The 130,312-nt window shown below is 42.4% G+C and overlaps 1 protein-coding gene across 1 annotated transcript; it reads right to left on the bottom strand.

The window, feature by feature from the left end:
* Positions 1-10,057: 10,057 nt before the first annotated feature.
* Cpd (carboxypeptidase D) lies at positions 10,058-82,835 on the bottom strand. The gene is made up of 21 exons (XM_021654872.2): positions 81,997-82,835; positions 77,378-77,625; positions 58,691-58,833; positions 57,141-57,310; positions 56,055-56,395; positions 55,351-55,542; positions 51,607-51,774; positions 44,570-44,679; positions 32,566-32,668; positions 31,989-32,131; positions 29,937-30,106; positions 26,972-27,295; positions 25,139-25,334; positions 23,178-23,313; positions 22,294-22,425; positions 21,350-21,445; positions 21,199-21,263; positions 17,566-17,697; positions 16,493-16,678; positions 15,856-15,955; positions 10,058-13,979 (listed from the first exon to the last, which is right to left on the bottom strand). The coding sequence occupies exons 1-21, from the start codon at positions 82,740-82,742 to the stop codon at positions 13,753-13,755; spliced, it is 4,128 nt and encodes a 1,375-aa protein (XP_021510547.1). The 5' UTR covers positions 82,743-82,835; the 3' UTR covers positions 10,058-13,752.
* Positions 82,836-130,312: the final 47,477 nt, after the last annotated feature.

The raw sequence follows: 130,312 nt of genomic DNA, 5'->3' as shown, positions 1-130,312 counted from the left end.
GCCCCCCAACCCCCACCCCATACACACACTCAATACGGCAAGCATGTCTCTCTTAAAGTGTCTCACAGGACCCCATGTCTTGGGGATGGGCTGGCTGGCTAGCCCTGTGAGAAAAGTTGGACAGCAAAATGTCCCAAAGAGTAAAAATACCAAGTCCAGGAGAAAAGAAGGAGAGGGAAGAAGTATTGGCGTCAAAACACTGTGTCCTTCATCCCAGCTATAGGCTGCTGGCTCCCAGTCACCCTCCGAATGTAGGGATCCGGTGGTAGGAAGGGCTCACTGGAAGTCTCACCTCAGAGAAGACATCCTTCCTGGAGCTCAGATCAGGGTCTCCAACTGTCTGTCTCTGCTCTCCCAGCTTCCTCAGTCACTTTCTGCTCGATGAGGTGAGTGTCTGATCTCATGGGCTGCTATCCCTTGTTTGCTATTTCAGTCTTTTGCTTCCTCTTGCTGTATACATAAAAAGAACATTCATTTGAAAATAGCATGGCTATTGCAGGCCATTCTTCATTCAGGACACTAAGCCATCTCCTCAGGCCCTAGAGTACTGATTTGTAAAAATGTATTTCTCAACGTTCTGGTTGGAGAAAGAACATCTACTGTTCTATCTTTGGGTTGATTGACAGACAAGTAGATTCTTCCTCTGCCCCTACCATGTTGCTACTGAGACCATCTGGTGAGTTTATTTCAATTATTGGATTTTTCAGATCTGAAAACTGCACTTATTTCCTCATTGTCTTTTCTTTGTGAAAACTATTCATTCTCTGCTGAGACTTTTTTGCTTGTTTGTTGTTTTTGTTTTTCAAGACAGGGTTACTCTGTGTAGCCTTGGCTGCCCTGGACTTGCTTTGTAAACCAGGCTGGCCTCGAACTCAAGATATCCTCCTGCCTCTGCCTACCAGAGTGCTGGGACTACAGGCATGTGCCACCATGCCTGGCTTAAGCCTCTTTTTAAAATCATTTGTTACAAGTTTGTTTATAGATGTACATAATGATGACCTCCTTTAATTCCAGCACATGGGAGGCAAAGGCAGGCGGATTTCTGTGAGTTTGAGGATGGCCTGGGTTACACAGGGAGTTCCAGGACAGCCAAGCCTATGTAATGCAATGGTTCTCAACCTGTGGTCACAACTTCCTTTGGGGGTTGAACAATTCTTTCACAAGGGCCACCTAGGATCACTGGAAAACACAGATATTTATATTACAATTCATAACAATAGCAAAGTTACAACTCTGAATAAGCAACAATATAATTTTGTAATTGGGGGTCACCACAATGTAAGGAACTGGATGAAGGGTTGCAGCATTAGGTAGGTTGAGAACCACTGGCTTAGAGTGATTCTTGTCTGTACCTTTTGCATTTCTGGTGAGATGTAGATATATAAGACCAAAAATAACTCTCAGGGAGCTCACTTACATCTTGTTCTTTAGATTCTGAGGTCTCTAGCCACTGGCATCTTTCCTCCCTTTAAAGCCTGTTGTTTTACATACAATACACAAGTTCTCACTATCCTTAGTGGGAAGAATAGAACCATCTCTATCTTGTCCAGAAATAAAGTTTTCCATTTACATTTAAACTTTCTGCAACAACTCACCTTATCTCTTTATATCGTCTACATTCTGGAATTTATTCACTGCCATTATTTTAATAATGTTTTTGTGAAAGTTGTACCTCCCAGAGGACTAATGCTATTTTTCTGGGAAAATAATGACATGTATTTACATTTCACCCTGATAGACCAGAACACAGTGATTTCACTTTGTGGAAAGTCTTATTAAAAATACACAAAGTAGCCAGGTGTAGTGGTGGTACAAGCCTGTAATCCCAGCACTCAGGAGGCAGAAGCAGGTGGATTGCTGTGAGTTTAAGACCAGCCTCATCTACAAAGTGAGTTCAGGACAGCCAAGGTTACACAGAGAAACATTGTCTGGAAAAAAAAAAAAACCCAAAACATAAAAGAAGAAGAAGGAGAAGAAGAAGAAAAAAAAGAAGGAGAAGAATATGGAAAAGAAAGAAGAAAAAGAAAGAAGGAAAAACGAAGAAAAAGAAAGAAAGATCACAAAGTGTGCTAAGACAAGAAAATAAGTCTTTGGTTCTACTGGTCAGGTGGGTGTGCACTTCTTGGGTCTCTCAAATGAAGGTTTGGGTCAAACTTTTTCCCAAAAAACTTAGCCAAAGACCATCAAAAAAACTTCCATAATCAGACTAGAGATAAATGACTTGAAAGACTGAACCCAGGAGCTAGGGGAGACGACCCAGCAGATAAAGTGTTTGTTGTGCAAACGTCAGGATGGGAGTTCGAAGCCCCAGCACCCACATAAATGTCAGACAAGTGTGACTGCTTGCCTTTAATCCCAGCACTTGGGAAGGAGAGACAGTAGATCTCTGAAGCAAACTGGCTAGCTAGGCTATCCAAATCACTGAGCTTTATTCAAGTGAGAGGTCGTGGGGAGTAGTGAGGAAGTCACGTGACAGTAACCTCCAGGCTACACAGGCACACACACACATGCCCACACACATGCAAACATGCATATATACACACACAGATACCACAGAAACATAGGCATGCAATTAAGATGAATCAAAATCTGAGGTATTTTTGTGGGTCAGAGGATGTGCCCCCGCACACCTGGCTAACGTCTCAATCTCGTATTTACTGCTGTTAGTGGACATGCCAGCTGCAGACCTGAGGTGCTCCTGCAGGGAGGCCCTGGCAGACTGCTTTCCTTAACTGCTCAGAAACATGCCATGACTTCTCAACAGAGTGTCTTCTTAGAAGAGACACCTGGGTGTTGACACCAGCTTTCCTGTGGCTTCTGTCTGCATTGGAAGGCGAGATTTAAAAAAACAAAACAAAACAGATTTAGACATAGAAACCAGGTTGGATACCAGATATGGCAAGAAAGCACTGTTCAGGTTAATCCAATTTATCAAGTAGACAATACCGAAGCCTCTAGCTTCGCCTGGCCCCTTAATTTTGAAGATTCCTGTTCATGCTTCAGGATGAGTATATGAGCAAGACTCCAGTAGAGAGCCTCCCAGTCATCTGAAAACACTTCAGTAATTTGATCATGAGAAGCAAAAAGCTATGCCCTCCAGTGCCCCCTTTATCAGACTCTCCTTCCCACTTACATACAAACACGTGCATTTATACTTCCATAACATAGAGACAGACACCTGCACTAAATATGTCTGGCACCATTACACAGCAGGCACTTAAGACAGAGCCAGTTATTCTAAGGGTGTGCAAGAGATGCAGAAAAATATTCCTAATCAAAGATCCCAGCACTATACCCTGCAAAATTTACACTGTTAGCCTCAAAGAGCTCTTGACATGTTTCTTTGGATGTATCAAAGACCCAGCTCCAAGCAGCTGGGTAGCAGAGAGGTGTGCCAGCCCCGACAGGAAGCTGTTAGCACACTCACATGTCGGAGGCCATTTAGGACCCAGGAAAGGCCTTACCTGCCTTGGGTGACCTGACAGATAAAAAACACTGGGTAGGAAGAATGGATGGGAAATGACCAAGTGAAAGGTGAGAGGCTGGATTCTCTTCCAGACGAGGAGGCAGGAGCTCCAAGATGTAGCTGAGGACCAAAGGCTAGACCACATTACAAGGTTAATAGTGGGGAAGAAGCTAAATAAAAAGCGGGCTCTGGCATGAGGACCCACTTCTATCAGAAGTGACCCCATCCCATGGCTAGTTTCTTCATCTGTTGTGTAGGTAAGGTGCAGGAGTCAAAGGCTTCTCGCCCACATGTAACGGCAGCCTGTCACAGGGGACAGACAGCAGGGACTCTGCTCGCTAACTGATATGGCATACTCTTATGCCTGACTCAGCAGCTCTCCAGCACTGCAGGCCTTAGGAGTGGAGGAGGCTGGCACTGCTGCTGGCTGTGTGCTGTGAAGCTGTCCCCGAGACTGTTGGGCTTTCCTGAGGGCACTGAAGTCCATCTGGGCAGACCCACAGATGCAGTATCAGGGGTGCTGCAGGGCAATCCGAAGTGTTCTGATCCTTCCGGATCAAAGTTCCCGGGGCATAAGGACAAGGCAAGGTGTGATAGTGCAGACACACCTCAGCTCGGCAGAACAGTCACATCCGTAGTGGTAGCCTTTGCACATTCCATGATGTCGTTTCTGGTATTTGGAACAGGAAGCCACACATGAAGATAGAGCAGATTCCCCCCCCCCCCGCCCCTATAATGCTGGGCTTGGACGTAGGGTTTCCATATCTAGGCACGTGCTCTACCACTGAGCTCTAGCCTCCCTGTTTGTTTTCTGTGTGTGTACTCGTGTGTGTGTGTCTGTGTCCCTGTGTGTAAGCCAGAGGTTGAAGTCAGTGTCTTCCTTAATGGTTCTCTGCCTTATTTTTGAAGACAGGATCTCTCACTGAACTGATTTGCCAGCAAATCTAAGGATCTTCTTGTCTCTGTCCTTCCAGCACTGGGCAGTGTATGCAGAGTCCACAGAGATCTTATGTGGGTACTGGGGAATCAAACTCATGTCCTCATGCTTGTACTGTACTGAAGGAGCTGTCTCCACTTCCCTTCCCTCACCAGTTTTGTGTGTGTGTGTGTGTGTGTGTGTGTGTTTTTACTTTTAATTTTGAGACAAGGGTCTCACTAAATCGCCTGATCTGGTCTTGACCTTATTTGGTATCCTACAAGCCTTAAACTCTCAATCTGAGTAGCTGGGGTTATAGGCCTGCAGTCTGGCTGGGGCTGGAGGATTCTCCAAGTACCTGTGGACGATGCCTCTGCTCTGTTTCCTGTATACCAGTGACTTACCTTGATGTCCACCCTGCTCGAGTCCCACAACACACAGGTTTCCCCTGCTTCCCGGCCCGCCTCGCCGTCCCTGCTCCCAACCCCCATCTGTTGTTTTTGAGAGGCATGTTCCAAGCTGTGATTTAGGACGGCCTCAAATTTGCAGGGATCCTCCTGTCTCAGCTCTCTAACTTCTGGGCTCACAAGTCTTATCTGACACGGGCTTCCTTTGATTTTTCTTTGGTAACTCACTTTTGGCAGAATGCTCTTTGTAGAAACAACTTTTAAGAATTTGGAGCTGTAGATGGTTCGACTATTATCATTACTCAATAGAATTATTGTTATTACTGCTGTGGGTGTGGGTAGGCATGGGTGCCACAGTGTGTGTGTAGAGGTCAGAAGGATGGCACGGAGATGAAGCTCAGGTTTAAGGTCTTTGTGGCACCTGCTTTCCCTTCAGAGCCATTTTCCCTTGCGGGCAGTTTGAGGTGGGGCGGATCAGCTCAATCCACCGTGCGTGAATGGATGCCGGGGGTGGGGGTGCTTCGTTGAAGCTCATCTGGGTTGGGCTAGCCCTTACTCTCACTGTGCAGCCATCAAAAAAGCGTGCTTACCTGTGTCCACTGCACAACATGCCGGGCTGCTGTCACTCACCCGTGACCAGGTGTAAACCTGGTGTCCTGCACCTGCGTGGTTTCTCTGCTCTCGGAGGCTCTCTCCCACCTCCCTTTGGGAGACAAGTGCTTAGGCCGCTGCGCTCTTATTAGCAGCCCCACACTTCTTTAGTGTGCGGTTACTTTTCCTAATCTAGACATCTCAAAACTCTCTACATAGATAAGCTGACCTTGAACTCACAGAGCTCCATCTGCCTGTTTCTCAACTACTGGGATTTAAAGTGTGCGCACCATACCCAGCCCAGGTTTTCTAACTACTAACAAAGTCTGTTCAATTCAATCCACCAAGAGTTACAAGTAGAACTAAATTACATTTACTTATATTTAATTGTAAAAATATATTTAATTATATTTAAGTTTGTGATGTCTGTGGATTATTTGCTATCTTTCCACATAATCATATAGCTGCCATTTAAAATCTGTATTTTTTTCAAAAACAGTTTAGTTTTATGTGTGTTGCTCATGTGTGTACACTGCGTTTAGACTTGGTGTGTGATGGTAGGAGAAGGATGTCAGATCCCCAAGGAACTGGAGACAGGGGTGGTCAACCACCATGTGGCTTCTACAAACCGAATCGGGTTTGTTTGCAAGAACAAGTACTCTTAGCCACTGAGCAGGGCTGCCAGCCCTGGTATGCAGCTCTCATTGTCCTGGCTGAGACTTCTGGTCAAGAGAGGAAAGTTCAAGTACTTCAGTGGGTGTTTGTTTTTGGTGACAGGGATGAAAGTGCTTCAACTCTGCCGTTCTCACCTGACAGGATTCTAAACCATGGCTTTGGCTTCTCTCTCATCCCTAACTGTCAAAGGGGGCTTCTCGCCTGTGTTCTGTGCTCCATGGGAAGCTGTGCTCCCAGGCAGAGGTAGCATTCACCAAGAGTTGATTCAAAATCAAATGTACTCAGATTCCAAAATATCTGGGGCTATGCTTGCCCATATTTCTTAAAATACTTCACTACAATTTTGATTCTGAACATACAGTCCACACTTCGCCCTGTGCATGATGTGACACTACACAGGACAACAATGACTACCGCTGGGAGCACCCCCGCTCAGCGTTGCGGCCTCTATGTGAGACAGTGCAGTGATTTTACTGTACAAAGTTTTCTGCCCTTATTTAAAAAATGGCTTAATTACGGAAAAGACTTGATTTTTTTTCCCTGTTGTCATTCCTCAGCATGCGAGCACATGATTACTTGGGCTGTAGTGTGTTAGAATGCATGACTTTAAAAACTACTGTTTGAATGGTTGATGAGTTGCATAAACATGGGCTCAGTGAGTCTCGGCTTGCGATTAGGAAAGGATTGGCAACAACTTCTGAGATGGCCCTAACCACAGCCATGTGCACATCTCTCAAAGCAGCACGCTCGGTACTGACGATGCTGCTGCATCTGCATAGCACATACCCAGCCAAGATGTACGTGAAAATAAATAAGCATATTTATCTCATGAGCATATAAATGTCCTTATCTGTAATGGTGAGATTATGTGTACGGAAGGACTGTTTAAAATAAAGTCTTCATGATTGATTAGCACCGGATGCTTAGTTTGTATGCCTGCTCCTTATTCCTATATACCTAGGATTGTGTAAATATTCCTTGGGCAAAAGGAGCTGCTAGTGGCCATTGTCAACAGCTCTGTAAAGACGAGCGGCCTTATCTTCCTGGCAGCTCTAGATCAACACAGAGCGTCACATCCATTTGCTGTCATTCCTCCCATCTTCCCTCAAGTGGTGGGACTGGGTTCAGGAAGGATGTGTGTGTGGGGGGGAGTGTTAACAAGTGACAGTACGTTACATGCTTAATGTTATTTTTCTCATTTTATTAAATTTGATTATAACATTCTCTACTTCTGAAAGTATATGGTTTCTGTGTACTTTTTTCTTTCTTTGAGACAGGTTCTTGCTGTGTAGCCCAGGCTGGCCTCAAATTATGGGTCTTCCTGTTTCCTTGCCTTAGACTGCTAAGATTACAGATGTGCCACCATGCCCATCCCTTTTCTGCTTTGCATTATTCTGTAATGAAATACTGGAAGACTGCTAGGCTGCTAATGGTGTTTCCATTAGCAAGGTCACCTTCCATCCACAAGATCATCTTCATCCTTGAAGAAAAGAATGTGTTATATATTCTATGTTGGAATCACTTAGGTATTAGCTAACACTTTGAAAGCAGACTTTCAGTGTATATTAGTTTCTGCTGTTGGGAATGCATCAAATTCTTAGACTCCTAAAATTCTACAAATTCTGGCCAAAACAACTGTTTTTTTTTAAATCTTTCATTTTTAGACATCTCTTATTTTATAGTTTGTGATAGTCTCCATTGATGACTGTCTTTTGTTTCTTGATTTATAATATTTGATAATGCCAATACCTGAAACAAACAGAAGCTTTTCTATATGTCTTTATGGTGGTAAAAAAGTCATGAGGTTCCCTCTGTCTCTACGATGGAGACTCCTTCCACAGAACCTAAGTTCTGCATAGCTGGCCAGGTTCCAGGAGTCCCACTTCCTTCCTACGCCTAGTCCCTCCTCAAATGCACCTCATTCAAGTCCTGTTAAACAGAAAACCGTCTACAGCCGCTCCCTCCTCGTATCCCCCAACATCCACACCCTCCACACTAAACTCAGCAGTCAATTCTGCATTCTTTGCAACTTCATCTATCTGAAACTCTGCAGCAGTCGTCTGGTTCAGCCATCTCCATAACCCACCCACACCTCATTCATTCTGTACTGTCTTGAAGATCAGTTCTAGGTTTCTCACGTCCTTTCAGATCCTAAATCAAAAGCCTCATTGATGTTGGGCTCTTCGAAAAATGATATGATCATCTACACTTTCTACTAAGTTTTACTTTATCTTGATCTCTGCATATTCTATTTGAATACATTGTTTTCTGAGGTATTCGTACTAGCTCTGCCCTGCCTTTGGAGAGAAGGGATCTTATGTGCACCAGATTGGCCTTGAACTCATAGAGGTCTGCCTGCTTTTATCTCCCGAGTGCTGGGATCAAAGGCATGCACCATGCCCAGCTATGGTATCACTTTAAATTACCATGATGCCTTTAATCTAATCATGAACCTCAGACCCTTTTGTCTGCAGTCTTCTTTCAGGATGGACTCAAAACTGCACTACACTCTTAACACCTCTTAATTCCACTCTCTGCACTGAGGCCAACTTGCTCATCTCACCCACATTTGTTTCCATTTGATCCTAGCCAAAAGGACCAAGGAAGTGGCATGCTTGCTTTAAACCTATCACTGGTTAATGAGGGTGGAAAGTATAACATGAAATGTCGTGCTTTATCAGACTCTATTGCTTTTTAAGATTTAGGTCACTCATATCATAGTTATTTAACATTTATAGTAAGTACTAGAGAATCAGAAATAGAGTTGGCATTTTAAATGCAAGTGAGGACAAGACATGCAGACCTGCATGCTGGCATTTATTCATATCTGAGAAGCATGTGAGCAGTGGCCACTGTATTCACATTGCTGGTAACAATTTATAGACATCTGAGACACTGAGGAGAATCAGTAGATCATGTTTATAAAACCAACCAAAAGACTTCTGGATTCAGACATGAGAAAAACGGTAAAACTCAGGTCAGGATTTCAAACAGTTCAACAAGCCTTCACCAAAGAAGTATAAATACAATCTAATCTCACCTAAAGACAAGTGTGAAGGATCCGGAAAATTAAAATTCTGTCAGACTTTAGACAGCCTACTGGGCCACACAGTGAAAGAAAGTTCCAGCAAGTTTTCTATCTAAATGGAAAAGATGACCTCTTTGTTCTTATCACTGACAACATACTTCCACGCCGATCAGGAAACAACAAATGAAGGAAAATGGCACTGGTTACTATGGGTTTTCAGTTTTCAGCCAAAGACCATGCTAACTCCATCTCGCTCAACCCACAATATCATTCTAAGACTGTTCCTTAACAGATATGAATCCAAGACTCTGAGCCTGCTCTGAGATTCCTGCAATTCAAGCTCACGTTGCAAATGACATTAATCAAAGACTAGGCCAGACTGAGACCTGTCAGAACTTCCCCAGGAGGCTTTTGAGAGATGCTAAACACTGCGTAAGCACAGCCTATTGCCATTTCTGCTCCTCTAGTCTGGACTATGAGTTCCCATGTTTCTTCATAGCTCCACTTTCCCAGTCCCTGTTAGAGCAGCAACATTGAAAAGACTTACTAAAGGGGACACAGAATTCATCACCGTGCCTGACATGCCAGGACAGGTCATTCTAACTGAGCTTAACCTGAACAAGGACCCTAACTTTAACAAACAAGTTTAACACGGGTATATTAGCCCTTCAGGCTTTCCTGCTCCTAGAGGAAGCACACAGGATGGCCGTGAAGTGGGCACAGTGTCAAGGCCTGTGTTGCTTCTGTGCAGTGGCTGGACACGCCATTCTGGATGTGCTACACAATTGTGGCTGCTATGTCCACTTTGGGAACAGAACCTTCTGCTAGTCAATTCATAACGATGGGTGGCTCCTCTGGTCTGACTCTGCTACTATGGTCTACTCAAGTTAGACTTAAAACTTTCAAAATTAGAGCAGTAACTTTCTTTGGTCTACTGGTTTTGAATAAAGATTATGAGACAACACACAAAGACAAACATCATAAAATAACTTTTATACAGGATTAGTAGATCTGTTTACATATAAAAAAACAAAGGACCTCATTACAGTTAGATTTCACATAAATTACACAGATTAACTTTTTAAAACTACTATTCAATTTTTTAAAGTCCCTTTTAAAATTTTCATTTTGAAGGCACAGTGCATGAAATAAAACAAAAGACTGAAACACTTAAGATGAATAGGTGATGGGCATGTCATATAGATAGCTATGAATTGTTTTGGATCTGGGGAAGTATTCTGATTTTTAAAAAAGAAAGAGGTTAAAAGAACAGAAAAGAAACAAAAAACCAAAAAAAAACCATGTCATACACCTCCAAAACTCTGCAGCATAGAATGTAGCTAGCACATTCATACCTTGCCATTTATAAACATCGTAATTGTCTATATTTACATAATTTCTATCCAATTGTCTCAAAATGGTAACCTACTTTCAAATTTCAAAATCAACCAGGATAATACTCTGAGAGTCAAGTGGAACCATTAATAAACATTTTGCCAAATATAAAGGAGAAGTGGGAGGGTTTTCTTCAAGAACTAGAAATCTAAATTCAATTGACATTAATCAAAGGCCGTAATCACCCCCCCAGAACTGCTATAATTAAAATAAATCAGAAACCTAAAGTTAGCAACAAGTTGCTAGGCAGAAAGATCATTGAATATTTAACCATTAGTAGAACTTTAGTAATAATAAAGGAAAATTTGGGGGAAAATGCTGGGCGCTACAATAAAATAATCCCACCAGAGACATGACATACTCATAGCCAAGAAGCTTCTGAGAGAGCAGGGACAAAACCTGGCACACGCGTGAGTCTGGCAAGACAATGAGCCTATTGAATGCTGGAAAAAGTGGAAATACATGGAGTAGCGCGTTGTGGCTACTGGTGATCTGGTGCTAGCTCAGAAGCACAGCAAGCTCAGGCATAAACACTACCCTCTTCTTTTCCACTCATGATCAGTTTCAAATTCAATATTCACTAATTCAGCAAATCTCATTCACATGAGATTGCCAAAGATTAACTAGTCAAGCACACTGAGCCAAAAATACAATGTTTCCTTCCTTGAAGCTAAGAGTCCCCAAACCAATCCCTTCAGTGAGAATGGCGAGTGTTCTCCACTGTATCAGATCCCATCACCATCCAGAGTTCCGCTGCTGCACCAAATCTGGTGTAGCTACTCTCGAGACGTCTTCCCAAACTTTATCAGCACAGGCAGATGCTGTGAACATTACCTATCCACCATGTTGCTTCTGCTAAGGAGCAGGGAGGGAAGGCGGCTTATAAACTCATCACCAGGACAAAGGAAAGGCACATCTCAGACTGGGGCAGGTTTCCTAATACTGCGACACTAGGTCCATGACACTAAAGGAATGGAAAGTCTCTGGGAGAAGCACTGAGGAAGTGCATCCCCCATCCCATATGGCTTTAGTGCCTTCTGCTGCCAAAGCAGTCTGAGATTAGATTGGCTCCACGGATAAAAGAAGGCAAGGCTAAGAGCACAGTCTTAGTAGTCATGGATCTACATTCATGTTCATAGGTAACAGAGGAGGGGGAGGCCTGGTTTTCCAGCTCAATGTATTACAAGTTCATTAACAACTTGAAACTTAGAGCAGAATTTGGGTTGAATTTCAGGAAAAAAAATGACTAGGAGAGCTACTGTGTATATTCATCTCTAAAAAAGTTCTATACATACTTAAGAAGGCGTGGCCTGTGACTGCTGAGATGTACTGCAAAAGACGCACTGAATTCCAGAGAACAAGTGGAAAGTGTCCTTTAGTAAAATAAAGACTGTCACATGAACTTGGTTTCTAGTTGTAATGTCCCAAGCAGGGCTCAGCCACAGGCCCCTTGTTGGTTTTCTGAGTTGGCACTTTTAAAAATAAAGCTGAAAAGTGCAATCAATACACATCATTTAGAAAAACACAAAGAGTTATTAGAAGAAGTGGAATCATGTGCCCTTCATTAGCATTAACTTCCATGAACGTTCTGTTCATGTGGCAGAACAAGGATTCAGATAGGCTGATGCCAGTACTGACTCCAGAATGGCTGGACCTGAGCCATCTAACTGACCATACATGTCACCATCTCATTATTCCCTTCCACTACCCGAGATCTCGACTTCATACAGCCACTTTCATGCACTTCACAAAGTGTGGCCAAGTGACCTCGATGAGCGAGGCTTTGGGGGTAACTGATACATTAATGCTATGAATACAGTTTGGAAAGGTAAGAGCTAGTTTTTTGATCCCCTGATTTAGTACAAGTTCAGCAGCAACTTGGCCATTAACACATTCAAAGATATTAAACTATTACGTCATTGATAAGACTCACACTTACAAAAAGCATCATTCCACTGAATAGCATTAATGCAGACACAAGAAAATGCAAATCTTTTAGGTCTCTGCATGGCTGGCAGTGAAGAGGATCCCTTCACCCCAATGCTCTATCACATGGCAGTCTTCAGTTGACTTTTTAAATGGAGAGAGCCATATTTAAAAGCTCTGAACTGAAAATTTTAACATAATTGCTTGATAAAAAAAAAAAAAAAAGAGACCATCAAGGGAATCATCAGGACAAGAACCAAATCACTTGCAGAGGCCTGTATGCAGAGGCCACACCATTCCATAGCAGTACACCATCACAGGTGAAGGCTGGGGCTGGAGCATCAAGTGTAGACACTTTGAATCCAAATGTATTAGAATGCACAAGTAGGTTTCTTCCATTTCTAGACATTTCCATCAGTAGAATTGAGAACCTTTTGGTGCGAGATGGTATGGAAAGCATAGGTGTACAACAGGGAAAAGGCTGAGCTTCAGGAAACATGAGCAGGCATTCCTAGAGTGAGCGCTTCACAGAGAAAGCAGCAGCACCTGTGCGTGTCCCCAAGGAAAGACAGCAACGTCCTTGCTTCTGCACCGTCTCCCTCTCACCTCTACTCACCGGGCATCTGGTGCCTCCGCAGCAAAGCCAGTGAGTTCTCCTTTAGGATGAGGGTATTTAGAACTTTGCTAAACCTTACAAGAGAGGTAGTAAAATCCTGCTTAAAGCACAGCCCACCAGTTCTGATCCAGCTTGGAAACAGGTAGAAAGACAAATACGGAAGCCCATTTATTCCATTTCCTAATGTCATATATGTGTAAGAATTATCCAGCCTCCATTAAACCTGAATAAGAGAAACCCCAGCTATCTGCTAACTGGAGAAGAGAACTCCTCAGTAGATGGAGAAAAATCTTGAGTTTTTAAAGCTTTATGTCAGAGTCTGACTGGTGTCCCTGCCTTAATGTTTCTGGATTCTTTTTGGCCTTTAAAATAAAGAGAACAAAATTGAAGCCACTAGTATATACCCGATGTGCAAAATACAACATCTACTAGCTGGCTTTATACTGTTACTATAAACTCTGAACAGCTTATCTTACATTAAAAAGGAAAACCAAGCGGCTGTCCATCTTCTGCTGCATAAGTAGAAACCAGATCTTTTTAAAGAAAAGGTTAAGAGTACTTTAAGGAAGGGAAGTTCAGAACTGCCCGTGGGATTCAGAATATGAATTTAGCAGGTTAAATTCCCAAAGCTCTTTGAAGGAGGAAGGGATCTCTCTTCTCACTGCAGTGGCTCCCAAGAGGAGCAGTCTTTTTGCCTGGTGCTTATGCAAGGAGATACACAAAACATGCTCTTCAATGTTTGCTAGAATATAATGTTTCCTCCTCTGTGTCCGTTTCATCCTGGAACTCATGGCTTAGGAGAGACTTCTTGGAGCCAGTTGACATCAAACGAATTTCATCTTCATACTCATCATGATGCTGCCGGAGCCGATGGAAGCCATCTTTGTGTCTGTTGGACTTGATGGAGCAGATGCACCAAATAATGCAAGCTGTTAGGACCAGTGCTGACATGGTGGCACCTGTCCGAGAAGACCACATGGTGTTAGCAAGCAACTATCTCTTATAATAATATGTAATAATATGCACTTGTAATAATACGTCATTTCTTTTAATTTCATGCAATTGAGAACAGTTTGCTTATCTGGAGATGGTCTTGTAAGGTAGACTGCTTGCCTGGCAGGCAGGGGACCCAGGACCCAACCTCTAGCATCTCAACAAACCCACCCTGTCATCCTAGAAGCAGCACACTTACTACACACACGCTGGCAGACACCGCTAAACGAAGCAGCCAGACTCAGAGCCCAACACCTTTACACTCTACCATCCGAAGACAATCTTCAGTACTCCACTGTTACTTTCCAAGCTCTTTTTTCTTTCTTTCTCTTTTTCCTGTGCTGGGAATTATTCCTAGGGCAAGCTCTCTATCAGTGGGCTGCTCTCCCAGCAACCCAGATTGTTATTTCTTTCTTCATCTTCCTTTCTTTTAACTTGAAGATGTTTAAGTTACATTTTGTTTATTTATATTGTGTGCATACACACACACGTGGAGGTAAGAGGACAACTGGTAAGCGCTGGGTCTCTCTTTCCACTGTGGGCTTCAGGGATTGAACTCAGGTCATCAGGCTTGCGAAAGATACCCCTAAGTCACCTTGCCAGCATTCCATTCATTCGTTTATTTATTTGTTTATTATTTATTTAGACTGGGTTTCACTGTATCTCAGGCTAGGCTGAGACTCTCAGGTCATCAGCCTTGTATAGCAAGATCTTCGACCTGCTAAGTCATCTTGCCAGCATGTGTTTGTTCATTAGTTCGTTCGTTCATCCATTCATCCATTCATTCATTCATTCATTCATTCATTCATTCATTCATTCATTCAGACTGGGTCTTTCTGCATATCAAGCTAGCCGAAGACTCAAAATATAGACCTGACTGGCCTCTAACTTGCATTTATTCTATTGTCTTAAGCTCATTTTTATTTTAAATTTGTACACAAGGTTACTGAAACAATAGCTTTAGCAACAACAACAACAGAAATAACAGTCGTAAAATAAAAATTGAGTTCATAAGAGCTAATGGCTGGTAAAGCTACACTTAAACCATGGCTGAATCCTGGCTTCCATGCCTTTAACCACCAAGTTCTCTGTAATTTTCCAGGTTCAAATGAGAACACTAAGCACCCCTCAAGAGGCTCTGAGACCTCACCACGTTCCCAAGATGACACTTACACCTGAGACCCCCATGCTTGCAATAGTTCTTGGGTTTTTGCTTTAAATACAAGTTGCGTTTAGAAATGAATGGAAGATCATTGTGTCAGCAGATGCAGTACAGTGGAACACTGCTTTTTCCACATATTTTTCCACTTAACCTTACAGTAATTCAAACAATGGCACAAATTAACTCGGGAGGGGGGGCATTTCCTCTTTCCTGGACCTTGATAAAACAAACATAAGTTCAAGCAACCAGTGTGATCTTGATGTAAAGTGACATGTGCTTGTTCAAAAATAGCCAGTAAGATCCACCTGTGCCAACTATGGCTCTAGGATCTGGGGATCATGATGATCAACTCTCTGTTGCCTGGAGTTCTGTTTTGGTGGGGGACATTAAATGTAGACAGATAGATATGGTATCAGTGATGACTATTATGGTGGAAAATGGCTATTGTGCTAGCTAGAGTAATGAGAGAAGGCCTCTCAGTAGAGGTAAATTTGAGTATGAACCTGAAAAAGTTAGGGGCAAAACAGGAGAACGTACAGAACAATAGCTGGGAAATCAAGTTTAGAGAAGTAGATTCCAGGGAAAGCAACTGGCTGGAGCTATTTGTGGGGCTAGCCACTCTCAAAGCCTAACAGCAGAACTGGTTTTCACTTCAAGTATGAAAGCCTAACAATCTTTACCTGACACAGTTACCACGAGTTCCCTCGGTAAACCAAATATCCGGTTATCTGTATCAAAGACGATTAGCACAGAGCTGGCTGCATCGTGATGCACAAAGACCTAGAAAAGTAAAGTGTAAGGATCATAAAAAAGTCACTTACAGGGCATGGAGACATGGCTGTGCCACGGAGAGCACTGGCTGCTCCTCCAGAGGACCAGGGTTATTTTCCCAGCACCCATGTGGGGCTCACCACTATCTCTAACTCCGGTTTTGGGGGATCTAGGAATCTAAACCCTTTGGCCTCTGCTGGCCCTGCATGTGCATGGTGCAGAGACATATATGCAAGCAAACATCCCTACACATCAAAGATGAAAATTAAAAATTTACAAGCTACTCATGGTAGCTTGCAGCCTCACGTCACTAAATGCTTTGGGCCTCTAAAGCAAACCAGGAAGGTAATGTGTACAAAATGCTATTCAAGTTATTCTCTTGTTGGGGATAGAAAAATACCTTGGGCAACAAAAAGATAATAGATGCTGTAATCAAGAGCTGGGCATACTTTTTACTTCTTTATTCCTTTCACACTTAACAGGAGTTTCAAAATAAGACGTGTCATTAACAATAAGCACTTATATAATCCTTCTTGAATTCCCTACCTGTGAATGTTGTTGCTGGTATCCATCAGCAATCGCGTTGATGTTATGGACTCCAGGAGCTAAAAGCACATGGAAATAACCGCCCTCCTTTGTGTGCACTTTTATTCCTTCATTGAGTACAATGACTGCTTTAGAGATTGGTTTACCAGTCTTGTCTTTAACCAACCCATGGACTCCTTTGTGGACCTGAAAAAATATTAACATAATTTATGTTTTCACAGTGTCAGCAGATTTTAGAGGCAACAGCTTGAGGATTGATCACAATCAATCAAACACACTGCCTGCTCACTCACACACTCACTCACACACACACACACACCCTACAATAAACAATAATAACAAAATCCTTGTAGTTATAAGTAAGGCACATTCTATAATCCTACTCACGTAGGAACCAGATGCAGAACACAGAGTTCAAGGCCACTGTTATCAGATAAACAACAACAAAAAAACAAAAACCCATGTCAAAAAAACCAAAAAGTAAGCGTTTGATGGGTGTATTACAGCTCACTGGTAGAGTGCTTAATGAGCATGTAAAGGGTTCCCAGTACTGTAAAAGCCAAATCAAACCACACATGACCCTGTCCCCACTGACCCTGACCGCATTTGTTAATCAGTCAGTGCTTCAGACCCAAAGAAAAGACTCCGACACAATGAAAGCTTAAAGCACTAGAAGCCAGTCTTCAAATGCCTTGAATGAACTCCTTCCAAGGTACACTGACTGTCACTGCTTGACCTTCAACTTGAAGAACATGAAGCTCCTAATTACAGCAGATTCAAGAAATGTAAATCCATGGCATCTATGGCCTCTGTTTTGGCAACAAAAAGATGAACATGTACACATGTATATTATGGCCCATGTGTGAACAGCATACATACACACACCCTTTCACACACATACATACACACACACACTTAAAAAAACCAAAATCTTCTCTATATACATTAAAAATAATAATATTTTGATAAAAGTTTTCATTAAAATACACTCCCGTGATGAAGCCTAGAATGTATGAGGCTCTGAGTTTGATCCTCAGTATCAGGGAGAAACAAACAACTGAAAACCAGCTCACCTCCACCAACATGCTGAGGAGAGACCTCTTATTCTCCGCCCACAGGGCGGGGAGTTGAGCTGCACTTGGAAAATAGCAGCAGCTAGTGTACACTGTGATTTCTGGGCAATGGCCATAGGTGACACTGTAATCCTGAAAGATAAAGTCCAGAAGCAAATCAGTACATGTGAACACTACAAACATGCAAAACAAACAAACAAAAAAAAGAAATTGGGTGATATAAGCAGCATTGGTGATACATCTTATGACAAACACAAATAAGTCATTGTGTATAATAATGGGTCACCAACAGGGCAGCCCCTCGAGCGCAAGCCTTGAGGACAGTGACTCTGTGTTGTCCCTTGTGAGGTGGCAGTGCCTGTAAGCACAGTGATGTCCACTGTGTATGCTCCAGTGGGTTCACATGGCAATTGCTCCCACAGCGCTGGAGGTGGAAGACAAGCACCTGCTGTGACGATGACAACTGCCACAGCAGAGCACTCAAGCACAGGAGCCACCTGTGCAGAGGAGTCCAAGCTTCACTTGCCATCTTCCCCTCAGCTTGTTCTTTGTCACATGTACCTGAAACTAACGTTCTCATATTGTCATGAAACTTCATCTCTTTCTGTTACAACTTTTCCCTTATTTTTGAGATTATAATGTAGTTATATAATTTCTTCCTTCTCTTTCTCTTCAAACCCTTCCTTACACCCCTCCTTCCTCTCTTTCAAATCCATAGCCCCTTTTTTCATTGATTGTTGTTACCCATATTATATATACATATATGTATATGCATACAGATTTCTAAATATAACCTGCTCAGTCTATAACTATTATGTGTGTTTCCAGGGCCATCTATAACCAATTGGTGTGTTGTCCTTGCGGAATACTATTTCTCCAACTGTAAGCATTTCTGAGTTGCCTGTAGAGTTGAGGCCTGTGGTTTTCCCCATTCACTTTGGCAGGTCTATTGCAGTTGCCCTTGTTCAGCTCATGTTTAGGCAGAAATGTTGGTGATATTTTTATGGTTCAGCTTCTAACATCACAAGGAGACACAATTGCATAGCAAACTCCTTGATCCTCTCTGGTTCTTATAATCTTGCTCTGTCTTCTGAAATGTCCTCTGAGCCTGTGAGTGCTGGATTTATTTATCTAGACTGGGACTGGGCTCTGCAGCTCTGCATTTTGATTGGTTGTGGTTTCTGTAATGGTTTCCCTCTGTTGCAAAGAGAGGTTTCCTTGATAAGGGATGTGGTTATCAGGATAAATACTTAAATGTAGTTAGTTAGGGATTATGCCGGTTCAGTAAAGCGGAGTTGTAGATTTTCTTCCAGGATTGGTGTTTTCACTAGCCCTAAGTAGTTAGCTAGGTTTTTAGTGCTAGGCATGGTTTCCCTCTTGATGAACTGGTCTTATGTCCAATTAGAGAGCTGTTAGTTATTGCCAAGGTATCCGTGCCACTACTACATGCATGTACCTATGTGCACCACATATGTGGAGTGCCCAGAAAGGTCAGCAGGCATCTGACCGCCTAGTTTGAAATTGCAGGCAGCTGTGAGCCAGCATGTTGCCAACATGTGAGTTTGGAGAACTGACCCAGTGTTCTTAACTGATGAACTGGCCGTTCAGGACTCCACAGAGTAAATTCTTTAAAAATAAGGGAATAGAGTCAATTTTTCTGTTACACATTTTTCTGTTATATTTTTCTGTGGTTTTCTGTGACCAGTTAACCACTGTCTAATTGTTAGTGCACAAACAAACCAGCTAAGTGCTGTCAGAAAGAAGAGCTATAGATCCAACACAACCACTAAGTAAATCCAAACAGCCTTTTATATGCAGAAAAAGAAAAGCAATTTCAAGTTCAGCTGCAACTGCAAGGACCCTTAAATACCCTAAACAATCCTTAAGACGAACAAAGTAAGAAGATTTATAAATCCTGGTTTTGAAAATTATTACAAAGCTATAACAAAACAGCGTTAACAGCAAAAGGACAGACTGTAGATCTGTGTGTGAAACAAAGTCTGGATATTAACCTATACTTCTGAGTTCAAATGCTTTTTGAATAGACACCAAGATCATTGAATGAGGAAAGACTCGCAGTTTTGACAAAAAGAGAACTAGATCTCCACCCTCCCATGGACTGAGCTCCTGCCTCTCACCATATACAGAATGAACCTAAACTGTGTCAGGAGCTAAAGCCATAAAACCCTTACAACAAACCCTTTTTTTTTTTTCATGAGAAAGAAAAAAAAATAAGATAAATTGGAAATCAATTTAAAATAAAACTTTGCCTGTGAAAAGGCATGATCAAGAAAGTACAAAAGGGCCAGAGTAAACATGGCTGTCACCAAGACTGACAACCTGAACCACATCCCGGGGCTCACATGGGGGGAGGGCACGAACCCCACACGCTGTCCTCTCCCTTCCACAAGTGACACGTGCTCACTTCCACCCCCAATCAATGTAATTGTTTTTAAAGTTAAAATGGCAGCTGAGGGGATGGTAGTTGAAATTATCTGCAAGTCGTGTACATGATAAGGATTTAATATGTAGAATATACAGAAAACTAATAACCCAATTAATTGTGTATGGGTACTGTTTTGCCTGCATGTATGTCTGTGCATGTGTGCACGTGTGCAGTATCCAATGAGGCCTAAAGAAGGCATTGGGCCCCCTAGAACTGGTGTTACAGATGGCCACCATACGGGTAGCAGGAATCGAAGCTGGGTCCTTTGGAGAAGTGCTCTTAACCACCAACTCATTCCTCCAGGCCCCAGTGAAAAATGTAAAATCAAGCTGGGCACCGTGGTGCACGCGTGTAATCCCAGCACTCAGGGAGGCAGAGGTAGGAGGATCTCTCTGATCTACAAAGTGTGCCCAGGACAGACAAGGCTACACAGAGAAACCCTGTCTCAAACAAACAAACAATATCTAGTAAGCTGGGTGGTGGTAGCACACTTGGGAGGCAGAGGCAGGCGGATTTCTGAGAATTCCAGGCCAGGTTGGTCTATGAAGAGAAACACTATCTTGAAAACAAAACCAAAACAAACAAACAAACGAACGACCCAGACCCAATATCCAGCAAAGCCACTCCCAGTTTCCACCCAAAGTAAAAACTCAGGCTTCAAGGTACTATCTACCCATGCCTGTCAACACATAACTTGATAAATAAAATATGCTATGACAGAATAATATTTTGTTCTAAGAGCATGTGATATGTGCTATAAAATGAATAAACTACAAAAAAGTATGTTAATATAAGAAGTTAGATACAAAAGGACTAGCATGTAAATCCACTTAGGAGATACTTAGGGCAAATTCCTAGAGACTGAAGTCAGGTTACCAGGGGCTGTGGGAAGAGACAACAGGGAGTCACTCACTGTTTGACGGGTACAAACGCAGTCTGAAGTAATAGAAAAAATTGGAAGTAAACTTGGAGGTGGTTGTATAAGACGGTAAGTATAGTTAATGTTACTAAATTATACACTTTAGAATGTTTAAAATGGAAGATTACTGTCAGGTTAATTTAAGAGCTAAGCATGTCAAGGAAGTCACAGGTAAATGTCAATCACATTCCTGTCTTGAAAGTTCCTGCTTTTTCATTCAATGACCACCATTCCTAAGCCCATTCTAACCGTGTTCTCTAGATCATACCTTCATGCTGCCCAGGTGACTGTGCCATTCTGCTCCACGCATCACTCCTCCTGGAATGTTCTCATCTATAAAAACCATTGGGAGATGTAGGATCAACAAGACCAAAAGCAACCAACCAAAATGGGTAACACAGGGTAGGGGAAGGGCCTACCTGACTTATTTGGGCAACTGGGCTGGCCCATGTGCATCGATGGATGGTTGTTTGCATAAAGAGATGCCAGATGCTTTAAAGTTTCTTTGTTTTCCACTACCAAGAAGAAAAATTTGAAAGTCAGTGGAGAAATTGAAAAGACTTTTGTTCAAGTTCAGTATCGTGGACTGGAGTCCTCTTCCACTCCTAGTAAGTTTACTGAGGAGTTACCATAAACAACAGCGTGGTTTTGTTTAGTCCAAGACAATCATACTTAGGAGCAAACACCCTTACATTAAAAAAAATTCTAATGGTGAATTTACACAACAGGCTAGTATATATACAATCTTTTGGTTTTATTGTACCTCAGTTATGGACAACTGGGACCTAATATCAATATCCCTTGTAAGCTGCACTGAAAACAACGCAAACTGTCTGCACCTGCTAGGACCTGCGGTAGATTCAACAAGCAACTGTTTACCTTACCACAAGGCACAACCTACTTCTAGTACAGTGCCAAGTGTGGGAGGCAGTGGGGAGACTGTTCCTATGAGCACTGGCACTGTGCTTTACTCAGTTTTGTGTTTATAGTACACAAATCTCAAAATCTATAAACACTAATTTCTCTCTCTCTCTCTCTCTTTATTTTTTTTTTGGTTTTTCAAGACAGGGTTTCTTGAACTCACAGAGGTCTGCCTGCCTCTGCCTCCAAGTGCTGGGATTCTAATACTGAGTTCTCAAAGCCTGAGCGCAGACAGTACTGAACAGAGGTGACCAGATACTGTGATTAAATACAGCTTGGTCTTCATCGGGTCTTCCCTTTCCCACCTGCCTGAATTCTTCAAGTATAGTAGGGACATTTTCTAAGGTTCATTATTTGAGCATAGAGCAAATCAAATGCTCAGTGACTTGGAATGTCCTATCAGGCTTAACTACTACACGTTGAGAACTGGTACTCAGCATACCTGTCTGAACTGGCTTGTCATATGGATATGTGACCAGCACGGAACCACCATCTAAAGCAATGGAAAGGCTAAAGTCCTGTTTTTGAATCAAGTTTTCAATGATGGCTTTGGTCTCAGGTTGGGAGGCATTACCTAAAAAACACAAAAGTTAAATATAAAATATCAAGTTTTAAATATTAGTGAAAGTATAAAGAAATACTCTGTTTGAATTCTGTCACAAAACTGGCTTATAAAACTTTGTGGGTGGCCAGGTTGTAAGTGGTACATGCCTTTAGAACTAGCACTCTGGAGGCAGAAGCGGGTGGATCTCTTGAGTTCAAGACTGGCCTGGTCTACAGAGTGAGTTCCAGGACAGCCAGCTACAGAGAGAAAAACCCTGTCTAGAAAAACAAAAACAAACAAACAAACAAACAAACAAAAAACCCAACCCCAATCCAAACTGAATTAACTGTGTCTCTACATGAGATGTTCTGAGAGGGAGGTTACTCCAAGCTGTAGACAGTTAGAGATAACGTGTGCACATCAGTACAATCACAGTACATGCAGATATGCTGTGTATGTATACATATTCAGAAGAGCAGAGAAAAAGAGGACCTTTGCTACCTCTACATACGCTGGAACAGCCCAACAGTCCTAAATTTTTGTTTTTTGTTTTTGTTTTTTAAACAAAAACAAAACACAACACAAAAAATTCAATTACTTTTTGCAAAGTAAAAGAAAAAAATGTTCAAAATATTTTCTGGATGTCTGTATTGATTTGTTCTTCACACTCACAGCCTAGACAAGTAGTACCTCATTACTCATCCATAAAGTGGAGCTGAACAATTGCCAGGCACAGAAAAGGTTCATTCCAAAGCACTAAGTGGCCTAAAGTTTAGTCCTACTTGTGAAGTCTGTGTCCAGGTCTTTGCCACGGGCATTGGTCTGCCCAGTCTTTGAGGTACAGTCTTTCTCTTGTGCTCGCTCTCGCCCATCTGGATTCAGAGAAGGAACAATCACAATTCTAGTCCTGTCAACCAACTAAAATAAAAAAGAAATGAAGAGTTCATTAGCTCTATGTGGAACTGACAGGTGCTTCCCCCAAACACAAAGTCTTTACTGTCCATTTTAAATAGTTATTTTAAAAAGCAGAACACTAAAAGAAACTAAAATGTAAGATAAAATTCTCATTTGCTTTGAATAAATTTTAAAAGAAATGAGACAATACTGTATAATTAATGTTCCTCATTACCTGTTGGTAACAAAGAATAGGGGTCATACAGAAGCAGTCCCAACACACAAAATCCAGGTTGCTGGCTGCTTTTCTGTGTAAATTTTTATTGGGCCATAACCACGCCCACTTGTTTGTGTTTAATTACTTTTGTGCATTAGAACGATGAGGCTGAGTAGCTGCAGAATGTCTGCTGCTGCAAAGCCCTTTTAGAAAACTTGTGCATTAGTAGAAATGGTGAGGCTATTTTCTGGATTACAAGTGGGAAGATAAAATCTGAAAATGGCAATGCCTTTTCAGACAAGTTGAAAACAGCATGTCCCAAAAACCAAGGTAGGTAATCTGCCTTGCTATAATTTCTCCTCTCCATGCTCCATAGGCATTATCGCCTACACATATGACATGAAATACTTTCCTAGTGCTTGACCCTACCTGTTTCTAATAGTGTGATACTTAATCTTCACTGTCATTTTGACTGGACTTAGACCCACCTTAGAAATGCACCTGTGGACATGCCTGTGGCACAAAGAAAGATGCTATCTCATTTTAAGAAAAAAGAAACAAGTGTCGGGGAGACACTTTTGCAACCTGTAAGTTGTCAATGGACTTGGCTTTGGTGGAGATGATAATTTTTGATCAAGTCTGGTCTCACCTAGGCACATCAACCTCTCTGATTCGGATCAACACCAGTTCTTTCCTGGTTCTTTCGGGGAAAGGTGGCTTACTACAGCATCATGGCATGCACTTTAGCACAAGATACACTTGGTATTTGTTTGTTTTTGGTTATAAGAAAAATAGACTTTATATGTTGGTTTAGACTTGTTTGACTAGTTACTGGCTTTCAGATGTTTAGTAAACTAACAAATACTTCTATTCAGTTTCCATGTGTGTGACAGAGATCCTTGAAAGGATGCAGGCTGAATAGCAGTGAATGTACAGTGTATATAAAGTACGGGGTAACAGTGCTTGACACAGTCAGTTTATAGTCAACAGACATTAGTTCTTCCCACTTTCCCTAAATTCAATATAGATAGTGCTAAACACTGAATGTTCTTACCCTCCTTTCCCTAGACAACAAACAACAAGACTTCTTAATCATATAGATAGTGCTAAACACTGAATGTTCTTACCCTCCTTTCCCTAGACAACAAACAACAAGACTTCTTAATCATATATGACTAACCCCTAGGACAAACTTCTTTTCTACAGCCACAGACAGCTAAAGAGATAAAGCTGTATCAGTTTGTATATAATTGCTTGCAACCAAGATTCCAATGATTTTATAGGCTACATGTAAAGGTAAAAAGAATATCTTTTTATTTTTTAATATGGTGACTCATTTATAAGTAATTGGGACTAGGTAAGGCTAAAAGGAGCTTCAGCTTACAGGACTGAATGCAAACATTTAGTGTTTTCTTCTTTGTTTCTCAACAGAAACAAGGAAATAAACTAGAAAGATATTATGTAAGTATGTACAAAGTAAGTATGTACAAAGATGGTCCTTTTTCTATATCACAATGTACTAAAAGTGCTTCTGTGTAAAATCCAGTAAGAAATGTAAATCTTTTAAATGATGCCATGATATCAGTGATTCTGGAGCCTTTGTCTGTATGGCAAAAGAAGCTATTCTCTTACTTGGGTAACAACTGGGTTCTTTTTGTAATTCAGGCAAAGAAATTCTGCCAGAGCCAAAAGCAGTTCAGTTCCAACTGGAGCGTTTCCATGGATACCAGCAACAAAACGAATCTTTGGTTCTTCAGGTTCTGATATGTTTGGCTTATTGGAGATTTCGAGGGACCAAATGTGACGGTACTCAGCACTCTGCCCCAAACTTTCAGAAGCCAGAAACAAAAAGTCAGTGAGTAATCAAGGGTTATATTATAACTTACAGACTTTAAAAATAGAAATGGAGACGGAAAAAACAACAACAATAAAGCGCAAAAACCCTTTAAAGTCCTTTAAAGAGTGAGACAGTGTCAGAAAGCCTTAGGAGGAGCAGCTTTCTTTGGGTCTGGCCAGACCCAGCCTGCTCGGCAGCTCTCCACACTCAGTCCTCACGTTCACAACACTGCCTGGCTCTTTCTTCTACACCACGTTCCTTCAATTCTTATTATGGAAATATTTAAATATACTAAACATATGAGTCTCTCTTTTTAAAGTCTAAAGTAATCTATAAGAATAACAGTTTATAATAAAGGCAACAAAAGTTTGACAGCAAAAGGTAAGTCAGTAAAAACAAATTATCAAATTTCCAATTTTGAGCACAAAATTGTCTTTCTTTACTATGACAGAAGATTTAGCAGAGCTAGACAGGAATGATGTGTTAGCATTAGTTGAAAAACATAATAGGATAAGTCATTGCTTTTTCATAATGCCATTCAATGACACTTAGTGTCTGTTGATACACCTCCTAAAAGTCCTGTCCCTACCAATCAATGGCAGATATGCTTTATTTTAAGGAAACACCTAATTTTCAAAAGTACATCTAGAACTAGAAGTGTTAAAAAATTAAATGAGCTAAAGACCAAAGTTAACTAGCAGGATAATGTCCAGCTTGGGCTTCCCTTAAGTGGGGAGACTGAAAATGGAATGCAGTTAGTGCAGCAGACTTCAGAGCCTAAACAAGGCGGAATACTAGAGTCAGTTAGGAAAGGAAGTTAACAGGCTCTGCCAAGTTAAATATTGCTCGGCATCTACAAACACTGTAAATCGGAGTTTAAGAAACTAAAGTTTCTGGCAAAATTAAAAGAATCAATGAAATGAGATGAGTAAAAAACAAAAGGTTAAAGGATGCTCAGTCAGGACGCTCAGTAGGTATGCATAAGACAGCCTGTAAGCTTGTGGCATGAATACCCTCCCTACAGCGGGCAAAGCACTGCTATCAGCTCTTCATGGATGCTTCCGGAATAACTGCAACAAGATGTGAAGAACTAGAGTGATGCAGGGGACTAGAGCAGAGAAGAAAGGAAGGAAGAGCTGTCCCAAGCAGAGTTTGACATGACCTACGAACTGTTCCAGAGTCACAACCTCAAGTGGCAGGTGAAGGATTATAAACAGACCAGAACGCAGCAGTGGCAGTACCAGGCCTCTGTTCTATATGTGACCTCTGACAGGTAAGCTCAGGTCCAAAATGTGGCCACTGCCCTCAGCAAAATAAGTTAAACAACATCTAGTGAGAATAAAAATCTGCAGCTGGAACTCAGCAAGCATGTGAAGTCAGTCAGAGAAAAGGATAGAAGGTAAACTTTCACTCTCAGAAGGCTCAGTCTGCACAGCTCTAACCTAACTAGTAGTTTCTGCCAACATAGGAAGACTCACTGTTAGAAAAATCTCCTTGGGAAAAAAGAATCCAATTTGCATATGTTCAGTTCCCCCAAATAATAGCTCTAAGAAAGTATAAGAGCCATTTGGATGTGGCAAAGCATGAATGAAACCACTTAAAGAAAAAGAAAAACAAGGTGCGCTTACGTGGTAAGGTTTGTAATGTGTGGGTAGTTCATTACAAGTCCTCTCAGGAACTCGGATAAGTCTTTGTATGAATGGTAGCGATACAGAGCCAGGTCTGAGGAGGAGCTTAACATGAACCCTTCTAAGCCATTCTCAGCCGAAAGGTGTTTGATTAATGCTTCAAACTCTTTGGTAGTGGGGTCGCTGGCATCGTCAGTGCTGGTGCTAGCCCCCTTTCCTTTCTTTGATTCGCGGTTTGCATCTGCTGAAGATCGAACAAGCGTGAAGTTGACCTGAATAGCACCTTCACTCCTGACGGTCACGTTCTTGGTAACGGGGTTATACCTGTAATAAAGCAGACAGACAGACCCATACTTTCTCAGTATCCTAGCACCAAGAAAGAGAAATGTGCAGAGAATGCATGAATCCAAGGAATAAATGTGATGTAGGTTCCAAAAGGGCCAAGTTTTCAACTTTGAGTCAATTTATTGTTAAAAAGATTAATGAAGAACAAACATAGGTAAATGTATACTATGAACGAGTTTCTAAGATTCAAATTAGGATTTCATGCCAGGTGTGGTGGCATGCAACTTTAGTCCCAACAGAGGCAGGCAGTTCTCTGTGTTGGAGGCCAGCTGGTTGCCATAGTGAGTTTCAGGACAACCATGGCTATGTAGAGATCCAGCCTGAAAACAAATAAAAAAATTAAAAAAATAGGACATCAGGGGCTGGAAAGATAGTTCAGTGGTTACGAGCACTCACTGGCTGCTCTCTCAGAGACCTAGGTTCAAATCCCATGACCCACATGGTGGCTCATAATCATTAGTAACTCCAGTTCTAAAGAGCCAACATCCTCTTCTGGCCACTGTGGGCCATGGGCGTGCACAGACATACAAGTTGGCAAATAACTCGTACATTTAAAATAAAAAAATATGATTTCAAATAAAAACTTGAGCTTATTGCAGATACCAGCGGCTCCTGGAGTCTGAGTCACCTGCCAGCTTTTAAGGAATGTGAGGTATCAACTTAGGACACTCCCTCCCGAAGACATGATTTTTGCCTGTTTCTAAGACACCCTGGTGCTCTAGTTTCTGTAATTATTCTGTCAAAGTAGAAGAAAACAGAATAACCTTCTGATGCAATAGTGTGGGATTCTGAGCCTATTTATGAGCCACTCACTACATACTTAAAAGCTCTGGTCCACGTACTTAGCGCTTTTCCCCAAAGGATGGTCAAACTAACTTCACAAAGATGTTGGCTACAAAGGAGAAGGAAACTGCAGTGAGACTTTTAGTTTCTTAAAAAAACCAGCAATGGGGGCTGGAGAGGTGACTCAAGTGTTTAAGAGCACTGGCTGTTCTTCAAAGGTCCTGAGTTCAATTCTCAGCAACTACATGGTGACTCACAACCATCTATAATGAGATCTGCTGCCCCCTTTTGGCCTGCAGGCACACATGGAGGCAGAATATTGTATACATAATAAATAAATAAATCTTTAAAAATAAAATAAAAAAACAAAAACCCGGCTATGTTGGGAATATGTTTTTTGTTTCAAACCCAGGTGTGGGATATAAGGCTGCCTCACAGCAGCTGACTAGCAGGAGCTTTAACTGACAGCATGCTCTAGCAGGAGCATGATTTTGCCAACTGCAGATAGTTTACTTTTGGCATTCTGGGGACTCTTCAGAGGATGTATGCTAGAGGCCCAGAGGACTCTGGCAAGTGTTGCTCTCCCCGCTGCTGCTTTTGCTGTTGACAAGACTGGACTTGTCCCAAGCAACTTAGCAACCCTAGTCAGCAGGAAGCAGTCTAAAGAGGTCTCTGCCCCTTTCCCTCTATCCTTCTTTCTCTCCTACCTAAGGCTGGGGTTGGAAGGGAGGGGGGTGGTGTAGAAAGGTAGGAAAAAGAACAAATAAAGTAGCCAAAAGCCCAGCCTTAGGGAATATTCTGTGGAGCGTCTCCTCTTGTTAAATCATCAACAAAGAAAACCAACTGAATGTGGTGATATGCTGTGACCTCGGTACTCCAGAGGGAGAGTCTCAGCTGCACAGGAAGCTTGAAGCTCAGCCTGGACTTCACCAGCCTGGCTCAAAACAACAAAACAAACAAACCCAACAACAAAAAGAAGTTTCAGATTAAATAGGTGTTTCTAATTCTAGGGCAGTTGTAAAGGACTATAAAGAAAATCAGGTTGTTTTAGTTTTCTCAAAAAGAAAAAAAAAAAAGCCATAGGGCTTGTTTTCTTCTCTTTTTTTATGTTAAAATTTAATTTTAATTTTTACATTTTCTTTTTTATCAGTAGCCCAGCATATAGTTAAAATACAAAAATGAAATTAAAATGGCCAGTGGTACAGTGGATAACACATCTGACTACAGATCAAAAGATTCTTTTTAATAAATAAATCTAGTTCAGCAAGCACTTGTGAGAACCAGGATTTGGGGGATCAGCAGGGGCTACATGAGACTCTGTCTCACAGACAGCCAAAAAGGCAAACGAGTCTATAAAGAGGACAATGGCCTTACTCTGGGCCTGCAATCAGCAAAAATTTTCATAGAAGCAATGACGTAAATGTATCGCAGAAAAATGAGTGCATATAAGAGCTTGGAAAAGCTATAAAAGGGAACAAATACAGACGGTGGTCTTTGTGGGACAGCATGAGCTTACTCAGCAGAACATGAGTATTTGCCCTTTTTCCCCTACCTTCTTCCAAGAAGTACATCCCAGAATTACCAAAAGTGAGGGAAAGCACAAGGAGAGGGCAGGTGGTCAGAGCAGAGGAAGGCAGAGAACTATGACTGCAGAGACCTATTTAATGGTGCAGTGCCATAGGCAGCAGGTGCGGCCCAGCAGAACTAGCTCTAACCCTCCCTGCATTAAACTCCAGTACTTAGAAGGCTCTTGGGAACTTTCTGAAAATAACCTTCTGTAGGGGAGCCATGTCTGTCTTCTTCCCAAGCCCTCGCTTTGAAAGCACTCATCACTTACCCTCGGGCAGACGCTGTGATTTTATATGTCCCTGGGACCAGGAGGCGCCAGTAATCTCCAGCTTTGTACGTAGTCACTGGGTGGTTAATTTCAGCAACACTGAGGGTGGCGTTCAGTATGCCCCTACCATCTGTGGCATCAAGAACAAATCCTTTGACACCCTGATGAACCTGGATAAAAAAACAACAATACAGATTTTAAGGGGAAAAGATCATCTGATTTACTTTGGAAGCTCATATCCAAAATAACAGATTGCTAATAATGCAAACAAAGGAGCTACCAGAACTTTGGGGTTCCAAACAAAGCCTCTGAGAGCAGAGGTTGTGTGAAGAACATAACAACAGCACTTTACGTTTTAGGACATTAGGACTACTTCAGAATATAGAATGCTCTAAAAGAAAATGTCCCAGGGCTGTTTTGAATGATATTTAAAAGGAAGAATATTCTACATTGAAAAGGTTAAGGAGATAAAACAAACTATACCCTGCGTATGTATGTATGTAGGTAGGCAGGTAGGTAAGTAGGTAGGTATTACATGTAGGGCACGTAGAAATTTGAATGTAGACTGGAAATTATATATTAGAGAATAGATATAATTTTCCTAGGTGAGATAATTGCATTTAGAGATGACATATAAATGACAATATTTTTACTTTTTAGGAAATAGATGTTTAGATGCTAGAGAGATGGCTCAGCAGTTAAAGCACTGGTTATACTTCTAGATGACCTGGGTTCATGTTCCAGTAACCACATGGCAGCTAACAACTGTCTGTGACTTTAGTTCCAGAGGATCTGATGCCCTCTTTTGGTTTCCACAAACACCAGACAAGCAAAACACCCATACACATAAAAATAAAATAAGTAAATAAATAAAAGTAAACAGATGTTCAGGTACTTAAAGGCTTAAAGGTAAAATGTCCTAATAGTTCCGTTTTCTATTTAAATAGTTCAGCCAAAACATATATATGAACCAAACCAAATAAACCCATATATCTGTGTATTTTTCATATAAATAAAGTAAGAATGACGAAATATAAACATTGTTAAACCTAGGTGTGGAGAAGGAATGTTTACTGTACCAGTCTTATGCTTTTTCTATACTTCTCAATAATTAACACAAAGTGTTTTTAATGTTAGTATACAAATGCAAGAAAATGATAAAAATGTGGCAGCGTAACATATTAGGTTACTCTAGTTAACCACTCATATGTTGCTGAAGAGTCTTTACCTGTTGGCCACCATGCATATCCACATTAAAAAAAAAAAACTTTTACACACACACACACACACACACACACACACACACACACTGGCAATAAGAAAACATCCTATCTATTACCTGACAAATGCTTTTAAGTAGCTAGTGTTGGGATCAGTAAGCAGGCCCCCAGCCCCAAGGGACCCGACGAACTGGTTATCTGTGTCTGTGAGGTCACCTGCGGACCACCTGCAACTACCTGCACATGCTTTGGGTCGCCTTATAAGAGAACTCAAAGCCCTTCCTCTCTCTCTTTCTCTCCTGCCCTGTCCAGAGACAGTCTCTGCGACCCTTCCTCTAATAAACCTCCCACGTGAAACCAGTTGCGTGGCATGATTGTGAGCCTGCCGTGTAACTCTTTTGCGCAATCCTATCAGCTAGTCTATGCCAGCTTTTTATTAAGTCAAGATAAAGAGTGACCTTGTTTAATTACTTTTTAATTACCTCTTCCCTATTTAGACAAATAAATCCATCTATAAGCATGATTTTTCTAGGTAAACATACAAAGCAAACTGGAACACAGAAATCAGGCAATATACTAAAACAAATTAAAATTAGAAAAGCTATATTCTGTTGCCAGAGACATGGCTCAGTAATTAAAGGACATTTGGTTCGCTTGCAGAGGACCCAGGTTTGCTTGCTGGCACTCACATGGCCACATGCACACATGCAGACAAACACTCATACACATAGACTACTTTGAAGACATACTCTAACTTCACTATATAAAAGCTACCTGTACACAAAGCTTGCCTTGGTCTTGGAAGAAATCACATTTGTTCCTGGGTAGTTACCTGTTTCATGAATTGGATCAGAGATCTTCGATTTTGTTCCCAGTACTTTGGCAGTTCATTCTCAAACGGATATTTCACACAACCCAGTTCAATAGTGACTTCAAAGCAGTTTGTCTGTAAATAGTTCCAGTCCTGCATACCACCTGAAGACAAGGAGATAAAATACACCACTCTGAAAACATTTTACAGAGTTTAGGCTGTACAAGGTGAGAGCCATTCCCGGTACAAACCAAATTCTCTTGGCTCTACAGTGACTAAGAACCAGCAGAAAGTCATGGGAGTGCTCTTTGATGCTGTGTGCTCGCAAAGAACCCGCTGTGCTACAGTCTTCCCATTAGCACACGGAGATCTCGTGTGGTGTAGAGGTAAGAGGCATACACTGCTCAGGATGTAGTGTGATGTGTCTGTGCAGAACTCAAAGAGCACCAAGTGCAAAGAGTTGAAAGGTTACTGCAATGTGTTAAATCACTTGAGCATTTAAAAAACAACAGTTCTTTCTGAACATTGAAAACGATCACTAGCAAGCAGCACCATCGAGGAGAACAGAAAACCCACATTGTAAGGCCTTGATCGTTACCTGGGACATTATACCAACTAGCTCCATTTGTTATCCCATGAGGAAAATACTCATTAAGGTACATATCCTTGCAAGGTCTACCTTGGAACATCTGGGAATTTTCCTGGAAAAAAAGAAGAAAAGAATCTTTACCAATATTTGTTTGCATCTACATTAAAACAAAAACTGCTGGATAGATACAGGTAACAATTTAAAAAGTTACCCAAGAGGGAATATAACAGGGTATGAAGAAGGAGAATACAGTCACAGGAAGTTGTGAGACTTTTCAATGTATAGTTTTCTATGTCAGTTGGATTTTGACTGCGTGAAGACCTGAGCTTTGATCCTTGAAACCCACATTGACTACACAGAGATGTCCTCTGAGCTCTACACATCCATGATATGCAACAACCTTCCCCCCTACCCCCACACAACATACATTTCAATACAGTTATAAAAAAATAAAATTAAAAGCTGGGAGGGATCCAAGATGGCAGCGACCAGCATGCACCGTATCTAAGGGACAGAGAATCTGAAACTCCAAAATTGGTGAGTAGAGGGGCAGCTAAAACCAGAACATTAACACTGAGGCTTCCTGGGTGAGAGGGGACAACCCGTGAGCTGAGACCATTTGGATCCAGGTCACCCATGGACTTCTCTGGGGACTGAGAGTGGCCAATATTCAATCCCCCTGCACTTCCTCTTGTCAGACCTCCCTCCTCCTCAGCAGAGGTGGCCCACAGTGCCCGCTGCTCCTAGCACAAAACTCCCTGCTTGGTATCTGAGACAGAGAAGGCAGGCCTCCCAGTCTCTCAGTGGTGGGCTGCCGGCTGTACTGGCCACCCACGTCCACAGGGCCAACCAAGTCCACTGGTCCACCCAGGTCCGAGGACAGTTGTAGGGGCTCCCCAGGAGCTCCCAGCAGGCACCTGTACTGGCCTCCCAATTCTGCAACTGTGGCTGAACTCCCAGTGGACCCATATACCAGCCTCCAAGTTCTGTGGCTGTAATACCACTGAACTGGTGGATCTCCTACACTGGCATTTGCTCCGGCAGGCCCAAATCTGAGAGTAGAGAAAAGGGGGAACCCCAGTGCTTTCCTATTAGACCTGCTAGAGAGTGAGTGCACCTTCAAGTGAGTGTGTGCAGAGCCCCAGATCCATGGTCCCTCTATGCTAGCAGCCAGACATCGGATCCCTCCGACCCACATCCCCAATTGGGCAACACAGGGATTCTTGTGACAGCGTTCTCAACATTGAAGCCCTGTTCTGCCGGTCTACCAGTGGAGTCCAGACCTGAATACCAGAAGAACAGTATGACAGGCCTGTAGGCCACTGAAGAATTCAGGGAATATGTGCATTGCACCCGTGAACAGCGCTAGCACCCGCAACCCCTCCTGGGCCTGCACCTGCCCTGCCCCACATTCCAGGCATCCACACTCTCCTTCAAGGCATACTTCCACACACATGCCCATGCTTGCTCGCCCATACTTGTGCACCCACACCTGTGACCTTCTTCTCTTAGGTACAGCTGAAACACCAACACACACTCTCAAACCAGTGGACCTCTCTCATCTTCCTGAAGAATACTTCAGACACCAGAGAAAAGACGGACCCAGTCTGAAGTACAGACTCCAGGAATAAACAGTGAAGGTTACAGATAAGCAGATGGCCAGAGGTTGACATAAGAACACATCCAAAAAAATCAGGACATCATGGCTTTACCAGCAACCCCCCCAAATCAATGGATACTCCAATTCATCGTAAACACAGGAAAATGATTTTAAAGCTATGGTTATCCAGTTATTAGAGGCACATAGAGAGGAAACAAAGCTCTCAAAGAAAGAGTCACACAAATGGAGGCAAATAAAGAGGAAACGAACAAAGCTCTCAAAGAAATAAAAAAAAAAAAATACAGCCAAACAAATAGAGGCACAAGTAGAGGCACAATTAGTGGCATATAGAGAGGAAATGAACAAAAAAATAGAGGCCATCATGGAAAGACAGGAATCTACATTCAAACAGATAAAGGAAATGGTGCAAGGCATGAAAACAGAATTAGAATCAATAAAGAAAACACAGAGAAAACCCTGGAGCTGGAGAATGTAGAGAAAAGATCAGGAACCACAAAGGTAAGCATCACCAATAGAATACAAGAGATGGAAGAGAGAATCTCAGGTGCTGAAGATACACTTGCAGAAATTGGAAAAGTAAAATTGGAAAAGTTCCAAACACAAAACATCCAAGAAATCAAGGATTCCATGAAAAGACGAAATCTAAGAATAATAGGAATAGATGAAAAAGAAGATTCCAGGCTCCAAGGTTCAGAAAATATTTTCAAGAAAATCATAGAAGAAAATTTTCCCAACTTAAACAAAGAGATGTCCCTAAACATACAAGAGGCCTATAGAACACCAAATAGACTAGACCAGAAAAGAAACTCCTCACGTCACATCATAGTCAAAACACTAAATCTAGAGAACAACAACAACAAAAATATATCAAAAGCAGCAAGAGAAAAAGGACATGTAACATATAAAGGCAGACCTATCAGAAACACACCAGACTTCTCAACAGAAACTATGAAAGCCAGAAGGGCCTGGACAGATGTCATGCAAGATGCTAAGGGAACACAGATGCCAACCTAGACTACTATACCCAGCAAAGCTTTCAGTCAATATAGATGGAGAAAACAAAATGTTCTATGACAAAATTAAACTTAAACAATATCTTCACAGCAACCCAGCCCTACAAAAGATACTAAAGGAAAACTAAAATCCAACGAAAACAACTACACCCAAGAAAACATAGGATATACATAACTTCACAACAAAAAAATTAAAAGAAAACAAGCAATGAAACACAGTAACACCACCAACTCCACAATAAAAGGAACTAACATTCATTGGTCACTATTATCTATCAACATCAATGGACTCAACTCTCCAATACAAAGACACAGATTAACAGAATGGTTACAGAAATAGGAGCCAACATTCTGCTGCATCCAAGAAACACACCTCTGCAACAAAGATAAACACTACCTCAGAGTAAAGGGCTGGAAAAATGTTTTTCAAGCAAATGAACCCAGAAAACAAGCTGAGGTAACTATCTAATATCTAATATCTAATAAAATACACTTTCAACCAAAATTAATCAGAAAAGATGAGGAGGGACACTTCATTCTCAAAGGAAAAATCCACCAGGAGGACATCACAATTCTGAATATGCCCCAAATACAAGAGCACCTACATTTGTAAATGAAACATATTATTAAAGCTGAAATCACACATCGATCCCAACACCTTAATAGTGGGAGATTATAACACTCTACTCTCATCAAGGGACAGATCATCTAGACAGAAGCTAAACAGGGAAATAATGGCACTTACAGAGGTCCTAAATCAAATAGACCTAACAGATGTCTACAGAACTTTTCACCCAAATTCAAGAGTATATACCTTCTTTTCAGCACCTCATGGAAACTTTTCCAAAATAGCCCATATAGCTGGTCACAAAGCAAGCCTCAACAAACACAAGAAGATTGAAACAATCCCCTGTATTCAATCTGACCACCATAGACTAAAGCTGAACCTCAACAACAACAGAAATAGCAAAAAGCCTACAAGCACATGGAAACTGAATGACAGCTACTGAATGACAGCTGAGTTAGGAAAGATATACAGAAAGAAATTAAAGACTTCATAGAATGCAATGAAAATGAAGGTACAACTTACCCAAACTTATGGGACACAATGAAAGCAGTACTGAGAGGAAAATTCATAGCACTAAGTGCCTTCAAGAAAAAAATTGAAAAATCTCATTCAAGCAGCTTAATAGCTCACCTGAAAGCCCTAGAAAAAAAAAAGAAGCAGACAAACCCAAGAGGAGTAGACGGCTGGAAATAATCAAACTCAGGGCTGAAATCAATAAATTAGAAACAACAAAAAAAATTCAAAGAATCAATGAAACCAAGAGCTGGCTCTTTGAGAAAATCAACAAGATAGACAAACCCTTAGCCAAACTAAATAAAAGGCAGAGAGAAACTATCCAAATCAGCAGAATTGGAAATGAAAAGGGGGACATAATAACAGACACTGAGGAAATCCAAACAATCATTAGGTCTTACCTCAAAAGCCTATATGCCACAAAATTTGAAAATCTAAATGAAATGGATAATTTTCTTGATAGATTCCATTTACCAAAATTAAATCAAGATCAGGCAAATAGATTGAATAACCCTATATCCCCCAAGGATATAGAAGCAGTCATCAAAAGTCTCCCTTCCAAAAAAAGCCCAGGGCCAGATGGTTTCAGAGCAAAATTCTACTAGACCTTCAAATAAGAGCTAACTCCAATTCTTTTCAAACTATTCCACAAAATAGAAACAGAAGGAACATTACCAAACTCATTCTATGAAACCACAGTCACCTTGATACCTAATCCACACAGAGACCCAACCAAAAAAGAGAACTTCAGACCTATCTCTCTTATGAACACTGACGCAAAAATACTCAATAAAATACTTGCAAACCGAATTCAAGAACACATAAAAGATATTATCCACCATGACCAAGCAGGCCTCATTTCAGGCATGCAGGGGTGGTTCAATATATGGAAATCCATCAATGTACTATAAACAAACTGAAGGAGAAAACCACATGATCATCTCTTTAGATGCCAAAAAAACATTTGACAAAATCCAACACTCATTCATGTTTAAAGTCTTGGCGATATCAGGAATATAAGCCATATACCTAAACATAGTAAAGATAATATACAGCAAGCCTATAGCCAACATCAAACTGAACAGAGAGAAACTTAAATCAACCCCACTGAAATCAGGAACAAGGCAAGGCTTCCCACTCTCTCCATATCTCTTCAACATAGTACTTGTAGTCCTAGCTAGAGCAATAAGACAACTAAAGGAGATCAAGGGGATACAAATCAGAAAGGAAGAAGTCAACGTATCACTATTTGCAGATGATATGATAATATACATGAGCGACCCCAAAAATTCAACCAGAGAAATCCTTCAGCTGATAAACACCCTCAGCGAAGTGGCTGGATACAGAATTAACTCAAAACAATCAGAACCCTGCCTTTATATAAAAGACAAAGGGGCCAAGAAAGAAATTAGGGAAACAACGCCCTTCATAATAGCCACTAATAACAAAGTGTGAAACAAGTGAAAGACCTCTTTGAAAAAAAACTTCAAGTCTCTGAAGAAAGAAACTGAAGAAGATACCAGAAGATGGAAAGATCTCCCGTGCTTATGGATTGGTAGGATTAATATAGTGAAAATGGTCATCCTGCCCAAAGCAATCTACAGATTCAATGCAATTCCCATCAAAATACCTACACAATTCTCTACAGACCTTGCAAGAATAATTCTCAACGTCATATGGAAAAACAAAAAACCCAGAATTGCCAAAATGATCATGTACAACAACAGATCGTCTGGAGGTATCTCCATCCCTGAGCTCAAGCTGTACTACAGAGCAATAGTAATAAAAACTGCATGGTACTGGCATAGAAACAGAATGGTGAATCAATGGAATTTAACAAAAGACCCAAAAATAAACCTACACACCTATGGAAAACCATACAAAGGAAAAAAGACAACATCTTCAACAAATGTTTCTGGTCTAACTGGATGTCTACATGTAGAAAAATGCAAATAGATCCATATTTATTACCCTGCACAAAACTGGCGTCCAAGTGGATCAAAGACCTCAATATAAAACCAGACACAGTAAATCTGTTAGAAGAAAGAGTGCAGAAGAGCCTAGAACTCATTGTCACAGAAGACAACTTCCTGAACAGAACACCAAGAGCACAGGCTCTGAGAGCAACAATCAATAAATGGGACTGCATGAAACTGAAAATCTTCTGTAAAGCAAAGGACACTGTCATCAGAACAAAACGACAGCCTACAGACTGGGAAAGGATCTTCACCAACCCTATATCTGGCAGAGGGCTAATATACATAATATATAAAGAACTCAAGAAGCTTAAAAGCAACAAATCAAGCAATCCAATTAAAAAATGGGGTACAAAGCTAAACAGACAATTCTCTTTAGAGGATTATCGAATGGCAGAGAAACAAAGAAATATTCAATGTCCTTAGTCATCAGGGAAATGCAAATCAAAACAACCCTGAGATTTCACCTTACACCAATGACTAAGATCAAAAACTCAAGTGACAACACATGCTGGAGAGGATGTGGAGAAAGGGGAACCCTCCTACATTGCTGGTGGGAATGTAAACTTGTACAACCACTTTGGAAATCGATCTGATGCTTTCTCAGACAATTAGAAATAACGCTTCCTCAAGATCTAGATATACCACTCCTAGGCATATATCCAAAATATGTTCAAGTGCACAACAAGGACATTTGCTCAACCATGTTCATAACAGCTTTATTTGTAATAGCCAGAACCTGGAAATAACCCAGATGTCCCTCAGTTGAGGAATGGATACAGAAATTGTGGTATATTTACACAATGGAATACTATTCAGCAATTAAAAACAAGGAAAGCATGAAATTTGCAGGCAAATGGTGGGAACTAGAAAAGATCATCCTGGTGAGGTATCCCAGAAACAGAAAGAAAAACATGCTATATCCTCAACTTATAAGTTGATATTAGACATAAAATATAGGATAACCCTACTAAAATCTGTATACCTAAAGAAGAAAGAGGACCCTGGGTAAGATGATCAATCACTCAGAAATGAAAATGGGATGGACATTGGAGGAGGGAGAAAACAGGAAACAGGACTGAGCCTACCACAGAGGGCCTCTGAAATTCAGACTACCCAGCAGTGTATCAAAGCAGATGCTAAGACTCATAAACAAACTTTGGGCAGAGTGCAGGGAATCACATGAAAGAAGGGGAGATAGAAATACCTGGAGAGGACAGGGGCTCCACAAGGAGAGCAACAGAACCAAAAAAAAAAAAAAAAAAAAAAAATCTGGGCACAGGGGTCTTTTTCTGAGACTGATACTCGAACCAAGGACCATGGAGGGATATAACCTAGAACCCCGGCACAGATGTAGCCCATGGCAGCTCAGTCTCCAAGTGGGTACCCTAGTAAGGGAACAGGGACTATCTCTACATGAACTCAATGGCTGGCTCTTTGACCACCTCCCCTTGAGGCAGGAGCAGCCTTGCTAGGCCACAGAGGAAGACATTGTAGCCAGTCCTGATGAGACCTGATAAGCTAGGGTTAGATGGAAGGGGAGGAGGACCTCCCCTATCAGTGGACTTGGAGAGGGACATGGGAGGACATGAGGGAGGGAGAGATTCACAGGGAATAAAGGAGGGGGCTACAGCTGGTATACAAAGTGAATAAACGTAATTAATATAAACAAACAAACAAAAAAACCCAAAAAACCAAAAACCTAGAAGAACTGGGTGTGGCAGCAGCTGTGGCTGTCTGGACAAGACCAAGCCAGTAAACGTTCCAGTGCAGAGGAGGGACACTGACATTTTCCTTATTCTTATTTACTTGTTGCCATTTCTCCAGCCATTTTCTTCTTTTAGGACCACACTCCTGACTGGATACAATCTGGGTCTTAAGGTCTTCAGTATACAGCCTGGTGTCTAGCATAAAATACAGGAGCAATCACTTACAATTTTTAGGGCACACAAATACATTATAGGAATCCACAGGAGAGAAGATGACTTTTGACTGGGGACAAAGTTTCCTGAAGAAATTAAACTCTAAAAGATGGTCAAAGCTTCATCACCCCCTTATCAATAGAAAACATGAACAAAAAAGCATTAAGAGAAAAATACCAAATTTTCCCATCACCTTGAGTATTAGCCATTTAGTTTTAAAATATACAAACAAGCTCCTAATAGGGACTTGCTATGGCTACTTAGGCTTATGATCCTACTCACATAACAAGCATTATTTTAGATCACTGTAATAAGTGTACACGATGTGTGTATGTGTGTGTGTGTGTGTGTGTGTGTGTGTGTGTAGGGGGGGAGGTTCTTATTGTATAGCCTTGGCTGTCCTTGAACTCTATAGACCAGGCTAGCCTCAACTCACAGAAATACTGCTGCCTCTACCTCCCAAATGCTGGGATTAAAGGTGTGTGCCACCACGCCCAGCCACACACTCTTTTGCTTTCTAGTTGTCTGATGAAGGCTGGCACCATGATCTGCAATACTTCTGACTCTATGTCCAGCAATGTCCACCAACCCTTCAGATTATACAGTACATAGATGTACTAATCTACTATTGGACCAATATGTATATTACAAACATTTGTAAAAATTTAAGGGTACTTTAAAGAAATCTACATAGATTTCTAGCATTCTTCCTCTGTTTTCTAAGGTCATCTAGTACAAACCATACTCTGGACATTACTATTCTAGGCAGGAACTGCCAATATACTGACTCATTCTCAGAGCTGTAGGGAGCCAGTGAAGGTGGCTCTAGGAAGTTTACTCTGATCATTGATATTTTACAAGGACACCAAGACACCCTAACAGGCAAGGGATAATCTACTACAAATGGTATGGAGATACTGAGTATCCACATGCAAAAGAATGAATCTAGACCCCTTCCTTACACCATATCCCAAACTAGTTAATAATAGACCATAAATCTGAATGTAGAGCTAAAGCTATAAGACAGAACAAACAGGAAGAAATCTTTGTGACTTTTGTTTACTTGGTATGACACTGAAAGTATAAATGACAAAAGATTTGCATTCTGCCAGTCATATGACTCTTCCATCTCCTTTTCCATGGTTTGACCAATTAAAGATGCTGCTTTGCATTCTCAGCACATATCTGGGTTATACTTCATGTCTCTAGAGTATCAACTTACATTTTCCTGTGCTGACTGCCTTCTGGTGTAAGAGGGTTTCCTAGTCTATCTATACACGTGACAGTTCAAGTCCTAATTTTTACAATTGTTCTCCATAGATATTTCCCTTCTTCTTCTTCTTTTTTTTTTTTTTTTGTATTATGGGATTCTTTTACATGATTCCTAGCTTAATGATAACCTTTTCTGACTGTCTAGCAAAGTCCAACACTTGAGTGAGGTTGTTTTATTTGTTCCCCCTGATGGGAAAGGTGAAGTTATGAGTTGGGGGTTACAGTACTTTTCGGTCTCATACAACCCTACACTTTCCTCTTTTTCTTCTTTCTCTTCAACAAATTGCCAGAAGGTGCCTTTAATTTCTTTCTCTTTTCTTTCTACCACAGAAACTGAGTTTCAAGACTCTCCTTTAGCCCACCTGTCCTTTTAAACTGTATCTGTCCCTGCACATCATACTGGATGCTACACTGCATACATCTGAAACTGTTCATAGTACCTCTGAGGCCTCACATGCTCTACTACTTGTTCAGTACCTTAGACTCCATCCTTTGGCCTGCCCTTCACTGTTTCACACCTCCCCCCCGCAACCCACAGTCTGTCCTCTTCCACAGGTTTGGTTAGCTCTTCTTCACTGCCCTCCTAAGGAGGCCACGTGAGATGAGTGCACAAGCCATGCTACGTTTCTTATTGTTGTTTTCATTTCTTTGTTTGTATGTATAGAGGGCAACTTGTGGAGGTTGCTTTTCCCCTTCCACCGCTCAGGTCCCTCCCAGGGACTGAACTAAAGTCACCAGTTTGGTAGTCAGCACTTTCGCCTGCTGAGCTATCTTGCCAGTCCTGTTGTTTTTTTAACTCAGTTACTTATATTTTCAAGATCTTTCAGAATTGGTAATTACGAAGGTTTGTAGCACTTGAGAAATATTTAGAGATATTTGAGAAATATCTCAATTTGAAAAGATGTCTACACCGCCATCACTCTCTTTGGCCTCTCAGAAACCTCCCAAGACAATCCATACAGGAGAAATCTAGAAGCATGGAGATGAAATACCGGGGAGACAGCTTTGTGGGTGTTTTTTAAGGTTTATGTAAGCCTTTACTTTTATGTAAGTTGCTTACTGGCCAAGAAAAAGAAGGCTGTGAACAAAGGCAGAGGACTTTAATGACCATCTTCCTCACTGACAGTAGAAGGCAGACACAAGACTCCAGAGAAGGCAGGATGCAGTGGGGTTAAGGAAGGAAGAAAGAACAGGCAGGACACAAGTACATGATGGCTGTGAATAATGAGTCTGGATGAACTCACACCGTTTATGCTGTTCTGCTTTTGTTCAATATGAAGTCCCCTAGTGAGAATCAGAGGAATCAGAATCACCACAGTGGGAAATAAGTTGGGAGGCCAAGTAGCAAAATGTGAAACACTGCCCCCAAGGACTGACGACTCAGCTGTGGTCAGTGAAGAAATGCTCAGGGTAGCAGGTTGCCACAGCTATGTGATATTCTGAGTTATACCTGGAGAAGAAAAGTGGTGGCTGTACTGGTTGGTTTTGTCAACTCAACATAAACCTAGACATATCAGTGGAGAACATGGCTCAGTCTGCCTACAGGCAAGTCTATGGGTGCTCTAAGTTGTTTCATTGTTGTTGTTAATGATTGAAGTGGAAGGATCCAAACCACCATGGGTGGTGCCACCACTTGGACAGGTGGTCCTGGTTTGTATAAAAAAGCAAACTGAGCAAGCTATGAAAAGCAAGCCAGTAAACAGCAGTTCCCCATGGATTCTGCATCAGCTCTTGCCTCCAGGTTCCTGCCATGAGTTTCTGTCTTGGATTCCCTCAATGGACTGTGACCCAGGATATATACACCAAACAAACCCTTTCCTCCCAAAGTTGCTTCTGGTCACGATCCTTATCAAGGCTATAAAAACCAAGTGAAGACAGTGCTGACTACTGAGGACTGGCTATTGGGATATTGGTATATCAACAGGTGTGTGCAAGATCCTTAGGTATATCACTGAAAGATATGGCTATAGGTATAGATTAGGAAGTAAGATTAATTTTAAAAGTTTAATGGTCTAAGGAAATGAATAAAGGTAAAGAATTGTGAAATCACAGCAAATGCATGCAGAGTATGATGGGAATAGATAAAAAATCTGATCAATTAATTTTTATTTTGACAGATGGTACATTTTTATTAGTGTATGCATGTCCCTCCAGATATGCCATATCCAAATAGAAGGCAACAATTCTTTAAGGTAAAATAAATAGCTGCACTGTTTTATTAGCAATTCTGAACATGACTCTCATAAGCTCCACTTGCAGAGAGGGAGTAAAAAGGTGGAGAGCACAGAATTGCAGTATTAATCTTTATGATCCATAACCAATAAAATCACAGACTCGATCAGTAGAGCAACACTGGAAACCACCATACCTAGTACTCAAGTCCCAACACAGACTTTCTTCCTCAGAATTATTTAAATTATAATTTCACACTCACACACACGTCCTTTGGCAATTCTTTGTGTGTATAGTGGGAGTGTATATGGTTAAAAATAACTCGGTGTTATTCATCATTCTTCTGCCTCATCATTGACTTCCCAAGGGCTGGGATGCAGGCATGCATCACTATGACTAACTGGCAATATTTTACACAGGGAGCCAGAGTGTAAAACTGTAGGTTTACAGACCTAAAGGCCTCTGTTATAAGTACTCAACCTTTCTTCCACTGAAATGGTTGCAGAGTTTTTCTTCTATGTTGGTATGGTAATTATAGTGAGCTGTTTTCAAGTGATCAAAGAGAAAGCAACTATAGACTATTTGCAAAGTACAGCTTTACAAATACTATGGTTGGGCTGTATGGCAATAAAATTTAACTTAACTCATCAATTCTCCTGCTTTAGCCTACTTTACTTGGCTTATGAATTAAATATGTATCAAATAAAATAAACTGACATCATTTATGTTCTAGGTACTAAGTTAAAAACCATAGATAAAAAAACACAACTATAAGTATAAAAGCTAATGGAGAAAGGGATATAGATGTTCAAAAGTGAGATGAAAAACAAGAAAAAGAAAAAAAAAGGAAAAAAAAAGTCAGGCTATCTTAGCTATGAGAGCACTTGACCTTAATGATTTATTGTAGCTTTTACTGAATTAACTTTCCAGCATCTGCTATTCAAACACAGACATACCTTGGAATAAGAAAGTGCTATTTGTTGAAACACAGCATCATCTGGTGATTTGCTGTATGTGGCAACTCCTTGTTCATTATCATCAAAGGGGTAGTTAACCACCAAAGAACCTACGGGAAACAGGAGAAGGCCATTAATTGGATCAGTAACTCAAAACAAGCTTTCACAGTTGTTAGTGTACAAATGATTCAGCCAGCCAGCCTTGAGGGTCCTAGCGACATCCTACGTCATCACCTGCCACCAGCCCCAGGTACACCAGGTGTGTGGGGGGATAAAAGGACCCACTCATCACCCCAACTCTCTCATCACTCCAGCTCTCTCAGTCTTTTTTAAACAATTTATTCACTTTATGTCCTGATTGTAGGCTCCTCCCTCAGCTCCTCCCAGTCCCTCCCTCTTCCTCCCAGCCACCTTCCCTAGTCCACTGAAAGGGGGAGTCCTCCTTCTTCCTCCTTCCTTGCCATCTGACCCTAGCCTATCAAGTCTCATCAGGACCACCTGGATCCTCTTCCTCTATAGCCTGGCAAGGCCACAATGCCAGGGATGTGATCAAAGATCAGGTAACTGAGTTCATGTCAGAGACAGCCCCTTCTCCCCTTACTCAGGAACCCACACATAGACTGAGCTGCCTATGGGCTACATCTGAGCAGGGGGTCTAGGTCCTCTCTATGCATGGTCCTTGGTTGGTGCATCAGTCTCCGAAGGCCTCCCTAAGCTCAGATTTTTTTTTTTGGCTTTGATGGTCTCCTTGTGGGGCTCTTGTCCCCTCTGGGTCCTTCTACCTCCCCCTTCTTCCATTCCCTCTCTGCCTTGACAGGGTCTGGAACTGCCCAGAAGACAAGCCTTCTTACCCTATGAGGGGTTATTTAGGCATTCTTTAGGTTATCTTATGTTACCTGTAAGAGGAGGCAGCACCATTTCCTGGGCTCCACTTTGAGAAAGCCAGTTGCGCTCAAGCATTTACCATTCTCTGATTCCTAAACAAGAAGCTGCCTCAAACTTCTGCTGCCTGATGGGTGTAGGTGAAATCTCAGGGTCATTTAGATTTGCATTTCCCTGATGACTAATGGCTTTGAGCATTTCTTTAAGTGTTTCTCTGCCATTCGATATTCTTCTATCGAGAATTCTGTTTAGCTCTGTACCCCATTTTTTGATTGGATTACTTGATTTGTTGCTGTTTAACTTCTTGAGTTCTTTCTTATATATACTGAATATTAGCCCTCTGTCACATAGAGGGTTGGTGAAGATCCTTTCCCAACCTGTAGGCAGTTGTTTTGATGACAGTGTCCTTTGCTTTACAGAAGATTTTCAGTTTCATGTGGTCCCATTTATTGATTGTTGCTCTCAGAGCCTGTGCTGTTGGTGTTCTGTTCAGGAAGTTGTCTCTTGTGCCAATGAGTTCAAGACTCTTCCCAGTTTTTCTTCTAACAGGTTTAGTGTGTCTGGTTTTATATTGAGGTCTTTGATCCACTTGGACTTTAGTTTTGTGCAGGGTGATAAGTATGGATCTATTTGCATTTTTCTACATGTAGATATCCAGTTAAACCAGCACCACTTGTTGAAGATGCTATCTTTTTTTCACTGTATGCTTTTGGCATCTTCGTCAAAGATCAGGTGTCCATAAGTGTGTGGATTTATTTCAGGGTCTTCTATTCGATTCCACCAGTAGGTTTCTATGCTAGTACCATGCAGTTTTTAGTATTGTTGCGTATAGTACAGCTTGAGATCTGGGACGGAGATACCTCCAGAAGATCTTTTATTGTAGAGGATTGTTTTGGCAATTCTGGGTTTCTTGTTATTCCATATGAAGTTGAGAATTTTTCTTTCAAGGTCTGTAAAGAATTGTGTTGGTATTTTGATATGAATTGCATTGAATCTGTAGATTGCTTTTGGTAAGATGGCCATTTTTACTATGTTAATCCTGCCAAGCCATGAGCATGGGAGATCTTTCCATCTTCTGATATCTTCTTCTAATTCTTTCTTCAGAGACTGAAATTTTTTTTTCATACAAGTCCTTGACTATCTTGGTTAAGGCCACACTAAGGTACTTTATGTCCTTTGTGGCTACTGTGAAGGGTGTTGTTTTCCTAATTTCTTTCTCGGCCCTTTTGTCTTTTGTATACAGGAGGGCTACTGATTTTTTTGAGTTAATTTTGTATCCAGCCACTTTACTGAAGGTGTTTATCAGCTGTAGGAGCTCTCTGGTAGAATTTTTGGGGTCACTCAGGTATACTATCATGTCATATGCAAATAGTAATACTTTGACATCTTCCTTTCCAATTTGTATCCCCTTGATCTTCTTGAGACTTACGGCCAACCTTTAGGCAGAGTGCAAGGAATCTTATGAAAGAAGTGGGAAATAGTCAGACCTGGAGAGGACAGGAGCTCCACAAGGAGAGCAACAGAATAAAAAAATCTGGGCACAGGGGTCTTTTCTGAGACTGATACTCTAAACAAGAACCATGCATTGAGATAACCTAGAACCCCTGCACAGTTGTAGCCCATGACAGTTCGGTGTCCAAGTGGGTTCAATAGTAATTGGAACAGGGACTGTCTCTAACATTAACTGATTGGCCTGCAATTTTATCACCTCCCCCTAAGGGGGGAGCAGCCTTACCAGGCCACAGAGGAAGACATTGCAGCCACTCCTGATGAGACCTAATAGACTAGGATCAGAAGCAAGGAAAGGAAGACCTCCCCTATCAATGTACTTGGGGAGGGGCATACATGGAAAAGGGGGAGGGAGGGACAGATTGGGAGGGGAGGATGGAGCTCTAGGGGGATACAAATTGAATAAAGTGTAATTAATAAAAAATTAAAAAAATAAAAAAGTTAAGATGTCTTATATTAGAATAGACCATTTATTAAAAAATAATACTTGTAGCCACTCCTGATGAGATTTGATAGATTAAGATCAGAAAGAAGGAGAGGGGGACCCCCCTATCAGTGGACTTGGGGAGGGGCATGCCTGAAGAAGGGGGAGGAAAGGTGGGATTAGGAGGGAGGAGAAAGGGATTTATGGGGAGATATAAAGTGAATAAAGTGTAACTAATAAAAGTTAATAAAAATAATACTTAGGCAGTTAAAAAAACAAAACAAGCAAACAAAAAAAACTTCTGTTGCCTGAGACCTCCCTGCCAGGATGAACCTCATCTAGAACTGTGAAGCAAGATAAACTCCTTCTCTCTTAGGTAGCATATGTCAGGGTATTTTATCACAGCAACAGAAAAGTTAAAACAGAAGGGAAAGCCATTAAATTGTCAAGGCCCATTATCTTAATATAAATAAAAAATAAATACTAGGGGTGTGGTTCCATAGCAGAGGGCTTGCCTAACACGGGCAAGGCCTTGGTACCAATTCCCAAACCTATTCAAAACAGAAAACCACTGGTTTCCTCAGTGGAAATCAAAGTGAGCAAGTAGGAAAAAAAATACAAATGCACGAAATCTAAAGGCTCTCTAACTAACAGTCTTTGGAATTTACTGGTCTGATTTATCCATCAGATCTAAAAGCGGAGCTTTCTACTGCAGTTAACTGAAAGTGTGAAGTACCCTGAGAATACTTAAGAAGCAAATGCTGATACTTTTTCAAGTACTCTGAGAATACATTTTATTTTTTTTTCCAATTTTTTTTAATTTTTTTAATATTAGTTACAGTTTGTTAACTTTGTATCCCTGGTGTATCACCCTCCCTTTTTCCCTCCCAATCCCATCCTCCCTCATCTCCTCCCTGCCCCTTTCCAAGTCCACTGATAGGGGAGGACCTCCTCCCCTTTCATCTGATACTGGTTTATTAGGTATCTTCCGGACTGGCTGCAAAGCCCCCCTATATGGCCTAGCAGGGCTGCTCCTCCCTCTGGGGGGGGGGAGAGGTCAAAGAGCCTGCCATTGAGTTCATGTCAGAAACAGTCCCTGTTCCCCTTATTAGGGCCACCCACTTGGATATTGAGCTACCAAGGGCTACATCTGAGCAGAGGTTCTAGGTTACATCCATACGTGGTCCTTGTTTGGAGAAACAATCTCATAAAAGACCCCTGTGCCCAGATATATTTGGTCCTTGTGGAACTTCTGTCCCCTCCAGGTCATATTAACTCCCCCCTTTTTTTTTATGATTCCCTGCACTCTGCCGAAGGTTTGGTTATGAGTCTTAATATCAGCTTTGATACACTGCTAGGTAGAGTCTTTCAGAGGCCCTCTGTGGTAGGCTCCTGTCCTGTTACTTGTTTGCTCCTATATCCAATGTCCATCCCATTTGTCTTTCTAAGTGAGGATTAATCATCGTACCCTGGGTCCTCTTTCTTGTTTATCTTCTTTAGGTGTATAGATTTCAGTGTGTTTATCCTATCTTATAGGTCTATATAAGTGAGTATATACCATGTGTGTCTTTCTGCTTTTGGGATACCTCACTCAGGATGATCGTTTCTAGGTCTCACCATTTGCCTGCAAAATTCATGATTTCCTTGTTTTTAATTGCTGAATAGTATTCCATTGTGTAAATATATCACAATTTCTGTATCCATTCCTCAACTGAGGGACATCTGGGTTGTTTCCAGGTTCTAGCTATTACGAATAAAGCTGCTACAAACATAGTTGAGCAAATGTCCTTGTGTACTTGAGCATCTTTTGGATATATGCCTACGAGTGGTATATCTAGAGCTTGAAGAAGCACTATTCCTAATTGTCTGAGAAAGCGCCAGATTGATTTCCAAAGTGGCTGTACAAATTTGCATTCCTACCAGCAATGGAGGAGGGTTCCCCTTTCTCCACAACCTCTCCAGCATGTGTTGTCACTTGAGTTTTTGATCTTAGCTGTTCTGGTGTGTGACAGGTGAAATCTCAGGGTTGTTTTGATTGGCATCTCTCTGATGGCTAAGGATGTCGAGCATTTCTTTAAGTGTTTCTCTGCCATTCTGTATTCCTCTACTGAGAATTCTCTTCCTCTACTGAGAATTCTGTTTAGCTCTGTGCCTCATTTTTAAATCGGATTGCTTGATTTGCTGCCTTTTAACTTCTTTAGTTCTTTATATATTCTGGATATCAGCCCTCTGTCAGATACAGGGTTGGTGAAGATCCTTTCCCAGGCTGTTGTTTTGTTTTGATGACTATGTTTGGTTTACAGAAGCTTTTCAGATTCATGAGGTCCCATTTATTGATTCTTGCTCTTAGAGCCTGTGCTGTTAGCGTTCTGTTCAGGAAATTGTCTCCTGTGCTAATGAGTTCCAATGTCTTACCCACTTTTTCTTCTAACTGATTTAGTGTATCTGGTTTTATGTTGAGATCTTTGATCCACTTGGACTTTAGTTTTGTGCAGGGTGATAAATATGGATCTATTTTCATTTTTCTATGTAGACATCCAGTTGGACCAGCACCATTTGTTGAAGATGCTGTCTTTTTTCCATTGAATGGTTTTGGCTGATGAATACATTTTAAAAGTCATAGAATTTTAAAATAAGAATGGACCTTTAAGGTCCAACTAAGTCATCCATCATTTTAGGCGTGGAATCTAAAACACACTAAGCAACTTATGGGGAGCAGGGCCAGCCTGACCCACACAGAAAAATCCTAAACATTTCTTACAGTCTTATTATTCAATTGGAGTTGTACCACATGATTCGAAAGTAAAGAAAGTAATGCTTTCAAGCACAAAAAGGCTGTTGAGTGGGAGGAAAGTAGTAATGGTAGGTCTCGGGGAAAAGCTTTGAGCTATGTGTGTCAAAGAACCAAGTCCTCTATTTTCTTGTTTGTCACACTGTCTTCATATGTCTGTCTGCTTATTATGCCTTCCACTGCATCAAGATGTATGTGTGGAGGCCAGAAGGCCATTTGCTGAAGTGGGTTCTTGCCTTCCATTATGTGGGTTCAGGGGATGAAACTTGGCACATATGTTTACCTGCTGGGCCATCTCTCTGCCTGATACCTTCACTCTAATTCACATAACTGGACACTGATGTTTTGTTTTGAGACTCCCTTGAACTAGCTAAGAACTTGAGGATGACCTTATATTCCTGATCCTCCTATTTTCCTTTCCTGTGTGCTGGGAATACAGGCATATGCCATGATGCCTGGCTTATGGGATGCTGGTCATGGACTCTAGGGCTTCATGCATGCTAGGCGGGTGCTCTATGGGTTCAGATACATACCTATGATGTTTTACTTAATACTGACATTTCATTCTATTTAACTGACTTATTCCTGATGAGTCATATTGACATATATATTCCCAAACCCTCGATGAAAGTGAAGTCATTATGCTCCAATTAAGTAACTAGATATATGTATACACACATACATATACATACACAGAGAGAGAGAGAGAGAGAAAGAGAGAGAATGTCTTTGGTTTTCATGATGACAAAGTATATGGTACCTAGTTAACAGTAGAACAAATAAGCGTGAAACAATCTATTAGAGAAAGGGAAGTGGGTTATAGGAGAAAGAGGAGAGAAAGAAAAACAAAGGAAGAAAGGTGGGAAGGGGGAAGGAGGTGGGAGAGAAGGCTTAGTGGGAGAAAAGCAGTTGTAGGCAAATCCACAACCTGAATTTGATCCTCACATCCAGAGGGAGGAGAGTATCCTCTAACCACCATACACACACAATAATAAATAACATTAAAATTAAAAAGGAGAGGAAAGGGAAGAAGGAGAAAAGGTACAGAAGGAAAAAAGGTGGGAAGAAACTGAGAGGAAGCCGGCCAGGCCTGCTAAAGTTTGCCTGAATGCCAGCACCCAGGAAGCAGAGGCAGGAGGAGGGCTGCTGCAAGGCAAGGCCAGCACGGCCTACACACTGAGCCCAGGCCTGCCTGGGTACTTGGTAAGGACCTGTCTACAACAACAAAGGAAAGAAACAGTGAGCAGGGAAGGGACAGACAGGAAACTGGCCTAAAAAACCACGAGGAAAGGTTCTAAGTGTTCTTGTCGCAGAAGCAGTGATAGAGGATCCGTGGAAGGAAGCCTGGGGCTTTGGAAGCAGAGAGGACCTGAGCAGGGTCTCCAAGGCCTCTCAACAGCTACTCTGCAGCACAGGGGCTGCCTTACGTACCTCCGTGCAGATTGGCTGACAGCACAAAAGGATAGGCCTTCACCCAGCTCATCACAGCAATAGTTTCTGGTTGGGTAGGATCTGTGATCGGAACAAACTGATCTGGGAAATTTCGGTTTAGGTCAAAGTTGTTGCTGTTGTTTCTGCCAACTACACTTATCGAATCTCCTGCAGGATAGAGGATTAACGTTTTATAAGACAGGTTTTGCTACATTTTAATACAATACACACAACTTCAGCCACCTTAAAATGCAAGCACTTCAGGCTCACTGCTACCAGTCCCACTATGAGTAAAATACATCTTTTTAAAAGTTGTGTATTAAACAAAACAAAACACCTCTCTTCCAGATCTTTAAAACCATTCTCTTTAGCATGTGTCTTCTGCTCATCCTCTGGGAGGAAAAAATACAGTTACACAAATGATACTAAAGCAATGCTCAAGTGTTAATAATACACACACAACGGCATGAGCAACTCCTTAAAAAACAGACCAACAAAGAGAAAATTGTAGCGTGCTAACGTTAAAATAATTACAAAAAGGTAAAGTTAGTAAAGAACACTGTTGGGTATTTAACTCAATAGAGGGCAAAAATTTCAACTCAAGCTTAACTGTATAGACTCTTAATATGAGTGAGAGCCTAATTATTATTGCAATGAAAGAAGAATTGCAAGGTAGGGACAGCCAACTGGAGGGCTCCCTGGTGACCCCTGGCTTTAACTCTGAGGAGGGCTAGAAGTGTTAGGAGGGGGATCTGTGATGCTGGCAACAGTGAGAACCAAGAGCCTGAACACCCTGAGGACCGAGCCTGTCTGTCTGTCTGTCCGTCTGAGACCCCAGTGTCAGCGCAGCATGAGCTACCCATCCTGTATCTTGTCAGCACTGCAGTGCCTGCGCCACTCCAAGGGGTCACTGCTCAGAGCAGCTGTGCCAGCGTAAACAGACTGCCTGGACATACTTCAAGTTGGCTACCATTGACTGTAGAGATGGGAATAGCTCTGTAAAGGCTATCCTTTTATAAAAAAGTTTTTCTGCCTCACGCTCCACTTTGTGCCTAGGAAAGGCATCTCTTAAATGGAGACTGGGAGTCTGACACCTGGCCAGAGATGAATATGAACAGCTGTCACCTAGCAGGCTTTATCTGCATGACATGACCCTTGCCAGCTGTGAACACTCTCCCCTCAACCTTCCACAGCCCATAACCACTTCCCACCCAGCCAGACCCAAGCCCCTAGCTTAAGTTTATATAGACTTCAGTTGCTTAGTTCTCCCTTGAGACTTATATCTGTATGATCCTCATATTTCTGGATATAAATAAATTTAATTTTTCCCTGTCAGTCTACCCATTATCAGTTATTATAGATGAAAAGTATCAAACTTTTAAAGGGAAACAAATATTTAAAAGTTCCCTATGGACTCATGGGTTTGGAAGAGATGATTCTCTTCTTTTAGGGTTCTGTGAAGGCATCTATGTAACCGTGTCCTCCTAACTCTTTCAGCATTGCCTCAGGAGAGAAGGGCTTGCCTAGGTGAACCAGGAAAAAGAAAAAGCAGCAATTCAGCAGGCACGGAAAATATTATCTGGTTTGCTTTTCCAATGATAAAGTAAGGTTACTGTTGGTATAATGTTATTGTGGAATGTATACAATTTACCCTTATTCATTCAAATGCTGATTTCTCTACCCTACTATCTGGTTTTAGTCATTGCATTAAAGTCTCAATTTTGGGTAAACATGCTGCCATTTGTTCTCTGTATTGCCAATAAAAGCAACCAGCCAATGCTGAGCAATGGAGAGAACAGGATGGGACATCCTGGTCTGGAGGGAAGGAGTAGGAGGAGAGGTCAGAGAGAAGAGGACCTGGAAACATCAGGAGAAATGACCTAAGATATGACTAAAAAGCAAGTACAACATGGAATATCTGAATAGGAGGAAGCTATGCGGGCTTGGAGGTTTAGGATGGAGTAATTATTGCCCAGCACTGTGATCTAGGTTAATTAAATAAATCCCAGTCTCTGAGGTGATCTGGGTATATAACTGTTTCAGGAATAACTGCTGTTTAACTAAAAGATAAAACAATATTAAATATTAATATTTAATCATGATTAATATGTAATCATCAACAGATTACAAATAAAATAATTTAATAAAAACTACTGTTAAACTGGACATGGTGGTACATGCATTCAATCCCAGCACTCAGGAGGCAGAGGCAGGTGGATCTCTGGGAGTTCAGGCCAGCCTGGTCTACAAACTGAATTCTAGTACAGCCAGGGCTCTGTTACACAGAGAAACCCTGTCTCAAAAAATAAAACCAAGAAACAGCAACAACAAAACCCTACTGTTAAACTGAAGCAATTTCTGAAAATCTTCCATTATTTTAAATAGACTGATGGTTCATCTTGTCAATTTGACTGGACGAGACTCCTCCAGGATTAGTAGAGCACACTGTGGGGTGTGCCTTGGAGGGTTTCCCATACATGGAACAGTGTGATGAAAAAATACCAATCCTTTTTTAAAGATTTACTATTGTTATGTGCATTGGTGTCTGCATGTATGTCTGCATTGCTGCATGTATGTCTATGTGAGGTCTCAGATCCCCTGAAACTGAAGTTAGAGTTGTGAGCTGCCATGTGGGTACTGGGACTTGAACCAGGATCCCCTGTAAGGGCAGCCAGTGCTCTTATCTGCTGAGCCATCTCTCTTGACGAACTCCTTTAATCCCAGCACTCGGGAGGCAGAGGCAGGTAGATCTCCAAGTTCGAAGCCAGCCTGGTCTGCAGAGTGAGTTCTAGGACAGCCAGGGCTTCACAGAGAAACCCTGCCTTGCATAAAAAACAAAACAAAAAAGAGAGAGAGAAAGTGAGAGAGAGAGAGAGAGACTGGTCCTGAGCATGTGTCCTAGCACCCAATAGGCTGGAGCCAGGAGGAAGGCAGCTAGCACCTTCCAGCGCCATTCTTCCTCAGCAAGTGCACCCACTGCCGCCGCCACCCATGGGCATCAGATTCCTGCATCTTCAAACCCTGCAATGGGGACTCGTATCAGTGACTCCAGGCACCTGGCAGAACTTCAGCCTTGGACAGCGTCACTGGTTCCTTGATCTGTGGCTTCCAGTTTCTTGTTCTGAATGGCTACCAAGTTCTCTGGTTCTCCAACATACAGGGTCACTGTTGAACTGCCCAGCTTCTAATCATATCAGTTAATCTAAGGAATCCCTTTCTACAGTTTTATATATACGCACTCTCTATCAGTTCTGCTCCACTAGAGAACCTTGATGAAGACAAACATTACAGAAATGCAAAGCCAAACCAGAACCCTTTGATCAATGTCTGGAGAGATGGCTCAGCTGGCAAAGTGTCTGCTATGCAAGCACAAATAGCTGTTAGGATCCCGGGCACCAGATTAAAAAGCTAGGCACGGTGATGTGCACCTGCAACTCCAGCGCTAGGGGGCAGAGTTGGGCAGATCCCTGGAGCTCACCAACCAGCAAGTCTCAAAAATGAGGTGGAGAGCAATTGAAAAATAGCCCAACATCAACCTCTGCCTTCCACACAGGTGCATATGTGCATATACCACACATGCACACGTTTCATCACCTAATAAAAAGTCTGCCTTATTTTCCACGCACATAAAAGCTAAAACCACTCAAAATCACACAAATAAAAAGACTCAGCATCTCTCTATTCCAAATAAGCGCAATGGACAACAATCAGCTGATTAGGCTTTTACGGTGAGCTCTTCTTTACCTTCCTGGGCCTTTTCATACCCATCAGGGTTCATGGACGGCATGAGGTGGATCCTAGTGCTGCGAACCAAATCTGTCACTTCAGGGTCTGTTCCAAAGTTCTTACAAAGGTACTCGATGAGGTTCAGGAGCAGTTCTCGTCCGACCACTTCGTTCCCGTGCATATTTCCGATATACTTAAATTCTGGTTCACCTGAAGACAAAATAATTATACAAAAGACACTTTTTTTTTTTCATTTTTAGCCAACATGAAGCCTGCATGAAGCCTGTTTTTTTCCCCCTAATATATATAAAAATCTGGAACCAAAATATTAAGTAAACATGCATTTTCCAACATCAAGAAAAATTTTCATAAACATATTGTGGCTTCTTTACCAGAGTATATGTCTGAGTAGGCTCAAAGCATATATAGCTGCACATCTTGTAGATATATACACAGATATGTCTAATATACATACATGTGTATACCCACATGCCAAACTAAACTCAGCTGAATGAATCCAATCTGTGAACATACAAAATACCATACAAATATGGAATACCAAATGGATTTTCTCTTCTAGAAACAGATGGGCTCTGTTCTTTTTTGACTAGGTGTTCATAATTGAAGCTACACACGATACAGATGACATTTCCGGAAGATGCAGTGACACAACACCAGCTCTGAGAGGACTACTGACGTCATCTGAAAGGTCATCCAGTTACCTGGTTCATGGACACCTGGGTTATCAGATATCTCCATCACATACAGTTCTCTTGACTCTACTGATTTTCCCAGTGAATAAAGACGAGTGATACTCGGATATTCATTGGCAAATCTTCTCAAGAAGATTTCCATATCAGGGAAATGGTGGTGGTGAAAGTCTTTAGGCTGAATTGGCTGATGGGAGGGTGATGTTCCAGAAGGAATATTAGGAACAGCAACTGTGCCAGGAGTCTCAGTTGAGTCAGGAATTCCTGCTGTCACAGTTGGTCGGAGGGAAAAATCCATCTCTGTGGCTGGCCCTTCCTTCACCATTATATTATTAATAGTCAATGGCATGTACCTTAAAAAATTGGAAATGGAGAGGGCTTGGAGTTAAGACACAACACTTTAGCATTATAAAAACACAATGATCTTTTCTCATACTCCTGCATTTAGCTATTGAAACTCAAAATCAAACTAAGACAGCCATATAAATTTAGCCATCTTAGAATGTTATTTCACAGATCTTAGATTAAGTCTTTAAAGAGCTATTTCTCTCACAGAACTTCGTAGGTACCACACACCAGAATGTCTGCCAGACATGTTGCTGTGGTACTCAAAGGGCAGACAATCTAACTGTTGCTGTGACTGTCACAGCATGTGCTATCCATCTCTGCATCCCCCTTCCCTCTGTCACAAAGCTCAGAATTAAAGGGTATCAATAAAAGCCTCATGAAGTGGCCATGCAGGAAGGTTTGCACAGTTAAGAAACCACTACATTAATATATGGGAAAGCTGTGAAGACAGGCCTTAAAACTTCATCTACGGAGCCCTGGGCTGCTTCTACTTGATTCAATCAGCAGAGGCAATGTTTCCAACAGCCGAGCCTCTTGTAAAACTTTCACAATCTTTCTTCAGCCCACACTGTTGGACTATGTGACAAAATACTCCATGACAGTACTTTTCATCATTAAAGGAAAAAAAAAAAAAATCAAAAACAAGGAAAAACAGAAGCCACATTCGGTAAGAAGCATTTGGACAAGCCTTCTGTCTTACATCTAAAGAGAGGCTTGGCACTGTAATTAAGAAAAGTCTAAAGCTTTTACCCAGTTGAAACTGCTGTAAGATTGTAAATTCCAGGAACAAGCAATCTGTGGAAATCACCAAATTTTCCAGTTGTGATATTATGATTAATACCAGCCACTGAGATGGTTGCATTCTCTAGTCCAGATCCTGTTACTGCATCTTTAACAAACCCTTTAATTCCAATATGAACCTAAAAGAAAAAAATCAAAATGCAGAGGTACTCAGTTTGGTGCTAGAGTTTCTAAATAGTAAGACTACTATCCTAGTTTCCAGCTTTTATTTTTATTTTTGTGACAGGGTCTCATTATGTAGCTCTGGCTGGCCTGGCACTCTCTCTGTAGACCAGGCTAGCTTCTAACTCACAGAGATCCCCTGCCTCTGCTTATAGCACCATGTCCAGCAACCAACGTGGGTTTTTGTTTGTTTGTTTGGTTTGGTTTGGTTTTTTGAGACAGGGTTGCTCTGTGTAGCCCTGGCTGTCCTGGAGTCCCTTTGTACACCAGGCTGGCCTTGAACTCAAGAGATCCTGCCTCCTGAGTGCTGGGATTACAGGAATGCAACATCCAGCATAGCTCAACCAAAGTATTTTTTTAATCCCTTGAAATTGAAACAAAACGTAGACAAATCTTTTTTTTTTTTTTTTAAGATTCATTTGTGTATGTGTGTATGTGTGTGTGTTTGCTTGCATGTATGTATGTGTATCACATTGGTGCTTGGTGCCCCACAGAGGACAGAAAAGTAGGCTGTATTTCCCTGGCACTGGAATTACAGCTGGCTGTGAGCTGCCTGTTAGTGCTATGAAACCAAGGTGGGTCCTCTGAAAGGACAGAGTGCTCTTAACCATGAGCCAGCTCTCCAGCTCCAGCACGAATTCTTAAATTAAGTATAAAAATCTCTATAGTCCTGAAGTGCTTTTCAAGTTCCTTCTCTTTGAAGACAAGCTTTGAATTTTCTCTCCAAACTACAATTTCTAGCATAGTCATTAGTTGCATGAGCTTTTCTGATATTTATGTTAAAATTGATATCCACAATCACAGTGGTAAACAGTCTCTAGCAAATATGAACACATGACATTGTTGACCTCAGAGTATAGTGTTTTCTTGGTGCCAGGAATTGAAATCAGGGCTTCATTCATGCCAAACACTCCTTCCTCCACTACAAATTTGGCCAGTTACTCCAGAGGTAGGATTGGGGGTTAGGGTAGAAAAGGTGGAGCTTGATGTACTCTGGTAGAGTATAAACCAATAATTTCTAAAGATATATACAACATACACACACACACACACACACACACACACAAATATTTGCTTGTTTGTTTTTTGAGATAGGGTTTCTCTGTGTAGCCCTGATTATCCTGGAACTCACTCTGAAAACTAGGCATCTGCCTACCTCTGCCTCTGAAGTGCTGGGATTAAAAGCATGAGCCACCACCACCTTGCCAATCTACCGTCTTAAAACACATCAGATAAATAAAGACCATGCTATTTGGACTATCATTCATGTACATTCAAATTTCTCCCTTATTTAAACCATTATTTCTAAATCCAAACCTCCAGTCAGAAATTTTTACCTTTTCAATCAACGTAATCAAAGATTCACGATTATTCTCCCATTCTTGTCGAAGCTGAGAAGCAGGTGGGTACTTGCAACAAGACAATTCTAATGTGATCTCAAAACAGTTGGCCCACACATAATTGTAATCTTGCATACCACCTACAATGTGAAGGAAAAAGAAGTTTATTTATAGAGGGAAAGGAATTCCACACCTCAAAGACTAAAGAAATTAAATCATCCAGTTTTTTCCACGCACACATTTTTGTTTCAGTTTACATTGTTTGAAAGTGAAGAAGGCTTTCCAATTACATAAACGAAGAAGGAAGTTTATACACACTGGAGAGGAATATACATATATTCCTTTCATATATATGTATACAGACACAGACATATATACATATATGTAAATATATACATGAGAAATACATTTAACTGGTAGGATGAGCAGCTATGAAGATATTATTAGATCAACTAATAAAAACAGTTTTAAGTTTCTTATGATTTTAGACCAATTCTAACTGTTTTTCTAATAGTATTTCTAGAAGTTGTATGAATTAAGTTTTACTATTTTGCCCATTTTACACATGTGAGAGGTCAGGCACAAAGATATTAATAAGCACCTACTATTCTAGTTGTATTCCCTTTCTCAAGAAGACGGCAAGAAACAAATACTCCATCGAGAGTGGAACAGCTACTTAAATCAGGAAGAAAATAAGAGAATAAACGTTTGGAATATGTTTAATGGACAGGACTGAAAGGAGGGCAAGCACCCACAGTCAGCCATCTTTCCCACTTTCCTCCTACACAAGCTCACACATTCACTCTGCATAACTGCTTTACCTCATCATTCCTGCCACTTGATTTTTCCCACATCTTGTTTTAGGAGGGTTCAATGAAGAGTGGAGGAGGGAGGCATTACTGCTCTATGAGCTGGCCTTGCTACTAAAATGTGGGTAGGCAAACATACAGAGAAACAGAAGCCTCCCACCCCCCTTTTTGCATGTAAAACATTATCCCTGAAAGATACCCCAAAGCTCAGGTTTGCTGAGTTAATAACTAGAACTAACCAAAATCCTCCTAGGTATCTGTCTCTAGCAAAGTAGGTGTACTCTCTCAACTGTCCCCAGAGATCTTGCCTCTACCTCACCCCCACCCCAGCCAACACAAAACACACATGTGCATTTTGAAGGTTATCTTTCTCCAACTGTTGGTACAACTTAGATGATAAATACAGGATCCTTCAGCAATCAGAAGAGGAAGACGCACTCCCTTTCATAGACTCAGCACCTAATGGTATTCTTGAGTGACAGCTCCTCCGCCTTTTACAGGCTGAGAATCTTGGGTCTTTGTTTATTTGCAAACTGTGAGCATTAGGATCACATGAACTTCAAACCCTCAGACGCTATAGTGCTCAAGAATGCATGCTAATTTGATTATACAAGAAAGGCAAGAGGAGAACACTTCGGAGAGAGTAACACTTCTGAAATCTGTCTGCAGAGAAGTCAGTGTCACTGTCCAAAGCAGAGCTCACAATGTTCATCAAAGAACAGGGCTTACCCAACAGTGAAGAAAGGCAAGTATCACGGCACAAGAGATTCAGTGCTGACAACACAGTAAACAAGTCTGAACAGGCTCATGTCCATCCATGTTAATCAAATGCTTGTAAGCAAAGACAAGTTTTTAAAATTAATTTTAAGGTTAGCATACAAAATATTGCATTTCATATTTATTTTATTTTTAAATTATTTTGAGGTCCTGGGAGATGAGCCTGGACGTGCTGTATAGACAAATACACTACTACTCATTTAGAGAGCAGAGGCCAAGACTTTGTTTACAATCTAGAGGTGGTAACTACAGCAATAAAAAAGAAATATAGGAGCCAGGTAGTAGCAGTGCTCGCCTTTAATCCCAGCACTCAGGAGGCAGAGGCAGGTGGACCTCGTGAGTTTGAGGCCAGCCTGGTCTACAGAGCGAGTTCCAGGACAGCCAGAGAGCTACACAACATATTCAGTCTCAAAAAACTAAACCAAAAAAGAAAGGAAGGAGGAAATACTGGGCTGTAGAGATGGCTCTGTCGTTAAGAACAACCTCTTTGAGAGGATCCAGGTTCCAGATTCCCAGTACCCACATGGCAGCACACAACTGTCTGTAATATGACGCCCTCACACAGACATATAGGCAATGCACATGGAAGAAAAATAAATTAATTTTAAAAAATGTAAGCATATTATACAGGTCACATGATGATTATATAATAATGTAAATATACTTAATGCCAATGAGATGGACACCTAACATTATTAAAATGATTATTTCTACATTATGTATATTTTGCCATATTTTTTAAAAACCAGCAACGGAGATATTATGGGCCCATGCTAGTTGTTTCACTTTTAGGAGGTGTTTTGATGTTTCAGTTTTCCAGTTAGGTCTTACAGAAAGATAGGCAACTGAGTCAGAAAGGGGGTCTGAGGACTCAGCAGGTTCAGTGGAAATGGAGTTGTCAAAGTGCCAGGTAGGTTCTGGCATATGCTGGTTAGGCAGGAAGTAAGGACCAGTAAGTGGCAAGAAGAACACAGGAGTGCAGCGAGAGGGCAGGCTGGGGAAGGAGCTGTGTCTGGAAGAGGCTGGGAAACAGAGGATAGACAGGATTCTGCTTGTTCTGAAAAGAAAAGTGGCATCAGGAATGTAAGGTCTGATGGTCCAGAGAGAGGGAGAAAGGGAGAAACAAAGAGGGAGAAAGAGGAAAAGAAAAAGAGCAAGGAGGATGGGGAAGATAAACAGCCTATTTTGGCACTTTTAACAATGATTCAAGTACGAAGTAATTTGACCTAAAGGTGGTACCAGCTAGACTGGAAGAATGCAAGACGGAATGCTGACAGGGTCTGCTGAGTTGTGGGAGGTGACGGAGAGAAGAGAATCAAAAAGGACCTCAAGACCTGAACAGCTCAACTAATGTTAAGGGTTGGTCTGAGGCTTGTGTGTTGATGCTGATTGCTGGCCCTCAAGATCTGGTTACCACCTGGATACACCTATCCTTGTTGTGTAAACCTGCCTAGGACATTATAGCTGATTGGTTGGTTAAAGGCCTAAAATCTGGGCAGGGAAGAATGGGGTAGGCATGGCTAAGGTTCCTGGGCTCTGGGTTCAACAGGAGACAGATGGAAAGGAAGAAAGGAAGGAGGATGCCACAATGGGTCAGCATGAAGAAAAATACACGGAAAGACTCTGAGGATGGCATGGATGGAGAAAACACCAAGATGAAAAATATAAGCAAGTATTTATAAGATTTTGGATGGGGGCTGGGAGACGAATGGTGAGGTTATTGAGACAGCATAGGTGAAATATCTGCCCAGCCCAAGGTAAACAAGGCAATTAAAAATTTAACAGCTGTCTGTGTCTTATTGTGATATCAGTTTAAATAATGCTGCTGTGGTGATCACAGGGCAAATAATAAACATTATGTAGCCCAACATCATTTTATCGCCAACAACAAACTACAGACAGAAGAATCTTGGCAGAATGGGCAGAGGGGTGTGGCAGCCTAGGTTTGGAGCAGGCTGAGTCTGCTCCAAGAAAACATTTTCAAATTCAAATGTAAGGATTAATGGGATCATTTAAGACTAGGAAGTCCATTCACTCATGTCAGGCACTGTTCTAGGCACAGGGGATACAGCTATGAAGAGACACATCTACACCAAGATAACACACATTCTTAGACAAATCCAGAAAGTCTCAGATAGTGAAAAGTGTTACACAGAATATTTAAGAGTGATGTGATGGCTAGAGGATAGTGACAGTGGATCCTGGGTGATTAGGAAACCACCTGTGAGGAAAGGCTTCATGACAGTTGATCTTCCTTGGCAGCTGGAATCTTGTTTAGAAGCAGGGGGTAATCAGCCTATAAAATATCTTTCAAAACACTAGCATAAAAACTATAATTGTGTGGATATAGGACAATGTGCCTATCCAAGTTTCATGTGATAGATATTCATTTTTTTGGTGTGTGTGATTAAAAAAAGTTATACATAGATCTTACAGTGGAAGCATTTTCATGCCTTCTGGGTTAATAGTCTCAAATGGCATGAACACATCATAACATACTTTTACATTTAACTTTGTAAAAAGTCTGATTTCCAAAGTGGCTGTAGCACTCTCACCACCACGCTGGCTCTGCAGTATCGAGATGAGTTGTTAAGAAACTGGCCAACTGTAAATGTCTAAGCATTCTGGGAGATGTGTGGTGGTACTCACTGTGGTTTAAATCTGTATTTCCCTGATGACACTGCACATCCCTTCAAAGAGACATCTTTTTTTAATTTAAATTTTTTATATTAATTAGTTTATTCACTTTGTATCCCAGCTGTAGCCCCCTTCCTCATTCCCTCCCAATCCCACCCGCCCTCCTTCACCTTCTCCCATACCCCTCTCCAATTCCACTGACAGGGGAGGTCCTCCTCCCCTTCCCTCTGACCCTAGTCTATCAGGTCTCATCAGGACTGGCTGCATTGTCCTCCCTGGCAAGGCCGCTCCCTGCTCAGGGGGAGGTGATCAAAGAGCCACTAGTTCACGTCAGAGACAGTCCCTGCTCCCCTTATATAAAAGAGACACCTTTTATATATATATTTACCGTCTCTATTGGGAAACCTGTAAGCCAGAGAGTAGGAAATGTTACAGATATGAGGAGGCTCACACAGGGCCACAAAAGCTATCTATCAAGTACCGGCTCCTGAATGACACGCCGGAAGTGTGCCTCTGCTGTGAGACAGTACAGGCAAACCACTGAAAATTCAGCTACAGAGGAGTTCCCAGACTGGCTTCAGTGAGACAGGGTAGAGCCTAACAGCACCACACTGCCTCTTTGCAAACTGAGCTGACGCTGGAATCACACCACACCTAAGGCAGGTCAGAACTTACAGTTGAATCTAACTAGGTCATTTCCTGCTGGAACAAGCAAACAAAAATTAGCATAAAAAAAGACTTACACAAGGAAGGGAAGACGGACAGAAGGGAGAGGAGGAGGGAGGGAGGGGGTTTGTGGATGACCTTAAGAGGCGCAACTCAACACTGATGCTGCTGGAGCTTCAGGTAGGAGAAACTTCCACACTGGCTGAATACTTTCTTCACAAATTTGGCAAAGGTCAAAAAAAGAAAATCTATCCCTAAACTTCTAAAAAACAAATTTTTAAAAATCCCTGAAAGCAGACAGAACAATGCAGGGAAAAAACTGGAATTACAGGGAAAACAACGTCAATGTCCATGGCTTCTCAGCAGAAACTAGAGGCCAGGAGGCATAAGGCAAATATTTTAAAGTGCTAAACAAAACAGAACAAAACCACCAATAATACTTGACAACCCATAACATGGGGTTTTATATCCAATAAGAAAGACAAAACAGACACCCAATAAGAGAAATCCAGAGAATGTACTGTAAGCAGACTGACCTTAACATAAATTAACACAGAAAGTTCTTCAGGTAAAAGAGAAAAATGCCCAGAAATAAAGAAGAAACGAAAAGCAGCAGATGTAACTGTGTGGGAACTATATAAACTATTTTTAGCCTGGTGGGGTGGCACATGCAATCTGTAATCCAGGCACTTACAAGGCAAAGGCAGAAAGATCTCAAAGTTGAGGCCAGCCACAGCAATACAGGGAGACCCTGTCTGTACAAACCAAGGGCTAGGAAAGCCCGTCAGTAGCAGAACACTTGCCCAGCATGTACACGGGCTTGGGTTCAGTTCCGGGTAGACATAAACACACACACGCACACACACACACACACACACAAACTAGTTAACTTTTTCAGCAATCAGAAGGCTGAGGCAGGAGGATCATAAATTTAAAGCCAGCCTGAGCTACATAAAACCATCCTATCTCAAAACATAGCTTTCCCCCAAGCTCTCAAAGCCAGAGGTATAACAGGAAAACTAGTTAAAATTATATTTAAATCCAAACCTACAGTGATTATATATTCTATGTAAATGTAACAAACAAAACAACAAAAACAACAGTAACACCTGGCAACCCATAACCTAGAGTTATGGGTTATATCAACTTAAAGAAATTGTCAAAATGGATTAATAATATTCAGTGGCTGGAGATCAGATCACTTCATATATATGGCATAGATAAGTGAAATAAGTTAAAAGTAAAAAGAAGAACAAAAAAGCCTGAAGAACAGATGTCATGTGAACACATTCACAAAGTGATGAAGGCCTGGGATGTTGGGTCTTGGCAGAGTGCTTGCCGAGCATGTGCAAGATCTTAGGATAAATTCCTAGCACCACAAGGACGAACAGAAGGAGAGCGGGGAGAAAAGGGGAGAAGGGAGGGAAAAGAAAAACAATGAGGAACAATAGTACTCTTTAGAGAAATAAAACTTGTGAGGAATAAAATCTGAAAAAGGGGCCACTCCACTGCACTGAGACGACATCACCCTAACTGTGAGTGTCTAAAACAGGACTTTCCAAATACAGGAAACAAGAATTGATACAACTACCAAGAGGAATGCCCAGTCTACAGTGACGGCTGCAGACTTCACCCTTCCAGTGATCAATACAGCAAAGGGTTAGGGGTCAACAGGGACCACAGAAGCCAGAGCACTGGGAAGTAAGTAGGTCTAAGGGCTGTTTATATTGTCCCCACCCATCAGTACAGTCCATATGCTCTCCACCACATTCAAACATTCATCAGACACGCCACATCCTGGTCACAAAACAAACAGGTTTAAATTTTAGAAGGGAAATCCTGCACTGTGTGTTCTCTGACCAGGGTGGAAGTGTAGAAGCCAGTGAGAGATCTAACAAAGTATCTTTTATCTTGATAAACACTGACAAAAGGAACACACGTTTTCTGTATAACCACCTTGGGAAGGTAATTCACAGAATGCGTTACCTACCTTCATCTACATTTTTCTAAACTAGTGACTTATCAGAAAAAAAACCAAACATATTTCACAAGGCCAAACAACAGAAAAGCTATCCTACCTTTAGAAAATCAAAGGCTTTTGTCATCAGCTTCAATTCATAACTTAGAAACTTCTTCTAAAATTACCTAAAAACCTGGAAACAAATGGAGATGGCTGACTTATGAATAATTTAAAATTGTGTGTGTGATGACACAAACAGGTATCAGTTGACATCTATGTTAAATTTAAGGTCTGTTTTTCCATACTAAATGTCAAAGACCTCATACGCAATTGTGAGAGACATAATCAGTTGGTTTGGATCTCTTTTATTGGTTTTTTTTTTTTCCATCAGCACAAGACCTATCCACACAAAGGGAGCCTTCACTGTAACAGGAAGCAGCCACTGATCCGTAAACAGCTCTGACGTTACTACCAGCAGCCACTGCCAAATTCAGTCAAGACATTTACTTTTTTTTTTTTTAAGGCTAGTATGTAATTTGGCTCAACATAAAGGAGAAATGTCAGACTGTAAAATAATGTCTGTATATACAGGCAAAAAAAGTTTTAATTTAGGGAGTAAAATATTTAGCTATAGGCATACCACAAGGCAATAAAACACCTTACTAACAGTGGAAACCATTGCTATTTGTTTTATTAATGATTACAATAAGCAAACCTCTGTGACCACTTAATCTCCTAGGGACTATCCAAGCTAATGATCTTAGACTTGTTCACACTAAGCTGAAAAATTGTGCAACAGTTCACAAATTATGGATTTTTGTAGTGCTGGGGATCAAACCCAGGGCCTAACAAATACTAGGCAAGCACTCTGCCCTGAGAGAATCCTCTCAGCCCACCTCACAAATATGGAGCTGATATTCAAATGTTTTAATATTAAATTTGCACAGATGTAAACAAAATAATATCCTACATAACACAAAATTTAAATAAAACTTCAACATTACTTTAAACATTCAAATATATGAAATGGCATAAAAATTTGATTTTTAGAATGCTATTTTTTTTTTTCATTTTAAAAGCTTATGGGGTATTTTTGCCTTCATGTATATATGTCCATATAGGATGTGTGTACAGCACCCACATAGCGAAGAGGGGTCCTTATCCCCTGGAACTGGAGTTACAGTTGATTACAGATGACAACCAAACCCAGGCCCTATGGATGAGCAGTCAGTGCTGTTAACTAAGCCATCTCTCCAGCCTCCGAACTAACTATTCGAACCTGTCCAAATTTTTATCAAGACCAGTATTAATTGCTACAGGCAGCTAAAGGTTCTGATCAAACGATCACAGCCATTATTCTGTCTCACAACTCATCTTCATACGCTTTAAGATACTCAATTCGCCTCTGTAACAGAACAAGTCCCTGTTACAGGTTTTAGCACAGAGCTCCAGCTTTAAAGAGGAGAGAGACTTCGACACGGTCAACGCTTTGTTGACAGATGCTACCAATTTACTCTTCTACCTTAAAAGAAGCTTCCATGTTAAAACAGCAACTGTCAAGCTGGGCATAGTGACACACACCTGTAATACCAGCTCTTGGAGAAGCAGGTAGATCTCTAAGTTCAAAGCCAGCCTCACCTACAAACTGACTTCTGGTAGCCAGGACTACACAGAAGAGTCCCTGCCTCAAAAAAACCAAACAAACAAACAAAAACCAAACCCAGTAACAACTAAAACCCCAGCAACTCTCCTCTTCCAAGGCTCAAGTAACAGCCTGGGAACCTGTACTTGTCTTATTTTATCAGTTGTTGTTGTTACTCTCTTATAGTACCTGTTTAATTTTTACATTAGATACTGTAAGTGAGCAACAACAGGCTGGAGGGATGGCTCAGTGGTTAAGAGCACCGGCTGCTCTTCCAGAGGGCCTGAGTTCCATTCCCAGCACCCACGCGGCAGCTCACAACTGTCTGTAGCTCCAGTTCCAGAGGATTTGATACCCTCACACAGAAATACATGCAGGCAAAACACCAATGCACATGAAATAAAAATAAATTTAAAAAATATATAAAATTAAAAATTTTTAAAAAGTACCAACAACTGCTGTCTCCTTCTCATGTCTCACCGGAATGTACTCCTTTCTCTTGTGAGATGATGTGATGACACAGTGGTGGGCTGCTATGTGAGCACTACTTGAATCGGGGCACTACAACATTTGAGAAGTCATGTGAAAACCAGAGACTACTGGACAGGTAGCATACATAGTGTGGCTATTCTCATCAAAGCAATGAGTCATGTCCCAGGCAAGATAAAAGCAAAATGATGTAAGATTCCATCATGCTATGCAGAACAGTGCATAATTTAAAGCTTACGAACTGCCTGTGTCCGGAATGAAGACTTTCAGGTTATGACTGGCGGCCAGTAACTGAAGCTTGGCAAAGTCTAACTTCACATAAGGCCAGACCCTCAGTTTCTAAGGCAGTAACAAAGTCTCACAACTTAAACAATAATTCTGCATTCCCCAAGATACTTTTAAAAGCTAATAAACATGACATTCATTAAAAAATTTAAGGAGAAACACTGAGCCAAATGAGCAAAAAGTACAAGTTTACCTTAAACCAAAAAATCCTCCCAATTTTAAGTCTGCATGCTCAAGCTGTGTAATTCCTACCTGAACTTGTTTTTTGAGTCGGGTAACCGATGTGAACATCCATTTCCTTCACCACTCCCACTAGATATATATTTGCTCATGATATGATTCCACAGAACTGAGCTAACTACACAGACCTGCCCATTCTCGCCCCACTCCCTCACACCTCTGGACTGTATTTTTCCTTATAAAAGTATTCTTGATCATCTGAATTACACAGAAAAGGGGTCATGGACTAAAAACATCCAATTTGTAATCATGAGCTCTGCATCTCTGGGAGATGAATGCTGGCTAGCATCTGAGGCTCTCAGTGAAGGCAGAGAAGTGCTCCTGAGCCCATCGCCACGTCACAAAGTACACAAGTGTGCTGATCCTAAAGGTCAGGCTCTATTCTAGAGTGAGCTACAGCTCACCAAAGCAAACTCATGACTCAATGGAAGCAAGTGCTCTGTTGGAATACGGTCTTATCTTTTTCTTTCCTTTTATATTAGACGGTGCTCAGACTAAAGAGAAGAGAGGAAAAGGAAGAGAGCTTCAACCACATCTTCCATGTCCATAACACAAATTTCACTATCAGTCATACTTGTGAAACATGAACAGGCTGATAATTGATGTTTGAATTGTTTTCAAGAAAACCTCCTGGTACAAAATACTACCATCATTTTCACTCTGGAGGTGAAAAATCACCCATTTGTTCAACCGTGTTCTAGTTGGATTTTGACTCTAAGCAATTATGCCAGGAAATAGTATTGATTCAGTTTTCAAAATCGTGAGCTGTTATTTGCCCTTCACTTGTCTTACAGTTCTGGGCCTCTTTTCTCTTTGATCTTACCCAGCCTCTAGACGATGCTTCTTAACAGCTTTTTGGTACTTGCAACTGGAAGACTAAATACTGCCTCTGCTGACACTCTTCTCCCTCAGCAAGGCCAGGTGGGGGTAAATCTTTTTGGTGGGTTCTCCTTGACACTTAACCAGTAACTAGTTCTTTGATTCTCCTTGCACATTTTTTAAATTTATGCTTCTCAGTTGGGATACACACACACACACACACACACACACACACACACACACACCGACTGCAGTTTCCTCTCCTTCCTCTCCTCCCAGCTCACCACCACCTACCACCCCTCCCACCCAGATCCACTCCTCTGTTTCCTTCCGGAAAGGGGAGGCCCTGGATGTTAACCAATCATTGCATTTCAAGTTGCAATAAGACTAGATACACCCCCTCATGTTAAGGCTGGATGAGGCAATCCAGGAGGAGGAAAAGGATTCCAAAAGCAGGAGAAAGAGTCAGAAGCAGCCTCCATTTCCACGGCTAGGAGTCCCACAAGAAGATCAAGCTACATAACCATAATATACACGCAGAGGACTTAGCTGGACGCATACAGGCTCTCGACTTGTCAGTTCTTACCTAACTTTTATACCTCTCACATCCCCTTACATTTCCATGTATTCCTGTAGACAAAGCCCTTATCATCATGAGATCACATTCCAAATAACCATAAAAACTCTCAAAAAACCAAATGAACAACAACAACAACAACAAAAAAACTCTCCCTAGGCTTCCTTCCACTAGGACTCTGTCCTTTCCCACCTGGAATTAAACAAAGGTAACTCCAAAACGAGCAGAGCCACCTTTCCAACATGAGTGGTCAGGCATTGCACTCATGAGTTTAAAAGGAAGGGATGCTCTGGGAAGGCAGGAGACCAAGGGACTACACGAGAGGCTTTCTAGAAGCACACTGACCTTACGAGTCAGCATTTGCTGGGGAAGGACAAGGAGTCCAGCACACAGGAGAGGCAGGAAACAGGCTGGAGATATAGGTTGACTCAGATTCCTTTGCAGTTCAGACCTGATCCTACTGAAATGTGAAACCAGCAGGGACAGAAGAACCCTTTCAGATTTCCTTCCCGTGTTGCTCTGTTCCTATCACATAGCTTTAAAAGCAGTCAAAAAAGCAGCACCTATCAGACCCCAGCACATCTCTCCTACGGCTGAGGACTGTACCTCAGACTGTCAACAGACTGTGCGAAACGGGCTGGAAAGCAGTGCCCTGCCACATATTCTCCAGGTCAGACTGGTTTGTGTCTGCTATGAGATCCACTGGAGAGAAACACAATTTAAACTCCACACAATCCTTAGGGTCTCATCTTTCATTAGTTGTGGGTACTGTGTTTTTTTCAATTACGCATGGCTTATTTAATTCTTTGCTTTAGATTCTAGTGTTCTGGTATAGGCCCTGTTTGTGACATAGGGAACGCTGTGCCCCTCCCCCCCAGCAGCCTGCTATCTCAAGCCAGGGAACCTCAGTATTAGAGCACGCTGGGCCATTTCAGGGAAGAAGGGCGTCCACGTGATCAAAGGAGCTCACACTCACACAGAGCTGCTCTGCTTACGTGATGTGCCGTCTGCTCACATTCCATCACTCTGATGGAAGCAGAAAAAGAGCGGGAAGAAGGCTCAATAAATCAGTGTTTTCTTCTTCCAAAGGGGAAAAAATCATAATTGCCAGTTTGAAAAGGCTCAGCAACATGCTAGCAACAATGTACAAAAACAAAACCCCATAAATCTGGAGCATTACAGCAGCTGCACATGAGGCTGGTGACTGTATTTCCAACTAACTTCCTATCTCCGTACTCATTCAAATTATAGCAAAAACAACCCAAGATAAATTGCAGCTCAGTCTTCACTATAAATGACTGAGGTATATAAACAAGCAAGAACAAAAGGAAAAGAATGTGTGAATTGTAAGCTGTTTTGTTTCTATTAGAAAAAACACTGAAAGTAATTCAGTTCTATGGCAGCAGTGATCAAGAGCAGACCTGTCTCAAGCTGGAGGCCATTGCCCATTACTGGGTTGCAGGATATTTTTTAAATAAATGAAACAGAGCAGACTAGAGGAAATAATACCACATACATTACAACAGTAAGTTAGTATCTTTTTACCGTGAGGTGGGGGATAGAACCAAGGGCCTGCCACATGCTAGGTAAGTGTTCTGCCATTGAGCTAGAGCCCTGGCCCCACATTTAAGGATTGTCTCGTGGAGTTGTAAAAAAGTCTTTAACATATATACCATAGAGAAATGCATATAAGCAAGCAAATGGGGGACTAATGAGACCAGTGGCCATCAGGGCACAGTGCTCTCGGTTTTGAGCATGCATGCCAGGCAGCTCGCAACTACCAGGAACTCCCGCTCCAGGGACTCAGACACTCTCCTCTAGCCTCCACAGACAATCGCACTCACATGCACAGGCCACAGGCAAATTCTTAATGAAAAAATTTAAAGGCATGTTACAGTATACTGGTGAAATTAAAATATAAAACAAAGCCAAACCTCATGACTATAAGGCAAACTTATTTTCTTAAGGTGGGAGTAAATGTAGGAAAAATATTTTTATGAATTTTGAATCCAAAGTTCAGGTGTTATTTTAAACTATGCATCCAGTTTTTCAGATAACATGAATTTGTTTATTCAACAATTCCCAAAAGATGTACTCTTTGCCTTCTGTATACCAAACATTATTCAATTCATGGAAATAGAAAACCAAATAAAATTGAAGTCCTGCCCTGATGAAATGGAAACTCTAGAAGAGATAAGTAGTTACACCACCTGATGCAAAGCTAAGTGCTTAATATAGTTCCCAGCAGAAACTCATAATCCTATGAAGCAGGCCCTATAGTTTTATCTTTATTTTATGTATAGGAATGGAGGGTAAAAGAATTCATTAACATTTTCAAGATCAACTAACCTCTCACACATATGCCTCATACAGAAGTGAGACTCAGATCTAAGCTGTCAGATCCCAAGGCTCTGCTCTTAACCTCAATGTCTGTGTCTACAGGAGAATAAAAGAGAGCCCTGCCCTGCCTAGACTGTTTCTAAAACTTACTGAGAACTTGTGACTTTGAAAATCATTTCAATTACAGTCTTAGATTTCTTGCCTGTATGTGTAAACAGGGGCCAGAAAATAATCTCAACTTCATCCTCAAGAGCTTGGTTCATTGAGGAAGGTCTCTCACTGGCCTGGAGCTCACCAATTAAGCTAGAATGGCTGGGCAGCAAGCCTCAAGGACCGTCCAGTCTCTGTCCTCCCAGTGTTGGGATGATAAGCCACACTCCACATCACCTAACATTTTCCCATCAACCTCAGGTGCTCATGCCATCTCCCCAGTCCTTAAAGGCAGGAACTCTCTAAACAACAGTCCAGTTTCATTAAATATGATTTGGAATATACATATCAAACCTTCAGCTAATTTTTATGTCTTTTATGTCTCAAAAACTGTTACTCAGGTGGCTGAGACAAGAGGATCAAGTTCAACATCAGCCTGGGAAACTTAGTGGACCCTACCTCAAAATAAAATTTAGAGGCTAGAGAGGCGGCTCAGTGGCCAGAAGCACTTTGAGTTCCCAGCATCACAGAGTGGCTTATAATTGTCAGCTCCAGGGGATCCAACTCACTCTTTGGCCTCCTCAGGCACTAAGCATGTATGTGCTGCACAGAAATACATGCAAGCAAATACTCAAACACATAAAATAAAAATAAATCTTAACAGAAATTTAAACTTTAAAGGAGGGCTGGGGGTATAGACCAATGGCAGAATGTTGCTGGTGTGCACAAAGTCCTGGCTTCGGTCTCCAGTCCTATTTCAAAAACATTACGCAGTCAAACAAGGACAAAAGAAAGCGTGGGAAAGGTCTGCAAATGGCAAAGAACTTAGCACTGTGCTGTTTAAAATAGATATCCGGGCTAGACTATCACTTCAGCAGTTGTGTGACTTCACAGGCCTACTAGGACAGCCATTCCCTACGAGAATCCTGTGGGTTTGAAAGAGGTGTTGAGCGAAACAAGGACTACGCATGGGCAGCTAGTCCTGAGAGTCAGCCTTGGCAAGGAAGATAAAAGCAGCAGCAGCCCGATGGTCCCACTCCCATACTACTTATCTGCTATCTGATCCTTACAAGTAGCAACTGTTTCTGCTCGGCTGTTACTCTGTCCCTACGGCCTAATGCAGCTTATGGGACACAGCAGGTAGTCAGGGCCCTTTACTAAGTGAATACTATATTATATAAGTTATTTTATCTCTTAGTCCTTGAATTTCTATAAAGCAAAAAGGACAGAACTAGATCAGCACATTCATTCAGGTCTAAGCTATCTGCACTTGCTTGAGCAGGAATTCATAAATATATCACACAGAGTACTAGTAAAGCCATTCCAGGACATCGTTTGAAGACACGCCCAGGCTCAGGTTTAAGACCTCTCCCTGCTGTCCCGCAGGAGATAAACAAGATGATTTTGCCCTGTTGGAGCTGCTGGAGCCAGCGCAGCTTTCTCTTTAGGAAGCAGTTGTGGCAGGAAGAGAAGCTAGCTACTGTAGAAACAACACAGTGCCGGGGACTGCTCAGCTCAGACAAGAGTGAAGCTCACGCTCCAGAAACAGTGAACAATGGCGGCAACAAAGCTGAGCTTCCTCAGACACTGGAAGAAACAGAAACACTTAGCAACTGGTTGGATGAAATAATCTGTGACTATGTAGCAAAGTACACTTCTTTTCTCTGAAAACTGGATGGTTATTTTTCAAACAGTATGTTTTAGTATATTATTCAATCATCAATTAATTATTTTTTAACGTTTTAAAGTATTTTTAACCAAAAAGATAAGGTATATTATCATTTATCCCATTATCTTAAGTAATATCTCTAATTCATGAAATAACATAACCAAGTCACAAAACTATTGATTCACAGTTAGACTTAATAAATATACTTACTAAAGACAGAAATGCAAGGATTACATATTAAAGTATGCTCTTTTACCAAAAGTTTCAGTGGTTTTCAAATCATGCTCAACTTTAATGAAGGAAAAGGCTAGTTAATAAATATTTCAACCTTTTGTTGGCTGTTTGTTACATATAAAATATGTATAGAAACCACAGGGTATCAGGAAATTCTAGAAGGTCTTCACTCCTCAAATTTAGGACTCATTTTCAGTATATGCAGCTACACATAAAAGGTCAAAAGGTGATTAGCTGGGCATGGTGGCACATACCTTTGATCCTAGCACTCATGGAGGCAGAGGCAGATGGATCTCTGTGAGTTTGAGCCTGATCTACAGAGTGGGATCCAGGACAGCCAGGGCAACACAAAGAAACCCTGTCTCAAAAAAAAAAAAGAAAGGCTTAAATAAAAGTGAATTAACAGATATGTCACAAAATGCTCTGTAATGAGATTGCCAGCTAAAAGCTAAAGACCACCATAGCATCTCAGCATTCTCTAATGACATTATCATGGGTTGAACATGTCTGCTTAATTTTTGAAGTGTTTTTGACTTGTGACCCTGCTGCCTTGGTCTTCTGAGTGCTGGGGTTACATGCGTGCCATCGTGTCCACCTTATCGTTTGTGCGTGGGTGATGTATACCCCTGGGTGTGTGAAGAGACGGTATACACACCCACGTACCTGCATGAGGAGGCCAGAGGAGGATGGCGGGCTCCACAGTGGGTCTCTCACTGACCCCGCAGATCACCTTTCAGTTACGCTTCCTGGAACTGCCTGCTTCCATGTGACAGCGCTACGTCACAGGCACACATGGCCACACAGAGCGATTATGTGGGTGCTGGGGATTTGAACTTGAGCCCCCTTGCTTTCACAGTGAGTGCTCTTTCCTAGACCCACTTCTGCATATTCTTAATCAGTCTAAGTTTGTACTTTATTATTCTGAAAATTTTTAAAATAATAGCTACTTTCATGACTTTTAATTTATTATTTACCTTTTTAAGGATGGGAATTTTGCCTGCATATATGTCTGCACACACGTATGTACCTGTTGCACTTGGAGGCCAGAAGCAGGCTCTAGGTCCCCTGGACAGTTGTGAGCGGTCACGTGGGGACTGGGAGCCGTAAGCATGCTTCCCCGGCGAGCCATCTCTCTAGCCCCGCTTTCATGGCGAGGAGTTCAAGTTTGTTTTAGTAACTTTTTGAGAGTGTGTGTGTACATCCATGTAGACACACGTGTTTAGAGATGGACATGCACAGAGATGCACGTTTGCAGCTGCCCATGCACGTGTGTAGACACCACAGGCTGACATCAGTGCCCTCCTGGGGCAGCGGCTCTTGATAAACCCAATCCGCTAGCCTCGCTAGCCTCGCCAGCCCGGGGCTCCCTTTCTCTGTGTCTGGGGCTCTGAGATTACATCCAGGCTTTTGTGGGTTCTGAAGATTTGTCCACAAGCATCTTATTTACCGGCCATCCACCCAGACCTCAAGTAAGTCTGTTAAAACAGCATTCTATGAAAAAACCGGAACCCTTGTATATTTCTGATAGGAAAATAAATGGTAGTGACCACTATGGAAAATAGTTTCTTACAAGCTTAACCAGAACTACCAGGTGGCCCAGCAATTCCACTCCTAGCCACATATACCAGGAACTGAGAATGCGGACTCGGGCGCCTGCTCAGACAACAGTGCTCACTACAGCACTACTTCAACAGTGAAGAGACATGCCTTGGAGCCATCAACGGAGAATGAACAGACAAACTCTTACATGTTTGCGCTTGCATGTACACATTTTGTATATAGAGAAGATTTCACTATACAAAGAAGCGATGTTCTGACGCCTGCTATGGACTGCATGAGCCCTGAGAGCACTGTGCTAAGTGAAGCATACAGATGCAAAAGCACAAACAGGCTATGACTTGACCATGTGGGACCCCCAATAGGCGAGTTCACAGAGAGAAAACGTCAGTGGTTCCTGCAACCAGAGAAAGGGGAATAATGGGAGTCGTGACCTACTCATTTCCGAGCGTCTGAGCTGATGGAGATGTTCTGAAAACAGGCAGTTATAAAGGTTGTAGGGCACTTTGAATGTTGGTTCTATCACTGCGTCTTCGTCCTAGAACGCTGGCCAGGCATCGTGCTGTAGCCCTGTAACTTCACTACTCAGGACATTTGGAAGCAAGATGATGAAAGCGTTCATGGCCAGTCTGAGCCACACAAGACTCAAAACCAACAAGGGCTGGGTAATGTGATAAAGTACTTGCCTAGGTTCACTGGACCCCTGGAATCTGATCCCCAGCACTACAAAAATTTAACAGAAACAGGAACCCACATGCGCGGGTATGCATAGAAGCCAAAATGGCAAATCCATATGTATGTATGTATGTATGTATGTATGTATGTAATTACATATATAACTACACTAAAAAGCAAGCCAGAATTCCATGATCAACCCACAGATTAAAATACAGCAGCAAATGTACCTTTATGTAAAAGATAAGATTGGTAGTCACTGTACTGGCCCAACTTTTAAGACACACAACCTGGTTTTCTATGTCTCCTGACCTGTGAGATGGTCTATATAATGATCTTTCTGGGAAACAGGAGTTGAACTGTTTTATGGAAAGTGACACACCTAAAAATTGGAATGTTCTATGAGATAACTTGAACTTTTTTGTCATTACATTGTGTGTGTGTGTGTGTGTGTGTGTAAGGAGGTGGTAGGTAGATAGAAACACAAATGCAATAGAGCATGTGTGGAGGTCAGGGGGCAACTTTTGGGAGTTAGTTCTCTCCTTCTACCCTGTGGGCCCTACGGACCTAACTTAGGGTTTTAGACTTGCTTGCAGATGCCTTTATCCACTGGGCCATCTTGCTGGCCCTAGCCTGGACTCTTTGCAAGATCAAATGCAGTGGCTGAGCCTTGACCAAATCCTGGTTTTGAAGAAAAAGGAGCTGCAGAGGATGGTGGGAGGACAAGAAGGAAAATGAGCTACAGGCAGCACGTGGATGACAGTACTGACTTACTGCTGGTCCTCAGTTACGAGACACGACAGAAGACAGTCTCTGTGTTTGGGAAAACCAGTGCTGAGGAACTGAGAGAGACTTTCTCAGCAACCTATTTTGGGATGGTCTGGCAAAAGATTGTGTGTGAGGGCGTCCGAAGGTAGAGAGGTAAAGCATGCAGGATAACAGATACTGGATGAACTTACATGAAGGATATACACATTATCTCTGTGGTTGACTTTCAGTTTTACCATAATTTTGGAAACTTCAAAAATACAAATAATAATAATAATAATAATAATAACCTTTTAAAGACTGGAATTCCACAGTTTTCTCTTGCACTCAGAATACATATAAGAAAGCTAAAGCGGCAGAAGGAGCATAGCAGTTTTGGTGAACGCCTACCTTCCACGTCATACCAGTGTGCACCGTTTGTGATCCCGTCTTTGAAAGTCTCGTCTTCGTCTCCTGGACAATGGGGTTCACCAGTTTTCATTATAGGGTGGTTAGAAGCATAAGCTTTTGCCAAGTATCTAAAGACTTCATCATCAGACGTTTTGCTATAGACTCCAGTAGCCTTGTGCTCGGGAGAATCATCAAAAGGATAGCTTGCTACCACTGAGCCACCATGGAGATTTCCAGAAAGCACAAACCTTTAAAAACAATCAAATGACACAACACCCTTAAAAACAGAAAACACCAAGCATTTAAAAACTCCACAGGATCTTTCATAAATGAACTCATTTTTCTTTTCCTTCTTAATTTTTTTGTCATTTATCCAGTCAGTCAGTCCTAAGGATGAACCCTGGGCCTGGACACATACTAGGCACGTGGTTACCACTGACTCTATCAAATGAATACCTATACACGAATCAAATGCTGTCTTGGGGCTGGCAAGATAGCTCAGTGGATGCCTGCCATCAAGCCTAGTGCCCTTCATTTAATCCCTAGGACCCACAAGAGTGGAAGGGGGAACTCAGTTCCACCATTTGGGATATGTACTCCTGTACCCACAGAAATAAATGGAAAAAAACTATTTAAAATTTCAGAACTAAAAATACAGCTTAGGAGCTGAGTACTTGCCTAGCATGCATAAGCCCTGGGTTTGATCTCCAACAAACAAACAAACGAGGCTATTTTTACATTTCAAGTTAACCACAAGTATTTTACAGAGTTTTCCATCATTGAACAAGCTGCTGAATAACACATCATTAACTAATATTTTAGGAAATGTCTTACACGAGAAATTTCAAATGCATTAATTAGACTTACCTACAGGAACTTGCCGGGAATCAACCTTTTTTTGTCCTCCCTACAAAAGTGACAATTTCATACAGTGTAGCCTAAAACTTGTGTTTCACAATGTGTCAGTTTCATAGAAAATGTGGTTGACTACAACAGACAAGTTAGTAACATTATGTTCTGTATACTTAATGCCCAAAGAAAAATTTTAGGATAAGGCTTCTAATTTAAAACACAATAAATCTCATTTGCCTCCAGATTTACAAAATCCTTATACCAAATTACATTTTCAAGAAAGATACAAACTTGAAAAGATTCAGCAGAAAAACAACCTGATACAGTGACCTTCTTTCAGAGAAGAACAATGGAGTACACCAGAGCCATCCTCTGCTGCTCCAAGGTTTCTGTCAGGGCCACTGACTAAGAGGTGACACGGACAAGGCTGCTTCTACTTTCTATATATGTATGTATGTATATTTGTTTCCACTTGGGGCAGGGGTGGCTTCTGGGGATCAAACAAGCCTTGGTCATGTTAGCCACACACCCTAGTCATGTTAGCCACACACCCTAACACAGCCCCAGCCTCATTTCTACTCCTAAGTGAACCACTAATGTGGTCCAATTTATAGATATAGAAAAATCACAAAGTTCCTTTTGAGGAGAAAACTAAAAGTAAAGGATTACATTCTATTTGCACATCTTTCTCTTACGTAACAGTCAAACAATTACTACAAACAGAGATTAAGTATTTTCTCTCTTACTTGTAATTAAAATAAACTGACCTTTAACGATTCTAAACATTTCTCTATATGCTTGAAAGAAAACTCAAATTATCATATATGTGTAACCTGAAAGACTGCTTTAGGCCTGATCAGCACCATCTCTGGGGTGAACAATGGAAATCGTTTATAACAGAAGAAAAAGCTTAGCCAATGATGATAAAGACAATTGACAATAAAGGAGATTAGTTTAAAATTAATACAATTTTCGTTAGTGCCCTTCCAGACACCAGAGAACACAATTTGTTGTACTGGCACGAGTACAAGCTTTGGAGCTGGGCAAGTGTCTCCCAGAGCTGCTGCTCAACAGTGATGTGATTGGAAGTCACTGCCTCTAACCCCAGTTTCTCTCTCATCTATAAAGTGGAGAGATTCTACCTGCCTCTCAGGATTGACAATTACTACAGACAACGCATGAACCACTGAGCACATAAACCAGAGAAATGAGTCTTAGAGTTTTACATATTCAAAATAACAGCAAAATTTTCTCTTTTTTATCCCCTGCTCTCATCTTTCAATGCTGGAGACAGAGTTCAGGGCCCCACACAGGTGAGGAAGGCACTCAACTGCTGAGCTATAAATCCCAGCGTTAAAAAATTTAACATACACTGGGTGGCGGTTGTGGTGCACGACTTTAATCCCAGCACCTGGGTGGCAGAGGCAGGCGGATCTCTGAGTTCAAGGCCAGCCTGGTCTACAGAGTGAGTTCTAGGACATCCAGGGCTACACAGAGAAACCGTCTTGAAAAACAAAAACAAAAAAAGAAAAAGGAAAAAGGATTTTAATATAGCTGGGTAAAAAGGATATCAGAAAGTCATCAAAACAATTTACTCCACAAAACACATTTAAGTGTAGTTTTCTCATATAAACTAATGTCTGTGTTTTTCTTTTTAACATCCCTCTAGTCTATCAATCTCTAATTGTGTGTTTATGCTTTTATTTATTTGCATACCCACATATTTTGTTATTAATATTAAAGAATATGTAGGGTTAATTTTATGAATGAATTTTTCTTTTTGATTAGAGTTATGTCTGGAAAAAAAAAAACAACCTAGAAATTCGGGATTGATTAGGATAATCAAACCACTGCCCCAATGACTGTGTAATACCTACTGATCCGGGAGCTTTAAAAACCTCACAAGCTCCTATCAGTGAGCCAACAAGACCGTGCTGTGACTCATGATCACTAACTTGGAAGAGTTAAGCAGAGAGTCAACTTTTGGCTTCAGATTTTCAGTATATCCTCAGATGACTTATACCCATGGAAATCCTTCACAGTGGCCACAACAGAACAACCAGACAGAAATCCCTGCAATAGTTATGATGGGACACTTTAAATGGAAACAGTACAGCTGGTATGTTTTCTCAAAAAAGCCTTAGCTGGCAATGACAAGCACCTTTAACTCTAGCAAAGGCAGCAGTATCTATGCAAGTTTAAGACCAGCCTGGTCTACATGGAGAATTTCAGGCCAGCCAGCTACATAGTGAGATCCTGTCTCAAAACAACAGCAAAAATAAAATAAAATAAAAAGCCCTGCTCGCCACAGCACCTGCAGGTAAGTGGTATATCAAAATCAAATTTATGCAGCTGTTCAGGGATCTGACACGGTCCCTAGGACATTTGAAGGCGTTAAGTATCTAAGGGACCTTCTGAACATTACAAAAGTGAAAGGCAGATGATTAAAAATACTTTGGAGCCATCACAATATCCACAGATTTACATGACTGAAATCAAACACAGGAAACTATTTCAGGAGGGAGTTTGTAGTTCAGTTGGTGCAGTACTTGCTGGCGAGCCTGAGGCTGGGGTTAAGCACAGACATGGCATACACCAGGGTGCTGGCCCGTGCCTGCAATCCCAGCTACAGCAGAAGCAGGCATACCTAAGAAATTACTCCAAGCCTCACAGATAGACTTCTTTGTTCATTTTTACCTTCGTCTCACGTGCCGGGCGTAACTGCTGCCCTCAAAAGCCTTATGAAGATACAAAAATAGGAATACGTTGGCAAAGCTGAGTCCATCTGGGCTAAGCACCACCTTCCTCTATTCCTCCTTTCTCTTAGCATTCATCTCGGAAGACTCAGACCACAGTCCACCTCTCCCACAAGAGAGGGTCCTTAAGATCTGGCTGGCACACATCGTGCCAGAGGGAACAGTTTCTGTAAAATTTTAATTGAGTAAACACTTCATATAGTATTTACAATACGCTCTTGTTACTTATTTCTGAAGGTCCTCATACTGCTACTTCTTACGTTTAAAATCCCACACGGTGCCTCAGTGTTATCAATGCAAATGATTGGTTTCGCTCCCCCAATGAGAAGGCGCACAGCGGGCATCAGAAATGAAGCAGTTCCGACCTGTGGGAGTTTCCCCTTACCGCAGTCAGGAGTAAAGGCAGGAGACTCCGTTTCTGTCCAATATCAGAGGAAGTGACTGGGGGTGTCGTTTGCTATTTCTGAGCTACATTCTGTCTCCCTGGCTGTGGAGCACTGAATAATCAAGCTTAGATTCCCCCGAGCCTGCTTACCCAGCCTGCCCCTCAATTTCCCCTTATTCAAAACAAGAGTATGAGCGGTGTCTAGAGGATATGAGTGGTGTCTAGGTCGCCCGGCTGTGGTCGGCACCAGGTGATGGACGGTGCTCCTAGGAAGCACTGACAGCCTGGCTACAAAACGAAGGCGCTAACTTAGGAATCCTTAAAATCTCACCACTGCTCAGAATACGACGGTTCTTCCAAAACAGGGGCAGAGTGGCAGAAACAAGTGTCCCCTCGGGCTATGCCCTGCACAGATGGCGGCCCCAGGCAGCATCTTTACAATCAGCAAGGCTGGGAGGTACCGCAGCCCGGCCTGCGCTCCGGTTACAGGCTGTCAGTGTCCACTCCAACTGCCCGCGAGCCCCGAGGCTGGCAAGCTCGGCCTGAGCGCCCACTGGGTGTCAGAAGGAGCCTCCTACCCTTGAGGGCTCACGTGGGTTGCGAGCGCGGAGTCGGGCAACACTCACTTGTTCCTGCGGATCCAGTCGATGAGGGCGCGCACCTCCGGCACCTCATCCAGGGAAGGCGGCTCGCCCGTGCCGAACTGGTCGGGGAAGCTGCGGTTGAGGTCGCGGCCTCGGCTGTTGTCCCGGCCGCTGGTCCCCGGCAGGCCGCCGTCGCCGAGGCCGCAGTCGCCCTCGCGCGCGCGCTCGAAGCCATCGGGGTTCAGGCTGGGCAGCAGGTACACGTCGGTGGTGTTGAGCAGGCGGACCAGGCGCGGGTCCCCGCGGCGGTAGCCCGCCGCCAGCTCCCGGGCCAGGTAGACCAGCACCTGGCGCGACACCGTCTCGTCGCCGTGCATGTTGCCCACCAGCTTCACCTGCGGCCGGCCGGGCAGCAGCGGCCCCGCGGCGTCGGGCCCCGCAGCGGCGGCGGCGGCGGCGGGCGGCGGCCCCAGGCCGGCCGTGAGGCGCAGCACCCAGAGCGGCCGGCCCTCCACCGAGCTGCCGATGCTGAAGAGCCGCGCCAGGCCGGGCGGCCCCGCCGCCGCCGCCGCCTCCAGCGCCTCCCCCAGCGCCGCTTCGTGGTAGTAGCGGTCAAACTGGCCCTCGGCCGCCCCGGAGCCCGCGGCGGCCGTCGTGGTGGCCTCGGCCTTCTTGATGTGCGCCGCCTGGGCCGCGCTCCTCAGCAGCAGCGGCAGCAGCAGCGGCAGCAGCGGCGGCCGCCAGCGCCCCCGCCGCCGGGGCGGCCGCTCGTCCCGGCCGCTCGCCATATTCCAGCAGAGCCGCCACCTCCGCTCCGCTCCAGCGGCTCCGAGCTCCGGGCGGCCGCGGCCCGCCGGATCCCCTCCGCGCCTAGCAACCCCATCCCGCCCTTCCCCCTCGGCCAATCGAGGCCCGGAATGCCGGGGCGTCACGCGGGAGGGTGGGGTCTTCCTTAAAGCGGACGGTTTTCCGCAGGGCGCGCCCTCCGGGCCGCGGGTCCCGGGGACTTCGGTCGCGCTCCCTTCCCGAGCGCCTCCCGTCCTCCCCGCCTCCCCATTTCCTCTTCCACGCCTGCTCTCGGGCTTCTCTCTGCGCCCGGTCCCTTCCTCATGGCTTCTCCTCGGAAATCCCACGCCTTCCTGACTGAGAGCCTCCACTGGCCCCCTTCTTTGTTGCAGCATTTCTCGGCTAACGCTTTAAAGCGTCAGAGCCGATAATCGAAAGAATCAAAAGGTTCCAAAGATTCGAGGACTCCTGAGAAAAATCAGTAAGTTAGCATTTACGTCGAAGAATCAGAGGTCGTCCTAGTCCCACCTTTGCACCATTTTTTTCCTCGTGATGAGTCAGCCCTGCCTGGGTTTGAGCCCACCTGCCTGGTGGTGCACCTGATGAAGCAATCCATTCTAATGCTGATTTGCCACGTGGCTAGATGTCGCCTTGCTGAAGTGGAAACTGCTGTAGTAGGCAGCCTCTGTTAATGTGGTCTGTTTCGCCCAAGACTGTTGACTGCAACGAGACTGCTGTGCTGGTCTGGGCTCTCGTTGGGGAGAAATCATTTCATAGTAATTGTGCCTTCCTCTTGCACTTTTGAGTAGGAGCATCTAGATCACCTCTGTACACCCCTAGCTATAGTTTTGGAATGTTGTTTTTAAGAGAAGAGATTTGGTGTTTCTAGAAATACCTGCTTGGCAAGTGTAATTCCCCAATCCGGTGTTTGTGTAAGTCCAGAAAACCTAACCTTCCAAGCAGGCTTTAATCGCTTTAACCTGAAATTTGAAGTTTGGCAATCCCTTTATCAAGTGTGAAATTCTAACCCAATTCTTACATAATTGTGATAACCATTATTATTATTACTCCTTCTTTCAATCCTGAGTATTTCAAGCTCTCTTTTCTGAACTAGAACTGAATCTTCAGAGGACAGTGGAATTTGGTGATTAGCAGGTATTTGTTGAGTAACTGGTGTATGTCAAAGCTGGAGGCTGGAGCTGGGACACAGTGCTTTTTTTTTTTTTTTTTGCTTAGTTGGAAATAAAGCAGTACATCTGTGGAGGCGTTCCCTGGGAAACGAGAGAGAAACCTCGTTCAGTATGAGTAGGAGGAAAACAAAAAGACAAGGAAGAAGCCAAAGGGGAAGGAAAGAATTCTGGGTAGAAGAAGGAGCAAGCATAAAAGGTTGCAAAGTTTGAGAGCAGAAACTACAGAGTTCTAGAATTTTTTGTAGGTCCAAGTTACTGGTGAAGGGGCTCACAGATGTGGAGGTGACAGGCACAAAGGGCCAAAACAGAAGGACCCTGTAAAGCAGGACCTGGGGACTGCACTTGGGCCAGAGATCCACAGAGAGCCAAGGATGGGTTTGAAGCTAACTGAGAAAAATCCCGCTCTGACAGTGACTTGGAGAATGGCCTAGGCAATCTTAAACAAGAGGCTGGGGAGACCTACAAGAAGTACGTACTCCAGAAAGGCATGATGGGGCTTTGACAACCTTGGAGCTGGTGGACATGGAAAGAAGGAAATGGAGGCAAATGACTTCAGGAGGGAAATGGGACATTTCCTGCTGACCGAGAGAGAAGGTAGTGGGTAGGCTGACTCAAACCGAAACTAGCCCTTTGCCATGGTAACAAGCAGGGCTGTGTGACACTATTCCCACAGAGACGTGAACAAATGTCTGCTCATCCCAGATATGGAACCAATGACAGACCGAAGCAAAGATACCACTAAAATCCAACATGGTGAACCAGTGAATTCTGTTGTGGTTATGGACAGAAGCAGAAAGGACGCAACGACAGCAGCTGCACCCCAGAAGCCCACCCCAGCTCGGGTGATGGTTTCTAAACTGGAAGACTGGGGGTACCGTCTAACTTGCAGGCAGCACAGCAGGTTGACGCTGCCTCTGCCCGCCAGTTCAGTTGGCCTAGGCGTCCTCTAGGAAGCTCAGCTGGTCTCTGCCTCCTCCAGAGTCTTCTCCAAGCAGCTCAGCAGGCAGAGAATGCCTCTCGGCAGTCTTTAGGGAGTAGGGAGGTAGTAGGGAGTTTTTCCTGCTTATATGAGTCCCTGAATCTGGTCGGTTTCAGGGACTTTCTGAACCCACCGAGCTGTTTGCTTCTGGAGCTAATCAGCTTCCTGGCGGGAGGAAAAGTGTCTCCTCCCCTTTCAACATTCTGCGTCTTAAAGAGCTTCCCTGCACAGGGAAGGTTTTGATCTTGGAGGGAACTGTTAGAGAACACACTGTCACTCTGGCTTTGTGAATGCTTCTCCATGTCCCACCTCTTAGGCCCGGCTGTATCGTGGGAAACAGCTGTTCCTCATCTGAAATAAAGCCCCAGCTCCACATGGAGACCCTCTGCCCTTCTGAGGGCTTCATCACCACACTGTGCATTTCTTAGAGTCACCCAAATCAAAGGAGCCCAGGGGCGTATTCACCTCTAATCAAGCATTCCCTTATTGTTTTCTCTCTGCTTTGAATGCCCCCTGGCAGGGCAGCTTCACCGAGGTAGGCGAAGCACAGATAAACAAGTGTTCGTGAAATAATGGCATGAAACTTGAGTCACTGGGCTCCGGCCTCCCACAGTGCACTGCTGGGCTCTGAAAGGGCTGGAGGCTTCTTTCTTCCAAGCACAACTTTGGCCTGTCATAAAACCCAAAGCTACCACCAGGTCAGTGCTCAGTGAAGGGGAACGGCAGGGCAGAGGGCTGGCACTGCCGTCCCCTGCAGCTGACTACCACCCTCTGATTCAGAAGTCTGGGAGCCTGTGACAGGTGGCCCTGTCCTACTCTGCCTCCCACAAAAGTGCTGGCTTACAAATAAGCACACTTGGGGAAGGCTTTAAAAAGAATGGTTTCTTGTTTACAGTAGCTAAGTGGTAGTGATCTGGATTTTTAAAAACAGGGCAGAAGCTAGTTGAGAGCCAGCCTTATTCAATAACCACCTTTTTCAAAAGATTTGTAGGTAATTAAAACAGCATGATCATGCACTTGTAAAGGCCTCGTTGTCTGGCATAATACCTCAACATTTATAAACTTATTATGACAGTCACTTTTGGAGCACACAAGCTATTACAAGCTTTGTGAGTTCAAGAGGATTGGAAGATGAATGGGGAAGATCTCTTCTCTCTCAAAGGCAGACTCTCCTGAGGGACCAGAGAACACTGTCTTAACAAATCACAAGGACGTGTCATCAGGGCAAGGCTATAACACATGCTTCTGCAACAGCATTGGTGGACTCACAATCCAAAGCACGAGGGGCTACTATTTCCATTTCAGAGATGAAAACATCGGGGCCCAAGGTCACTCGGGACAAGCTCTAGAAACCTGGCTGCAGACATCTGGGCGTTCGGCCTCTGTTACAAAAAACAAACACCTGCATTTGGAATACAAAAGAAAAGCATTTATGATGGGTCAGAGAAAACCTCCATCATGGTATTAGCGCGTTGACTTTGATTGTCAGTACTGAGTTCCTGTCCGTCAGTCATTTTCTAGAGACTTCGTCTTGAGCAGTGGTTTCAGCCTGTGGGCCACAATCCCTGTGAGGGTTGAATGACCCTTTCACAGGAGCCACCTAACACTGTCAAAAAAAACCCCACAGAAAGGACATCACAACTCATAACAGTAGCAAAATTACAGTCAGGAAATGGCAACGAAAGTAATTTTGTGGTTGGGGGTCACCACAACATGAGGAACATGAAGTTGCAGCACTAGGAAGTTGGGAACCACTGACCCTGAGCAAGTTATTGATTTACATGTATACTATGTAACAAACCGCCATTGGGTCTGTGTGCTCCGGGAGTAGAAACCACAGCTTTGAGCAGGCCAGGCAAATGCTGTATCATCAAACTATACCCCCAACCTTAGTTTTGTCCTTAACAGTAATCAAGAATTCTCAAACAGGAAAAAAATAATAATAATAGAGAGAAGCACTTGAGGGAGAGGGGCCAGCAAAGCACGCAGGGAAGGGTGGCTAGAACAGAAAACAGGCACAGCCATCAAGGGAGGATGGCCGGACAATGAATGACCCAGAATGCCATGACAAGAGGGGCTGGTGTTAGTCCACATCAGATTCCTGCCCACAGAGCCGCTCGTGAGGTGGAAGAGAGAACACCTGTGCTTTAGCAAGAACGTGCCAAGGCTGTGGAGCAGGCTACCGAGAAGCTTCATTTGGACAAAGAGTTGCTCATACTTAATTCAGAAAGACAAAAGGATTTGGGGCTGGAGAGATGGCTGCTCTTCCAGAGGACCCAGTTTCAATTCCCAGCACGGACAGACACAATGGCTCTCAACTGTCTGTGACTCCAGTTCCAGGGGATCAGACTCCCTCTTCTGGCCTCCAGTGGCTTCGCATGCTTATGCTACACATAAATTCATGCAGTCAAAACACCAATGCACATAAAATTATTTTTAAAAAGAGTGGGCTGCAAAGATGGATTAGCAGTGAAAAGCACTTGCTGTTTTTGTAGAAGACCTAAGTTTGCCCCAGCACCTACATGGTGGTTCACAATCAGTTCCAGGGGATTCAGTATCCTTGTCTGACCTCTACAGACAGCAGGCACGCATGTGGTTCTTATACATACATGCGGGCAAAACAGGCAGACACATAAAATGAGTAACTCTTAAGGGAAGCATTTGAGGGGTACTTAGGTTCTTGGGTTTACCACATTTGACAATGGCCTGGATAAGAACAAAAGGAAGGAAAAAGCGATGACAGACCAGGGAGGGGGCTTTGCCATCAGCAGAAAGACTTAAGAAGAAAAGCTAAGTGCGAGGAGCTTGGGCTGTGGGAAAGGAATTAGGCTGGGCTTGAGAGCCTTCAGACCTGAGGGGCCTGTGTGAAATCCGGAGTGGGCATGCCTATGTATTTGTTTGCTTTTTCTTTTGAGACAGTCTCCTGTAGCCTGGTCTGGCCTCCGACTCACTATGTGGCTGAGGATGGCCTTGAATTTCTATTCTTCTTGCCTCTAACTTCTGAGTTCCAGACTCATTTTGTGTGTGTGTGTGTGTGTGTGTGTGTGTGTGTGTGTGTGTGTTATGAGACAGGGTCTCAGAGGGGGTGGGCATGTCTGGAAGGCGGTGGGAACACTTTCTGAAGCAGTATCCCCAAAACTGTCTTCAGGTGGGCTGAGCAGGCTAGATGATGTCTCAGCTCCTACAGCAAAGGTACTGCAGAGAAGCATCGAGGCCTGTCCGAACGCAAGCTGCCCTCTTCACAGATCAAAGTTGCAGCATTAAGGACTCTCAATTTAAATGTGACCCCACTCCATTCATTTACTCAATAAATCTTTATTATGCATATATCATATGGACCAGACATAATTGACAGCAATAAACAAACTAGAAGAAGGTACTTGGACTGGGATCACAGTTGATTGGCAGAGTGCTTACCTAGCATGCATACATGAGGCCTCGAATCACCATCACCACAAAAGATCCTGTCTTTGGGGGAATTTGTATAACATAAGAGGCATAGATATGAACAGATGGAAAGTGAATACTCAAAATAAATTTTTAGACAGTGTATTAGTTCTTCTCCCTGCTGTGACATATTTGACAGAAGCAGCTGAAGAAAAAAAATGAATTATTTGGGCTGATAATGTAAGGGGGATATGGTCGTCACGGTGGGACAGCATGGTGACAAGTGGGTGAGTGGAGTGCTGTTGCATTGCTGCCACACATAGATGGATGGCAGTGCTCCTCTATTTTATTCTGCACAGGGTCCCTGCCAGTGGACGGCTTGGAACGGGTCATGGTAGAAAGAGAAGTGTTGTATCGTAAATATATCCTGAAGATTGGTAGAATTCATTGATGGCAGTCGGGCACAGTGGTGCACGCCTGCAGTCCCAGCACTCAGGCAGACGGAGGCAGGCCGATCTCTGAGTTTGAGGCCAGCCTGGTCTACAAAGTGAGTCCAGGATGGCCAAGGCTACAGAGAGAAACCCTATCTCAAAAAAAAAAAAAAAAAAAAAAAAAATTCATTGATGGGTAGTGTGACAGAACTAGAAGAATTAATCCTAACTCCAGAATTCAAGTTAATCAACTAACAATAAAGAGAGGAGTAGTATTTGCTGGAGGAGGAAGGCCTGAGGAAGGGCAGGCTTCTGAGGAAATAGTGGAAGCTGCGTGTGTAGGGATGCCTATTAGACATCGAAAGAGTGAAAAGGATATATAAATATGAGGTCCTAGAAGAGACCCTAACTGAAGATGTCAGTCTGAATCCAGGGTTAGGGAGACATTTACACTTTAAGGCAGGATCCCCCACAAGGGTGAGAAAGAAGGAAGAGAGCCGGAAGCAGCAACGTTCACACTGTATTCTGTCTCTTGTGACCCTTTGATGTGTGCAGGTGGGAAACCGAAGAATGGACGAAGAAAAGCCTCTGAATGGTCAGAAAGCGGGGGGGGGGGGGGGGGGGGAGAGTCAAGAGAGCAGGAACTCTTGGAAGCCACGTGAGGGATGTATTTCACTGTCAGGTGTGGTCCAGGGTGCCTGTAATCTCAGCACCCAAGAAGGCAGGAGGATGGAGAGCCTGCGGCCAGCCTCAGAAAAGGAAAGGCAGGAAGAAGAGGTGGGAAGGAGAAGGACAGGGGAGAACAGGAGGGGTTGGACTCAACATTACTCAGAGGGAAACCGTTGCGTTCAGCAGTGCAGAGATTGCTTTTGTTATGCTTTGTGAGACAGGGTCCCATGTGGCCCAGGCTGGCCTTATACTCAATAAATAGCTGAGAATAACATCCAACTCCTCATCTTCCCGTCTGAAAGCAAATTTGGGGTAAGAAAGACAAATGTCACGTCAATCATAATGTGTAATAACATTCCCTTATATTTATGTGTCCTTTTGTGTACATTATCCCAAGCAACGCTCACAGCAGCCCTGCTGGCAGGGCGCCCGCAGAGGGTTCTAGTCTCACACTAGCTAGCTCAGATAAGAGTACAGCAAGACACACAGCCGAGCTTCGGGCGTCGGCCCCATGCGTGGAACCTCTCCGGAGCTCCACCACCAGCACCACTGAGTTTATTGCACTCTGCTTCACACAAAGTATGTGCACATACACATACACGAGTCACGGTGAGAAGAAAGCGAGGGGTGGTCACAGGCAAGCCTGGAACAGAGACGCAGGTGGTGAGAGCTACGGAAAGAGCGCGTGAGCAATTGTAAGGTCCCCTGATCACTAACAATGAAATGAAACACAATATGCCGGTGAGCCTGTGTGTGGCTAGTGCCCGTGAAGGAAGAACTCTGAAGACTTAACTCAGGGCTGCAGAGACCCATCAGCTTAAAGAACTAGAGGAACTGACCAAAAAGATGACGAGACCGTGCAGCTCAGCCAGAATTTTCATACACTTGCTGTGGTATGTCACAAGCAGGAAAACAAAGCTATTTTAGTCCTGAAAAAAAGTGTTAATAAAGGCAAGACTCACACTGGACTTTGGCCTATCAGTTCTTGAGTCATTGTTGCTACCTCCTTCCTCGTTCCTCCCGCACCTCCTGGGAAGATTTCTCTGATCTGACGGAAGCAGCTCCTACCTTCAGCCCACCCACCCTTTGCCAGGTTACAGTTCACCCCCTGCCTCTGGATGGGGCAAGGCTTTCTATGGACTCTGACTGCAATCAGAGCCTGGTCGTGCCTGCTTAGCTTCCTCCTTTATCTTGTTTCCTTTAAGCTTCCACAGATTTCTCCTCAAGACACTCCCCCAGTGAATCATACATTCAGGCATTCCATCCTCAGGATATGTTCCTGAAGAACCGGCACTTAGAACCGGTGTGCAGCTGGGGAGATGCCTCAGAGGTTTCCAGCACTGCCTGCTCTTGCCCAGGCTCTGACTTTGGTTCTCGGCACCCACATGGCAGTTCACAACTGCCTGTAACTCCAGCTCCAGAGGATCCAACACCCTCTTCTAGCCTCCACCGGCACCAGGCAAGGTGTGTGGTATGTATACATACATGTAGGCAAAGCATACATGTAAAAACTTAAAAACTGAAATATGTCTTGTTTGTTTTATATTTCATTGATGTTATTGTTTGCTTCTGTAGTTTTGTTTTGTTTTTGTTTGACAGATTTAGCTTGTTTGTTAGAGACAGGATTTCTCTGTGAAATAGCCCTGGCTGTCCTAGAAATTGCTTTGTAGACCAGGCTAGCCTCAAACTCACAGAAACTGCCTGCCTCTGCCTCCCTAGTACTATGATTAAAGGCATGTGCCATTATGCTTGGCTTGTTTGACAAAATTCTTACTTTCTTTGAGTCTCCTTTCTTCCATGCCAACGGGAATTGAAATAGGTTTATTAATGTTTCAGATTTGGTTTTGGTTAAGTAGGTGTCACGAGCGCTTAATTATGCCAGAGGACTTTAACCAAGATGCCACAGAGGGTGGCAAGGTATTGATAAGAGCCAACGCCAGAATGATTTTTGAATGTTGCTTTAATTACACAGATATCTAAGAGTTGCATAGCTCATTATACATCCTATGGGGAATACAACCTGGCCATAGGTACGGGCTCGGACACTTTTGCCTCCGGCTTCGGCTGTCTTCTAGGTCCCGGAACTTCAAAGTTCCAGCCCGACCTCAGATGCATCTTCTGATGACTTGACAGGCCTTGGAGCTTCTCTGCTCCAGCTGCTGTCTCACAGGCTCATTACAGTAGGCCTAGTCTAATTCCTCTTTTTCTCTTTATTTGGAGATGAGGTCTCACACAGTAGCCCAGGCTGGCCTTGAACCTACTCCATAGCCCATTGGTAGGACAATTCTCCTTAAAAGGTGCTTTTTCTTCTCGGTGTTGGAAATGGAAGCCAGGGCCAGACAAATGCTCTGCCAGTGAGCTGCAATCCCATTCTCATTTTAAATGTCAGTTAGAACTACCGAGCCACAGGCCACTGCTACTGAATGGTGAAACCAGGATCATGATTTTGTTCTATATTTCAGAACGGCTGTGAGCCAACCCCAGAGGGGCAAGTCTGTCCCAGGAGACAGGCAGGGAAGGAAGTAGGTATTGGTACTTTCACTTGAGCTTGTTAGAAAACCTGACTCAGTCTTGCTTAAATAACGAATAGAATTTATTGGCTCATATAACTGAGAAGCCCGACGGAGAAGCCTGGTTTCAGGCTTTGCTTTATCCCCTTGGCCCTGCCTTCTGCGATGTTTATTCTAAGTCTGACTCCTCACGTGATTCCAAGAAGGCTGCTGGGAGCTCCAAAAGCTAGGTGTCTTCTCAGCCACTCCTGGCAAGAAAGCCGGATCGGATCACGCCCTCAGGGTAGCCAGATAACTGGTTTCACTCCAATTGGAGAAACCAGGCTCTCTTGCCTACTCGTGAACCAATCACTGTGGCCAGGGAGAAGTCTTGTAGCCTGGCTTTCCTAACCCCGTGAGCCACCTGGATCCACAGTGGAAATCAAGGGTGTGGCAAGGAGACAGCGGGGAGCAGAATCTAGAAGACCGCCTGTGAACCGACCTGCAGAGCGTCCTGTGTCAGGGTGCCTCGCCAGATTGGAGGCTGGCTGGCTGCAGCACAGACGTGGAGCAAAGCAGTGAAGGAAGCAGCAGCTGCAATTAGCTCACAACACACATTTCATGCAGTTTCTCTTCAGAATCGCCACAGTTTGAAAGAAAATGTGCCCTGTCCTTCGCTGTTCAGCCTGTAAGGCCCTCCTCCCACGGTGGCAACCCTCCCCCTTAGGAGTCTTTAGGCTGGACCTTCTCCCATTCCTCATATTGAAAAGACCAGGTTTGCTCTGCCTGCACAGAGCCGAGTAGCCTACGTTTTGCCAAGCAGATGAACCTGTGACAGAGTTTATATTGGGAGCCTGTGACACAAAGGAGCAGAGACCGTGGCTAATGGAGAAGCCAGCAACACAGAACACAGGACACTTGGCTTTCAGAGCTGGAGGCGATGGCAGGGCACGGCGCAGCAGATGGCACTTGGTGACGGGAGTTCCTGGAGTTCCTCCACTTAGCAGCACTTTTCCTGTGGATAATCTGTAGATTGTCCAACATGCCGCCAATCCTACGAATGAGTCAGTGTCTTTTTACTTTTCTTTGCATTTATTTTAAGCTGAATGTGTCCATGTGCTGTCGTGGTTTGGGTCGTAAATAGCATCCCATGTGCTAAGTAAGGATTGGTCACCAAGCTAAAGCTCTGCTGGCAGAGTCTTTTAGGAAGAGAGACAAGAGGAGAAAAGTTAGGCTGCTGGGGCCGTGCCCTTGAAGGGGATTTGGGGACACTGGTCTGTTTCTCTCTCGTTTCCTAGCAGTCAAGAACAGATGGCCGAACAGATGAACCTCTGGACAAGAGTCAAGACCGAGCTGAACAGATGGCCTCTGCCATATGCTCCCATCATTATGTGCCGCACCACCGATGGCCTAGAGCAAGAGGCCAGTCAACCAGAGCCTGAAGCCATGAGCCAAAATAAAACATTCCTCCATTTAGGCTGACTCAATGTCAGGATTGTCACAGCACTTTCTTTCTTCTGGAATATGTCCCCACCCCCTGCCGCCCCTTGCAGGACAATTTGGACCTCTGGCTACTTATTCAAACACAACCCCTGGAGGGATGAGCTAGTCTCCTTTTTCAGGTGAGAGTTCAGGTTCTAAGAGATTATGTAAATGGCACCTAGCACCATGTTTGTCCCATTCTGAGGAAACTTCAAATACCGTTTTTACCATCTTTTAAAATGTATATACATTACTCAAGATAAAGAATTACCAGGTCAGGACCCTTCATTTCCCAAAATCACCCTTTCCTCACCCCATCTGTCTAGTGCCTAAAAGGCACCATTAGAAAAGGGCTCTAGCATTCTAAACCTTTTTCTTTCATTAATAAAAGAAAAAGAAAGTGCAAATGAAAGCCAGATGTAAGGGTGCATGCCTTTAAATCCCAGCACTCAGGAGGCAGAGTCAGGGAGATCTGTAAGTTCAGTTCAAGGCCAGCCTGGTCTGCAGCGTGAGTTCCAGGACAGCCTGGACCGACAGACAAACAAGCAGAAAAGCAAATGAGCTGGACAGATGGCTCAGCACTTGGAGCACCTGCTACTCTTGAGATTCAGTTCCCAGCACTCACATGAGAGTCTCCAGCTGCCTGTAATTCCTGCTCCAGGGGACACGACACTGTCTTCTGAACACCAAGGGCAACAAGCAGGCACATGATGCACAAACATACATGGAGGCGAAACGTGCACACATAAAAAAGCGAATAGTCCAGGGAGCTTAAGAATGTGACAGCGGATATCTAGGGGTGGGGTGGTGTTGTGTGACCTTTTCACGGGGAAATGTGAACAAACAGCTACTAAGCCCACATAGGGCAACCACAGGCCCTGGAAATACAGATGCCTCCTCAGTCCGGCGTGAGGAAACAGTAAGTGTCTTGGGCTTACGGAGCATGCGTGAGGAGTCACTGGAAGTATCCAGGCTAAACCGCCACAGTTTCCACCCGACGTGGATAATGGCTTCCCCAGAGCTGCCTAGGTGGAGTCCTCTGTCATGAGCACTCTCAGACCACGTAACCACGTGCAGCTGGGAAGAGCTACCTACATCGGAGCAGGAGAAGCAGCGGCGGCGGAGACTCTCAGGTGAGGATCTCAGGAGCCTTCCTGCCCCCCTTCCATGCCGGCACCTCCACAGGCTGGATCTTGAGGGGGTGCTTGCAACTAAACACAGCTGCTTCTGATGAAGCCATGTTGGCTTTTACGCTCTGAGGACAGCACTCTTCGAAGTTCTTTGAGTTTGAGGTGAGGTTCTAACCCCAGAGAGGATTTAATGGTCTGCTTAGGAGCCACGGCCCTGAAAGCAGGCTGCAGGGAGAAAGCACACAGCAAGGTAAGGCGACAATGCCAGAAGGGCTTGGTTGGCATGGGCCAGAAAAGGGGTGGAGCTTTACACAGAAAGCCTTGGCAAAAGCCTGATTACTGTTAAGGGATGGTTATCCATTAGATAGCCATGCTGGTTACCCACTAGAATTAACCAAATGTGTAATTACAAACAAAACCTGGTTCCAGTGGGGGGGGGGGGTAGAGATTGGTAGCTCAATGGTTCAATAGTCGTCTTTGTTCTCGAGAGATAGATTTTTAAGATTCCTGGTAGGTGCCTAAAACCACAGATAAGCTCCGGGATCCCCACTGCCTCAGCCCTTCCAACACTGGAGTTACATATGTCAGCCACTGCACCCGGCTCTTACACGGGTATTGGGATCTGAACTCAGGTCCTCGTGTTAGCAAGACAAGCACTTTACCCACTGAGCCTTCTCCCCAGCCCAGCTTCCGAATGGTTTTTTTGTTTGTGTGTTTTCCTTTCCTCTCTAAAGTATTTTGCCAGTCTCTCTACTCTCACGCTCTGAGACCACTCCAACACCCAAACAGTAGATTCGATAACCCAGGTGGCCATCAACTGACTCACAGGTAGGTAGCATATACACTGTGGAAACTGACAAAGGGTAATTCATGTTCCAGGCTGAAGTAGGGCAGTGTGGGAGTCCACCATATTTCTCAGAATGGAATGCAATTTAAAACATTTGAATCATCTATTTCTACAATTTTCCATCTCGTGCTTTGGCATCTTGATTCACTGCAGTAACTGAAACTACTGAAAATGAAACCCCAATAGAGGGACACTACAAAATAGGTTTTCCTTTTAGGATGATAAAACTTTATAGAATTCTGCAGAGCTGGTGGTGAGTGTACTAAATGCTATTGGATCCTGAACGTTAAAATGATTGACCTAGCTGGGCGTGGTCAATCCTTTACCCGCTGGGCCATCTGGCTGGCCCCAGAGCTTCCTTCCTGATACTCACCCATGGTAACTGTAGTTAACACTCACCATGCTTGATTTTAAAGCGTTTAGAGGTGTGGAGATGGATTTCTTTTAGGTGGGAATTTGCTTTTAAGACTCAAGACAACTAGGTTATAGCTTCAGTTGTATCTCATATTTATTTTATAGGTTTGCCAGAAACTGGCCTTAGATTCTAGCAACAAATTCAAATGGTACCAAGTGTTTGTTCTCTCACCCAGTTATTAAAGCACACCCAGAGTCAAAGACATTTTCCAATTAAAAACAAAAACAAGAAATCAGAACTGTGCTCTGTTGTATGTAGAGCCCAGAGTACAGCTCACACCCCCTTAACCACATAGGCCAATATATAAAAATAAAGTAAAAAGTTCAGTTACTAACAATGTTCCTTCCTGCAAGCCTCCAACTTTGATGAAAATGCTCCCTGACACTCAATTGGCATAAGCACATTCATAACCAGCCAAATGGACTCTGTCTCAAAAGGACAAGTGGAAGCACCAGAAGGTGAAAAAAATGATGCTATTTATGGCAACAGTCTGCAGTCACCTCTCTGTCACAGGTCTGGGAGGAGAGTGATGCTCTGAGCTCTGGAGAAAGCAGCTACCCAAATATGACAAGCCTGCATGAGAGTGGGAGCAGGACAGAAGGCTTGCAAAAGAGTCTCATAGGAAGTGGTTACTTCCTCATTGCTCAATTTGCATAGGAAATCCTCAAAGAGGGGAATGAACAAATAGTGAGTTCAGATAAAAATTAGCGAAAGTTGTGCAACCAGACATGACAAGATTAGCAGAAATTATAGCAAATTTCCAGAGGCAGCTGGTGTTCTGAAAGCCAAGTCTCCAATGTTGCCTCCCACCCTGACCCTGACTCCTTGTCTTTATTCTTTTCTCAGTCTTTAGTTATACCCTGCAAGGTCTCCATCCACAGAGTAGCTCACCCAGAAGATCTCAGTTAAGCACAGTTTCCATGTGGGCATGTGCAAGGGAAGAACACACAGGTCGGACTAATTAGAACCATGGAAACTTTCAGTACTTTAAAGAATGATGAGGGTGCCCCTTCCCAGCCAAAAAAAAATTCTAGATAAAATGTTATTTCAAGGATGACATGAACACTTACCTATATGCTAAAATTAAAATAACTTCTTTCTACAGTGTGAAATTGAGATTTTACTAATTAAAAATGAACATTTCTCTCACTCTTGACTTCTCCCTTAAGAGGTGACCAGCGACAGACATTTTCCCCTTCTTTAAAAAAGCTCACAACGCTGAGAGAAGATGATGGAGCACACCTGAAATCCCGGCACTCAGGAGGCTGGGACAGAGGACCAAGCATTCAAAGCCAGCCTATGCAAACAGCAAATTTGGGGGACTCTGTCTCTCTAACCGCCAGTGCTTTTCTTCTCTCTCTCAGCCTCTGGTAGCCACCATGGTTGTTAGTGAGGAGAGACAGCAATAGAAGGTAGGATTACTTTCCTTGAAAGGGGCCAGTTTCCTTGCTGACAGAAATCACTGGGCTACCATCTCAGGATGCTGACTTTTGGTGGCTGTGTTTCAAGAATGGAAAAGGTTTTGAGGACACCGAACTCTCAGAGGTCAGAAGAGCTTGGGATGAACCACAAAATTTCGTTAACACCTTTGAGAAATTTAGCAGCTAGGAGGTCAGGACACAAATCATGGAGACACGCACGGCTCCAGCAACTGTGTCCGTAACATTGAACCCTAGAACTAGAGGTCACTTCTTGGAACCCCAGTGGAGTCACAGCCCCCCAGGATGTTGTGGTCATTTATCCCCAGTTTGTTTTCTTTAAAGATATTATTATTTTTATCATTATTATTGTGTGTATGTGTGTGGAGGCCCACAGAATCACAGAAGCCGGAAGAGGGCAATAGATCCCCTGGAACTGGAGCTACAGGCAGTGTGGGTGTTGGGAACTGAACTCGGGTCTTCTAGAGGAGCAGCAAGTGCTCTTAACCAGGAGCCATCTCTCCCTGTTTTTTAGGTTAGCCTGGGAGGTTCCCCTAGGCAAGCCTTAACAGAATGTGTGTGTGGGTGGTTTAGATAAGTTCACAGCTGAGAGATATTGGCATTGAGATCACATTACATCCCTGACAGTGGTTGTCAGTGGATTAAAGAACAAGATTCTAAAGCTTTTGGAGTTTGCAGAAATACAAAACTTGTTTTTAAAAGCAACAGGAAAACTAACTAAATGTCTATTGTTTTACCTGCCTCAAAGAATACTCTATTTCTTTGGGAACCTTCCATACCTTGTTCCAGGGCTGCTATAGGCTGGTAGACACCCTAAAAGCTGTGACTGGTTCAAAGATGGCATTTGTAATCAGAGTTCTCCAGCTGTAATAGAGGGGGAGGGGCTTTCTTCTCTATGCAGGGGGAACACTGTGGATGAAAGCCTACCTGTGCCGCAATACAGGCTTCCATGACTGTGGAGCCAACTCAGCCATGTGGATGGAGCGTGTGTGTGTGTGTGTGTGTGTGTGTGTGTGTGAGAGAGAGAGAGAGAGAGAGAGAGCAAGCCTGTTGGTTCTAGCCATCCAAGGCTGTGTCTTCTCTACTCTCCATGGTTTGGTTAAAAGAGGCAGCAAGTGCTGGTCTCCACTTTAACTAATTTGTGATTCTTTGCCTTCTCTCCAAAGAGTTCTTTCCTTTTCCGTCCTAGCAAATTCACCAGATTGTGTTTTGTAATTGATTGATAGAGCCAATAAAAAGTTGCACAGGAACACACACACACACACACACACACACACGGTTAAAATTCTAAAATCTGACAATACCAAATTGTGAACTGTGGAAAAAAAAATGACACTGTCATGCATAGTTGAGAGAGGAGGAGATGGAAGGATAGGCACAACCCCCTTCGGAGGCTGGTGTTAGAGCTGGCACAGTGCTTGCGTAGTGTATATGCAGCGCTGGGTTTGAGCCTCAGTAGTACATAAGCCCAGTCAGGGTGGTGACGGCGGTAGAAGGACCAGTGTTCAAGATCATCCTCAATGACATAGTGAGTTCGGGGCTGCCTTGGCTATCTCACAGAAAGGGGATGGCTGGAGAGAAGGCTTCATGGTTGTAGCATACACTACCTAGAACTTCTACTTGGAGTACGTGGTGCTGGTGCAGAAGTCCCAAATGCAGTTCTCAGCCATCTTGTCAAGTGGCTCACACCTGCCTGGAACCCTAGCTCAAAGGAATGCAAGGTCCTTGACGCCTCTGGGCATGTACCTGTATGCACGCACATATAATGTTAAAATGATTAAATAAGTACTTTAAGTACTACTTTAGACCTTCTTCTGACTTCCCCTGGCACCAGGCACACACATGGTACACATATATACATACATGCAGGCAAGACAAGCATACCTAGAAAATAAAATAAATACATCTAAAATAGATCTCCAAGAATATGGGGATGTAGCTCGGTGGTAGAGCATGCATGCGCTTATGTTCAGTCACCAGCAATACACACACACACACACACACACACACACACACACACACGGTGTATATCTTATGCATAAGGTCCTTAACCTGGATCTCAACACAATGAGACTGAGGTTTAAAAATGGTATACAATGAGGAGGAATGAATTGTAACCATGACACTGAATCTAAAAACATTGAGTCTAAGAAGCCAGACTGAAGCAAGTACGTTCATGCTGTGCGATTGCATTTAGATCAAGTTAACAAGATAACTAATGCATGTTAAAAGCCAGGCTAGTGGTTGTTTGGGAGATGGCATTGATTGAAAAAAGGTACAGGGGGCTTCAAGGGACGATTTTGTATTGTAATTTGGGTGACAGTTTCATTATATGTGTGAAAGCTCATCAAACTGTTTATGCGTGTGTTTTAGTTGGGCATGGCAACTCAGGCCTGTACTATAAGCACTGGGAAGGTGGAAGCAGGAAAATCAGGAGTTCAAGTCTAGCCTTGACTATGGGAAACCTTGTCTCAAAAAAAAAAAAAAAAACCCAAATATACATTTGATTGTATATAAATTATTTTACAAAGAATATCCATGTTTATAGCATGGTTATTTTCAGTGGTGAGAAGATGGAGACAGCATAACAGATGCATGGAAGAACAGAGCATGCTAGGTGCAGACAATGGGGTATTAACCCCAGAAGAGAAGGCACTTCTAGCGTGTGTTCCGACGGGGATGGGCCTGGAGAGTGTTACTCTAGGTGAACTAAATCAGTCGCACCCCAAAAAGTGGCACACGTTTCGATTAGTTAAACGCACAGAGCTGGAGAGTTGAGCGACGGTGGCAGGAACGGGAGGCAAGGAGGAGGTATTTAGTGGGGATAGACTCTCAGTTTTGCATGATCAGAATTTGGGAAGTGAGTGCTAAGGAAGCTTGTGCAACAGTGCACACAGGCTTAACACCAGTGATCCATATGCTTAAATGTAGCTGGAAAGGCAAATTCTGAATTGGGTGTATTTTTACCACATCGGGAAAATGTGGTAAAAAAGCAGTTGCACAGGATAAAGGGGATGTTGCCTGTTTTGCCCTTTGGTAGAGGAGCAGCCAGAAGCCACCCAACAGGCGTCTATTGCGCATATTTCATTGCACAGGAATGCCTTTTCTACTAAAACTATATGGAGGACAAAGCCTTGAAATGAACACAACGTCTTTTCTAACAGTGACACCTGGTATAATAGCTATTTCGGTTGTCAACTTGATGTAAGCATTTGAAGTGGGAAGAGCCGCTTCTAATCTGGGTCTCTGAGGTGGGGAGACACACCTTTAATCTTCGTCCTGTGAGGTAGTAAGACCCTCCTCTAATGTCAGCCACAACTTCTGCTGGTGGTCCACATAAAAGCAATGGAAGAAGGAAGCCTTGCTGTCGGCCTGCCTGCTCTGGCCCTCACTGGTGCTACAGCCTACTTCTCCAGGATTCTAGAGTGTACTGAAGACCAGCTGAGGCATCCTGCTTCTTAGACTGAACAGCTGCTGGGTTCTTGGATTTCTGTTCATAGGCAACCATCATTGGATTGGCTGGACCACCACCTGTAAATAATTCTAATAAATTCCATATATAGATGTATGTATACACACACACACACACACACACACACACACACATATATACATTCATTCTGTGAGTTCTGTTACTCTCGAGAACCCTGACTGTAACTGGACATGTTCTCCCACACTACTACACTGTTTTGGTGGTGTGGTTTTTTTTTCATCATAGATTAATAATTAAAAAAAAATTATTTCCAATCAGCTCCAGTTTGGGTCAGAGTTCAGAACGACTGCAGATACAAAGTGAACTGATGGTATTACCCTCTTAAAAACTCTGACACCGAACCATTATTCTGATCCAATGTATCTTTCTCTCCGTGCCCAGAATCTGCTTTCATTAGAAGAAAATCATGCAAAAAATGTCCCGGAGACAGCTACGGGAAGACTGAAGAGCAGAGAGGCCTCCCTTCCAGAGGGGAGTCTGAGCTGGGGAAACGGGTCCTTCTTCGTGCCTGATGCATTTAGAGCAGTGCTCTTCCGGCTCCCCCCCCCCCCCCCCCCGTGACTAGATTCGAACGCGCGTGCCTTTCATGTGGCACCAGCGTCCCCAGCAACAGCGCTTGCAGCTGTGGCTTCTCAGAAGACAGGAAACGAAGCAGCCGGAGCTCTAGGCAGCCGGAGGCCCCATCCTTGTGGTGGCGGCAAGGTAGCACGGAAGGCCAGTGAGGGGGCGGGGGATGTGGCTTAGCGGCAGAAGGCTTGTCTAGCATGTACAGGCGTTGGGTTTGATGCCTCGTACCACAAGAAAAGAAGAAAATAACAAGTGCGAAATCAAATGAGTTTGAATGTTGGTTCCGACATTCAGCCAGGAACTTGTGAACGTCTACACACCGACCACGTTTTGTGTGCTGGTTAGTCGTGGCAGGGAAGAAATTAACTGGGCATGGCACGCTGGAGTGGCCTGAGAGGTCTCAGGTTCTATATGTGCACAGTATCCTTGCGTAATCTTGAAATAGTTTTTAACTGGTTTAAATCTTCACGCTGGTACACCTAAAATTATGTATTAGGAGAGCAAGTTGAATGGAAATAATGTGATATGTTTTGCATTTCTCTATGTGTGTATCAAACAGTACTTTAGATATATTTTAATGTTGTTTTTCACAAGGTAGTTATCTGTGATATCAAAAGAGAATAAAATATCTGGTAACATTTTTTTTTAATTGAGAATGAATCTCATGTATCCCAAGCTGGATCCTAACTCACTGTGTGGGAGAGGTGACCTTGAACTTCTGATCCTCCTGCCTTGGCCTCTGTATTGTCAGGAATACTGGTATGTGCCACCATGCCTGATTTAGACAGGAAAGCACTCTACCAAAACTGAGCTACATCCCCAGCCCAAGGTGTATTTTTAAAATCACCCACATGGTCTAAGAAAAATGGCAAATGAATAACAGAAACTTTTTAAAATCTTGGACCCAGGGCTCACACAGTCTCATCAAGTGCAATGCCCACCACAACTCATAAAACAAAACAAAACAAACAAAACCCTTTTTAATGCCCCTTCCCAAGACTTCCTCTTCACTGAGCTCAAACTGTCTTGCCCAGGATGTGATCCCTTGGGAATGTTCCTCCTGCCTGGGCTCCGACAATACCACATTCACGTGCGGACATTTTTCTTACCCAGCTCAGACTCTGACACTACCGTGAGTCACCATCCCTCCTTCACAGGTCCTCACCCTGCACAGGCTCCTCCTTTTCACACTGAAGCATTCCTTCAACACAGGGATAGGGACACACTCTGGACCACATGCTGAGCTGGGCCGTTGAATGACTGTCTTCTCTCTCTAGGTTCAAAGGCTCCGCCGTGCTGGGCCACATATCCACAGAAATACACCTCAGTTTGCTTTAATCTTCCTTGTGTAACCAGGCAGGTCCTAATTTGTGTTATCTGTAATCATTTTGCCTCATTTCTAGACTTACATGGTTTGAGACTTCATGATGGGCTGTATTTTCTGTATCCTGTAGCTTTTCATCATTGGCTGGATTTTTTTCACTGGCTGGAATTCACCATCAGGCAAGTTTCAAAAGTGTTTCAGTATAAGCTAATGTTTGAAACTGATCTATTTGAAACTGTGTGTATGTGTGTGCATGCAGGTGCACATGCACACGTGTGTAGACTCTACAGGTCAATGCTACATGTCTCCATCTTGCTTTTTGATCTCACTGAACTTGGATATCACTAATTTGGCTAGGTTGGCTGTCGAGCAGGCCCCAGGGATTCTCTCGTCTCTGCCTCCACAGTTGGGATTAGAGGCAAACGTGGTTTTATCTGGCTTTTTACATGGGTGTTGGGATCCAAACTTCGGAAGCACTTTACTGTCCGAGTCATCTCCCCAGCCGAGACTGTGTTTTGTTTTCTTTATACACAAGGGGATTTTTAGCTGGGTGTAAAACTGTTGGGTCATACTAATTTCTCTTCTGAACTCTGTTATGCTCTGGCCTGGACCTTTACTGTGATTTAGGTTGGAACTCAGCTTTAAAGGAATAGCTGTTTCTATTACAAGTGACCGGGTTTTCTGCCTATAGGTAGAATTTCTGCCTATAGGCTTGTAGAATTAGTTACTTAACTTGTGAAACTCAGTCACTTCATATCTGTGACTATCAGATTCTAATACATGTAAGAATATTTATTATCACAGAGATGATCCAAATATGGATATATATGTGTGTGTGTATGTGTGTGTGTGTGTGTGATTTGTTTTGTTGTTTTGTTTTGTTTTTTGAGACAGAGTTTCTCTGTGTAGCCTTGGCTGTCCTGGACTTGGCTTTGTTGACCAGGCTGGCCTTGAACTCACAGAGATCTGCCTGCCTCTGCCTTATGAACGATGGGATTAAAAGCATGCACCACCATGCCTAGACAGTGGAGATATTTTATCCCCTTTGTTAGTTGAAGTCTTGGGCACTAAAAACCTCATAAGTGACTTTTCTTTTTGTAAGCATGTGTGAGAACATGATAAAGCAGGCTAAGATAAAAGATGGCTGTTGTACAGTATTAACCCCCAAGTGAAACTGCTTGGGAGTTCGACAGGGTCTTCTCACAAAATGCCACCTCAGCTGAGCATGTTGACTGCCTACCTTCCCTCATATGCAAGATCAGTTTGGGTCACGGGAACCCTCACCTAAGTAGCCAGCTGTTCTCATAAAGCAGCTGTATGCAACTGTGTTGAAATTCTATACCCAGAACGTGGTCTTGGTTGAAGGATTAAAGGATATAATGGAGACAGGAATAGGGGCGGGGGCTCCATCTAGGTAGCTATAGGAACACCATTTTCCCTGCCAAATAAGGACTTTCTATGTGACCTCTTGGGGTGGAGCACCCACAGTCTTAAAGTGACTTCTCACCTATTGCTTTGTAAGTAAACCCAGTAAACTCCTGGGTTCCGCAGAGTGAACTTTGGTGAAACTACCTGGGTTTGTCACTGGCCCCCTCGGCAGAGGGGTAGATTTTTTTTTCTTCTGTATTCCTGTGGGAAGGAATTTGAACAACACTTGACGTAGCTGGCAGGATCCCACAAAACAAGATGAGTTTGGGGAGGACATTGGTGTCCCTGATGTGGGAAATGAGACAGATAACTGAAAAGACACCGGGGGAGGGCAGTTATTTTGAGGAAGTTTTGCCATGGTGGCCTGTCCCTACAGGGCTTGTGGGGATAGTGGCAGGTATGACAAGTGCAGGGGAAACCAGGCATGGTGAGACACACCTGTAATCTCAGCCCTCTGGAGGCGGAGGCAGGCGGATCTCTGTGAGTTCGAGGCCAGCCTGGTCTACAAAGCAAGTCCAGGACATCCAGGGCTAGATGTGCCTCAACCTCCCTCCCCCCAAAAGTGCAGGACATAATGAGATATGTAACTAAAGTGAGGCCACTGGAGTGGCGGAGGATGGGGGATGGGAGGTGTGGGGTGGAGGTGGATCGAGAGGGGGCAGTCTAGAGGATATGGAGGGGGGACTGCTTGCTGGGTAGGGTCCACCCCAGGAGCATGGAGACTCTTTGAGAACAGCTAAAGGTCAAGGGCAGATGTGACAGGCCCTGGAAGTGGCCGTCAGGGTGGAGGTATCAGGGAGAGATGCAGGAAGCCCAGCTGCTGCTAAGGATAACTAGAGGTCTCTCCAGGCAGAGGTGTCTGCCCAGAGGGAGAACACAACTGTAAGGGATGAACTGCATTGAGAAAGGGATGTAAGGCTGGTGTCCTCAGGATTGACCCCAGACATAGCAGGTAATTAGATAAAGGATAGGAGAAATGAAGGTGTTGGGCTGCCGGGAGTCCCTTCCAGGACCACAAAATGTGGAATTCTTGGGGCAAATCAGATAACAATGGAGACAGAAGAGTAAGCCAGTGTGATAGAAGCCACGACTCAGGTCTGTCCTTTAAGAGAGAGAAGAGAGCTACGGCCCAACACGCTGAGAGCTTGACAATGGTCTGGGCAGGCCACGGTAACCAGAACACCGACATCAGAGCTGTTGGAGTGAAGAAAGACTTCCTTTTCTCTTTCGGTTTTGTAGAGACAGGATTTCTCTGTGTAGTCCTGGCTGTCCTGGAACTTTCTCTGTAGACCAGTCTGGCCTCTAACCCACTGATCTGCCTGCCTCTGCCTCCTGAGTGCTGGGATAAAAGGTGTGCGCCACCACCACCCCGGCTAACCTTCTTGTTTAGATTTTTACAAATTATTTTATGTGTATGAGTGTTTTGTCTGCATGTGTGTCTGTGTACCACAAGTATGCCCTGGTCATCAATAGGAACTGAACCTGGGCCCTTTGCAAGAACGACAGGAACTTTCCACTACCGAGCCAACTTCCTTCACTAAAGACGACTTGCAAAAAGGCAGTGAAGGAGTCCCTGGTGGCCTAGCTTTTGAAGCTGCAGGACATGGAGGCACACGGTATCAGTTTGGTGCTGCAGACTCAGAGAAGCTGAGGACTATAACCACACTTCCCTCCTTGAGACAAAGGCTACAAGGGAAACCCTGATGAATTAGCTCATATGAGCCACAAGGGCCACATGGTCATCTCCAGCTGAGGTGCCCCTGAATATCCGGGGGCTTGAAAACAATAGACAAGCAGACACTCCTGAGGGAACGAGGTGGGCACAGATTGAGCTCTGAGGCCCAGACAATGTCCTTTCTGTTTTTGTTTTGTTTGTCTCTGCTTCCTTCAAGTTCTTTTCTGTTAAGAGAATCAGGTTATTCAGCTCATTGGAGCATTATTGCATTTTACAGCATGAAGTGTTGTCTGAATCTGAACTGTACGGCAAAACCATAGATAGATTCAATATCATCAACATTCAGTTTTTCTCTCAAATCATCTCCCAGCTTTGCTTTAGGTGTTCGACCCTCCCTCAGTCAAAATTCTTGAGCACTTGCTTTGTTCCAGGGCACTATTAAAATGTGGGGAAAGCAGTATAAGCAATCATATTATCGAATGACTTTTATTTTAGCAATGAAAATGATTAATATACAATATAAATACTAAGTAAAAATATTTGATATAAGGTATAGAGGGAAAACATAAGGAATGGCTTGTAATAAGCTTTTCTGTTGTGTAGAAGAGGAAGGGAAGGATGTAGGTGTTCCCAGAATTCCATTATCCAGTTCCTGAGAAAATGGAGAGCAGTAAGTCAGCTGGACAGCACAGAAGCTTCTTCAGCCGTCATCCTCCACTCATGATTAAACTGTGCTGGGTAAGAAAGCCCTTCCACTCTTCACTGCCAAATAAAAGAAAATATCATCTCAATACAAACATTCTCGGATGATAGAGTCCTTTCAATTCAGATAAAATGATTTTTTTCAGTATATTTCCTCAACTCTACACAGCAAATTACTTGTGTTAAAAATATATCTGAATTTGAGTGGTGCTAATTGTTAATTCAGGCATGTTTAGCCTCTTACTCTTCACAAGTTTGTTGTAGAAGGTGCTGTGCGATTTAATATTTACATAATGTTAAGCATTTGGTAAGATTTATCTCTCCTATGAAATCAAACCAACATTAGAATTTTTGACAAGGATAGCACAGTTCATTAACAGTGGCACAGAGCTTTACCTTCCAGGATGTTTGAATCAATTCGTTGTTTCTGAATGAGCTTTTCAAAAGTACTAATTTCAATATCCAAGATATCCTACATTGACTGAGGAACCAGAGGAAATAAAGGTGAAAAAAAACAGCAGGCAATACTGGGAATCTGACAGGGGCTAAATTAGAGTACATCCGTCACACATACATAGTCGCATATTTGTGTCTAACAATATGTTTACATGTTCGTGTGTATGTGTGTTTCAGTGTGTAGGCATGTATTTATGCTTATATTTGTTTTTAATTAAAATGTCAGTTAAAAATCTTTTCCCGTGCTCTAATATAATGATGTGCCCCAATACTGCTGGGATGCTATTTATAGTTTTGTGAAATCAGGAAATGATGTAATACTTCTGTTCTCTTGATTGCTATTTAACACTCTCCCTTACCTATCAGAACTTCCTCCTGAGGAATGGATTCCTCTGCTGGAATCTTTAATTCTCCATCATTATCATTGGTAAAGTTTTTCTCATTTTCCTCGTCACAGGCATCTGCCTTATGATAAGACTCATCCACAGTATTTTGTGACTGTGAAGAACTGTTGATGTTATCAGCACACAGTTAACTGTCTGTATAAAATATACCAAAGAATTCTTCAAAGATGCTTTCAAAATTGTCAATGAGAATTTCCATAACAGAAACCTGCAAAACCACAATGCAAACACAAAAAGCTGTCATTCCACATTGTTAACAAATTTGACATCACAGTCTTCAAAAAAATGAAAAATTTGAAATCGAGAATTATGAAGAAAATAGTTACTAAAAACATTAACAATCCATGAAATGACTAAGAATATTATAAGCATGTATTTAATTATGGAATCAGTACAGTACATTATAATAACATAGGGAAAGTTTCAATATCCTCACTGTGGTGACTACTGTGTTCTGCTTAATTTTTAATAGTGTGTGAATGTCTGTATGTGTGTACATGTGTGTGTGTGTGTGTGTGTGTGTGTGTCTGGTTAATGACTTATGGTTAATGACTTCATCTGTCAGGGTGTTTTACTGGGAATTAAGCTTTAAGAGGTAAGCTGTACTGTGAGGCAATTTGATCATACAGTCATGGCATTAGAGGGAATGTAAGACTCTTACCATTCTCTCTGGCTGTCTCTCATTCTGCTTTTTTTCTTAACAGGTGAGTATGTTTTTGTTCCTCTCAGGAATTTCCCCTATCAAATAAGGTATTTCTCTCAGTCTCTAAGTAATAATTATGATAGTAATAATCTTATCAATAATAAATTTGAAAAATCAGTAAAGCAAATTAATAAAGTGTTTGATGAAGTTTAAGGGAAACTGTTTTATGGAGTGCTGGCTCAGAAGTTCTGTTCAGAGCCTGTGTTCCTAGCACTCATACTTTGGATCGCAAGCATCTGAAATTTCAGTTTTAGGAGACCCAATGCCATCTTCTTCCTTCCAATGGCACCAGAATGCAAGTGGTCCACAGGCATACATGAGGTAACATAAAACTAATTTCAAAGTAAAATAAATAAATAAGTAAAACATTTCACTCATCCTTGATTTAATTAGAATGAACATTCTGGTGTTAGAATTATAGCTTGGTGTTTACCTACACTGTTTGGTACTCCAGGGCATCCGGTGGGAGTCTCAGCTCCTTCCTCATGGTAGCTCACAGCAATATGTAACTCTAATTCCACGGGATTCAAAGCTTTCTTCTGGCATCCAGGGACACTAAGCAAAGTTGTATACACAAACTTCCGTGAAAGCCAAACAGTAATAAACAGAGAACTTTTTAATAGAATTACTGTTTCGTTTTTATAAGTGTGTTCCTTCAGGGCTTTGTTACAGCTTTGTGAGAAGCTGCCTCACATAGGAGCTGGTAGACAAGATTTTGCTGACTGAGCCATAAACTGTAAACAGAATACATTGTGTATGGAGCCTTGATTCCCATAAGCTCAATTCAGACAATAAATGTGAGTAAATACCAGAGTAGCTGGGAATAAACGCCACCCAGGATTAGAAAACTACACTGGAATATTTGTCCACGTCTGTATGTCAATGTTTATCAATGCTTGTCCACAGTCCTGTTCATCAGTTTGTTGAGCCCCATCATCTCCTCTCTCCTCTCTGTGGCTCATTGATTGGATTCCCAAGCCCAGTTAAGAAAGGAATGACTCACAACCTCTAACCACATTAACAATCTCCCTTCCCAAACTTCCCCCACATAGATCAATACCTCTTCCACTCCAAAAGAATCCAATCCTCGGGTGTTCCTTAACAGCAAAGATCTTTCCTAGGTATCCCCAACTCCTGGATCACAATGAGGACTTTGCTCCCAAAGGCAGAAAACAAGAGACCCCCTTACCCTTTCTGCAAGATCAGTTTTGAACACTGAGTAGCCAGGAGTGTCCTTCCACAGCACACGCAGAGCTACTTGAAGGAGTAAATGATGAGCATTCATACGAGAAAAGGCAGAAGAACTTTGAATGATGTCTAACGCACAGATGAGGTGAATCAAAAGACTCAAATTTGGGTGTGGTATCTTTGAACACAGACTAAACATAGAAAAGTAAGGAGTTCACATTTGTTTGTCTTACAAGTAAGGTTACTTATGAATCTCTAAATAGAAAATTCAGGGTAAATGTTTTGTAGACTATACAATCAGAATTTAAAATTAGATGAAATTTCGCCTAAAATATTTTCTGCCAATCACTTCTCTGCCTATGCTCCTGGGAAATTCTTTAAAAGTGTGTGTTCATGTCTGTGCACCACACGTGTGACCCGTTCCCATGAGCCGAGAGGATGGTCTCGGGAGGCCTGGAATTGGAATGTAGGTGGTTGCCAGCCATCATGTGGGTTCTGGGAATGGAAACGTCCAGAGTTGTTAAGCACTGTCCAGCCAACATGGGGACACACTGCATATATGATTTGATAGACACCCATGTACCACTCTTGGGCATTCTGGAATATGATGGGCCGAGGCACACTGTTAGAACTAAGCAATGAACTTGGGAAAGCTGATGCTACAGATAAGGCAGGCAGGCTGGGCTTCAGGCTAGTCAGAGAGCTCAACGTTGCTCTGTCATCTGAGAAACCTGTCTGTGGAGTTTTGTAGAGAAAAATGTTTCTAAGAAGTCAAAGCTGAACCTGATCTGAATACTCTAGGTTGGTGAATTTGAGAACTTTGAACTCAGGAATAGCGTTATAATGTCACCCATCAGTGACATATATTCAGCATGTGAAATAGAATTAACTAATCCATGGTAATGTTAGGACAGAGATTACTCACAGGCATTGCACACACACCCTACTTTTAATTTCTTTCACACACAGTTACAGGCATGTGGCAACACTCTTACCTGAAAAATGCATCTGTTTATAAAGTGATGCATTTATATATGTTTATATATGTGTGAGCACAAGAAACCTATTGGCATGGGACATCATTTCAGTGGTGACTAATCTTGTAAACACAAGCTAGTAATACCTGCAAAAATGTATTGCTTCTATCTTTGTGTTCTTGCTCAAGTGTTTAATGTATCATTTCCTTTGGATAGAACAAATTTTTTGATCCAAATCTTCCTTATCTAGACACCAAGTCAGTCTTTGTATAATTCAGAACAAAGTAATCTTCCTTTTAAATTTTGAATGAAATCCTATTTTTTTTAAGAAAGAAAAACAATAATTGTAAAGGTCAATGTAGACTGGAGAAGCTATCGATGATCATTTTATTGAAAAATAGCACTTCAGAACAGTGGTTCTCAACCTGTGAGTTGTGAGGCCTTGAAGGGTCACATACCAGATAGCCTGCATATCAGATATTTACAGCACAATTCCTAACAGGAGCAACCTTACAGTTATGAAATAGCAACAAACCAATATTACAGTTGGGGTCACAACATGAGTAACTGTATTAAAGAGTCCCAGGATTAGGAAGGCTCAGAACCAAGGTTTAAAGCCTATTACTTTAAGACAGTCCCACCCTGTCACCCACCTAGAACCTTGGCTCAACTGTGCAATCCAGAAGGAGGTGCTTCTGTTTTCTCACCTAATCCTGGAATCAGGCTGTGGAATTACAGATGTGGTAGCCAAGAAATAAACCTATTCTGTGTTCAAAGTGCTCTTCCTAGGCACAAGCAAGCATCCCAAACAGGCAGAGCCAGAGAATGTCTTGTCCTGGTTCTATGATTTGATGAATCAGTGCTTGAAGTTCACAGTAAGTAAGGTTTTACATGCATGTCCACCAATGCTTCCAGGCACACTTGGAATAAGATGGAACCTTTTTAATTGAGCTACTTATGTTCCACGTGAGGTCTCACAGTTTCACATCCATTCACTTACGTGTGTGAAACTTCAACTCTTTAAACTTAATATAAGTAGCAGCTTGTTTGATGGAGAAAACGTCTCTTGCTTTGATTCCTTCCAAGCCTGGTGTTTGATCACACACACCAGTGCAGTTTCAAAAGCCTAGAGACACTAGGATGTGTGAGGTCTAGGCAGGCATGGTGATACACACCTGGAATCTCAGAGTTCAAAATAGTGCAGTGAGGCCTTAGGTTAGAGGCTAGAGTGGGTTTTAAACACAAACAAGTCTTACATAAATAAATAAATAAATAAATACATAGGAGGTAAATGAAACATCAAAGACAAACAGATAAACAAAACAAACAAACAAACAAACAACCCAAGAAATCAAATTGGCGGAATTCCCTAATTATTTTGGTAAGAAAAAGAGCAAGATATTGAATTACCTTAAATAGTTCACAATGCATATATGTTCTCTTTTGCTAAGTAGGCCCAAACCATTCAAGACTAACTTGTCCAGAAAACACCACACCCAACTTTCATGCTCATAATTCAGTAAAGGTTGACTCCTTTCAGTGACTTCTGGGAGGTGAAGGGTCAGCCATGTTTGAGGTAGCAAGGATAGAGAAATGAGAGCAATGGGGAAACCCCAGGTGTCCCTGCTCTGAATGCACAGCACTGCCTTGGCAGCCACTGCTCTTCACTTCCATCCCCATGAGGTGGTCCCGGCTTTCTGGCGATGAGAGCAAGCCATACTTTGATAAGCTCCAGCTCAAGGAGGGATCAAGTGGTACCTTTGTCTGATGATCCCGCCTGCTCCCAGAGCAGTACCTTCTCTCTTTATGTCTGCGGCTACAGCTCCGGAGTCTACTGAGTGGTGAACTCACTCCACGGCCCAATCAAAATCAAGTGATGGTATTTGCTCTCGGACCTCTGCTTGCTCCAATGTAAGTTCAGTGTGGTAGAGTGTTTTGAGTGTGTTAGGCCAATTCTTGAATTTCTGACATGCGATAATAGTGGCAACATCCAGCAAGGTAAAATTAGGGTGGGTTTTTTTTTTTGGTGGATAAAGAAAATAATTTATGCATGTACTGGACAGAGGTCAACATCCAACTCTGTGAACTTGTTAGAGGTCAGTGGTAGACTAGCCATTTTGAAATGTTTTTATTTAGGAAGGATATTTTGTGTTTGTTTATGAAGCATATAAGTGTGTTTAGAAATCACACTTTCACCACTATTATTACCTGTTTTTTATTACCTCAGAAATCACTTATTCTTATTACTTTATTTTGTTACTAATTATGAATTATTACTTTATTTTGTTACTATTATTGGTGTGGTCAGAAATTAAATCATTTGGGTAATTTGCAATGCCAAACCAAAGCATATCTGACAGACAAGAAAGTCAATATCCAACACAAGGTCAAGCTGTGTCTTTGTGGTGAATCCTTTAGCTTGTCAAAACTCTTATCTATGATGCCTCTTATCCTCAGGTCATCAGTTTCCATAGTTGAAGGAAACAGTCATCATCCGTTTATTTCAAGCAAGAAAAGAACTTATGACTCCCTAGAGGGAAGCTGAGTGTGGAGGATGCTAAAACCTTTACTTTTAAGACTGATCCTATGACAACCACAGACTCCTTTTGCAAATTTACTTCCTGATCAGAGTTATCTTTTCTCGTAGAACCCAGTGTGCTTTGTTCGCTAATGTTCAGAATATTTTTTCTTCCTTTTCTGCTTTTTCTACAATGATTTATAGCATGTTCTGTATGAGATAAAGACAACCTTCTGTTATTACACATCCACACGTTTGAAGACAAATGTGTCTCTCATTGTGAACCAGAGCAATGGCAATTACAGGTCAATAGTTACAACTGGGAGGAATGAAGAAAAATTGTGTGTGTTCTTTTTCTTTTTTATCTGAACATATTTTCTCTCCTAATCCTTTCCTCCCAATTTTCAAATTGGGGTTTTGTTGGAATCAGATTTCCCTTGGCATTGGATCACATTGTTCCTCAAATAATTTTGGTGACTGGTCCTCTCTTGCTTTTTCTTACTTCTTTAAGAACATTCTTCCCAAGCTCGCCATTCTCAGTTACACTTCAGTGGTCCAGACACTGTTATTACTTCCTGTCTATCCCGGACTCTTTTGTGAATCTTAAAATCTGTATTTTCAGGAAAGTTTTTGTCTTCTTACACTTCCTCTAATAGAGACTTTCATTTCCTTCTGAGACTTCTTTTCACCTATCAATGTCAAAAGATGCTGTCTCAGTCCAGAACCCAAGGAGACTTTAATTCCTCTTCCGTGGTTTTACTGTGTAAACACACACACAGCTTTACTCAATGTTTTCTGTGTTTTCAAGAGTGGAAGGATCACAGTCGTGCTGACCAGAAAATGTTGCTATAAAAACCTCAGGTTATGAGCACTAATTGTCAAGTATCTGACAATATAATCTTGTTCACATGCCGTATCGTGCTAAAATGCATGCTGGACAGAATATATATTTTTTCCACTTGCAATTTAGTAACTTATTAAAAATAGTTCAAGCCATACAGGGTGGCTTTGAAATATATGGTACTAGGATGAAAGGACTAATATATAGCAAAGAAGAATGCTTACACCTAATTCACTGATAATAGAAAACAAAGCACTCTAGGTATTTTGAATCACAAGATTGAATTGTCTCAGAGACAATGATATTCATGGAGACTCCAGAGCAATATGGAGTTTAAAAGAAGCTGGAGGAGTTGAGGGTTTTGGACCAAGGGAAACTCAAATCCATAGACCCGTTTCCTCCAGCAAGATGGTGGGTTTGGAACTTTCCTGAAGTCAGTGAAAAACATGGACATACTATACTATTTGTTTTTCAAATTTCTATAATTACATGAGCCAAACTTCAGTGGAATTTATTTCTTGGAGGCACTAATGGAAAAGGATCTCACCTTCATGGATAGACTATCTAAACCTTCATATGTTTGATAAATAATTCATTGAGAACACAGGTTCCCCAGAAATTCTGTGGAACAGGACAGCTACAGAGACCCAAAATTAACTTACCACTATAATGGCAGGCAGTTGGCCATCCTCACAAATACTCTTGAGAGACCTCCCAAACAGCTTTCCTTCAACTGGCTCCGCTAGAGAGGGAGAAACTTCAGTGAGATCTTCCTTGGTGGGTGCTGATGGAGTTATGTGCACATTTGCATCATTCATATCAGAGCCACATGGAGCCATCACATTTAAGAATGAGATTTCATCAGGTTTCTCAGAATCTAAAAAAGAAGGGATTTTTTGAATTTGTTGTAATTGAACTCACTTAACTCTTGAGTACTCTTTTCCTTTTATAGCATGCATGCCTTCTGCATCACCACAAACACACAAAAAATAATTAATCAATACTGTAACATTGATAATAGTGAGAGTGCATCACAAGGCACTTGACAGCTAGTTGTTTATGGCTCACACTTCTAGGGATAATCAGTAAAATCTACTTTTTGCTTTGAAAGCAATGCATAAAGGTATTAGCATCAAGCAGTGATGTCTTGGAGGTCCTGGTAACCCAGCAGGTCCTGGAGGACCCATGGGCTGCTTGGGAGGCTGTGGAGGAGGCAGAGGAGGCTTCCCTGTAGAGGGCCCTGAGGCTCAGGGGGGAACTAGAACTAGGGAACTAGAAAGGTCTAGAACTGAGCTGAAGACTTGCAGAGTCCCAGTCTGGCTGTGGAAACCAGAACTTTGCCTGAAGAAGGGAATGCAGCCAGTCTAAGGCCCTTAAGCCTAGGGACATGGAGCAATGTTCAGAGACTGAGACAGAGGTGGCATCTGAGGTGGCCATTTCTTAGACCAACTTGGCTTTGGTGGAGGAACAGAACGTGGTCCTGGGGGACCTCCTAGACCTTTCATGGAAGAGTGGAAGAAGGGACTGATGTAGAGGACTTGGGAAAACGGATAAGGGGGGAGGGAGGGGCACCATCAGGAGCACAGGGACCCACCTGACTAGAGACCTGCAGAGCTGCAGTGATGACCAGATGTAATGGATTGCTGCAGCCATGAATCATCTGAAGGAATGGGCGGGCATGGGAGCGTTAGCAGGCCTTCTGGTGTTGGTCTCCCTGGTTTGCCTGTGGTATATATGCAAGATTAGAGTCTCACAACAGCGTAATGCAGCCATGACCATTCAGGCCTTTACAGCCATTGAAGCAGGACAGTCTCCCCAAGCATGGTTGGCTACCATAAAAAGCTAAAATGTTACGCTCAGGATGCGAGGCTAAGCACTGCACTCAGGGTCAGCCACTTTCGACCCAGAGAAGAGCATGTCTGATTGCATGCGGGTTGATGCCCCAGTTCCCGCCTCTGAGAAAAAGGTATCGGACGGGTCTGATGCTCTTTGGGTGGATGACACCTAAATGAACATCGGTACAAAGTCCCAATTTATTTCTAATATCAGAGATCAGACCTCTACTCTTGCCTGATGCGTCTAAAACAAAAAGGGGGAACTGTAGAGAGCTGCGTAATGCCGCGCCTTAAAGATGGAGCTGGTTTCCGCCTTCCACCTCCCAGATGGTGAGTGCTCTCTGTCACGAACAACTCCACATTTGGCTAAGGCTGAGGATCTGGCTTGCTTCCATGTATGTGGACCTATCTGCATTGCCCACGTGGCACGCTGGGGTTGGCTACCCAGAGGCTATTTAAGCTGTGGGCTGGCTTTCCCCAGGGTCAGATGATTGTTCAAGGTCCCTGAATGAACTGCATTGGAAAACAAAACAAAACAAACAAACAAAAAAAAAAAACAGTATTTTAAATTTATAGTTACCCTCTTATAAGGTGGGCCACAACATCACAACATTAAGATTATTTTTTTCTGCACTTTAGTATTTTCACCATTTGTGAAAAAAGAAACATTAAAACAAGGTAAATATTCACCTTTAAGCACATATTAGACATATAATATAAGAGAATCATACTAAAATCTATACACCAAAGAAGCTAATCAAGAAGGAGGACCCTGGGTAAGATGCTCCATCTTCATTCAGAAAGGCAAAGGAGACAGACATCGGACAGGATGTCTGACAAAGGACAGGAGCCTACCACAGAGGGCCTTTGAAAGACTCTACCCAGCAGGGTATCAAAATATATGCTAAGACTCATAGCCAAACTTTGGACAGAGGGAATCTTATGAAAGAAGGGGGAGATAGAAAGACCCAGAGAGGACAGGAGCTCCACAAGGAGAGCAATAGAACCAAAAAATCTGGGCCCAGGGGTCTTTTGTGAGACTGATAATCCAAACAAGGACCATGCATGGAGATAACCTAGAATGCCTGCACAGAAGCAGCCGATGGCAGCTCAGTGTCCAAGAGAGTTCCCCAGTAATAGGAACAAGGACCGTCTATGACATGAACTGATTGGCCTGCTCTTTGATCACTTCCCCCTGAGAGAGGAACAGCCTTACCAGTACACAGAGGAGGACAGTGAATCCAGTCCTGATGAAACCTGGTAGGCTAGGGTCAGAGGGAAGGGGAGGAGCACCTCCCCTATCACTGGACCTGGGGAGGGGCATAGGGGAAGAAGAGGGATGGAGGGTGAGATTGGGAGGGGGATGGAAGGGGGCTACAGCTGGGATAAAGATTGAATAAACTAATTAATAAAAATAAAATCAAAAATCAAAAAAAGAATCAAACATATTCGAAGGCTCAAGTAATAGAAATATTATCTCTAATTCTAGTCCAGATTTGAGTCTAAAAGACACTCGTGAAACATGCTTATTGTGTGACTTGAAAAAAATGAGACACTGGGCTAGGAGGCTAAGATTGCTTCTACTCAGCCCAGAACAGATTATCTTTAATTCCATATTGTAACTTTTTGTGTAGCTTCCATTACAGGTTTGTCTCCCTGCAGCTATTAGAGCATTTTCTGCTCTGACCATGAAGCCCATGGAATAAGGAACATATGAGGTTCCAGGTCTTAGACATCATCTTCTCATGGGACAAAGGACGTGTGCACACACAATTATGTGTGCACAGGGCCTTGGCATTCCAGCCTGTGGTGACTGCATGTCTGAAAGAATGAAATGAAATGTTCCCTAAAAACAAGCGGAGTTCTCAGTCACAATTTAGAGTTCTCTTAAGCCTGACCTGGGCTATATTGTTGTATGTTTTTGTTTCCTACAGTGCCCCTTTCCCAAGCAAGAAAATGACAGTAGGCGTTGATGTATTATGCACAATAGAAGCGGGAACCTAGAAAGGGCACGTGAAGGAAGCAGGAACTCACGGCTCTGCTGTGGGCTCCTTGCAGAGTCTCTGGGCTTTAAGATGAATCACCCCTGATGGTTTGATTTCAGATGCTTCACATACAGCCAAAGCAGCATGGGAAAAGCTGTGAACTTCCTTGATTCCCGTCGAGAGAAGGTGTTTCGGGTGTTGCTCATGGTGACGTCCTGTGGGATCTCATGTCCTGTGGGAAGACAATGTGAGTATGAAGCTGGTGGTAACAAGAGTGAGCAAACCGCCAATGTGACTTAGCATGCTCTGCTGCATGCAAACCTGCCAATGTGCTTTAGCACGCACTGCTGCATGCAAACCTGCCAATGTGACTTAGCACGCTCTGCTGCCTGCAAACCTGCCAATGTGCTTTAGCCACACTGCTACATGCAAACCTGCCAATGTGATTTAGCACGCACTGCTGCATGCAGACCTGCCAATGTGCTTTAGCACGCTCTGCTGCATGCAAACCTGCCAATGTGCTTTAGCATGCTCTGCTGCATACAAACCTGCTGATGTGACTTAGCACGCTCTGCTGCGTATTATTTCTCCTTGTGCTTCCGGACAAAGTAGCCCTAGAGCATGAGGTCGCTCTCTGGGATGCTCTGAGAAGGGAAACAGGTTTAACTGGGAACTCATCAACGTTGGGATGAAAAATGTAAACTTTTCACTTTGTTTGGAGAACATAGGCCTTCCAATGTACTGTGGGGGTGGGGGTGGGGCTTTTACTGTGCTCCCCTTTGACAATTTTAAGGCCTGCCAGTTTGAACCTTGATATCTGCAAGATTTTCACATTAAACTTTGGGCAGAGTGCAGGGAATCTTATGAAGAAGGGGGAGATAGAAAGACCTGGAGGGGACAGGAGCGCCACAAGGAGAGCAACAGAACCAAAAAATCTGGGCGAAGGGATCTTTAATGAGACTAATACTCCAACCAAGGACCATGCATAGAGATAACCTAGAACTCATGCACAGAGGTAGCCCATGGCAGCTCATTGTCCAAATGGGTACCCTAGTAAGGAGAACAGGGACTGTCTCTGGCTGGCTCTTTGATCAACTCCTCCTGAGTTGGGAGCAGCCTTGCCAGGCCACAGAGGAAGACAATGTAGCCAGTCTTGTTAAGACCTTATAGGTTAGGGTCAGAGGGAAGGGGAGAAGGACCTTCCCTATCAGTGGACTTGGCAAGGAGCAGGGGAGGAGATGAGGGGTGGAGGGTACGATTGGGAGGGGATGAGAGAGGGGTCTATAGCTGGGATACAAAATGAATAAACTGTAATTAATAAAGTATAAATTAATTTAAAATAAAAACAATATTTTGTTACAAAAATATTTATTGTTGTTGTTAATATTATTAACAATTTATTCACTTTGTATCCCAGTTGTACCCCCTCCCTCATCTCCTCCTGGTCTCACCCTCCCTCCCTTTTCCTCCACTATCCCTCTTCCCTAGTCCACTGATAGGAGAAGTCCTTCTCCCCTACCTCTGACCTTAGCCTATCAGGTCCTATCAGAACTGCCTGGATCTTCTTCCTCTGTGGGCTGCCAAATTCACCTCACCATGGAGAAGTGATAAAAGGAGCCAGCCACCAAGTTCATGTCAGAGATTGTCTCTTCTCCTCTTACTAGGGAACCTACCTGGACTCTGAGCTGTCTATGGGCTACAGCTGAGAGGGGGGTCCTATGTCCTCTCTATGAATGGCCTTTGGTTGATGCATCATTCTCTGCAGTACCCCCTGAGCCCTGTTTTTTGTTGTTGTTGTTTTTTAATTTTAATTTTAATTTTTTGGCTTTGTGGGTCTTCTTGTGTGGCTCCTGTCCCTTCCAGGACCTTTTATATCCCCTTCTTCCATAAGACCCCCTGTGCTCTGTCCAAAGTTTGGCTGTGAGTCTCTGCATCTGCTTCAGTCCCCTGCTGGTTGAGTCTTTTAGAGGACATTTGTGGTAGGCTCCAGTCCTGTTCCCTCTCTTCTACAGTTTCCGGTGTCTACCATGTTTTCCCTTTTGAATGAGAATTAAGCATCTTCCCTAGGGTCCACTTTGTCTTTAGTTTCTTTAGGTTTTAGTATGTTTCTCCTATTTAATATGACTAATGTCCACTTATAAGTGAGTATACACCATGTCTCTCTGCTCCTGGTATACCTCACTCAGGATGAATTTTTTTTTTTAGGCATCCATTTGCCTGCTATTTTTATGATCACGAGATTCTTACTTCACTTGATGATCTTTATAGTAATCACTTTGAATATTTCCTACCCTATATATATATTAATATACAATATAATAGTAAGTAAAGTAATATATAATAAATATTATATATATTGTATGTATAATATATTATAAATATATCATAAGTAGAGACTTATGAATAACAACAGTTGAAGCAAACTCACACCTGGGAGAGTCATCAAAGTGCATTCAAAGAACAGTTCAGTGTGTTTGAGGAAACTGAGGTCACAAGACTTTAGTTTTGTTTTCTTGAAGTTCTCCAACAAGCATTCAGAATTCCCTTGGCGAAACTCCATTCTTGGACTGTGTTCTGACAGGCCGTGACTGTGGACTAGAACTACAGTCTACAGAGGTGTCTGGGTATGTTGATTCTCCTTTAGGGGCCTCTGCTGAGGGGGTGTGAGGATGGAACTGGGATGAAGTGGGCTGGGGTCAGGATGTAATGAGAGGAAATGAATAAATGGGAAAAGGATGTTTTGGCACATCTGTATTTTCAGCACTCACTTGTTCATGACAGTGAGGAGGCAGACCATTGCCTTCCTGGGCTCAGGGGCAACACCCTTTGCCACTAAAAACAGAATAACAACGACAAAAAGGTCAGATGTGTGAATGAATTATGCCCTGGGTATGACCCAGTGTGCAAAAACTCTGAAAATATTATAGAAAACAATAGCTGAGCTGAGCTTTACTTTGAATCATCAAGAATGTCCCACAGACTGTTTTCAGGAGACACAAGGAAGGTGTAGACAAGACGTCCTACCTGTGTAGACCAGGTGTCCTCTGGTCCCAACAGGCATCACTACTGTCCCTTGTCTGAGGTCAGACATGTCCTAGAACCTCACATTTTCAGTGGCCTCTAAAGCCAGGCTTGCAAGCACACTTGGTGTCAATAACCTGCTGAAAATGCTTGAAAACTGTAACATGAGCAACAGCAGGGGATTCAGACAGAAGGATCCAGAGGTCTGAATGTGATCTCTCATTCAGTGGGTGAAAACTCTCAGTAGAGACAGATGTGAACTGAGTAGTTTTACATGAATTCAGAGAAATGGCTAGATTTCAGATTTTCATCCCAAAACAGAAGCTACATGGTTTGGAGCATACAGAAGAATTTTAAAGTTGTTACATTTTAATTTCAGGTTAGTTATGTAAGTGTTTTGCTGACATGTATGTCTGTGGAACATGTTGTGTCTGGGGCCTGAGCAGGTCAGAGATAGAATTAAATTCCCTTTGAAACTATGGATTCCTGTGAGCTTCCAGTGGGTGCTGGGAACCACTGGGACACCTCTCTAGCCAGTAGGATATTTTTTAATGTTCAAAGAATGAAATTTTTCATTTTTTTTTTCAGAAATAATATATCCAGAATACAGGGTTGGTTTTTTTTTTCTTTGTCCTTTTAGAAAAATTCTGTTTTTCAAATGGAAAAGTGCAAGAAAATGCTAGTTAATTATTCACCAGACCTCAGAATGTGCAAAAAGATATTATCATGTGTCTGAAGGTTATGTTAAATTGTTGTGAATTGTGAATTAAATGATGAAATAATATTGAAGTTGCTTTGTTTGTAAAGTGTATTTATATTTAAGGCTAAGTGATGAAAACCTTGAGAATTCAGGATTCGAACATTTAATTCCATCAGCCCTTGTTTAGATTTTCCTGCTACTTACCTTTCAGTGGTCTGGGAGCTCTTCCATGACCAGGACAGAACCACAGTTGGTAATCTCGAACATTCTGGGAGGTAAAAAGAAAAAAATCACAAATAATCTAGCAGTGGACTCTTGAAGAGTCTCTTCATTTCCTTTCCTTACCATTTCCCGCTCTGTGGCAGGAATATTATTAAGAGCAGTATTAATGATGTGTCCTCGGATCACAGGTTTGAGTAACTAGGGCTGATTTCGGGAGAAAACCCTGAGTACTTGCCTTTCCTCTCTGAGGGAGTCTAGATCTGCTGATCTATAATTGGATCTGAATGACTATGGGCTAAGAATTTCCATCCAGCCATCAACACTAACCAAGAGAAAGGATAACCAGGATCTCTTACATCTGTCTGTCCAGACTTTGTGTGGAACAGTCAACTTTAACTCGACACGTCCACACAACCTAGTACCCAGATAGCAAACACCCACAGTGGCTCTGATGGCAACTTCAGCAACACTGAAGAGAACAGACAAAACAGAGAGGCTTAGAGAGTGCTGGGAGTAGAAGCAGCCTTTGGCTTTCCTTTAGAGATGGTCAGTCTGTGGAAGGAGAGACGTGTCTAACTCGACAATAGGCCAGATGCTGGTAGCAAGTTCCACAACATAGTTACTGCACTCAGTGCTATGAATCCATTTGAAACAACTATCTAAATAGAATGTTCTATTGAGATATTTAGCACCTTAAAGGGATGGCTAAAGTGAAAATATGCTCTCGTTGGAGTTATCATTAATTGTATTTTATTGTTGATTCCTGATTTAAAATCATGGCTGGGCCCCAGAAAATCCTTAAGTATTAAAACTAGCAGACATAGACCCCTACACCACCATCTACCCGAGCCCACATATACACACACAGACACAAAGTTAGAGAAAGACAGAGACACACACAGAGACAGAGAGAGTGGAGAGAGAGAGAGAGATCATACACACTCCCAGAAGGTAATAGACAGGGGCATGTACACATACATGCAGAGAAACATACCCGGAGAGACACAGAATTACATAGAGATACAGATGCAAGTTTAAAAACAGGAAGAGAAAAATATACACGGATACGTATGCAGAGAGAAGAGAACAGAGACAGAAATACATAGAGACGCCTTTATTAAAGATTTATTTGTTAAAAGACACACCAAAACACATACACCTGCACCTCCACACACGGAGGGAAGACATACTGATATCACATATGTGCGTATAACCACATACTCTCAATTATTTATTACAATAAATGTTTATTATGTAGTGAGACTCAAGGAATAGCTCCATGTCACTGGGCTATGACTCGTTTCACATGAACCTTAGAAAAGAACTCAAGAAAAAGTCCCTCTAAGGACTATTATTATATCATAGATGTCTTCCATTCTAAAATGAGGACCCTGTAAAATATGATTTATAAATTTCTCATGATCGTGTATCTCCTGTATATGTTTATATATACATCTGTACATCTGTAGAATGCAAAAAAACAAAAATCAAGCAGATAGTTTCTATAGTATCAGATCTGCAATGAAGTTGTAAGACTCTAGGAAACAGTCCCGTAAAGAAGAAAAGTGGCACAAGTGCCCACTCATTATCCATAAAAACAACATTGAAGCAAGGCCAAAGGACACTACTGCATAACCCATAACTTTCATGGATTTTTATTATCTTTTAACTGCTGGGCATAAGCTATTACCTTGGAAATAAAGTGTGTGTGTGTTTGTGTATAGTGCTAAAGATTGATCCTGACCCTACTGTAACAATCAAGGTTGATTGAATTCCATGAAGAAGAACACCTCATGCTTAGTGATTTTACATCTTAGGAACTCTAGGCTAGGAATTATGCCAAAGCACCTCGGAACCTGAAAGAAGAGCTGTAATCTTGTAGTACTAACTACCAGGAAGCAGCCAGGAAGTGCTTTCGCTCAGAATGTGGATTTAATAATCTCCGGACATAAAAATAACTCAGGGCTCACAAAACCTACATGATGGAAGAAATAGGCAACTCCTCCAAGTTTTGTTCTTACCTCATTATGATCATTTGACATATGTGCACACATTCAAAAACTGCATACACAAACACACACACATGCACTCACAGTGAGATTAATAATTTTAAAGATAAGTAAAGCTTCTGATAGATTGTTGAATATCTAAAAGCTCGTCTCTGTAAATTTTAAAAATGAAGTATTTTAATATAAAACACACATGTGATAGGATAATAAAATTTGAATTTGCATCAGTATAAAATATTATGTTTTCAGAGCATGTAGAACAAATTAACCCCACATAGAACATATTAAGTTCTTTTTTATTTTTAGTTTTTACATTTTTTTCTTTATTAATTACACTTTATTCACTTTGTATCCCCCTGTGGTTCCCTCCCTCCTCCCGTCCCAATCCTTCCCTTCCTCCACCCTCTGCATGCATGCCCCTCCCCAAGTCCACTGATAGGGGAGGTCTTCTTCTCCTTCCTTCTGATCCTAGTCAATTAGGTCTCATCAGGAGTGGCTGCATTGTCTTCTTCTGTGGCCCGGTAATGCTGCTTCCCCCTCAGGGGGAGGTAATTAAAGAGCAGGCCAATCAGTTCATGTCAGAGACAGTCCCTGTTTCTATTACAATGGAACCCCCTTGGATACTGAACTGCCATGGGCTACACCTGTGCAGGGGTCTTAGGTTAATAATGATTGCAACGATGTGCACATTTCTTCCCGATCAGATTTTGTTTATGAAGCAGATACATTTCAAGAACAAAGTCTTTTTAAAGAGGATATTTCTAAAAATTTTTAGGAAAGCATTGAAAATGAAAATATAACAGAGTTTTGCTATATGTTAAGATAAACTTGTTACATAGTGAACCAGGGATGTGTAAGTAATTCTTAGGAGTGAAGATCAGCATCACAATAGCTCCATGTTTAAGCAACAAGGAATAATAAGTTTTTATAATTATGCTCAATGATATAACGGGAATATGTTTAATGCAAAAAAACAATAGCCTCAGATAGAAATAAAAAACCCATAAATATTGAAATTACATTACAGAAACTAAACGAGAAAGACTGGTCAGTCTGAATTCTGTAATCGATAGCACTAAGAAGGTGTGAATTTCAGTAGAGACTAAGCTCATCTAGGTAGGCAGTGAAACGCTGTCTTCTAGCTATCGTGCAGCCATTGGCTCACGACCACAGTGCAGTCAGCTGTTATCTACGCAATAGTAAGTCAAAAATTCAGTGTTTCCTTTATTTGTAGTTAAAAATCAGTAAGGGAGAAAGAGAGAGACAGACAAGAGAAAGAGACAAAGACACAGATGACAGAGACAGAGAGAAACAGGGAGAGAGAAACACACACAGAGACACAGAGAGAGGACATGAAAGTATGAAGCGTTTGGGGGATGTATCTTGGGAGTGATGCAAGTGAGTTGCCAGTGGTTTTATATACTTGTATAAAAACTTTAAATAAAAATACTTTTTAAAAAATTATTTGCATTTAGGTGTTTAAAATATAAACATAGTCTGAATGCTCTACATTGAGTTCTATGAATGTTAATGAGAAAGAAAGAAAAAATAGAAGTAAAAAAAATATTAAAGAAAAGCTTAAAATTTTTCCTAATTTGTCTATAGAGAAAAATTGCAGTTTTGCTTTAAGTGTAAAGAAATACACAGAAAGTTCAAAGAATTTTCAAACCTCAAAAGGCCAAACTATAAACAAAATATCAGCGAAAACCATTTTAAAAGTTGATAAAAGTATGTGTGATCATTGCTCACTGCTCACTGGAGAACATATAGAAAGAAAAAATGGTGGAGAATATTTAAGTACTAAAATTTTAGAAAATGTTCTATGTTCCTCCTTTTTGTCTCTTCAAGAACAAAAATTAAATCAACTTTATCACATAAAGAAAAGCTGAAAAGCATCTATTTTCAATCATCTGCACTATACAAAAAGCTATCAAAAAGTGTTGCAAGAAAAAAGATAAAACCGATAGGATCTTGCGTGAAAATCAGTAGAAATGATTATTTAAAGGAAGTGAATCTGAGGCCCAATGTTGTTTAAAGACATCAGAGAGAGTGCTCATGCACAATACTGAACAGTTGCCACAGCTGAAATCAAGCAAGGAGAGCGAGAGAGCATTTCTATCCAGGAATCCCTCCTCTTCTCTGCCCTGCAGACAGACATACTGGCTCAGCAAAGCTAGTGAGAGTGTTCTCGTGATTTGTGTTACCAGCTAGAACTTAACTTTATGCTTCACTTTTCTGTTTAATTGCTGTTTTGTGTGACCTAGACCTGCTGTGAAGAACACATCACTTCGGTGATGTAAACTTTCTTCATAATAGACAGCTTGGTTACTCTAGTACAGTTTCTACAGTGACGTGTTAGAATATTGACTCTAAATGTGTTTATAACCATTAGCACTTATAAAAGTCAGAAACTTGGAGATCCTTTCAGCTGCAATCCATCCTGGTCCTACAGCAGGAAAGGGCTTCAGTGCTCTAATTCTCCATAACAGTGAAACCGATGATCTGCACGGAATCCAATCGTGTAAAAAACCATGTTAGAGTTAGAAGACTAGAACATTGTTCTAATAGATGTGGGTGCAACTCAATGATAGAACAGTTGTATGTAGGATGTGTGAGGTCAGGAGCTCTATCCTAAGCACTAGACACACAGTTAACCACATCAAAATCAAGTGCGTAAAGGTGATTTTTAAGCAGAAGTTACATGGAAAGACATCCTTATGCCTAGGAGATTCACGTGTATCTCCTAGGATAAGGGGATAAGGGGCCATGGCTATGTAGCTGGGTATTAAAATCATAAGGTGTGAGAGTGCACAGTGAGAGAGAGAGAACAGAGAGCAGTGTTAAGTATGTAAAATGTCACCAAACAGATACATGTAGAGAACAAATGTAATTCTTGATAATATTTTGCTTACAATTTGTTTGTTAATTTTCTATTATTAGGATTGTTTATGTTTAGTCAAAATTATTTCAAATACAAACAATAGTGGAAAAAACTATTAAAAGTCTATATATAAGCAATAAGAACCAGGAGAAAACAGTTGAATTATGGTAGGAATACTTGGATTGAAAATGTAAGTTGTTACATCTAGCTGACTCTACTTTCAGTCATTTAACAAAAATATTTCCTTCTTTTTTGGCACTGTAGCTAACATGGCTCAATCTTGCTTCATGTTGCTTTCTACATATCACATTGTTAAGACATGTATGTGCATGGAAGAGACATATCTTTTCCATATACCACTGCCTGAATTCACTCTCTCCTTCACCCTGTGCTTATGTCTCCATATTCCATTACTCTACAAACTGTCTCTCTCCTACTCATGAACTTGGAATGTCATTTTTGGTTTTATAGTCACATACATTGTCACAGCTTGGGATTGTCCTCAGTGAATATCTGCAGGGAAAGAGGTTTCCTGTCGCTCTTCTTGGCATAATTCATGGCTCTGCTCAAAAGCAATGAAAACACACAGTACAGTCAAATGAATGTTAGTAGAACATTTCAAGCTAATCATTGTCCAATATTTTATCAGTATCACCTTGGCTTTAAACACTTCAGCACTATGCATTAGTAGATCAGGGAATATTCAAAAATGTTTCAAAAAGAAAGACACGGTCAGGGCAGGAAGCAGCAAATGATTTGGGCATAAATTAAGAGAGTCTGGAGAAGACTGCACACTCCAAGAGAGGGGACGGTGAAGAGCAGAGCGCACAGGACTTCCTCAAGATTAGGCAAAACATGCATGTTAACAGGAGACTGGAAAGCAGTAGCCAGAAAACATGCAATCAACAGCACATTTGGAAACAGTCTATCAAATACATTTTTATGAAAGAAATGGAGCACAGAATGCCATTTCTCTATCAATAAAGAATTTAAAAAACAAGTAACATACTTTTGGAGAAAAAGGTACCACCACTCTTTCTGTTCCATGGAACTGTAATGTAAAAAGTGAAAAAAAAATATTAGGCTCTTGAAAAATGGCAAGATTTTTAATATCATCCCTCGTATAAATAGTATTAGCCAGTTCCCACCCTTAAGCACGCAGGTGTAGCTGGCATTCTCCACATGCCTGGGTGCTGGTAGATCTGCTGTCTCACTGGAAACTTACAGGATAGGAATTAAGCAGCCGTGTCGATGCTGGTTGGGAATGTCTTGTTCACACAGAAAGGTGTCACTATTTCATTATTCACACTAAACCACATGTAAAGCATATGACCTGTGGTTAGAACACACTTGAATCAGCGAAAACAACTTTTATAATGAAAGAATTGCTCTTTACTTCCTCATATGAATTTCAGAGTTGGCATAAGAGTTAGTTCCTAGAAAACTAGTGCTTCATCTGTGCAAATCATAAGATCAGTTCCCCTGGTACTAATTAATAAGCCCACCACTATTTCACTGTAGCATGTAATTCTCAAATTTAAAATGGCTTAGAGATGAAAGCACCAGACTAACATTTTATAAAATGCAAAGCAGATGTTGAATGACTTTGTCCCAGTATATTGGAGATATTCACAGGGTCTTATAATTATCAACATTATTTTGTTGATGAACATGTTTTTATCCAAAGTGCAACCCTTACCCATTTCACTATTCTTAATTCTCCTATCTCATAGCCCTATGCCAGGAACTGTTTTTCCATTCATAAGCGAATATGTGAGTTCTTAGACCTTCTGAAAATTGTGATCCATGTTGCCAGGAACATTCAGACATGAATTTTTTTTCTCTTTTGCCATGGTTCTACATCCATAATTGGAGCTGCATATCCATACTGAAATTCTCTGTGACTGATTCTTTTTTATTTATTTATTTATTTATTTATTTATTTATTTATTTTGCATATAAGTGTGCTCTATCTGTAGATCATTTTCATGACAGAAGAGGGCATCAGATTCCAGTATAGATGGTTGTGAGCCACCATGTGGATGCTGGGAATTGAACTCAGGACCTCTGGAAGAACAGACAGTACTCTTAACCTCTGAGCCATCTCTCCAGCCCCTCTGTGACTGATTCTTAACAAAAGACTCTCACATTTCATGTTTCTACTGTAACTACTCACTTCATATTCTGCCTGAAATCATTCTTATCAGAGGGTGGATTATGCCTGTGGCCCCCAACCTGCACGTGTAAATAGACACATCTAATATCACCAAATTGAATGGCGACCTAGCAGGAAACAGCAAAGGAACTTGGTGGTGTGCAGTGTTGAAAATGCCTGGTGCATATTTAATGTGAACTGGTGTAAATACGACTTCCAAACTCCACTCCTTCATAAAAAGAAAAGTTTAATGGAAATGATGTCACTAAAACTTCATATATTCCTAAACACAATACTTTCTCTCATTTCCAGATGGGAGAAACACCAAGAATTATCCTAGATAATCTTCAGTGATATTACCAAAGGACAAGAACTACTCAGAGAACAACACAAAGACAATCTTCTTCCGCAAGTCTACGGAAATGCTTTTCCAGGTAAAGAGTAAAGTCACAGAACCCAGAGATTTATACAACTTGCAAGCACTTGTGTTACCTGAATCAGCTCTGTGAGGAGACTAGAAGATTGGACAGAGGATTGAGGAGAGTCTAAAGTGGTGGTTGTCTGTGATGAACTCTTCATGGGGGAAAGAAATAGGAATTCTGGCGTATGCTTGTGTAGAGCACAAGGTTTACACTGCACAATCCCTGTGATTCCAACGTTCGTACTCAAGATACTCTCAGTATACCATGATCACATCTTCTCATGAAAGATCAGAATGGGAATTTGAAATTTCTCTTCAGTGCACTAATCAGCTGTGGCTCTGATGCTCTAATGACTCTGGTCCTCATCTGTGGAGTAGAGACACCATTGATATTCTGCTGCACACACAGTCAAGAACTTGAGCAATCCATGAGTAACTATTTTTATTCTTTACAGTTAAATACTATTTTTAGGAAATTAACTTCAGACTATAGGAGGTATTTTTCAAAATCAATTACACTACACAATACCATTGGAGAGAGATCAATTTGTGTAGTTTCAAAACCCAGAAAATACCAGGTCGTTTTGGAGCTAAGAATGTGGAGAATGGGGTAAATCCTGGTCCTGTCATGTCCTTCATAGAACACAATGCACTTCATTTTTAACCCGAGGATCTTGTCGAGTCCTGATGAACATCACAGATCAAAATCTAAGGAACCTACTTACATATAGAATGTGTGTGGTGAAAAGTATAGACAAACTCAGTCATCATAGAAGTGGAAAACGAGTTGGCAGCCTGTATGCTATGAGACTAAAATAAATTCTTATTTTATAAATGTTCTGGTTAAGAGGTTTATATTCTCCCTGTGAGTTAGCATTAAACTGACCCACACTCTCTACAACCAGCCTTTTTTGAACACAGGTCCAAGCTGTAGGTCTTACCGGAAAGTGGCCACATAATGTCCCATGGGACAGAGCAGGTGAATGGATTTGCTGTTGTGTGTCCCGACTGTGTCCACATGGTCATCCATCCATCCTTACTCAGTGGGATGATCTCCTTTATTTTAAATGTTTTCTTACGCCTAGAAAGAGAATCAAGTATCTGTCCATTTGTTTTTCATTGTAGTTGGAATTGCTTGTAGCAAGACCCAGTTCTTCCTGCCCCAAAGCAGAGGAAGATTCCTCCATCTCTATGATCCAGGCACAGCTCATGCATTGGTACACAGACCTCAACAAAGCCTGTGTTGAAGGAAGATGCTGGGTACACGAGTTTCAATGGTCACAAATACCCATAGACTGGTCTTCTTCTGATTGGTGAGTGTTTAGAATAAGTATACTATGGATTTTAAAGGCATGGCATTTTTAGAAAGCAGTGTCTTTCAATATTTCTTCCCTTTATTTAGTTGAGTACTAACCTTTCTTGCATTGTTTATTTCCATAATGTCCATACCTAAAACTTAGTTAAGTTTAATATTTTTATTAAACAATTACATTTAATGACCTTTTCAAAATAAATACTGTAGAAGTATTCTCTGACGTAATACTCACACTCCATTGTCCTCCACCCTGTGCTAAGCAGTCATGTCAGCTCACCACTGTTGCTCCTTCAG

The sequence above is a fragment of the Meriones unguiculatus genome, chromosome 7 (genome assembly GCF_030254825.1).
Source record: "Meriones unguiculatus strain TT.TT164.6M chromosome 7, Bangor_MerUng_6.1, whole genome shotgun sequence".
Lineage (NCBI taxonomy): Eukaryota > Metazoa > Chordata > Mammalia > Rodentia > Muridae > Meriones > Meriones unguiculatus.
The sequence above is the reverse complement of the archived record's forward strand: the minus strand, read 5'-3'. Positions and strand labels throughout refer to the sequence as shown.

What these genes read in the sequence shown, in the direction of transcription:
- Cpd (XM_021654872.2), bottom strand. Translation starts at nt 82,742, where the DNA reads ATGGCGAGCGGCCGGGACGAGCGGCCGCCCCGGCGGCGGGGGCGCTGG. An exon ending in GACTGGATCCGCAGGAACAA is followed by an intron (nt 77,626 to 81,996) that starts GTGAGTGTTGCC and finishes TTGTTTTTAAAG; the next exon opens with GTTTGTGCTTTCTGGAAATC. An exon ending in ACCAGCAACAACATTCACAG is followed by an intron (nt 15,956 to 16,492) that starts GTAGGGAATTCA and finishes TTACTTTTCTAG; the next exon opens with GTCTTTGTGCATCACGATGC.